Source organism: Hevea brasiliensis, chromosome 11 (assembly GCF_030052815.1).
Source record: "Hevea brasiliensis isolate MT/VB/25A 57/8 chromosome 11, ASM3005281v1, whole genome shotgun sequence".
Classification (NCBI taxonomy): domain Eukaryota; kingdom Viridiplantae; phylum Streptophyta; class Magnoliopsida; order Malpighiales; family Euphorbiaceae; genus Hevea; species Hevea brasiliensis.
In genome coordinates, this window is record NC_079503.1 from 6,542,501 (window position 1) to 6,686,679 (window position 144,179).

General features: G+C 34.8%; 1 non-coding gene and 1 pseudogene across 1 annotated transcript; both read left to right on the forward strand.

The window, feature by feature from the left end:
• The first annotated feature begins 10,144 nt into the window (after positions 1–10,144).
• On the forward strand, positions 10,145–90,646 carry LOC110673054 (uncharacterized; annotated as a pseudogene).
• LOC131170741 (small nucleolar RNA R71) lies at positions 56,991–57,098 on the forward strand. Its single transcript, XR_009141508.1, has one exon. It is a non-coding gene; the product is annotated as a small nucleolar RNA R71 (small nucleolar RNA).
• Positions 90,647–144,179: the final 53,533 nt, after the last annotated feature.

The window sequence follows — 144,179 nt, forward strand, 5'->3', positions numbered from 1 at the left end:
TCGGTCCGGACAGCTAGAATGTCCGGAAAAATATTTAAATTAAAGTCAGGAACCAAAATTAACTCAAATATTAATAAGAAAAATTTAGTAAAAATTTTAGAAATAAAATACAACCAAGTTAAACGAGCTAGGTGCCCTAGCGATGGGTAACTGAGAGGAAGTTGCGGTTCTCGCAACGAGGAGCCCTAGACCCGGGGGAAAAATTATAAAATAATTTTTGGGACTCCAGAGAAGGGTCATTGAGGTTCCTATGGCATTAGAATGCCAAGAAAATACCTAGAAAAATTTTTCAATCGGTACAGCCAATTTTGACCCGTTAAGCCAAACGGAGGGCATTTTGGTCATTTCGCCTTCAGAGGTGATTTTTGGCCGACTTGCCCAGTTGAGTAAATAATTAATATGACATAAAATATGAAGAAATATTACTAGAAATTAAATTGAAAATGAGTAGTGTGGAAAGAAAAGAAATTGAGGAAAAAGGCTATTTATGACATCATGGTGATGTCATTTATAATTACCAACCAATCACAATTTAGCCATCCTTTGACTAACTAAATAAAAGACTAAATGAAGACTAAATTCACCAAAATTTGCAGCAGCCATCCTTCTCTCCTTAGTGCAGCCGAAACCTCTCCCATACACCCTCCATTGATGAACAATCCAAACCTTCAATCTTCTCTTCATTTTACCCTAAAACCCTAGAGACCTTTCACTAAACTTTGCCCTAGCACCTTGCTAAACCTTTTGGCAGCCAACAAGAGGAAAGAAAGTGAAGTTTAGGGCTTTAGAAATTCTGCCCAATAAAGGTTAGTGCTACACTTTTATTCTCACTCTTGTAATCTTAGTTAGAACATCATTTTGAGCTAAGAGATTTTAAGAAATTGAAGTAAATTACATGTGTTAAGGGTACCTTCAATTTTCAGCAGCCCTATGGAAGATTGAGTTTGATTGTTTAATAAACTTAGAGTGGCTGGAAATGAGGGTTAAGGTATTAATATGCATGGATATTGAACTAAGTATGTTAATTAAGGTTTATGAATAAATTGATTTGGACATTAGGGTTTGGAAAGGTGAAAATGTGACTTGGCTTAGGAAATTGTTAGAGAACTTGTTAATGGTCAATTAGTGACTATTTTAGGTATGTTGAGCACAATTTGGACTAAAAAATGGGATTGCAAAGAGAAGGAGTAAGCTGCCCTAGGACAGCAGAAATGGACTGAAATTTTAGTCCAATTACACAGCCATAACTTTGGATGTGTTAGTCCAATTGATGTTTGGCCAATTGGACATGAAACTAGGTTTATAATGGCACATTTTTGCTGAAGAAACCATGCCCAAAAGACCAAAGCAAGAGGACCAAAACTTGGCCCCAATCCGGACACCCTGCACTGATTCTGCAGAATTGACCAAATCAACAGTAACTGTTCATTTGGCCATAACTCACTGTAGATTTGGTCAATTGACCTGAAATTTTTACAGAAACAAGTTAAGACATAGACAAACAACTTTCATGAAGGAACCTACCCCAAATTATGGCTAGAACCTAACCCAAATGGCTATGGCATTCACTGTTTATGCTACTGTAGATATGGTATTTTCTGCAAAATGCAAATCCAGCCAGCTTGGGTTTTTGGACCATATCTGGAGCTAAAAAACTCCAAATGGAGTGATTCAAAAAAAGAAATTCAACTAGACAAAATAAGGAACAACTTTAATGTTTTACATTTCTTCAAATTCCCACAGTAACAGTGTCCAATGGAACAGTGAAGTTGACTCACCAAAACTGAAAATTCTGCTTGTGTGGGTTTACACTTTGAAATGGTATTAACACTTAATGCCAACAAGTTTTAAACATCAAATGTGGTATGTTTGGGGTGTTAAAACTAATACACATATTTTCTATCCAAAAGTCAACATTTTTGTTGACCAATGAGGTGAATAGTGACCCCAAAACTTGAAATGCACAAATTGAAGAATTTAAAAGTTTCAAATGCCCTAGTATACCTAACATGATTGGTTTGGATAGTTTGGCCTGCCAATAGGGTTCGATTAGCGATCGCACATGGCAATATGCCATTCAGTGATTTCATGGCTTTTAGCCATTCGACTTTGTATTGAGACTTGGCCTTGTGCACGATATTATTCTGACTTGTTAGCCGTTACATTTGCCTGCCGGGAGATGCATATGTGACCGATGGTGTGACGGCCGAGGTACTAGGTACCCAGTGCGGTTACCCGTTATCCATCCGATGCGTCTAGTGTATGTTACTTGGGGCAACCAAATGAATAAAAGTGAACAACGTTAATGAAATCACGAATGTACCAATACCAAACAAAGAAAGCATACACATTCCATACACATTTAATTTCTTGCTATTTTCTTCTATTATATTATTGCACCACTAAGCATCATTGCTTAGCGCGTTGCTTTTGCCACGCAGCGTGAGTACCGGAGATCCCGATCGTGAGCCCAGAGACCACGGTAGGTGAGTGCGTCCTGCATTACGCTCGGTGTCCTTGTCACCTCAACCTGCGATTGCATTGGTAGGACACTAGGTGTCATTTTGGCATTCTGTAATTAATTTTGATTTTCTCATATGTATTTGGATCTATGTAATGTATTTTGATGTTTATGTAAATAATGAAAGTTATGGTTATAAATGCAAAACTTGAGCATTTATTTATTGTTTGTATATGAGGAATGAATGATTGAAAAACGTTGAGAATTTGATAAATGGAGTTGAGATGATGGAATATGGATATAGGAAGTGTTTTTCACAGGTTCTGAAGAACTGGTTTCTCCATTTTTAGTCGGTACTCTGCCGGATTTTCTTTAAAAATTTTCGGAACCTCAAATAAATTATAATTTCAATAATGACTTAAATAAAACATATTTCACAAGCTATAATCAAAATTATTGATGAAAATTTATTAAGGTATAATAGAGTGTGCCGGTACACCGTGTGACATAGCTTGCTCGGCTACACTATAGACGGGTAAGGGGTGTCACATTTTATTTTAATAAGTATATATATTCTTAACGGACTGGCTCTGCCGCCTATAGAATATATATTTCTTTAATTTACAAATTTAATTTTTCATTTCTGAAGATTTTCCTTTCTTGTGCATTTTGTTTATTTCTTTAGTTATTTATATATTGTTCAAGATCTAGTTATTGTTCTTCCCTGTTAGCTCATCCCCCTTTCGATCCCGGTGCGTCCTTGGTATCAGAGCCTGGGGGGGAAGAAGCAATAGTATGAATTAAGAGTGGAGTGAGGTATTTATTGAACTTTTTTGTTTTTAAATCGCCGGTTTAGTCCGGTTCGGAACCACCGGTTCACGGTTTCTAAAAAATATGAACCTGAACCAAACCGTAGAAGGATGGTTTTGATCTGGTTCAAAGCCGGTTTCGGTTTTGATCGATTTCTGTCCGATTTTGACCGAATCGGTTCTGGTTCGAAATCGGACCGTGGCCACCTCTACTCTTATCTATTCACAAATGATGTAGGAATTTCATATTTTTTGTGATTTATAGACGGATTACCAATAAAATCGATATTTATTGGTAATTACTGACAAAAATCTTTAATAAGTAAAATTTTTTATTTTTTTTTTATTTTCTTCTTAGTGTTATCGAAGAAACACAGTTCATTGATAATTACTGATGAAAAATTTTCATAAGTAGAATTTTTTAATCTTTTAAATTTTTTTTATATATATTTTCTTTTTAGTATTACTAACTAAATACGGTTCTTTGGTAATTACAGATGAAAAATTTTCGTAGTTAAATTTTTAAAGCTTTTTTAAATTTTTTTCCTATTTTCTTCACAGTATTACCGACTAAACACGGTTTATTGGTAATTACTGATTCATAAATTTCATAGGTAAGCTTTTAAATTTTTTTTTTCTATTTTCTTCTTAATATTACTAACTAAATACGGTTCGCTAGTAATTATCAATGATAAATTTTTGTATGTAATTTATTTTAAAAATTTTATTTTTTATTTTCTTTTTAATATTACTAATAAAAATAAGTTCGTTGGTAATTACCAATGAAAAATTTTAGTAAATAATTTATTTTAATTTTTTTTATTTTTTTAATATTACTGATTAAATATAGTTAGTTGGTAATTATCGATAAAAAAATTTTATAAGTAAAATTTTTTAAACTTTTTAAAATTTTTCTTTTCTCTTTTCCTTTTATATTACTTATTAAATATGATTCATTGGTAATTATTATTATTTATTTTAAAATTTTATTTTTTTATTTTCTTCTTAATATTACTTACAAAAAAAGAGTTCTTTAGTTATTATCGACAAAAAATTTTTGTAGGTAAAATTTTTTAATCTTTTATTTTTCTTTATATTTTCTTCTTAGTATTATTGACTAAATACGATTCATTGGTAATTATCGATGAAAAATTTTAGCAGGTAAAATTTTTTAAACTTCTTAATTTTTTTTTTAATTTTCTTCTTAGTATTACCGGCTAAACGCGGTTCGTCAGTAATTACCAACAAAAAATTTCATAGGTAAGTTTTTAAATTTTTTTTTTATTTTTTTCTTAATATTACAAACTAAATAAGGTTCGTTGGTAATTATCGATGACAAATTTTCATATGTAATTTATTTTAAAGATTTTATTTTTTATTTTCTTCTTAATATTACATACCAAAAATAATTTTTTTGATAATTACCGATGAAAAAATTTTTATAGGTAATTTATTTTAAATTTTTTATTTTTTTTAATATTACCAATTAAATATGATTCGTTGATAATTACTAATAAAAAATTTTTTTAGATAAAAATTTTTAAGCTTTTTAAATTTTTTTTCTAGTTTCTTCTTATATTATTGACTAAATATGATTCATTACTAATTACCGATGAAAAATTTTCATAGGTATTTATTTTAAAATTTAATTTTTTATTTATTTTTCTTAATATTACTTACAAAAAATGAGTTTATTAGTAATTACTGACTAAAAATTTTCGTAAGTAAAATCTTTTAAGTTTTGAATTTTTTGTAATTTTCTTTTTAATATTACCGGTTAAATGCAAGTTAGTCAGTAATTATTAATGAATCTTTTTATCGGTATTTTTTTTATTTGATCGCTAATATTACGTGTTATTTTTATTTATAAAATTGCGTCGTCAGGAAAGGATTCGCCGGTATTCAGTCGGTAATTTCGTGGATATAAATTGTTTTAAATTTAAATTCTCTTTTTCATTAATGAAGCATTAGTATATTGTCAGTAAATTGCCAACAAAATTCAATGGTCAATAATTTTTATAGTTATTTTTAAAATTTCTTATAGTGTTTTTTTATGATGCAATTGTCTTTTTAATAACTGAAAATTCTATAAATATTAAATAAAGGTATAATTAATTTTCTTAGTCTAAATATACTGATAAACATATTTTGAACTAAGTAAATATTATATAGATGGCACTACAAAATTTTGAGATAAAAAAATATTTCTTATAAATTAATTTTAATAACTAATTTTAACTAGTTATGCATAATTGATACTTATATATCAAGTAGTTACATATCAATATTTTGTCTAGGATTTTAAATATCATTAAGAATTCATAACTTTAATTATAAATAATAATAATATAGTATGCTAGAAAATTCATTGAAAATTTTGAAACGAAAAAAGGACCAAAAGATTTTTTTTTTTCCTGTGTAAAATTTATACTTGGTAGACACATCAATTTTCATAATAAAAATTACAATTTCATAATAATATAAAATGAATTACTCGCAAATATAATATCAAAGAAGAAAATTACTTATTCTCTATATTTACTTTAGACATGTCATTAATTTACAATAAAAAAATTTATAATGTTAATAATAAAAATAATTTAAAATAATTAAAAGATACTGCATACATGAATTTGTTGATAATTTTGCTTTTTATGCTATAAAAGCTTACAGATGATGAAGATAATGATGATAATAATAAAATAATAATTTATAAAAAAAATTAATTAAAAATTGCTTTTTATTTGAACTAAAAATTGATGTTAAATTGAAATATAATATATTTCACATAATTTATGGCATTTTTATTTTCACATAATTTATTCCTAACATATTAATATAATTAAATTGTTTTAAGGCAAAAGTCTCTTTTAAACTCCCGAAAAATAGGTCAATAGTCACTTAAGTCTTAGTCAAACCAAATAAGTAATTTAAACTATTGAACTTTTTAAAATAATCATTTAAGCCCCTTCAACTTTAAAAAATAGCTCAAAAAAGTCCAAAAAACCTTAAACACAGTTAAATCTTTGATAAATAATCTAAAAAATTAACATTTAAACCCTTAAGAAATAATCTAATAATCCTTTAAGCCGACTGAATGAATGAGTTTAATTTTAAAATTTTAATAATTAAGTTTATAAATAAATTATGTTAATTTACATTGTTAATATATGAATATAATGATTTTATAAAATCTATAAAATAAATAAAATATTATTAAAAAATTATAATATTTAAATTTAAATTTATTAAAAAGTATTTAAAAAAAATCATTTCTTCAACCAAATACCAAAAAATTTTTGATTTTCCTTTTTTTTTTTTGTCATAACCAAATACTAAATTTAACCTCAAAATTTCCTTCAAAAAATTTTTCAACTTTAAAAATATATGAAAATTATTCTATATGTAAGATAATTAAATGACAAGAGTAATAAAAATATATTGAAAATTTAAATTATAAGAAATAGTTTTAGATTTTCTAAATAAGGCTAATAAAAGTCATAAAAAAATATAAGAATTACAAATAGTAAAAGCCATAAAATTAAAATTTTCTTAATAAAACTAATAAAAGCCATAAAAATGCAATAATAAAAGCATAAAAATAAAATTTTCTTAATAAAGCTAATAAAAAATTATAAGAATTTTTAGATTTTCTCTATTTCTTCATTATAGTATAGTTTGAATCTCATATCCAAATAAGAATATTAAATTTAAATTTTCAATATATTTATATGACTTTTGTTATTCATATTACATATAGAATAATATTCACATATTTATTAATTAATGATATTTTAAAAAGCTTTTAAGGAGATTTTTATATTAAAGTTTAGTGTTTTGTTGATGAAAACAAAAAGAAAAATCTGAATTTTTTAATATTTGGTTGAAGTAAAGGATTTTTATATTTTTAATATATTTAAATTTAAATATTTGTAAATTTTTTAATAATATTGTAATACCCCTAATTTTTAAATTTATTATTTTATGGATAGATATTAATATTTTATTTTGTTTAAATTTTTGAAAATTATTTAAAATTTTTCGGATTTTAGAAATCGGGTTCGATTTTCCGAAAATATAAAACTTTGATGATTTAAAAAAAATTAATTTAAAGTCCACGAGGCAAAACTAAAAATATATTTGGACTCTACGAATTTTTCTGAGTTTTCTAGAATTTTTTTGGAATTTTTGGGCCTCGTTTTCGGTCCTAAGGCGGAGTAAAAATTCAAAATTTTGTATCCTGAATCGGACCGGTCGAATCGAACAGGACCGAATCAGACCAGTCGAATCGCACCGGATCAGACCGATCGAATTGGACCTGCTTTCTTCTTCTTTTTCTTCTCCCCGCGCGTTCCCGTCACTCTTTCTCTCTCTCCCATTTTCTCTCTCCTCCCTCCTCCCTTCTCCCCACGCCGCGCTGCCGTCACCCCAGCCTCCCCACCTCGCCGGCGCGCTGCCTTAGCCCTTCCCCACCGCCGGCCAGCGCTCCAGGTGGTAGGAAATGACGCGTGAAGTCCTCCCCTGTGCGCGTGCGACGCTTCACCTTCCCAGCCAAAATTCGGTCGATTCGGCCACCGATCTAACCGAGTCTTGTGTCAAAACACATCTACACCTCAAGAGCTTTCCACAGACACTAAGAATACCAAAAATCCATCAAACGGTTTGCCCAATTTTTATCCGGAAAGTTTTAGCCCATTTCGACTTTTGAGCTAGATTTCTCACAAACCATAAACCCCACGAGAAAATCGAGAGTACCAGAACACTCCACTCATCGAGAGCTTCGCGGCAATATAAATTTCAAAATTTTCCTATACCGTTTTTTGGTGGGTCCCACAAAACTTCGTAGTGTTTTTCCGAGTACTAAATAAGCTTAGAAAATTTCGTAAAAATTATATACTAACCCCCGTGTTGTGAGCTTCGCGTAGGTACCTTCAATTTACAGAAATTCTACAGTTGCTCCGATCTGCAGTTTTAGGGCTGGGCAGACAGGCTACCGAAAAAGCCTTGGAATTAGATCAAGATTTTGGCTACCCCACCATTGTCAGACGTCCCGAGTGCATTCCCGGGGTCGGAATCGGCATAGGTAAACCCGAACCTTACTTTTTCTTAATTATCTAGTGCTTGAATGTGATTAAAAATCCATAAAATATTCATGGTAGCTTAGAAAATTATAATTCCTTTTGTATTAGTTTAGTAATATTGCTAAGGACCTCGGGGCAAAGTTTTAGAATTTTTAGAGCTTATTTGGGTAATTTTTGCAAAAGTGTCAATTATAAGGATTAAACTGTAATTTTACATATTGTGATTGATGACTATTTGGATGGGCCCAGGAGGGGCTGTGTGATGTGATTGAGTTGTTGGTGTATAGTTTGTAGATATAGAAGTGTGTTTTAAGCCCTTTTGCAGGTTGGGTAGGTCTTAGGTATTGAGAAGACTCTGCCGGATTTTCGGCACGACTTAGGATATCTTTGGTCTTTTCTTAGTTTGTATTGAGTAAAATGTATTAAATAATTGTAATAAAAATTGTCAGGTGAGCCAGGACAGCCTTCCTCCTCCGCCCAGCCACCGCAGTGACTTCGGTTGAGTCTGTGAGTAGAATATTAATTTTAATTATAATTTCAATATTATTATATATTCAGGTGTGCTCATGCATCACTTATATGTATATATCTATGTAGTTAAACACTAGACACATTTTATATTGCATTCTTAATTGATGAATTGCCATGGGTATTGTTTGTGGTAATTTGGAGCAGTGTGCGTGCATTGGCGTGCGTGTGATATTGTGTTGGATATGGATAGGACGGGTAGACAAGGCTTGAGGGATACTTGCTGGGAACAGGTCCTTCGGGGTAGACACAGCTTAAGAGATTCGCTGGGACCTTGTATTTGGTTTATTAAGCGAAAGTCCGACTTAAGATCTTCGCTGGCAGAGGTTGGATTAAGAGGACTGTATAGGGGATTAGCTCCCGTATATGTATTGTTTAACGTTATCGGGTGTGTGAGTGCTCCAAATTGCCTTTTTGCTGTTATGATGTGAAAATATTGACGATGTTGCATTTCACTCTACAGGGTGCATTAGCTTTAGATAGCTATAGAGATTATGGTTAAAATTGATATTTTACTCTCTGAGTCGAACGCTCACTCATGTTCATTATTTTTCCAAGCTACAGGAGGATTATTGTTGTGGTTAACCTGCTTTTCTTCTTCGCAGGTCATCTATTAATGTCTGTAATGTTTATATAATTTGGTTAACTCCTAAAATTTCTGCATGTGTTAGAAATATTTATTTGATTGGGTCTGTAATATGATTGTCATGTTGGACCTGTAAACTTATTAAATGCATGTATGGTTGGATTGGATGAGGGAACCGAGCTCCCATTTATTTTTATGACATTTGATTATGTAAAGGGTGAGCTGAGCTCCCCAGTTTATTATATATTGTGTTTATAGGTCGGCCAAGTCAAAAACTCCCTGTTAAATGGTCTATTTTATGGCTGGACTCTGTCTAGTTGAATTCTTGAAATTGTGCCCAAATGGGCCTTAGAGTTGGATTGAGGAATAGTTAGGCTTACTACGGGCCTCGTGGGCTTTAGGCTGGCCCAGGTCCTAGTGCCAGTCCGGCCCATAGGTTGGGTCATGACAAATGTGGTATTAGAGCTTAGGCTCTAGATTCATAGGGGAAAAATTATCTAAAGTGTTGGAAAGAGTCTAATAGGAGTCACATGCAGAAAATAGGGTCCACATTCGTCTTGCATTGTCATCTTTGCTTCTAGTTTCTACTTTATATAATTATGTGTAAATATGAGTCTATGGAGCTGTGTAACATGCCATTTTGAAATTTTATGGGCCAATGTTGCTGAATTTCAGGAAAATGCGTAGAAGCAGGAGAGCTGCCATTGCACCAGAACTAGATGTGCCTAACGAGGTATCGGCACAGGATGAGGCGCCTGCCCCGAGGAGGTGGGTTAGGAGGCCTAGAGCTGCTCAAGTAAAAGAGTAGCTGCCACCAGTTCAGGATCAATCTTTTATGGCTCAGGGTCCCATGGATCCAATGGCAGCTATTTTAGCTGGTTTGCAAAGAGCCATCGATATGATGGCACAGTATATGGTCCACCCTCCCCAACAGTAGCAGTCTACTGCACCAAGAGGGGAACCTTATAAATAAATAATTAATTTCAAGAAGTTGGTGTCGAGTACTTATGATGTGTCAGATGATGCTTATCGGTTTTTGGATTCCTGTAGACAGGCAGGGACGGAGTTGCAATTGACCGATAGGAGACTTATAGAGTGTGTACAACATGTCATGAGGCCTATGCCTAGACAATGGATGAATGACTACATATTACCTCGGATGGAAGGTTTGTCATGGACCCAGTTTGTGGAGCTGTTTATCAACAGGTTTGTGCCAAAAAGTTTCAAAGATCAAAAGAAGTGGGCTTTTGAGGCCTTAAGGTAGGATGGCAAATCTGTAGATGAATATGCTACAAAATTTCTGAAACTAAGCAGGTATGCCCCTACAGCAGTGGCTACAGAAAGTATGAAGGTAAAAAGGTTCCTAAAGGGGCTGGATAGGAGGTATGCAAACCTGGCCATGATGTCGGATTAGTTTTTTCATATGGTAGTTGATCGAGCCCGACAGATTAAGATTAGCTATACTGGGGATGACAGTGAAAGGGCAAAGAAAAATAAAACAGAGGGTTCTTCAGGTGTTACCATGGATAGTGGCGGTCAAAGTCATTACAGAGGAAGAAATAGGAATAAGAAAAGTGGTTTTAGACACAAATCTCGAGGATTCAGACTAGGGTACGGATCCAGCAGTGGTCACAATTCGAGATACAGCAGTTCTAGGTCTGGTTCAGGATCCTCCTTGACACCTTGCGCACAGTGTGGAAGAGGACATTCAGGATCTTGTATGATTGGTTCAGGAGTATGTTTCCGGTGTGGCCAGTAGGGTCACTTTGCTAGAGAATGTCCAGTGTTCAGCGAGCCACAGATGGGATCACAGGGTTCTATTGTAAATGTTCCTCGTCAGTTGTATCCTGTTGCTTCCAATATGGCAAGCAGTCAGTTCAGTGGCCAACAGGGCCAGGGACAAGGAGGATGTGGATTTGGAGGCAGATCAAGAGGTAGAAGTCAATATCAGGGTTTTGCAACGCAGGGTAGGGGTCAAGCTTGAGTTTTCACCCTGACCCACCAGGATGCTCAGGCTTCCAATGCAGTTGTGGCAGGTATTCTTCTAGTCTGTTCTTATGAGGCTCGTGTTTTGATAGATCCGAGTACTACGCACTCATTTGTCTCCCCAGTGTTTGCCATGAGATTGGGTAGGAACCCTACAAATTTAGAATCCCCTTTATCTGTAGCTACCTTGCTTAGTGACAATATAGATGTAGATATGGTTTTTCCGGGGCAGTCCAGTAGTAGTGGATGGAAGAATCCTCCCAGCAGACTTGGTTCCTCTACCAGTAATGGATTTCGATGTAATTTTGGGAATGGATTGGTTGGCAACTCATTATGGCACTTTAGACTGCAGGAACAAAAAGGTGTATTTCCACATACCTGGTGTAGAAGAGTTTAGCTTTGATGGTGACAGGAGCGTGGCTCCATATAATTTGGTGTCAGCAATTAGTGCTAGAAAAATATTGAGGCATGGATGTCAAGGGTATTTGGCATTGGTGAGAGATACATCTGTAGAAGGTGTCAACATGGAAAATATTCCTGTTATCAGAGAATTCATGGATGTCTTTCCTGAGGAGCTTCCAGGGTTGCCACTAGAAAGGAAAATAGAGTTCTGCATTGATGTTGTGTCGGGTACAAACCCCATATCAATGCCTCCTTATAAGATGGCACCAGCAGAATTGAAAGAGTTAAAGGAGCAACTATAGGAGCTTTTGGACAAAGGTTTCATACGTCTGAGCACTTCACCTTGGGGTGCTCCTGTTCTATTCGTGAGAAAGAAAGATGGGTCCTTGAGGTTGTGCATTGATTATAAATAGCTGAATAAGGTGACTGTGAAGAATAAGTATCCACTTCCTCGGATCAATGATTTATTTGACCAGCTCCAAGGGGCTAGATTTTTTTCCAAGATAGACCTACGGTCAGGCTACCATCAGTTAAGAATCAGGAATGAGAATGTGTCCAAAACAACATTTAGGACAAGATATGGTCATTATGAGTTCTTGGTGATGTCTTTTGGACTCACTAATGCACTATCAGCCTTCATGGACTTGATGAACAGGGTGTTTAGGCCATTCCTAGACCGTTTTGTCATCGTATTCATAGATGACATTTTGGTATACTCTCAGACCAACGAAGAACACGTGTGGCATTTGAGGATGGTGTTGCAGACTTTGAGGGAGCACCAGCTATATGCCAAATTTTCAAAATGTGAATTTTAGCTAGAAAGCATCTCATTTTTGGGACACGTGGTTTCTAGTGAAGGCATTCAAGTGGATCCCAAGAAAATTGTGGCTGTAACTGATTGGCTTAGGCCTACAACAGTCACTGAGGTGCGAAGTTTTCTGGGCTTAGTTGGCTACTATAGGCGTTTTGTATAGGATTTTTCCAGGATAGCAGCTCCCCTAACTAAGTTAACTTGGAAGAATTTGGACAGATGATTCTGAGGAGAGTTTCCAGAAGCTTAAGGAGTGTTTAACCACAACCCCTGTGTTGACATTATCGATGAGTGGTGAAGGATATACCATGTACTGTGATGCCTCCAGAGCTGGCTTAGGGTGTGTTTTGATGCAGAATGGAAAAGTAGTGGCTTATGCTTCAAGGCAGCTAAAGAGGCAAGAGCAAAACTACCCCACTCATGATTTGGAAATGGTGACTGTAGTCTTTGCACTAAAGATCTAGAGACACTACCTATATGGTAAAGTGTGCGAGATATACATCGACCACAAGAGTTTGAAGTACATCTTTCAACAGAGGGATTTAAATTTGAGATAGAGGAGATGGATGGAGCTTCTGAAGGATTATGATTGTACCATCCAATACCACCCTGGGAAGGCCAATGTAGTAGCAGATGCTTTGAGCAGAAAATCTTCTGGCAGCTTAGCGCACATATCAGTGGAGAAGAGACCGTTGATTCAGGAAGTACATGAGTTGATGGATCAAGGTCTAATCTTAGATCTTTCAGATGCGGAGGTATTGTTGGCCCATTTTTCAGTGAGGCCAGACTTGCGAGATAGAGTTAGAGTTTCCCAGCACAGAGACTAACAATTAATGAAGATCATAGAAAGAGTACAGCAGGGTGAAGGTGGTGAGTTTGGATTTACCAATGATGGCGCCCTTATGCAAGGTTCCAGGATATGTGTGCTTGATGTGGACAATCTCAGAAAAGAAATCATGCAAGAGGCACACTATACACTGTACAATGTCCACCCAGGCTCCACCAAGATGTACTATGATGTGAAAGATAGCTATTGGTGGAATGGCATGAAGAGAGATATAGCAGACTTTGTGTCTAAGTGCTTGACTTGTCAGAAGGTAAAGTTTGAACACCAGAGGCCGTCAGGGAAGCTGCAAGAGCTCCCTATCCTATAACAGAAGTGGGAAATGATTACTATAGATTTTGTGACTGGGTTACCTCGTACCACACGGGGATATAATTCGATATGGGTAATTATAGACCGTCTAACTAATTCAGCTCATTTCTTGCCTGTGAAGACCACATATTTTATTGCACAGTACACCCGGCTCTATATTCGAGAAATAGTCAGATTACATAGAGTTTCTGCTTTCACAACATCTGACAAAGGGCCCCAGTTCACTTCTCTATTTTGGAAGAAGTTGCAGGAGGCACTTGGCACACAGTTGAACTTTAGTACCGCTTTTCACCCTTAAACAGATGGGCAGTCCGAAAGGATAATCCAATCACTGGAAGACATGCTTCGCATGTGTGTTTTGGATTTTGAAGGTCCATGGAATGATCAGCTACCCTTGGTGGAGTTTGCCTACAACAACAGTTATCATTCCAGCATAGGGATGGCATCCTATGAGGCACTATATGGCAGAAAGTGTAGGTCTCCTCTGTGTTGGACGAAAGTAGGAGAAGCGAAGGTGCATGATGTAGACCTAGTGTAGTACACTTCAGAGATAGTTCCTCTACTCAGGGAACGATTGAAAATAGCTTTCAGTAGGCAGAAGAGTTATGCAGATCCTAGATGGAGGGATGTAGAGTTTGCAATAGGCGATTACGTATTCTTGAAAGTTTCTCCGATGAAAGGAGTTATGAGATTTAGAAAGAAGGGCAAGTTGGCACCTCGGTATATTGGACCTTTTGAGGTTACTGATAGAGTTGGAGCAGTTGCCTATCGGTTGGAGTTACCACCCAACCTTTCTCATGTTCATCCTGTGTTCCACATCTCTATGCTCAGGAAATACATACCTGATCCTTCTCATGTGCTACAGCCGGATATAGTAGAGATAAAGGAAGACTTGACGTTTGAGGAGTAACTTGTAGCCATAGTGAATTACCAAGTGAGGCAGCTAAGATCAAAATAGATCTCTATGGTTAAGGTTTTGTGGAGGAGTCAGTCAGTGGAAGAGTGTACCTAGGAGTCAGAGCTGGATATGCGTAGCAAGTACCTTATTTATTCAATGTGTAATTCTGTATTTTATTCTATCTTGTGTAAAAATTCGAGGACGAATTTTCTGTAAAGGGAGAAGAATGTAACACCCCTAATTTTTAAATTTATTATTTTATGGTTAGATATTAATATTTTATTTTATTTAAATTTTTAGAAATTATTTGAAATTTTTCAGATTTTAGAAATCGGGTTCAATTTTCTGAAAAATATAAAACTTTGATGATTTTTAAAAAATTAATTTAAAGTCCACGTGGAAAAACTAAAAATATATTTGGACTCTACGAATTTTTCTGAGTTTTCTAGAATTTTTTTGGAATTTTTGGGCCTCGTTTTCAGTCCCAAGGCAGAGTAAAAATTTAAAATTTTGTATCCTGAATTGGACTGGCCGAATCGAACCGGATCGGTCGAATCGGACTGGCATTCCCATCGCTCTTCCTCTCTCTCCCATTTTCTCTCTCCTCCCTCCTCCCTATGCCGTGCCACTGCCAACCCAGCCTCCCCACCTCACCGACGCGCTATCCCGGCCCTTCCTCACAGCCGACGGGCGCTCCAGGCGGCCGGAAATGACTCGCGAAGTTCTCCACTGCGTACGCGCGATGCTTCACCTTCCCGGCCAAAATCCAGCCGATCCGGCCATTGATCGGATCGGGTCTTGTGTCAAAATATATTTACACCTCGAGAGCTTTCCATGAACACTAAGAACACTAAAATCCATCGAGCGGTTTGCCCAATTTTTGTCCGGGAAGTTTTAGCCCATTTCGACTTTTGGGCTAGATTTTTCATAAACCGTGAACCCCACGAGAAAACCGAGAGTACCGGAGCACTCCACTCGTCGAGAGCTTTGCGGCGATATAAACTTCAAAATTTTTCAACATCGTTTTTCGGTGGGTCCTACCAAAATTTGTAGTATTTTTCCGAGCATTAAATGAGCTTAGAAAATTTCGTAAAAATTATATACTAACCCCTATGTTGTGGGCTTCGCGTAGGTACTTACAATTTGTGAAAATTCCACAGTTGCTCGGATCTGCAATTTTGGGGCCAGGCAGACAGGCTACCGAAAAAGCCTTAGAATTGGATTGAGTTTTGGCTACCCCACCGTTGTCAGATGTCCCGAGCGCGTTCCCGGGGTTGGAATTGGCAAAGGTAAACCCGAATCTTACTTTTTCTTAATTATCTAGTGCTTTAATGGGAAAAATCCATAAAATATTCGTGGTAGCTTAGAAAATTATAATTCCTTTTGCATTAGTTTAGTAATATTGTTAAGGACCGCGGGGCAAAGTTTTAGAATTTTTAGAGCTTATTTGGCTAATTTTCGCAAAAGGGTCAATTATAAGGACTAAATTGTAATTTTACTTATTGTGATTGATGACTATTTGGATGGGCCCAGGAGGGGCTGTGTGATGTGATTGAGTTGTGAGTGTATGGTTTGTGGATATAAAAATGCGTTTTAAGCCCTTTTGCAGGTTGAGTAGGTCCTCGGTATTGAGGAGACTCTGCCGGATTTTCGGCACGACTTAGGATATCTTTGGTCTTTTCTCAGTTTGTATTGAGTAAAATGTATTAAATAATTGTAATTAAAATTATCAAGTAAGCCGGGACAGCCTTCCTCCTCCGCCCAGCCGCCACAGTGACTTCGGTTGAGTCTGTGAGTAGAATATTAATTTTAATTATAATTTCAATATTATTATATATTCAGGTATGCTCATGCATCACTTATATGTATATATCTATGTAGTTAAACACTAGGCACGTTTTATATTGCATTCTTAATTGATGAATTACCATGGGTGTTGTTTGTGGTAATTTGGAGCAGTGTGCGTGCGTTGGTATGGTGTTGGATATGGATAGGACGGGTAGACACGGCTTGAGGGATACTTGCTAGGACTCGATCTTCGGGGTAGACACGGCTTGAGAGATTCGCTGAGACCCCGTATTTGGTTTATTAAGCGAAAGTCCGGCTTGAGATCTTCGCTAGCAGAGGTTGGATTAAGAGGGCTGTATAGGGAATTAGCTCTCGTATATGTATTGTTTGACGTTATCGGGTGTGTGAGTGCTCCAAATTGGCTTTTTGCTGTTATGATGTGAAAATATTGATGATGTTGCATTTCACTCTACAGGGTGCATTAACTTTAGATAGCTATAGAGATTATGGTTAAAATTGATATTTTACTCTCTGAGTCGAACGCTTACTCCTGTTTATTATTTTTCCAGGCTACAAGAGGATTATTGTTGTGGTTAACCTGCTTTTCTTCTTCGCAGGTTTTCTATTAATGTCTGTAATATTTGTATAATTTGGTTAACTCCTAGAATTTTTGCATGTGTTAGAAATATTTATTTGATTGGGTCTGTAATATGATTGTCATGTTGACCTGTAAACTTATTAAATGCATGTATAGTTGGATTGGATGAGGGAGCCGAGCTCCCATTTATTTTTATGACATTTGATTATGTAGAGGGTGCATTGAGCTCCCCAGTTTATTATATATTGTGTTTACAGGTCGGTCGAGTAAAAAACTCCCCGTTAAATGGTCCATTTTATGACCGGACTCTGTCCGGTTGAATTCTTGAAATTGAGCCCAAATGGGCCTTAGAGTTGGATTGAGGAATAGTTAGGCTTACTACAGGCCTCGGGGGCTTTAGGCTGGCCTAGGTCCTATTGCCGGTCCGGCCCATAAGTTGGGTCGTGACAAATATTTTATTTATTTTATAAAATTATTTTATTTATTTGTTAACAATATAAATTAACATAATTTGTTTATAAACTTAATACTTAAAATTTTAAAACTAAATTTATTTATTTAATGCGGATGTGACTATTAGGTTATTTCTTAAATTTTTAAATGCCCATTTTTTTTTAGATTATTTAAGGAAGACTTGACGATATTAAGGATTTGAACTTGTTTGAACTATTTTTTAAAGTTTAAAGACTTAAATGACCATTTTAAAAATGTTAAGGCTTAAATGACTCATTTGGTTTGATTAAAATTTAAGTGACTATTGTCCTATTTCTCAAAGATTTAAAAGAATTTTTTTTCCCTTGTTTGTTAATATAGGATTGTATTGTGGGAGAGAAATTATTTGCCCTTTTTTAAAACATATGAATGATTTTTTATTTAATTATATTTTTAACATACTATTATAATTATATTATATTTATGTTATTTGTATTTGTCAAGGATTATATTATTTTAGTAAAAAAAAAAAGACTTCTTTTCCTTTTATTTTAACTTGGGATTATTTTTTGTTTTAATTTCATTTACAAGTTTTTACTACAATTTTTTAATTCTATATGTATAATTAATAATCAACCTTTTTTTTTTATTAAAATTTTGAAGACAATCAATCTCTATCTATGTCGAATTAGAATTATAAAATAACTTTAATATTGTAAAATTATAAAATAATATTTTATGTTTAAAAAATTTTAAAAATTATATTTGAATTAAAATTAGTAATAAAGTAATTAATTTTAATAATTAATTAAAAATGGCCTTAGAACTATATAATTATATTTGAATTATATCAGTAATAAAGTAATTAATTTTAATAATTAATTAAAAATGACCTTAGAAATAAAAGTATAAAAAAATTAAAAATACTTTGAGTTTAAATTGGATACTGATAATTTTTTTAAAACATAAAAGGTACTATTTTTTAGAAAAATATAACTTTCTATTTTTGGTTAATCTTTCAAAAGAATAGATAATTTCTTTTTGAAAATATGAAAATTATATTTCTTTTAGAAAATATAAATTTCTGATTTTATTTAATTTATTTTTTTATAAAATTTTATTTTAAATTATAATAAACAATTAATTAAGTAGAAGTTAAGTACAAATAAGATTAAGAATTTTAAATTTAAATAAACTATTTAATTTAAATATTAAAAAATAATATAATTATAAATAATATAAAAATTAAGGGTATTTTTGTTCCTTTAAAAATTTCCCCTCATTCATATATATATATATATATATATATATATATATATATATATATATATATATATATATATATATATATATATATTATAATTATAGATATAGATGTATATAGCCACACATATTTATGTTATACCTATAGAAGGAAAGAGAAATAAAAAATGAAAATTTTAAAAAAGCACATCTAATTTGGGAATATATAACAAGAAATTATTACATTAACTTATATTTAATTTTCAAATAATAACTATAAATCAAATATTAATTTGTAAATATAAATTTTGAATAATTTAATCTTTAATTAGACATTCATACTCATTTAATGACAACCAAATAATTTTGATATTTCTATTTAAATCATAAATAAATAAATTATAATTAATTATTAGAGGTCAATAGAAAATTTGAGGAATCAATTAATGAAAAATTAAATTTATTACATTTGTATAAGATTTCTTATAAATATTTGGAGGGCCAGTAAAAAATTTAAGAGATCAAATAAATTTTTTAATTGATTGTTTTTAATTAATAACCTTTTTAAAATAAAGCTTTAATTATTTATTGGCCTTTGAAATATACATTAAAAAGGAGATTTTAATATTTTAAAATGTATATTGTGAAGATTTAAAACGTTATCAATTAATTATAAAAGTGGCTAATAAAAATAATTATAATATATTGAACAAATAACATATATGTAAAAAAATGATTTTTAGTTTTTTAAGTTTGGGCCGGAACTCCCATTGCCCCTTACTTCTGCCCTAGTTAAAACTATGTGCTATGCATTCAACCTCCAACAAAACAAAAATTTTCCTTTTCCAGAAAATTTATTCACCTTGCATTTCTGATATGTTTTCTTATTCACCTTTCCAAGAAAATTTATTCACCTTACATTGATGATATGTTTTCTTATTCACCTCTCTAAGAAAATTTATTCACCTTACACTTGCAATATGTTTTCTTTTTCTAATTTCTATTTTATAATCAATTCTCTATAGACAAATTATAAGTGAGAGTTTCACTTGTTTTGAGTGATAGTTGCAAACTATAATAGGACTAAGGCATTCCATATCCAACCCACAATTTCTTTATAATATCTTCTTTTACTAATTACCATTTTACAATTAATCCTCTAGAGACCAAATCATAAGTGGGAGATTTACTTATTTTGTCTGATAGTTGCGAATTAAATTAGGCCTAAGGCATTTCAAGTCCAACCCACAATATTTTTTTTTAATCAGAAATGAATATTTCATTAATGAAATATGGTTACAAGGCTAAAACTAGTAAAAAATTAATACTAAATGAATTCCAACTCAATCCCAAAAGGGACCCAAGCCCAAAAGAACTTGGATTCCTAGACTAATTAGGTTGACCTGTATGCAATCTTTATCAACAATCTCCTATTAAAACCCACAACTCTCACCATAGTCTACTAAAATCTCAAACCAAGGTATAATAAAAAAGTCCTATGGTTACAATAATGCTCGTGTAATTTGTAAAACCCTAATCTCACTTGTTGACAAAAAAAAGATCATAACAATGCTTTGAGCAAAGTGACACCCATTCCATATAGAAACATTTTCGACTACAAGATTGGATAAAGACAGAGACAGGACGGGGCAAGAGGAAGCCCCACCCCCTTCCCCAAAAATTCCAAGAAAAAATAGTTTTTTATGCATATGTTCTTTGTTTAATTTATTTTAATTATTTTTAATGACCATTCAAAATTAAATGTTAACATTTAAACCTTCACAGTATACATTTTAAAATATTAAAATAATCTTATTAATGTATATTTCAAAGGCCGATATATAATTAAATTTTTATTTTAAAAAGTCATTAATTAAAAACAGCCAATAAAAAAAATCTAATTGGTCTCTTAAATTTTTTATTGGCCCTCCAAATATTTATATGAAATCTTATATAGATGTAATAATTTTTTTTTGTTAATTGGCCCCTCGGATTTTCTATTGACCGCAAATAATTTATAATTTATTTATTATAATTTAAATTGTCTCAAATAATTTATAATTTATTTATTATAATTTAAATTGAAGTATCAAAATTACTTAATTGTCATTAAATGAATATAAATGTTTAATTAAAATTAATTATTTAAACTTTACATTTACAAATTAAAATTTGATTTGCAGGTATTATTTGAAATTTTAATATAACTATAAGTTAAAATAATAATTTCTTATCATATAATCTCAAATCAGATGAGATTTTGTTTATTTTTATTTTCTAGTTCCACCCTTAGCTATATCATAAAAATTTAAGGAATATATAATGAAAACTAAATGTTATAACTTATTTATTATTAATCAAATCATTGAATAAAAAAAAATCACTCTTTTTTTTTTTTTGACAAAAATCAAACCTACCACTTGTACACTATAATCACTTTACTCACAAAAATCATAATAGACATTCTCTACATTAAGTTTTTCCACGCCACTCATCAATTTGCTAAAGCAGTTTAGGCTTCAAATTTATCAAATACACTAGCCTTCTCTGGACCATGAAAGGTTGTGTGCCAGCATGTACAAGCTTTCTGTTGGCTTGTTTTGTTGCCTTCTACTTCATGTCCTTTACTTCTCACCAATATATCCCAACTTGCAGTGGCGAAGAGAGAGGGGTAGGCCTCCTAGGTTTATGGAAAAATAAAATAATATAGTTAATTTTTTAAATATAATTCTATATGTTTAAAATTAAATTCCCATAGCTTTAAGAAAACAAAATTATTATAGTTCTATATATTTAAAATTAAACTGGCCCCTAAATATAAAAAATTGCATGTTTTATTTAGCTATTTATCTATTAAAATTTGTGATATCTTATCTAAAATATTAATTTTATTTTAACTAAAAATTAGATTGAGTGGCTAAATAAAAAGTTCTATTTGTAGTATAATCAATAATATTTTTAAAATAATTCATTTAAAAAATATTTTTTATATCTATATAATTATATAAAAGCAAAGGACAAGAGTATTTTTCTTTTTTCTACTTGGGATTTTCTATGATTTTTAAATATATTTTTCAATTTTTACAAAAAAAGGCAATTTTCTCACTACTATTTGAAAATCTTTAATTAAGAGAAAAAATGGATTTTTAATTTAAATTGATTTATTTATTATTTGATAACTCCTATTTTTTAATTAATTTTATTATTTTATTTGGACTTTACACTGTTTTTTTTCTTCAAATTATTTTTGTTTTACACTTTTTTCTTCAAATTATGCTTATGGATTTTTTTTTCTTTGTTAGATTATTTTTCTCTAAGTTTTCTCTAAATTATATTTCAAATTATTATATTATAAATTACTTTAAGTATAATGTAAATCATTAGATAAAAAATATATTTTAAAAATTAGAAATAATACATAATAGAAAATATATATATCATACTAGTAAGTTAAAAAGATAGGCAAGTAAGTAGCAATAACAGCTGAGTTTAATATGAAATAGAAAACGATACTTTATTAATCGGTTTAATCTCAATTTCTTTTTCTTTTTATATTTTACCTTTTTTTGTCCTTTTATTTTTCTGTTTGCTTTTTTATTTTTTTTTCTATTTTTCTATGTTTGATTGGAACGATTAACATATATTTCAGGACTTGGAAGTGGCGAAAATCATAGTAGTCAATTGGCATTGCCATTTTGGATTCTTTCATGAGTAGTTGAGGTGCATGCTGCTTTATTTGTGCAAAGGGTGACTGAATTGCTAAAAAAGTTGTATTTCTTGGTGATAAATGAAGATTATTTCAATTGGCTTAAAAGAGCTATGAGAGTTGCATTTAAATGGGAGAAACCAGAAGAGTGTTTAGATGATTTGCTTTTATATAAACTTGATAGAGATAATTATAGCAGATTTCTAAACAGTTTTCGTGCCAACATGTATGTAAGTTTTATTTGAATTCCTGTATTGTGACATTTTATTTTATTTTATTTTATTTTATATTTTCTAATGCTATTTAGAATTTCTTGGGATGAATGTAATTATAAATATGAAATTGGTATTTGACCAATAATCCGAAACTCCTAGACTCCTAATTTATGAAAATTGAAGTTTGAAATAGTTGTAGTCTAAGCAATGGGTGCTTTAAATGGAGAAAAAAAATTAAATTTGTATAACGGTCTTTTAGTGAATAAAAGTTTGTAGCATAAGATTTTGCTTAATAAATTACAGTACAAAAGTTTTCAATATTCATAATGGAAGACAAAAAGTTTGATTGTTAAAGTGCATAATTCACTACTATTTTCATATATTTAAAATCAATTAAACACTTTAATGGTAAAGAAATTATTGCAATAACTTTTGGCCATCAAAACTGTGGTGAATAATGTTGTATTATCATTAATATAAAGAATTTTTATATTGTTTATTACTTTTATTATTGGAAAAAAGTTGTTTTTTGTTCATATGAAAATATTTTTGAGGTCTCAATTTTTACTGCTCATGAATTTATAAATTTTACACTTATTTTTTTATTTTTAAGTATTTTTTTAGTTTTTTTTATTTTTCTATGTTTTGATGGATCTACTAATATATTTCTTTTAAATTTAAAAATTAATATTTATTTATAATTAATTATGACTTTGAAAATCTAATTATGTTAGTTATATTATTAAATATTAAAAATTTATTGTATATTACCAATTTTCTATTTTGTGACATTTAATAGTTAAAATTTTAAATATATAAAATATACTCAACAAATATATACCTAAACTAATTTATTAAATTATTTTCACAATATCTAAACTTTTTATGATCAAAATAATATTTAAGTATATAAAAATATCTTTGTTAATATAATTTTTTATATATAAAAATAATAAAATTAAATTAAATTATTAATAAAGTAAACCTGCCCAATGCGCTAGCATACCACTAGTTAATTTTTAAAGTAAAAGCTTTTCAAAGAGATAAAATTTCTCTCCCCCTCATATTACATATCAACTATAATTTAAATATTTTTAAATTTCAACTACTAAAATCTTATCTTACACGAAAAATAAAAAAAAAATTATCCAAATTTTTATACCATATCTTTTAAGAATTTTAAAATTTTTAAGTTTACAATTTCATATATTATAAAACTCTACTCTTCGTATTATATATCTTCAAAAATTAATTTTAATTAAATTTTATGTTAAATTAGAAAATGGATGAATTATTTTTTAAAAATTATATTAATATATATTGAACTAATTATTTACTAAAAAATTACTTATAAATTAAATTTAAACATTTACCTTTTAAAAACATGTCTTATATTTAAAATATAAGAATTTTAATAATAATATTTGACATTTTTTTTTTCTATTTTGTTTGTCCTTTCATTAATAAATGTTCAATAATTTTAACAAATAATAAAATATAATCTATTAATTAACTTATTTACTTATTAATATTTGATATAAAATTATAATTAATTGAAAATTTTATCATTAATAACATTTTATAATATGATTATTAAAACATAAAATTAAAAAATAAATATTAAATTATATTATTAAAATAAAATAATAAATAATTTGCGTAATACATGAAAAAATAAAGTATTACTTTGACCCCTAAGAATAAATCTTAGTTCCACCAGTGCGGACTTACTTCATCTGCCTCCAGCTTCTTTTTCTTCCCACAAACAAGGATTACAGGTAAAGAGCTTTGCGTACATTTTTAGCCTGTGATTAGTTATTGTATCCTCCTTGTCTAGTTGTCTTCAAGCTCCATTGCTTTTCTTTTCTTTCCCTATATCATCCTTCTCTAGGGTAGTGGCGGAATCAGAAATTGACATTAGGGGAGGCGAGCGAAAATTTCATAATTTTGTTTTCTCTTATAAAAAAAAAATAGTGATCACTTTCAATTGAAATTGAAAAAATAGCTTATAAATTTTTAGAATTTCTTTTCTTAAAATACAAATCAATAATTTTATTTTTACTCTTGACGATGACTTTTTAATTTACTAACTTCAAATCTTATCAGTTCACCATTCAAACTATAAAGTAACGACTTCATAAAATTACAATTTACGTATAAATATAATTATCAAAACAAAACATAGGTCATTATAATTTAATAAATTTTTTTTCCAAATTTTGCTTTTATCTATACTAAATATGAAAGTTAATAAAAAGCCTCTAAATGAAATTATCAATTTTAATTATGAAATAGAATGAAAAGGGAAAAAAAAATAGATAGTAGTAATAGATAATAGATGAGAAAGAAAGTTGATTCTTTCTTGAATCTTGAGATCTTTAGTTTATAAAGTATATTTATAAGTAATTATGATTTGTTATTTTAATGGCTAAAATGTTTATATAATTAAGAGTTTGAATTATGAAATGTGCTAAATTAAGACAAAAGAAAATTTTTGGATTGAACTAAGAGTGTAGTACTAATCTAGCTAGAAGGGTAGAATAAATATGCACTAGAACAAATCTAAGAAGCTCTTAATTTTTTTTTTTTCACTAGGATCGCAGTGGCCACTGTTGGCGCCCCCCTCTCCCCCAAACCAACCACATTTGTTCCGCCGTTACTCTAGGGTTTAGTTACTGTCTTGTTGTCTTCCAAACATAGGAAGTTATTAGACTTGGAGAAGGATTTTTGGAAGGCTGCAAGATGTTTGTGTGGACAAAAGGGTTTATTTAACTAATCAGAATATATTTGTTATGCATATAATAATTGTACTCAATAAATTCTCCTACTATATAGGGCCGTTAGAGATGATTGGATTAAAAGATTGCATAAGAATGGATCCTGGTAGAACTGAAAGATGATAGACAGCAACTCTTACTCGTTGTCACAACCTCCAAGGAGAGTGGTCTTATCTTTTGTGATGCTACAATACATAATTCTGAATCAAATTTCACTAGAAAAACCGTGATACAGGGAAGAGGGCCTAAGATTTTGAATAAATTAAGGCAGATCCTGCATTAATTCAGGGTTTGCTTATGGTTGCTGAAGATGGAGTAACTGTTCTTGCTTCACACATTAATGGATCCGAAATAAGGTAAAAGTTAGTTTAAGTCCTCTAGTGGTTAGCAACTTGTATTGTAGTGCAGGCAATCAAGAATTTAAATTTCCTCCTCCATAGCCTTCCGTTAAAACTTTAATGATTAAAGACATGTTATTTACCTTTAAGCCATTGACTTAGAAACGTTTGAATTTGAATTTTCACTTCTGAATTAATACTAAAAAAAAATAAAGAATTCCAATTTCCTACATTGGAAAGGATATGAACGAGGGGTAATAGCTGATAAATGATGAGATTGCAACACGGAATAATAATTATGATCTAACTGTAGAGAGAATATGCAATCATTACCTTATCTGTTATAGGGTTATATTCTTCTTTCCGAAAGATGGTTCATTAAATTTAATTTAATTTATAGGTTTATATTTAATATATCTTCTTGGAACTGATGAATACAGATCATGATCATGCATCTTGGTTTCGTATTACTATATGATAAGAATAAATTCTTGTTCTTTTTCGGAAAGGAAAAACATTCTTGTTCTTTTTCTGAATTTGTCGAGATCCTAAAATATGATAATTCTCTTAGGTAGTTGCTATAAAGTCCTCCCGGACATCCTCTGGTTATATGGAGTACATCAACATTAGACATAGTCACAGTTTGATTTGAAATTAAAATTAAATTAATTAATTTAAAATTAAAATTAAATCAAAATTAAATCATTTAAATTTAATCTAATTTCGAGCTAAATTAACTTTTTCCTTTTTAAATAAAAAATTAAAAAATCAACTATCTAATTAAATTAAAATTAAATCAAAACTGAAACTAAGGGGAACTGTAATTAAATGGCAATTCCTCTAATAATAATAATAATAATAATAATAATAATAATAATAATGTGCCGCAGACGTCATTGCGAGAAGAATCATTGTTGTACATTTATGTAAGAAACGTGTAAGATATTTGTATTGCAGTGTGCAAATCAAGATTAGACTTGAATATTTATATTTTTTATATTGTATGAAAAATTTTAGTTTTATATATATTTTTTATTTTATTAGATATATTTTATTTTTATTTTTTAATATATTTAAAATTTTAAAATATTTTTTTTATTTAATTTAGGTATTTAAATATATTTTCTATAGATTAAAATTTTTTAATTAATTATTATCTAGATTAGGATTTAGAATTTTATAAATGCATATTATATTTTTATTATGTAAAAGTTTTTCAGATTTATTTTAATGAAAATTTCTTCTTAGTAAAGTTGGTTTGTTTTATTTTCTCCTTAAATTCTGGATTAAATTTTATTTATTTTAAAATCTTGGATTAGATCTTATTTATTTTCAAGAATTTGATCGTATGTTGATCCTTTTATTCGCTACACACGTAGTATCAGAGCAGAGATTTCACTCTCATTATGATGGCTAGGTGGTGGTTGTCATGACTCAATCTAAGAGTCGGACCAGTATGAGGACTTGGGTCAGCATAAAATCTCCGAAGCCCATAGTAAATCTTATCACTCCCAAACCCATGACCAGACCCAAAAATTCAAGGCCAACGTGTAAAACAAAACAAAACAAAATATTATAAATTAATTTGGGCTAGTTCAACTCGATAATTATCAGAAATCTACTACTAGGGGAGCCTAGCTTAACCCTAATACATAGCATGTATAAATCATTCAATACCATTAATTTTCCTTAATTAGTATAATATATTTATATACTAGTGTCACAACAAAGTTTTAGTAGTTACACAAATAGATAAATAAATAAATAAATACAATAAAAACTACTAACTAAAAAGTACCCCAACTTGTGAAGAAAAATTGCATGTTATATTTGAAAAATAAACTTACTCCTCCTACAACCTGAAAAAAATATTTGAAAAAGAATGAGCGTTTGACAAGAGAGTTTAGATGTTAATTATAGATGCAATTCCTATAACCACCTAAAAATAGTGCAATTCTATCATGTAATGCACATCAAACACATATATAAACAATTCACCCAATATTCACACGAAAAGATAATTTGGAACTACTCATGCACCCAGTGTATCACATTAATACACAAATATGAGAGTTGATCCCTTATACAGCTCTCTCAATCCAAATCCCATTAGCAAGCTCAACTCAAGTCGGACTTTTGCTTAAATCCAAGTACGGTGGCTAGTGATATTACCCACTCAAAAGTCTAAGTCAAATTGTCAAACTCAACCAACATGGCAGTCAAAGTAGTTAAATCCGTCTAGCATGACAGTCAAAAGTCTGATAAAGATTTGAAGACGAAAGAGCAAAAAAAAAGGTGGATCGAGTAATACCTTCCCTCGCCTAGCAAGGCGAATGAAGTGTTTTACCGAACAAACAAACCAAGAATTAGACAGAAGCTTGGATCTCATGGGTCAAGCAGTAATCACACCAGTAATTAGGTAAAAGCGATTTTTAAGAAAAAAATCTCAAAGATTTGGCCAAGATCAAATCCACAAACAAAGTAACGACTATTTTCTAAAAACCTATAAATATCAAACGATGAACCAGAAATTGGTGCACTGACGAACTTTACAACTCTTTTTCATTAGAATATTCTCTGATTTCTCTTAAAAACTAGATCTTTGACGTGAGCGTTAGAGTGGCTTGCCAGAAGGCCATCCACCTCACCTTTCTCTCTTATTGGAGGCTTACATGTCATTAGGACCAAGACCATAAGAGCCATTGGTAACATCAGTGGCGTTGTCTGTGGGAAACCTCAAATTACTAGCTAAAATATTTACATATGAGATCATCTCTTTTTCTCTCTGATATTTTCTTTTTTACTACCAGTAGTCTTTAATTCTTAGACCTAATCATTCCTGCAATATTTGTGTTTTTTCTCTTTAATAGCTGCAGATTTAAGGACTCCAAATAAAGGCATCATTTCTGTCACTCCTATACTGAGAGGAGATCCACTAGCATCATCCTTGGTTTTTCTGATGCACAAATCCCATTACACAACACTGTCCTGGATTAATAAAATCATTTCCAAGGAATGGCACCAGATCAAATTTTCTAGAGCATCTAGGAGATAGAGGCCTAGATTTCATTCCTCAAAGGTCTGATCCTAGGGATAAGTGCCCACTGGGACGCTTGCCCTAGAAACAGGAATGGTCATAGAAGCATATCCATCCAAAGCAAAGGGAAAAATGCAAGAAATCACACGATCAATAAATAATAACTTAGGAAGAAAGAACAGACAAAACGCGACGAAAGAACAAAAGGAGCAGTTCGACGAATCGCCCTGCCCACAAATAAATTGGGAATTGGTAAAAGCAGTGCAAAAATACCTAAAAAAAGGTCAAGAAAGAGAACATCGACATGGGAGATGAATCTCCACTGTACGAGCCAATCCTAGCTAAATAGTTCCCATTAAAATTCAAATTGCCTACTCTCGATAGATACGATGGGACAATAGATCTGAGGAGCCACATGGCAATCTTTCGAACAACCATGATGCTCTAAAATGTGAATGACTACCACCTGTGTCAAGTTTTCCCAAGAACACTAATCGGGTTGGCACAAAAATGGTACTAACACCTCAAGCCTGGATTGATCCAGAATTTTTACCAGCTCTCCATCGAGTTTAAAGAATAAGTTCATTTCTTCCATACCTCTTAAAAAATTGTCTTCTAATCTTTAAAAAATCAAACAGTACGAGGGTGAATCATTGAGAGACTATATTGCTTGTTTGAACACAGAGGCAATAAAAGTAGAAAACTTGAATCATGAAACAGCATGTGAAGCTTTAAAAAATGGGACATTATTAGCTAATGCAAGGGGCTCAGAAGGACATCAGATTGGATAATGAACGACAAGCCCTCATGGAAGAAAGGAAGTCTGGACAAAACAATGACAAAAAACAGAATAAGAAGAACTACAGCTCGGATCGAATTTATCGATCAGACAAAAATGAAAAATGGAATAGAACTAGATTCTATAATTATACGCCATTGAATGAGCCTAGATCCTGAGTACTCATGTGGATCCAGAAAAATGGAGAACAGGTCAAGTGGTCAAAGAAGCTGAACCTTGATAAAGTAGGTAAAAGAGACAACGGAAAATTTTGCAAGTTTCATGAAGATCATGGCCACACAACCAACAAATGCAGGCAGCTCAAAGATGAAATATAATGACTAATCAGAGATGATCGACTCAGGAAATTTACCAAAGATGATTGAGATGAAAGAAGAACATCTGTTCCCAGGAACAAGGATATCATCCCTGACAAAGGCAAAAGTTCAATCAGGGTGATCAATGTGATAGTTGGGGAACCAAATACAGGCAAGATGGGCAATAAGAGGCTAGCCGAACCAAGCGGTAGTCGAGCAATCCTTTCCATTGACAGAAATGAATTGAGCAAGGAAACAATCACCATAGGACCAAAGGACAACGAGGTAAACCAACCACATACTGACCCATTAGTTGTGTCTATGTAGATAAATAAGTATACAGTTCGATGAGTACTGATCGATATAGGTAGCTTGGTCAATCTTTTGACAAAGGATGTAGTGGAGAAGCTTGGGCACAAAGTAGAAAACCTAACCAAAGTAATGTATCCTTTGGTTGGCCTGGGGGAAAAAACAGTTCCAATCATTAGAACTATAAATCTTACTATAGTATTAGGTGATAAAGGGCACAAAAAGGAAATTTACATGGAATTCGCAGTAATTAACATTCCTCTATCCTACAACATCATCCTCGGCTGATCAATCCTAAATGACAATGATATAGCAATTAGCATGAAATGGCTATGCATGAAGCTACTAGCCCCTGGAGGAATAGTAGTAGTACAAGGAAGCCAAAAGTCAGCACGCGAATGCTATAAAAAAATTAATATAGGTAGTAATAAAAGTTACCCTACCAATTGAATTGCTCGAAAAGCCAAAATGTCAAATATCACCCGAACTAGTTGATTTAATAATCGAAGAAGAGCTAGAGGAAGGAAAGAAAATATAGCTCAGAACAGCACTGAATAGTGCAAGCAGGGAAGCTGTCATTCGAAGGCTGAAAAATAGAATAACGATAGATCCAACAATATTAATCCACACATTGAATGTCAATCCAGAAGCCAAACCAATCCAGCAAAAGAAAAAGTGCTTCACACTAGGGCATCAGAAGGTAATTGAAACAAAAATTAAAAAATTATTGGATGCCGGTTTATTTCGGGGAGTAAATACCCAACGTAGATAGCCAATGTCATCTTAGTAAAAAAAGAGAATGGAAAATGGAAAATGTGCATTGACTACACAGATCTCAACAAAGCATGTCCAAAGAACCATTACCCATTTTCAAACATTGATAAATTGGTAGACACAATAGCAGGGCATGCAGTAGTATTGCTAGTCGATGCAATATCAGGATACTACCAAATAAGGATGGATCCAGATGATGAAGGGAAAACCACTTTCCTGATAGATTCAAGAGTGTATTACTGCAAAGCAATGCCCTTTAGATTGAAGAATGTTAGAGCAATTTATCAAAGACTCGTGGACTAAATGTTCAAGGAGCATAAAGGAAGAATAGTGGAGGTTTACATCAATGACATGATCATAAAATCTAAAAAAGTGGAAGATTATGCCAGAGACATAACCAAATCATTTGATATGCTGGAAAAAATTGAGATGAAGCTGAACCTGGACAAATGCACTTTCAGAGTAAAAATAGGGAAATTCCTAGGATTAATGACTTCTGAGAGAGGGATTGAGGCAAATCTAGAAAGATCCGAGCAATCCTTAACATGTAACCTTTGAGCAACATCAAATAAGTACAATGATTGAATGGATGGCTTACTGCACTCGGGAGATTCATAAGTTATCAGCTAAGAAATGCATCCCTTTTTTTCGAGCACTAAGAATGAGGAAGAACTTCAAATGGGTTGACGAATGCCAGATAGCTTTCGAACAAATTAAACAGTTTCTTTCTTCATCCTATTACTTGATTCACCAAAACCGGGTGAGATTCTTTATCTTTATCTTGCAGTTACAAAAGAGACCATCAGTTCGATCCTTGTAAGAGAAGAAGAAGGCGAGTAGCGATCTATATGTTACACCAATCAAGTACTAAAGGGGTCAAAACTCAATTATCCGATCTTGGAAAAGCTCACCTACACAGTCCTGTCAGTGGTGACAAAATTGAAGACATACTTTGAAGCACACACCATGAAAGTCTTAACAAATTAACCATTAAGAAAGATCTTACATAGATCAGAGACATCCGGATGATTGGCAAGATGGTCGGTTAGGTTAGGAGCATACGATATCAGGTACATGTCAAAAACAACACTAAAGGCACAGATACTCACTGACTTTGTAGCTGGGCTAAGCTCAGTACTCGAAAGAAAAGATAATATCAGAGAGCATTTGAACGTATGGATGGACGAAGCGTCAAGCTCCTCCAGCGTAGGAATAAGAATAATAATGGATGGACCGCATAAAGCAAAACTGAAGTGTGTGGCAAAACTAGCTTTGTGAGCAACAAACAATGTGGTAGAATACAAAGCCATCCTTATGGCCCTCCAAATCATCAAAGAGGTAAAAGCCCATGACATTAACCTTTATTGTGATTCACAGTTAGCTGTCAATTAAGTGTAGGGAAATTTCCAAGTACGAGATCAGAACTTAGGAAGATACAAATTTTGTATCCAAGGAATGCTAATACAAATCAGGGTAGAAGGAGGAGAAGTAAACATCCTCCAAATACCAAGTAAGGAGAATTAAGAAGTTGATAGTATGGCTAAAGCAGTGATAGCAGGCGAAAAACATTTCTCATAATCGATCCCATTAGAGGAAATTATCATGCCAACCATTGACAGAGAGGAAGAAGTTCTCCCTATTGAATTCGAGAAACGAGGATGATGCTAATTTTCTGTTACCTCAACCAAGGCACGCTCCCAGAAGATTAACTCAAAGCCAAGAAAATTGTACAAAGATTAGTAAGATACAATATACTTGATGGGTGATTATACAGGAGGTCTTACCTCCAACCATGGCTAAATGCATCAGTAGAGAAGACGGTTTGATAGTTCTGCTTGAGATCCACGAAGGGTTATGCGGTGCCCATGAAGGAGCAAGAATAATCGCTAATAAAGCATTCAGGCAAGGACTCTTCTAGCCTATTGCAGTATAAGACACTAAGGAGTTAGTCCAGAAATATAAAAAATGCCAAGCACATAGCAACATCCCTCGATTGTGAGTAGAGATACTTTTAGCCATCGGCAGTCCTTGGCCCTTCTATCAATGGGGCATTAACATACTCAGTCTATTTCCCAAGGCATCAGGATCCCTTAAATTCATCATCTTTGCCATCGATTACTTCACCAAATGGTCAAAAGCATAAGAGTCACAACATGTAATAATAGATCAAGCAATCACCTTCATCAAAGAAAATATCTTCTGCAGATTCAGAATTCCCAAAGTCATCATAACAGACAATGGCACATAGTTCGCCAGTAAAAAATTCAAAAAGCTATGCATTGAGTAGGGGATCGACTTTTGCTTTACCTCAACTTACCATCCTTAGAAAATGGGATGACTAAATTCATGAACTAAATAATTCTTCATGGACTTAAAAAAGCAGTTAGGAGAAGCAAAAGGAGCATGGCCCAACCATCTATCGAACATCTTATGGGCCTTTCGAAACACACTAAGAATGGCAACAGGAGAAACACTATTTTCATTCGCATATGGATCAGAAGCAATAATATCAGTAGAGGGTAACATTCCATCAACTCAAACAGAACACCTTGAAGTGGCCTCACAAGAAGATGAACTACGAATTAACCTTGACATAACAAAGGAACTCAGAGAAACTGCCTTCATCTGGATAACAAACTATAGACAAAAAATGATTAAAATGCATAATAAAAAAGTTAGAAACCAAGCATTCATGGTCAGGGACTTGGTTCTTAAACGAAATGACATCACAGAAGGATTAGCAAAAGCTGAGAAATGAAGATGCAATTAGATCGGACCTTATGTTATTTCAAAATTTATTTGCCTAGAAACTTACAAGTTAGTAGAGACAAGTGGAAGAATACTACCCTGAACTTGGAATATAGTTAATCTTTAAAAATATTGTCAATAAAGGAATTATTTGCTCAAAAATCTCAAAAAGGGTGTTTAACCCAACCACGATGATAGTCGACCAGGCTAGATAAATTTAATAGTGCTTAGCCCATCTACGGTAATAGTCTACCAGGCTAAATAAATTCAAGGGTGCTTAGCCTATCCATAGCAATAGTCCTCTAGGCTAAATAAATCTAAGGGCACTTAGCCTATCCATGGTGATAGTCTACCAGGCTAAATAAATCTAAGGGGCTAAATCAAATAAAAAATGTTGACGACATTTAGCTTGGCCATCAAATGATGGCGCTTTTCAGAAAACATGATTGCGAGCAAAAACAAACTAAGCAAAATCAAAGTAACTGCATTCTATTTTTCTAATTTAATTTTTAAACTGAACAGTTAAAATGACTATGAAAAAACCAAACAACTTTTGCTTATCAAATTACACATTAATAAAACTAACTCAATCAAAGGGGTCAAAACTATAAAAAACTTGAAACATGAAAGATTGAACAAAAGATAGGTTTATTTTTAAGTTTTATACAAAGTTATCAGGCAGAGGGGCCTACATCATCACCTTCACCCCCCTGCCTGGCCTCCTTTTCTTTCCCTCCTTCCCCCCTCCAAGTTCTTCTACCTAGGAGAAATCATCTCCTAGGTAGCGCTTCTGCAACTCAATGACCATGTCATTTTATGACTTCACATAAATTTCCGTGATCTGATCATCGATATTAGCCACCTCTCCTTCCAATACTTCAATTTTCTTGGTTAGATTAGCTTGCATAAACGAGTGACTATCCCTAGTAGCAGCCAATTTATCCTAAAGAGCAGTAAATTGATCCTTCATCTGTTACAGCTCGCTCTCCAAGTCTTTGGCTTTTTTTTTTTTTTCAGAAGTAGCCATGGCATCAGCAAGAAGATTAAGCTCAATCTCTTATGAACTGACCTGGCCACGCAAAGCTGATTTTTCTCCTACAGAATCTGACTACAAGCTAGTTGTTCCATCAGGAGAGACATCGAATGGAGGGCCAGTTGTCATCATACTCCCCCTCCATCCGAGCTCGATCCATTGGAAGGGTGTACTTCTTAGCAAACCAGTTGGCCAACTTTAAATTATAAACCAATAAATCACTAGCCAATGCTTATTCATTTGACAGTTTGCGAAACGAAGTGGGAGGAGGAGCAGTGTTAGTTTTATTAACCTTTGGACGAGGAGCCTAGACCTTCAGAGTAGGAACTGGAAGAGGAGAAGGCGAGTCAACCCTTACCCTTTTTGGATCCACAGGAGAAGCGTCTTCCACAGGACGAGCAGCTTTCTTTTTTTATGAATTAGCTGCTTAATGTTCTTTGCCCGACTCGAAATCTTTGTATAGAGAAAAAAATCTCAATAAGTGTAAAAATCATAGAGAACAAGTTGAAGTTTTTACCCTTGATTGGTATGCTATTGTAATGATTAGTAGCCACTGGGTCGCCCTTAACATAAATAGAGGATCACCACTAGAACTCAACATCAAGTAAAGTCTTGATCAATATCTTGTCTATCGTAATAATAGTCTGTATCTCTCTGATAATGGCTTTCTCTTTTGGGTCTAACCACACTTTTCCCCTTCTTTTCTTAGCCATAAAGCTCTAGATCATCCAGATCCCTCCCCAATGCTCATCCACTATATCCTCTATAAAGAAAAATATATCTTTCCATTTCTTCAAGGAGGTTGGAAGACTGGTAAAGAGACCCATACTCTTCCAAGCATGGAAGTGCCAGAACTCCTCATTATACCGAGTGTTTAATTAAAAGAAGTTAGAAAAGATGCAAGCTAAAGCATGAAACCTTTTTTTTTTAGCATAATGATTGGAAAGCAAACATCAACTTCTAGGAGTTTGGATGTAGCTGGGTAGCGGACAAATGATAATATTTGAGGATCTCCACATCCAGCAGGTCCAAAGGCAGTCTCAAACTCAACTTTAATTACTCTTCATATAGAGCGACACAAACAAGGTTTAAAAAGTAGCTATTCGCTCGACCACATGGACTGGCAAGCGATAAGTGAAATGGATCAGTGTCGATCCCATAAGACTTGCATAAATCTAAAAGATCCCAACCTGACAAGCAAGGCTCAGACACCCTAGGAATAATGGTTGCCCTAGAAGAACTCAAACTAGCATTAGCAGGTGGTTGGGACCCAGCAACTTTTGGCAGAGCAAAGGAGCCAGTCACCTCCGAAAAATCATTTTAACATTAGGAAGATTCAGGAAAAAGATTTCTGGTATTGCTATTTTGACTATAAATGACCTCCAGTGAAGAAGGAGTAGCACTAAAACCCCAATTCTCACTCATATTTTTAAGAAGGAAAAAAGGGAAAGAGAAAAGAGAAGTAAATTACCTCTAAAGGAAAAAAAGGCTGAAATTGAAAAAAGATCTCATCAGAAACAACACAGGGAGCATAAAAATAACCACGCCAAAGAGAAAATAAGAAATGAAAAAAGGAAAGAGAAAGGATCACTTTTATAGAAAAAAAGAACATTAAGTGTCTTTTCGAAGTTTAAAAACCATCATCACTACTCCGTCACATCGTTTTGTCTTCCCAAGGAAAGATTTATATCTGACATAGCTATCCACAAAGGTAACCATGATAGCTTAATGACACGCTTTTAGTCACACCGTATCTTAGACGAACGAACAAAATAAATATGAACATAAATGTTCGCCAAGACCAACGGGCGGGACTAATGATATTATCTACTCAAAAGTCTAAGTCAGATTTTCAAACTCAACTAGTATGGCAGTCAAAGTAGTCAAATCCATTCGGTATGACAGTCAAAAGTATGATAAAGATTTGAAGATGAAAGAGCTGAACAATAGGTGGATCGAATAATACCTTCGCTCGCCCAGCAGGGTGAATGAAGGGTTTTATTAAACAAACAAACCAAGAATCAAATAGAAGCTTAGATCTCATGGGTCAAGCAGTAATCACGCTAGCAATAAGGTAAAAGCGATTTTTAAGAAGGAAATCCCAAAGATTCAGCCAAGATCAAATCCACAAACAAAGTAATGGCTATTTTCTAAAAACCTATAAATATCAAATGATGAATCAGAAACAGGTACGCTGATGAACTCTACAACTCTTTTTCACTAAAATATTCTCTAATTTCTCTTAAGTACTAGATCTCTTACCTGAGGGTCGGAGTGGCTTGCCAGAAGGCTATCCACCTCACCTTTCTCTCTTATTGCAGGCTTATGTGTCATGAAGACCAAGACCATATGGACCACTGGTAGCATCAACCAATGAAATCAACTCAAAGCTGTGCCTCATTTTAACTTTCCACATTTATAAGGTTCGAGTTCCAGTTAGACTAGCTTAAATCACAATTACCCACCTGAACCATATCTGTCATATATATATATATATATATATATATATATATATATATATATATATATATAACATAACTCTAAATTATCCTCAGGGTGGCAATCACAAACAATTATCAACAAATAAATATGCAATAACAAGAATGCCCTAACATATTTTAACTAATTATATGCATAAGTAAGTAAATATTTATAAAAATGCATGAGCATACTAAATATATAAATAATATTGAAATTACAAAAACAATCAATATCTCACTGAGTCGAACGCTCATTCCTATTCAAATATATTTTCTAAGTCACATGAGGAGCAAGTTTATTTTTCGGGTCTAACCTGCAACTTTTCTTCGCAGGTTGGGGTGCTTCTTAGTTAGTAGTTTTTATTATTTTTATTTATTTATTTACCTATTTATTTAACTACTAGAATTCCGCTGTGACACTAGTTTATAAATATATTATATTAATTAAGGAAAATTAATGGTATTAAACGGTTTATATATGCTGTATATTAAGGTTGAGCTAGACTCCCCTAATATTAGATTTCTAGTAATTATTAGGTTGAGTTGGGCTAAATTAATTTATAATATTTTATTTTATTTTGCATGCTGGCCTTGAATTTATGGGTTTGGTCATGGGTTTGAAAGCAGTAAGGCTTACTACGGGCTTTATGTTGGCTTAAGTCCTAGTGCCAATTTAGCCCTTAGAGTTGGGTCATGACAAATTTGATATCAGAGCTTGGACTATAGATTCATGAGAAATAGTGTCATGGGTTGTCACATGCGAAGTATAGGATCTTGTTTCGTCATCTTTTGTAATTCCTTGTTTTTAAATTTTGCATTTTTCTTTAGGTAGTGTAAGAGCGTTTCAGTTTAGTATCATAATTTTTGTGGAGTACATAGTGATGTGAATTTGAGCTAATAGACTTATTGACATCTACCATAGGGATACATACTCTAAGAAATGATGTGTTTTTTCAAAATGGAGTTAAGTGGCTTGCTTATGTACTACAAGGCAAGAGTACATAAAGGTGAGTTATCACAGTTTAGTTGCCTTACTTGGGGGTAAACGTACCACTATTAGCAGTTATCAGTAGACAGCCAAGTCAGAGCATGTTTATGGTACCGGTGGCTAAAGAGAGATAAGAGGTTGGAAAACATGGTCTGTTGAGATGTATCGTAGTAACTGTCGCAATGGGATTTTTGCGGTCGCCTGGACGATCACTCACCGAAGTGGGAAAAAGTGAGGAGTCGCCACCTTAGTTTTGAGGGAAACTAAAGAAAACCATTTGAGAAGTTAAATTAAAAATGAAACCACTTCAAAACAGAGATTCTAAGTTCGGGGTCCGTAAACGGGTGGGGAAGGTGTTAGGCACCCCACCTCGTCCCTTAATAAGGGTAAGTAGATTTAATTCTGTGTCTTTTATAAATTAGCTAGGAGGGCTTAGGCGGCAATGTTTATCCTTTTGGTAGAAGGAATATTTGATTTTTCACTAAATTTGGATTACCCAGATACATAAGTAAATGAGACAACCTCAGTGAACGGGTGTGAGAATCGGATAAGAACTCTCCTCCGATCTCTTTTAAGTTATTTATTAAAATTTTGAGGGGAGACCGGATAAGAACCCTCCTTCGATCTCTTTTAGAGTTATTTATTAATGTTTTGAGTTGAGACCGGATAAGAACTCTCCTCCGATCCCTATTTAATGTTTATTAAAAATTTGAAGGGAGACCGGATAAGAATCCTCCTCCGATCTCTTTTAGAGTTATTTATTAATGTTTTGAGTTGAGACCGGATAAGAACTCTCCTCCGATCCCTACTTAATGTTTATCAAAATTTTGAAGGGAGACCGGATAAGAATCCTCCTCCGATCTCCTTTAAGAGTTGATTTAAAACTTTTAGGCAAGGATAGGATAAGGACTCTTCCGACCTCTTCTATTTTGACGGGACCCGGACAAAGACTTTTCCGACCTTTAAAAATTTAACCACAGCTACGGGTCCTAAGAACCTAAAACTAAGAATTCGGGCATTCAAAAATGCTGGGGATAAGGTTTCTGGATACCCTGTGGCTGAACGGGGAACACTAGACTTGATTCACTGACCTTTTCATGTAGTCATTTTACCAATGTCTATTAACATCCGATCTATTCTGTTATGTTTACTTTGGTTCTATTTCGCTTTATGACATCTTGCCGAATTGTCGCTTACGCTTTAATAGTTTGGCTATCTTCCTGACGTGTTATTCATGTTCTCTCTTTAAAAAAAAGACCCCTAAGTTGCAGTTACCTACGTTTACCCAACCACTTACATACTACTAGGAGTTAGAAAACTTACTTTCAAAAAGGATGAAGATTAATAAAAATGAACTAATCACTAAATAGATGATTTGAGAGTGTCATTCTTTGGGGATCGTTTGTGCAAACGTAGAAAGTCACAGATGTGAGAAGAACAAAGAAAATGCAGAAAGTAAATGTAGACACTCGATAAAACAGTGATATGAGCTCTTACAGTAACATTCTTTGGGGATCGTTTGTGCAAAAGTAGAAAGTCACAGATGTGAGAAGAACAAAGAAAATGCAGAAAGTAAATGTAGACACTCGATAAAACAGTGATATGAGCTCTTACAGTAACATTCTTTGGGGATCGTTTGTGCAAAAGTAGAAAGTCACAGATGTGAGAAGAACAAAGAAAATACAGAAAGTAAATGTAAGCATTTAATAAAACAGTAGTATGAGCTCTTACCTGTGAGGAGCCAAAGCTACTAAAATAACTATGGGGCGCCAAATAGTGATAAGGCAAGGATTGATTGGCCTGAGGGGTGGTGTTCCTCGTGAACTGGAGGGTGATTAGCTAAAATGCGATCAGATCAAGATGAAAAGAACCGAATAGAATGAAGTTGAGCTTGGACAGAAATGATAAAAGGCAGAAAGTGAGAGTGTGACCAGATAATGAACAAACTGGAAATGTAGAGTTCCAGTATTCAGAATCTTTTCAAGAAAAACACTTCAGAAAACTTGTTTCAAAAGTCTTTTTGATTGACACTCCTAAGTAGCAGAGTAGTAAACTAAATGAAATTTCAGAGTTCCTCTGCTATAATAACAGCCTCTTGTCTATTTTTCTTGCCCGTCCGTCCCTTGAACAGTTTTTATGCAGGTATTTATAGGAATCGGGTGCTCTTCGTGAAGGGTCAGGATTTATTTTGAGGGAGATGGAGGGTCAAGATTTCGAAGGACATGATCGGAGGTTCAGGAATTAAAGAGAATCAAAATGAATGGTTGAGATCACTCTTCATAATATTTGTCATTTTCTTCTTTCCATCTGACGGTCCAAATTTCCTTGTCCGGAACGATCCGAGGGCTAAGAGCGAAAGACGCTGGTATTGTCATCTTCTCTATTGTTCTTAGGGTTCAGGGTTTGTCCTTACAAGTGGGATCAACGGTGGATATTGGGATGTACAGGATCACATGACATACCTCGCACTCACAAGATTGCGGGCGATTCTTAGGCGTATGTGGAGATCTCGTCTGCAACGCCTTAACTACCTCGGCTCTGATTCTGACGACGGTTATTGGAATTTGTCTTATTCCTTTTGCCTACCGATCCCTCCTCTTTCTGATCTCCTTCACATGTTCTTTCCGACCTTTCATGCTGGTCTCCCACCTTCCGATCTATTATTCCGATCTTTTCCCTTCTTCAGTCCTGGTCAAAGTATTAATTGTCCTCGATTCCTGCCGTTAACGCTTCGCTTCAAAGAATAAATGCTCATTTTCCCTATATATACTCCTTGACAGAGACATTTCTTTCATCCGATTTTCCTCTCTTCCTTTCTTACTTTCCCCGTTTCTAGCCGCCTCGGTGGAAGTTCGCTATAATCGTGGCTTTGATCTTTTCCGATGAACTTCTTTACTCACCGATCAAAATTCACGATCCTGATCGAATGACCTTTACTGACGATGGTGAGAGGACTGGATTTGACCGATCTGTATTGCGGACATTGGTTGTACCGATCTTGAGTCGCTCAACTGAGTTCATTCAGTTTCTCATCACATTGAGTGTTCCGACAGCGGTTTTCCTCCACATTGGGTGTTCCGACAGCGGGTCGGTTTCGGGTGGTAACATCGGTGACGATGTCTCTCATCTTCATGGGAGTCATAGTCACCCCATCTGAGCTGCACATCTATCCGATGCCAACAGCCGGTCTCCTGGTCAAACACATCTTTTGATTCAGCCACAAGACTAGGCTTTGACATAGGCCTTTTAGATAGGATGTTCCACCGGTCTCTAGAGATCGCCCAAATGATGTAATCCTGAAATGTAATCAGATCTCTAGAGATCGCCCAAATGATGTAGTTAGACCTTTATTGTAGTCCGATCCCTAGAGATCGCCCAAATGATGTATTTTATTTTCAATGCAATCCGATCTCTAGAGATCACAGAAATGATGTGATCCAATGTTAGTGTAATCCGATCCCTAGAGATCGCCCAAATGATGTAATCCGATCTTTTGAAAATAAAGACTTTATTTTATCGGTTATCATCTTATTATTTTTGCATTGATTATTTTTCCGATCTCTAATGTGGTTATCCGATCTGGTTCTTTACCTGAATGACACTTAACTGATCCTTTATTCAAAATATTTAACTCATTATGCCGATCTCTAATTAACCGATCTCTGAACATTCAGATATTTGAGAGAAGTGTCAGAACAGCTGTCGAGTTCCACCAATCGATGCGCTTAGGACCTCATGAGCATTAAATGCTCTGACTAGTATAAATAGGGGTGGGAGGGTTAGCCGCTTGTTCTCTCATTCCATTTTCAATCCCCTGCTCACAACTTCGAAGTTCTCTCGTTTTCTCAAGTTCTTCCGACGCCAATCAGACTCCGGTAAGGGCTTTGATCCTCTTTTTAATTTAAATTCTTTGTTTCTTTTGAAAATGAACGGTGCCGAAGGTCAGAGAGCGGCGAGCCCTCCTTCGATTCAGTTCTCGTGGTCATCGTCTGAAGAAGAGGCAGTCGGGCCAAGCGTTCAACAAGAACCTCCCAGGGCCTCCGCTCCAACTCGGGGGCGGGTCATACCATCGAGGCTCGCACCTTCTTCAAGGAGAGAGACCCTTCCTATAGACGAGCTTCCGTCGGTTCTTCGAGAATCCGATCTGCCATCGTTTGTTCAAGAATACAATATTTGTTCTGATTCATATGAGCTGATCAAGTGCCATGGCGATCTTCGTGTCGATCACTCTTTTGAAGAGAATGACATGGTCATGGTGTACGAGGAACAGTTAAAGGCCGGTCTGAGGTTCCCTCTAGACGATTTCTATAAGGAGGTCCTAAAACTTCACCGAGCATCCATTGTTCAAATTCACCCCAACTCGTGGCGGATCTTGGTAGCTTTCCGAGGTCTATGCCGAGCTAAGGGAATCAGACTTACGGCTAAGGTGTTCGCCGAGCTGCACAGACTAACTCGCCGAAAGGATGACGAACACTGGTTCTTTTAGGCGAAGCCTCATTGCGGGCTCTTTTCCGATTTGCCCTCATCCCTTAAGAATTGGAAGAACCGTTTCTTCATTCTGAGGAGCAAAGATCCGAGCTGCTTTGAGGACTTCCCTCGTAGCTGGTGGTACCAGGGGCCCTTGCTTCCGAGGCACATTACCCTGAGTCAGGAGGAAAGTTTAATAGTGATGGAGCTGAAGAGTCAGGCCGCCACTCTAAAATATTCCTGTCCAAATGCGGATCGCCGAATCGCACCATTGGACCATGCAATCGATCACGGCCAAGATCGCGAACTTTCGCTCTCGACTCGCATTGGTATTTTTATATCTCGCCTCGGGACCTTAGCGATCTCACTAACCTCTTTTCTCGTGTGTATGGCGGGTGGTGAAGGTTCTAGGAAACGAAAGAAAGAAAGAGAGATCTCCTAAGATAAAGGAGATGAAGCGTTGAACGACTTCAAACACCCGGCCACGAACACGGGAGATACAAAGAGACCCGCCTCAACCTTTGGATCTCGCCGATCAAGCCGTCCGATCACCTCCTAGATCGGAAGAGCAGCCTCCACCTCTCCCAATTGTTCCAAGTATGCATGTGGGTCCTTCTCAATCTTCCGGGAGGACCTCTTCTCGTGGCGCTGACATCGATCGATTCCTTGAAGGATAACCGATCATAGGGAGAACCCCGATTTTGCCAAAGTCCCGGGTCTACCATCTTCTTTCAGAGGATCGGGACAGTTATCCGAATGGTCTCGATGATATCTTGACTCGATCCATGAGCTTGAATGTGGAGTGTCCGTGAACTGCACCATGGTTCGGGAAAAGATTCAACGTGGTAAGGAGGTCGGGAAGAAAAATCAGAATTGGCTTCCTCCGATCCCAACTCTCATCCGCCGGATTATATATCTCAAGTCGAGGACGGGCGAAGTACCATGAAGACCACCGCCGAAAAGTCTCGTGACTGGCCGAAAGAGAACGGCTCTCGGAGAAGTCCAGCACTTCAGCCAACGAAGCTGCCAGTCGCTCAACTTGTAGAGGAGCTTAACACGAAGGATAAGGAGCTTTCAGAGAAAGACAAAGAGCTTAAGGAAAAAGATGAAGAGATGGTGTCGGGAATAGCCGGAGCCTACGTGAATGCTCATAAGGATCTCTTGGCCGAACTCCAAAAGCGCTACCCTGAAGAAGACTTCTCCTGGATGGACGACCTGGCTCCCGGGGGCGATGGTGAAGATAGTGAGGAGGAAGCCGAAGGTGAGGGAGAGAGGGAGAGTGATCCAAATGTAGATCAGGCTGGGGGTGATCCCCCAGCCGAATAACTTGTACAGATTATGACATGAAATGGAATGCCTCTTTGTTCAATGAAGGATTGTGATCGGAAAATTTTAAACCATTGTTTGTCTGAGTATTTGATTGTATGAGCACAGCAAAACAAAAACTAAACGTGATTATTAATCTAAGTATGAGAGATCGGAAAGCACTTTAAGCATGAGATCGGTAGGGAAGAAATGCTGAACGGAACTTGATTGAAAATTTAACTCGAACACTTAAGATCGGAATCCTCATTAAATCGAACCAAAACTTTAGCTCTTAAACTTTCGGAAAGGAGGTCGGCCATAAAACTGGTAGGAAAAGATCTAGTGCCAGTTCATTTTATTTATCAACAGAGATCAGGAATATACTTGACAGGTCCGGAAATTCGACAACGGGTTTGAGAGGTCGGTAAATGATTTGAGAGATCGGCGAGGCTTTAATGAATGTGAGGACTTAGCATTGATTCAATCCTTTGTGAGGAGAGATCGGAAATGTGACCGCCTATCAAAGAGGGATCGGAAACGTGATTAGCTGTTCAAAGAAGAATTTTTATTGATTCTAGGGGTCGGCCAAAATATGGTGTCGACAGTAACATATGCAATGCTTTCATTGTTTGTGCTGTAAGCTACACATTACAGTACCGATATGGGATTATTGTGTAGAGTTACGTGCATCCCCAATGTGTTTCTTGAGGGTGTTTATAAAAAGCCTCTGTCTTGGTATAGTTATGCTAGAACATAGTTTTATTTCTATAGAGGGGTATGGACTCCTAATTAGGGGTTTAAACCCTTGAGCTAGAATATCAAAGGTCACAATTGAGTGGTAACTAAAGTCAAAGACTCAGTTACCCTTAAATGAGCTAGAGTTATTGCATAAGTTATCATGGATTAGGGGTTTAATATAGTAGCAATGTAAGGATGGCACCTGCTAAGTGAGATCTTTTGGTCTCAGGTATGGGATCTTGGATAGTTTTGGCATTACGGTGTACATTTTCCCTAAAGTCTGATAAATATAGTACTCCCTGTATGATAGTGAAGTGTAAAGTGTGGCTCTACTTCCTAAAGGAGATCGAAGGTTATGAATAATGTTTATAGCCTATGAAATGACATTTTAGGAAAGTATGTAGTATGATAAGAGAGCAGATAGCCTTATATATTTGTGGCAATATAGTAGATATAGTACCTCTCTTCAAGTCAGTTATTCTGTAAAGTATGGTGATGTCCTTTCAGGAGAGACAAGAGTATACTTAAAATGGAATAATATTAAGGGTAATAAATCAACGGAGACAAATCATAGAATATCAATAGATAAAGGAAATGCAAAAATGAGAATTAGGATAGGTGGTTACAGATGCAGCATAACCTAAATGCTAGTGGAAATGCTAGCTGGAGTGGTTAGAGGATAAAGTTCGAATAACATAGAGGTGAACGACGTGGCAGAGAAACTGACATATAAAGTTAAATAGTGTATTTGTCAGGTCAGGAAGAAGAGTGGAGCTAGGAATAAAATAGTTAGAGTTCTGTTCTAGGTAAGATAAAAGAAATAAATTAAAGGACAATTTGAAGGGCCCAAACTAGGAAGAACGAAGTTAAGATATAAAGTAGGCTAGGCATTATTTTGGCCAGGGTAAACAATAAGGATGGAGAACCCAAAATGGGACCACATTATTGATAGTAGTGATTAAGGTATAGAACCCAATAGTATGATACTCAGAGCATGATGTAGTTAGGGTAGTGTTAGGGGCCGGAATATGGAGCTTAGAGTAGCAGGATTGGATCAGACTCTATTTATTCCTTATTCCTAAGGTGAAGCGGGTAGTAATGGGACAAGATTCCTTTAACCCATTGACAAGTATAAGAAGAGTTAGGCAGGAATGCATCCTAAGCAATTTGTGACTAGATAGTGTACAATGGTATTCTGAATTGTCTTGTCAGGCTAAGGAATAAAACTAGTAAATAGTAAGTTGGTTAGAGGTCAATGTAATGGTATTAAATGGTTTGTACATGCTGTGTATTAGGATTGAGCTAGGCTCCCCTAGTAGTGGATTTTTGGTAATTATCGAGTTGAGTTAGCCCAAATTAATTTATAATATTTTATTTTGTTTTGTTTTACATGTTGGCCATGAATTTTTGGGTTTAGTCATGGGTTTGAGAGTGCTAAGGCTTACTACAGGCTTTGGGGGTTTTATGCTAGCCCAAGTCCTAATGCCGGTTTGACCCTTAGAGTTGGGTCATGACAGTAGTGGTAATAATCAACCTTGTGATGATGATCAGTGGCCGCCAATTGTTTAGAGAGCAATTGAAGAACATTAGAACAATATGGAACAATTTAGAACAAATTTGGAATGCCAATTTCTGGAGCTTCAAGAGTAATGGCATACCATATTGAATATTGGTGAAAATAGGAATCAAGTACCTATTCAAGCTGGTGGAGCTAACCCCAGTAGAGCTGAACTTGATCCTATTCTCTTTAACCCTAGAAGAAGAGCTATGATAGAGGATGATACAAGTAATGATAAGGAGATGAACATCGGGTATATTGCATGCCAAGGACAAGGAAGAGATAGTCGAAATTTCCAATAAAACTGTAGGAGGGATGATGAGCTCAAATTGAAGATAGATATCCATACCTTTAATGGAGATCTTAATATTGAAGGTTTTCTTAATTGGTTAACCGACGTAGATCATTTCTTCGAATAAGCTAAAATTTTAGAGGAATGAAAGGTCAAACTTATGACCTATCTATTGAAGGGTGGAGCTTCCATATGGTGAAATCAATTAAAGGAAACTAAAAGGCGAAAAGGGTTCAATCCAATCACTTTATGGAGGAGAATCAACAATTGTTGATGAGTAGGTTGCTACCTCCTAATTATGAGCAATACCTCTTTGAATCTTACCAAAATTGCTCACGAGGAACATGTAGTGTCAATGAGTATACTACAAAATTTTTCAGATTGGTAGCAAGAAATCACTTATTCGAAAGTGATAATCAATAATTAGCGTGATATTTAAGGGGATAAAAACATTCAATTCATGGCAAGATTGGGATCCAAATGGTTATGAGAGTGCAAGAGGCAAGAAACTTAGTGTTAAAAGCTGAGACGGTGATAAAAGAAAGAATTTACCATGACCCTATCAAAAGTATCAGTATAGTGGAGATGACAACCATGGTGAATTTGAAAAAGTAAAGGAAGTTGCACAAGGCAAATCAAGCTCAAGTATTGTTAGCATGGAGAAGGTGAGCAATAAAAATCTAATGGGTGGAAGCAATAAAGGTACAACTTTGAATCCTCCCAAAACCAATAATCTATATGCAAAACCTGCTCTTATCAAATGCTATAAGTGTAATGAGGAAGGGCATACGTCTAATGAATGTCCAAAGAGAAAAGCCATCAACATCATTGAAAAACATGGTGATGATGATGGTGGTGAAATCTATTGTGGACCTAATAGAAAGGATGAAGAGGAAGATTGTGAACAAGATGAATCAACGTTCTTGATGATGACGTCAATGTTTATGCAAAAGATTAAAGGCAAGTCATTAAAAGATTTTGTAGAACAAAGAGATCATCTTAAATTTGAATTTGACACTCTTGCAACACCTTTTGCTATGATGGATGATGAAGAGTTTAAAGAGAGTATTAAAGGAAAAGAAAAGCATCAAGCCATGGATCTTCCAATGAAGATTGAAATTTTCTCTAACAATTTTCCTAGTGTTTTTGTTGATTTTATTTATCCAAATGAGTTTAAGCATGCCAAAGAAGATGTGATGTAACACCCCTAATTTTTAAATTAATTATTTTATGGGTAAATGTTGGGCGTATTCGCAAGTATACGGGCTGTCTCAAGTAATAGAGTGATGAGTCAAGTATCGTTACCACGAGAATTTGCCGTTTGAGTACCAAACTATGAATGAAGCGATTATTTGGGCTAATGATTGATGAATAAATGGTAAATGTAAATGAGCAAAGTAAATTGATTAATCTAATTGGAATGGGTAAAGAGCAAATAAATAAATTCTAAATCTAGTTTGCAATTAAACTAAATTAATAACGGGTAATTTAAATCAAAGTCTAATTATGTTAAAAGTGATTCCAGAGTTGTGGGTTTTTGCATAAATTAATTGGGATTTGTTTTGGGTATTCCAATTTTTAGGGCAAAATAGAGTTTGAAGGTGATTGATTCTAAATTCCTTTGATATCTTTTTCAAGCAAACCAAAGTGTGTTCTAAAATAACTAAACCTACTTTCGTATATTATTTGATTACTTAAAAACCCATTAAGTTTTGTAACCAATCATTAATTCCTCTTAAAATCCTAGTTTATTTCTAAATCTAGGTAATTTTAAGTTCCAATCCTTGATTATCTATCAATGACTTTCACCTTTCGATCCTTCAATCAAAGATTAACACAATACTCAATGGGTACCAACATTAGGCAAGTAAATCAAGCACACAAGGAAGGAATCAAAACTCATATTTATATAAAATATGAAAATAATTAGTCCAAATCCATAAATTAATCTAAAACATATTTCCCCAACTCTGAAATCCAAAGAATTTACTTACTCATGTTGGTATTTACAAGAAAGATTGATGGAAAAGTAAAGAAAAACATGATAAGAGGACTAAAAATAGAAAAATTCAAGTAGAAGAACCCAAAACTCTGATTTCTGGAGCCCCCAAAGATGGTTGCAGCAGCTCCTCCCTCAGAAAAATGGCGTCCTCCTCCTCTCTCTATTTATAATTTTTTTTTCTTTTCTTTGTTTCTTTCCCTTTCCTCTTGTGGCAAAAACTAGAAAATGATGAATTTATATGGTCCCAAAAAGTTATCTTAAAAGTGAATAAGAGCCAAGGAGTGGGTAGGAAATGAGGTGTAGAAATGTCCAAGTCAGCAGAGTTATTCATGTTTTGGGCAGTCTGCTTAGGGTACTGCTTACCCTAAGCAACTTCTTCAGCAAATTTCAGCCTGTGGTTGCACTGTCTGCTTAGGGTTAAGCAGAACCTCAGCAAATCTCAGCAGACTTAGAGTAAAATGGACATTTTGTGCTCATGCTTGACTTGTGCTGCACCTTAAGCACTGCTGCTTACCCTAAGCAGGATCTTAAGTAATTCTTGGCAGGTTTTGGAGTAAAAGCTTGAATATGTAGGATTTAAGCCGTGCTTGACTTTTAGCTTGAACAGGCTTAAGGTTAAGCTTATATGATATACCCTAAGCAACATCATAAGTAAAGTCTCAAGCAAATTTCGGCTAACTTGCTCTTTCAAGGCTTGATTTCTTCAACTTTCCTCCATGCTTAAAGAACTCCAAATTTCTTCGAATCACTTCCTAATGCACTCATTGATCTTCGATTTGCACAAAAACCCATCAAAAACAACAAAATTACAAAAATCAAATATAAAGTATCTAAAGTTAACAAATAAGTTAAAATAAAGCTAAAAACATAAAATATACTAAAATATAAGAGCAAAATGGATGCAAAACTATCCTAAAATGCCTATATGAAATGAGTGTAACAAATTCCCCCAAACTCAAACCTTTGCTTGTCCTCAAGCAAATTAAAAACAATTAATGCAATTTGAGGTACCTTACCTTAAATTTATGAAAATTACTTATCCAAACTCTCAAGCTTACTTTTTGCCATCAACAAACCATATACCCACTTTCAAGGTGAATTCAATCCTTACCAAAGTTATCACTGCTTAGCCTTGGGTCAATTATCCATATCATCAAGCCCAAACTAATCAATCACAAAAAATAATCATGCCTAAATAGACTATAGAGTAATCCATAAACTAAAGTATCTCAAATAATGATAGAAGTAAATGAATGGATTAATGATATCTCAATCCTATAGGCAATTCTCCTATTCCAATCTCCACTAACGTAGCAAAACACCATCAAAAGATCAAAAGGACTTTCAAGGGTTGTAATGGGGCTAAGGGGATGATAATGTGGCTAACAAGGAAAGGATAAAGGTAACAAAATATGAGAATAATCAAATTATTAAAAGATCAAGACACACAAATTTTTTTTTCTCTTTTTTTTTTAATAATCAAATGGGAGAAGGAACTTTACAACTATTTACCAATGCTAGCATATAATTTTGAAGCTTTTGGAGGGACTACATAAATAACATTGACTTTGAATTACAATTGTCCCTTTCAATTCACCCCCAAACTCATTTCTTTGTGTATTTGGGTGGTGAATTACTTTACATACCATAATTGAATTTGCTAGCATTTTTGCTTTAGTCACTTCTCCCAACTAATTATTATATATTTTTTTCTTTTTCTTTTTTTATTTATTTTTATTATTTTTTATTTATTTTTATTATTTTTTTTAAGTATATCTATCACTCAAAGAATTATTCTTATAGAGGGTAGGTAAGTGTTTGAGTTTATGGCTAGGCATTAATGTGGGTTCCAAAGGAATAAGAGGGATAAATGTAGGCTCAAATTGGTTCCAAAGGGAAATTTTAAAGTGCGGTTGGCTAAGGCTAAAATATGGGTTTAAAATTCAAAGAATGCCTAGATCATTTCTTTCTCAAGTGCATGCTATGATTTCGTCTTGACAGGTTTAGAAAGATTGTTCTAGGATTGGTGAGATATCAATTAGCTACTTCTCACCCTAGAGTTTTCTCTAGGCACTCAAAGTCAACGCAATTGATTGGGTGGCCCTTGGCTAAGAAGATATAAACTAAGGCAAGAATCTAATAACTTTGCACCTATTTAGAACTTTCAATCCATCAAACCCTTCTAAAAGTAAGCTTAATTGCTCTTCAAAGTAATTCTCAATCCTCTAAGGATAAGGTAAAAATTTATTTTTATGATATGCATGATCCTAAAATGAATGCTTAAATCAAATTAAAACTAAGTGTAATCTATATGAAAACTATATTCAAATGTATGTGTATGAGTATAGACATGTGTGTGGTATATGTATAAGTGTATGGATTATCTATATATGAATGAATGAAAAGCAATAAATGAGTGAAAGAAAATTTTAAAGAAAATTTTTTAATTTTGCAAGAATTTTGCCCTCACCCCCAAACTCAAATGAAACATTGTCCTCAATATCTAAAATGAATGCAAAAATGGGCAAAATTGTATGAACTAATAAATTAATGAAATATATACAATTGGGGATTAAATCAATATAAGCTCAAGAATTTCAAAATTAGCTCAAAAAGATATTAATAATGAAGCTTTAGAAAGAAGAATGTGAAAAAGTATCCCAAATGTATGAATTTATAATGCTTAAAAAGTTGCGTAAGATGTTGCATAAGGCTAAGCGAGGTTTGCATAAGGTTTAGCAAGATCTTAAGCACTGGGAACATGTTAAAAATAGAAAGAACTGCAAGTGATCCAGTACCTCATGATGAAATTAAATAGATTTGGCTAAAGGTAAACTGTGCCACTCATTAATATCCATAAAATTAGAACTAAATAAAGGAGAAGGTGCAAAGATAATTTGTACCAAGGTGTAAAATAGGAGCATTTAGAAAATAACTAGATTCACAACTGCAAAAACACATACGATAGTAAAGCAAGAGAGAGTAAGCTAAAGAAAATGTGTGAGTGTGAGCATAACCATAAAATAAGATAAATCACAACTGTTACCAAAGTTTGAAGTTTAACAAACAAATGAAAAAATGAAACCAAAGTCTGGAACAAACACAGAAACAAATACAGAAATAAAAACTAAATCTTGGACAAAGCCTAAAGTATTGTTAAACTAAAGAAACTGCTGCTACTGCTATTACTGTCAAGGCTTTGTTGCTGCATTAGGGTCTGCTTCAGGTTCTGCAGTAGTTTCATTGTGATTTGAAGCTTCAGAGGCAGTCTCCAAGTTTTCTGTGAGGTCCTTCATTTGTTGGAGCATGTCTTGGTCCCAATGATATAAATTGTTGAAAGATTGAGCCAATTTGTTATAAAGCTCCAACATTTGAAATTGCTACTGCTTTTGCTTCTTTTTAAGAGATGAAAATCGCTTTTTAAGCTTCTTTTCTAGCGTCTTCTGCTGTGTGACCTGCTACTGACCCAGAACATCAATTTTAACTTCTAAGCTTTTCAAGGTTGCAAGAATATCTGTGCTGTCAGGTGAGGGAGCAGATGGTTGGGCAGTGAAGCTGGCTATTTTAGATTCTAAGGATCTTAGGACGGATAGAATATCTGCTTTGGCTATTTGGCGATGGTCGCTTGAGGTCTTTGCCATAGGTTACATTGGTGCAAAAGCACTTGGTGCTGTAGACCCACTAGCATCAGCATGCTACTGTAACAACACATAAGTATGCCTTTTCTTCTCACAAAGATCCATGTGAAACAACATTGTGCTGTCTAAAAAGGACTCACCAGACACTAGCAGTAGCTTATGCAAACTAGCATCAAAGCCAAATGAATTGGCTATGACAGTTATATAACCTCCAAAAACTATGCTACCTGTGGTGTGTCTTGTGACAGTTTGGTGCCAATGAGTAGCTAAGAAATGGGCTGTGCTAACTGGTTTTCTCTCCTTGATACACCACAAGAAAAATAAATCTCCAGTACCCACAATGCTATTACTATGTCCCCTGCCTAAGATAGTGTAAGAGATAAATCTATGAAGGTATTTTAACACAGGATCCACTATCCTAGTGGCCTTTGCTGTCCTATGCCTATAATAACCTCCATAAGGTGCAATTTCTTTTTAGAATTTAACAGGATCATGGATGGTTTGTTGCCACTCAATGCTCTTATAGCCAGTATCATGAAAACTAAAAATTGCACTCATAGAACCCATATCTAACTCCCTATCAATGCTGGCACATCTAAAGCAGATTACATCTCTATGCCCAGGGATAGTAGGTTTGAAATTCAACCTTAGAGAACTCAAAAACTCCAAAGTCAAATCTTTATACACTGGTTCCCTAATCCTAGCAAACTCAGTCCAATTGACAGCATCTAATTAAGCAAACACAGAGTCTGCTCATCCATATATTCGTTTGCTGAAATGGGCTTAGAGGCTAAACTCTCATAAGCATTTTTCATATCTATGTCTTTAAAAGCCCAAGGTAATGGAGAAAGTACCTCTTCTATGTCATCGATAAATGCTAAAGGTGCTGCTGGAGCACTGGCAGGCTAGGGAGAGGCTAAGGGTGACTGAAATATAGGAAGTGGAGCCACTGGTGATGAAATTGACGATGATGACCTGGTTCCTTTACTAACTGGTTTAGAGGAAACCCTAGGTGAAGAGTCGAAGTCCAAAGAAACAGAGGGTTCCCTTTTTTTTTCGCAACAGAGGCTTTCTTGGTTCTACCCGCAGTCATTTTGGTTTTGGTTTTAGGTTTGGCTTGAGTTGGCGTAGGTTCAGGCATCGGTTCTTGAATTTGGGTTTCAATAATGGGTATTTCAATTGGGCTTTCTATGGCAGGGGCTAGGATGGGTGTCTCAATAGTGGCTTCATTTTATGGAGTGAGGGCTGTCGACGGAATGAGGGAGGGTGTTTGCTTTTGGGGTAGTGGTGGTGAAGATGGTGGAGGCGATTGTGGTGGTGGTGGGGTGCTCGGTGGTGACTGTGGTGGTGGCAGCGGACTGGTACTAGGGTTAGGGTTAGCAGAAGGTGAAGATGGAGTAGCCATTTTCGATTTAACAGAATGTTTGGATTTTTTGGGTTTGTGGGTAGACCAAATCTTGGTTCTCACCATTTAATAAAGAAGAATAATCTCTTTAACTTCCCAAGAATAGCCAAAAGAGATGGTGGAGGGAGTATGAGAGTGCTCTGGTTTACTAGGAGTGAGAATGGAATAAAAGTGGCGAAAATTTGGGACTTTTAAAATTTAGGACAGACAATTGGTAACTTGGGGTAATGCTTGGGGTTAAGCATGAATTGCAAAGGGTACAGCTTAGGGTAAGCACATAGCAATTGCTGAACTAAAGATTCTGGTGTTGCTTAGGGTTAAACAAAAATTTGCTTAGGGTTAAGCAGGAGTTGCATAGGGTACAGCTTAGGGTAAGCAGCATCATCAGCAAATTTCAGCAGGTTTTGGGAAAAATTGTGATTTTACTTACCAAAAATAGTCCAAATGCTATGGAATGCTATCATGACCCTCAGCAATTACCAAATACACATTAACACCACAAAATTGAAGAATTTAAGCTCATCATCTCTCATAAACTTATCAAGCATAATACAAGCATGTGGTAATTAGCTCAAATTAGGCACAAATTGTGATTACCCTTTGCAAACTTAATGAAATGGTCTTATTTCTAAGCTTATACCCAAAGCACATTTTCAGTAGCATTTGAGACAAGTTCCAAGCATTCAAAAATTGCAAAAAAGACATAGAAATTGACTTCTCAAGCAGCATGAACAGTAGCGTGAACAGTAACATAAACAGTAACTCAAATAAAAACATGCAAATTCTAACAAACTACAAAAGCTATATATACACTAAAAGGTAAAACTTAACAAACACTATTTTTGCACTTTAATAATCTCACATCAGTCTTAAATATCAAAATTGATCCTCATTCAAGTTGCATTTCACAAAATTTACACAAGACACAAAATCAAACATGTGCTATCAAGTAGATTTCAATATCAGCAATTTAGCACAAGTTTAAAAGTATTACTGTTCATAGGGACTGGATAAATGCATGAATTTGCTTTATACTTACTCCCTCTCAATTCTTCCTTTCTTTGCTACAAGTCTCAATTTGCCCAATCTTCATGAATGACCTACAAAAGATAAATAAATATCACTTTTGAGTTTAATGAGTGTAAAAACTAAAATGAGATGAAATAGAAAATTAATAAACTATAAAAGGATACGCTTGGGTTGTCTCCCAAGAAACGCTTGTTTAAGGTCTTAAGATTGACTTTCTTTTCAAAGCTCATGGTGGTTGGAATTGGAAAATATTATCTCCCTTCACAACAGGTGCTGAAATGAATTTATACTTCAAAATTTTCCCATTATATGTGAAAATACATATTGCTTTGTTCAGAATTCCAACTATATCTTGAAGAATATTCTTACAAACTTTAGATGAATCTCCTCTTTTGAGTGATTTTGATGGAGGCTTGAGCTTAACTTTCGAAGCTTCATTGTTAATCAAATGAGGTGGTGAAGCTGATTTTTTCTTTCGCACTTTATGCTGATTGCATTGTATTGGAATAGCTTGATTTTCCTCTAGTTTAGTGACTTTAGTTTTAGCATCATGCTCTATAATATCTACCCTATAACAAGAATTCATCACAGCTGGTTCCTTGGAATATTGGAATAAATTAAACTCTATTTCCTCCTCCCTCACTGTCAACTTCAATTTCCTGTTCTTTACATCTATATTAGCTCCTGCAGTGGCTAAAAATGGCCTTCCAAGTATGATGGGCATTCTCACATCCTCCTCCATCTCTAGTACAATAAAATCCACTGGAATGAAAAACTTCCCAACTTTTAATGGCACATTCTCTAAAATCCCAACTTGATACTTTATAGATCTGTCAGCTAACTGCAAAGAAATAGTTGTGGGCTTTAGATCTCCAACCTTTAACTTCTCACAGATGGAAAGCGATATTAAGCTAACACTGGCCCCCAAGTCACATAAAGCTCTCTCAATACTTGTTTCTCCAATGTGACATGGTATAGAAAAACTTCCAGGATCTTTCAGTTTACGTGGGAGCTTATTCTGCAATATAGCACTGCACTCCTCAGTAAGTGCAACAGTTTCACAATCTTCCAATCTTCTTTTATTTGATAAAATCTCCCTAAAAAACTTAGCATAAGAAGGCATTTGAGAAATGACATCGGTGAATGGAATGTTGATATACAACTTCTTCAAAACTTCAAGGAATTTCCCAAACTGCTTATCTAATTGTGCTTTTTGAAACCTCTGAGGAAAGGGCAATGGTGGCTTGTACGATGCAGGAGGCACATATTTCTCTTCAATTTTCTTTTTATCTTCTTTCTCTTCATTTGCTTCTTTACTAGCTTTAGTTGAAGTGGATTCACTCTCACACTCATCTTTCTTTTCTTTCAACTTTACTTCAATTTCGTGTTCTTCCCCCATTACCTTTCCACTTCTTAAAGTAACAGCATTGCACTGCTCCCTTGGATTCTCAGGTTGGTTAGGAAGCTTCCCAAAAGCTTTACTATTTGAAGAGCTAGCCTGTTGAGCTATTTGATTATCTAACATCTTATTGTGTGTTGCCATTTGATCCACTTTAGATGCTAATTGAGAAATCATTTCTTGTTGACTTTAATGGCTCACTAATAGAGTCTCAATCATGGCTTCCAATCTAGCTGTCTTGTCTGATTGTGCTTATTGTGGTGGAGGTTGTTGTGGTTATGGTGGAGCAGGTGCATTTTGAGGTTTAGGAATTCCAGGAGGAGGATCTCTATTCTTCTGAAAATTCTGATGTTGTTGATACCCAGAAGGTTGCTGAAAATTTTGGTGTTGTCCTTGTCTACCTCCCTAAGAGAAATTTGGGTGGTTTCTCCATGCTGGATCATAACTTACAGAAAATGGGTTACCGCCTGGTCTTTGATTGTAGTTCCCCATCTAATCCACTTGCTCACTTAAAAAATCTTGACTAAGTGCAGAAAAATCAGCTGCACAATTGACATTTGCAGCTCCAACTTCTACTGAATTACTAGAACCTCTAACTGAAAAATCTACTTTCATGCTTAGCTTGTTTATTTTCCTTGTCAAAGCATCAAACTTAGCATTAATCATATTCATGGCATCAAGCTCAAACAAACCAGCTAGTTTCTTGATCTCATTCCTCTCACAACTCCACTGGTAATTGTTATAAACAATTTTATCAAAAGCAGAAAAAACTTCATCTTCAGATTTCTCCATAAGATCACCTCCAGAAGATGCATCAATTGTAGTCTAATAGCTAGAGAAAATCCATTGTAAAAGTGTTAAACAAGCATCCACTTAGGAATCCCATGATGTGGACATCTCCTTTGCAAATCCTTGTACCTCTCCCATGCTTCATATAAGCTCTCATCATCTCTAGGTTTGAAAGAAATCAGCTCATTTCTTATAGCTGTCTTGCTTGGTGGAAAATATTGAGCTAAAAATGCTTGAGAAAGTTCATCCCATTTTGTGATAGAACCCGATGGCAAAGAATGTAACCACTCTCTAGCTCGGTCCTTCAAAGAAAAAGGAAATAAATTGAGTCAAATTGCATCATCAGAAACTCCATTTATCTTCAACATATCAATGATCTCAAGAAAGTGTGCTAGATGCACATGTGGACTTTCACTTAGACTTCCCTCAAATTGTGATTGTTGTACCATCTGACAGAGTGCAGGCTTCAATTCAAAATTATTAGCTTCTACTCTTGGTCTTGTGATATTTGGCATGAAATCCCCAATGTTAGGATAAGCGTGATCCTTCACAGAATGGTTGTTATTGTTGTTGGCTATTTCTTTTTGTAATTGCTCTTGCTCTTGTGCTCTTTCTTATTGTTGTTGAGCTTTAAATTCAGCTTTTCTCCTCTTAGATTCTGCTCTTAAAGCTCTTGCTGTCTTTTCTATTTTTGGATCAAAGAATAAATTGATTTCTTCACTTTTTGTCCTTCTTATAAAATAAAGTACCTGAAAAACAATATAAATAAATTCTCAAAGTAAAATGGTAAAAGAAAATAAAATAAAATACCCAAATTAACCAAACAAACAATCGTTCAATATTAAAAAAAAAATCAAATCCCCAGCAATGGCGCCAAAAACTTGTTGGGCATATCTGCAGGTATACGAGTCATCTCAAGCAATAGAGTGATGAGTCAAGTATCTTTCCCACGAGGATTTGCCGTTTGAGTACTAAACTATGAATGAAGCGATTATTTGGGCTAATGATTGATGAATAAATGGTAAATATAAATGAGCAAAGTAAATTGATTAATCTAATTGGAATGGGTAAAGAATAAATAAATAAATTTTAAATCTAGTTTGCAATTAAACTAAATTAATAATGGGTAATTTAAATCAAAGTCTAATTATGTTAAAAGTGATTCCAGAGTTGGGGGTTTATGCATAAGTTAATTGGGATTTGTTTTGGGTATTCCAATTTTTAGGGAAAAATAGAGTTTGAAGGTGATTGATTCTAAATTCCTTTGATATCTTTTTTAAGCAAACCAAAGTGTATTCTAAAATAACTAAACCTACTTTCGTATGTTATTTGATTACTTTAAAACCCATTAAGTTTTGTAACCAATAATTAATTCCTCTTAAAATCCTAGTTTATTTCTAAATCTAGGTAATTTTAAGTTCCAATCCTTGATTATCTATCAATGACTTTCACCTTTCGGTCATTCAATCAAAGATTAACACAATATCCAATGGGTACCAACATTAGGCAAGTAAATCAAGCACACAAGGAATGAATTAAAACTCATACTTATATAAAATATGAAAATAATCAGTCCAAATCCACAAATTAATCTCAAACATATTTCCTTAACTCTGAAATCCAAAGAGTTTGCTCACTCATGTTGGTATTTACAAGAAAGATTGATATAAAAGTAAAGAAAAACATGATAAGAGGACTAAAAATAAAAAAACCCAGATAGAAGAACCCAAAACTCTGATTTTTGGAGCTCCCAAAGATGGTTGCAGCAGCTCCTCCCTCAGAAAAATGGCGTCCTCCTCCTCTCTCTATTTATAATTTTATTTCTTTTCTTTGTTTCTTTCCCTTTCCTCTTGTGGCAAAAACTAGAAAATTATGAATTTATATGGTCCCAAAAAGTTGTCCTAAAAGTGAATAAGAGCCTAAAATGGACTTTTTTGCTTTGGGCAGTCTGCTTTGGGTAGGAAATGAGGTGTAGAAATGTCCAAGTCAGCAGAGTTATTCATGTTTTGGGCAGTCTGCTTAGGGTATTGCTTACCCTAAGCAGCTTTTTCAGCAAATTTTAGCTTGTGGTTGCACTGTCTGCTTAGGGTTAAGCAGAACCTCAGCAAATCTCGGCAGACTTGGAGTAAAATGGACTTTTTTGCTCATGCTTAACTTGTGCTGCACCTTAAGCACTGCTGCTTACCCTAAGCAGGATCTTAAGTAATTCTCGGCAGGTTTTGGAGTAAAAGCTTGAATATGTAGGATTTAAGCCGTGCTTGACTTTTAGCTTGAACAAGCTTAAGGTTAAGCTTATATGACATACCCTAAGCAATATCATAAGCAAAGTCTCAAGCAAACTTCGGTTAACTTGCTCTTTCAAGGCTTGATTTCTTCAACTTTCCTCCATGCTTAAAGAACTGCCAATTTCTTCAAATCACTTCTTAATGCACTCATTGATCTTCGATTTGCCAAAAAAACCTATCAAAAATAATAAAACTACAAAAATCAAATATAAAGTATCTAAAGTTAACAAATAAGCTAAAAATATAAAATATACTAAAATATAAGGGCAAAATAGATGGAAAACTACCCTAAAATGCCTATATGAAATGAGTGTAACAGTAAATATTAATATTTTATTTTATTTAAATTTTAGAAAATTTTTTGAAATTTTTCGGATTTTAAAAATCGGGTTCAATTTTCTGAAAATCTGAAAATTTGATGATTTTTAAAAATTAATTTAAAAACCACATGATAAAACTAAAAATATATTTAGACTCTATGAATTTTTTTGAGTTTTCTACAATTTTTTCGAAATTTTTGGGCCTCATTTTTAGTCCCAAGGCAGAGTAAAAATTCAATTTCGGGTATCCTGAATCGAACAGGCCGAATCTCCCTTCCTTCTTTTCTTCTTCTTCCTTCTCTCTCCCCGACACCCTCACTTCTCCCTCCCATTTCTCTCTCCTCCCTATCCCTCCGCATCGGCCACCGCCTCCCCACCCCTCCCAGTGTTGTCGGCAACCTTCCCCGCCTCTCCCTCGCTGTCGGTTGGCCTCCAGGCAGCAGAAAAATTGTGCCAAAAGCTCCCTTTCACGCGCACGCCTCTTCAACTTCCCAGGCTAATTTCAGCAGATCCGGCTACCGATACCCATCTATACCTCGAGAGCTTTCCATAGACACCAAGAACACCAAAATCCATCGAGTGGTTTGTCCAATTCTTGTCAAGGAAGTTTTAGCCTATTTTAATTTTTGGGCTAGATTTCTCATAAATCATGAACCTTTTGACATCATATTTTGGTTGACCTTTAAATGCGAGGTTCTTTTAAAATTGAAACTTCATTATGTTATCCATTCTCGACCAATGACCTGATCACAGGTAGCTTTTCTAAACTCACCAATGGCTTGTCTCTGGAACAAATCGATCTTACATTCAAGTTAGATTGTTTTTCGATCCCTTGGTCTTTATCCTATGAGTTCGAATCAATGTTGGATCTCCGGACTATCCAATCTTGCCTGCTGTTGTTCTCTGATCTCTCTATGTACAAATACTGCAAAATTCCATCTGAATAGTGTTATGATCAGGTTTCTCGCTTGAGTTGCCTAGATATTCCTCAAATGAAGTTAAGGTTTTATTCGGTCCCTAAATAATGATTCCAACCTTAAAAAGTTCAAGTCATTTTCAAATCTTTATAATTCTAATGTTTTAAAGTTTCATTCGATATTTGGTCATGGCTCCGTCTGATCTCATGTTCACGTGTAATGTTTTTCCGATATCTTGGAGTAGTTTGATATTTTATGATTAATAACCGCTCTCGGGTTTAATGTTCAACTGCATTTAATTGATTAAGTACTCAGGCAATTGGGTTTGGATTCTTTCTGATCTTATCAAGAAATTGAACATAAAAAGACTTTGATTCATTTCAAAATAAAAATGTATAAGTCATTCGAGAGGAGGGTCTCCCCTAACCTGCTTTTCGAGTATATTATCAGTTCTATCATCCTCTCTCTCTCTCTCTTAGGCTCCTCCTTGCTCTCCTCTTCACCTCTAGGGACAAGATCCATCATCCAGAAAAAGTCTTCCTCAGGATAGTGTCTCACGAGCTCGGCCAGAAGATTGCCATAAGCATTCACATAAGCACCAGCTTTTCTCGCCATGACCTCTTTTTCTTTCACTTTGATCTCCTCGATAAGGCAAGTGACATCGACAATTTGGTAGGCCTGAGCATCTTCAAGTTCCCACTCCAGTTCAGCTATCCTATCCTCATAAGATTTCGTTCGACCTTCTATCTCGGTGATGTAGTCCTAAGCAGACGAAAGTTGGGTTTTGGCGGAAGCTGTATCCTGGACCGCCTTCAGAATTTCTTATCTCAAGAGATGGGCCTTTTCTCTAATTATATGTTGATTCACAAGGCTTTCTACACTCAAGCTCATCATCTGAGTCAGGAGGTCGTCAATACTATATGGAGTCAGTTTATTCCGGTCTTCCGAAAAGCAAATGGTGGCACCCAAGACCTTGGCCAAGTCAGGATTTCCCCGAACCGAGTGATTCTTCTCCAGGGAGTGGATGAGGACCTGGGCACCACTAGAGAGGGTCCTCATAGTAGGTTTGGAAGACCCTCCTTCCGCACTTGAAGAAACCGACAGAGGCGGTGGTTCATCTTGTCGAGGAGGGTAAGGAGCGATCTCTATCTCTGGGGTTGGCTGTTCTGAAGGTCGGAACAAAGAGCCCGACACTTCTATAGAGTCTCACCTCGATGTCTGGGATGCAACAGTAGCAGTTTTCATTTCTCATACTTTCCAGGTGACCTCCCTTTTTCGCTTACGGCTCTCCTTCGTGCTTTCATCTCCCGCCATACCTGCACAAAAAACAAGTTAGTGAGATCACCAAAGTTAGGAGACTAAAGATTTAGGTTGTACTGATCCTGAGACCAAGGTTAGAGAGCTGCAACTCATAATCCTCATGGGTGATCGTTTGCATTAGCCACCACTTTAGTTTGTCCATAACCGCATCCAAACATGAATACTTGTGAGTAGCCACCTGATCCTTCAATTCCTTTACCATAGCGTCCTCGTCTCTATTTAGGGCGATCTTCTTTGGAACTGAAGGAACCAGGTACTGCCAACTGTGCGGGATACCCTCAAAGCCATTCGGGACCTTACTCCACAATATGAAGAATTGATTTTTCCAAATTTTCAACGAAGAAGGGAGGTCGGTGAAAAGCCCACAGTGCGGCTTGGCTTGGAAAAACCAATACTCGTCATCCTTCCGCCTAGTAAGCCTATGCAACTCAGCGAAAACCTTTGTTGTAGGCTCAAGCTTTTTAGCTCGGCATAAGCCTCTGAAAGCCACTAGAGTCCGCTAAGAGTTCGGGTGCCCTTGGGCTACACAGACATGATGGAACTTCAGAACAGCTCTAAAGAATTCATTCAGAGGGAACCGAAGCCCGTCCTTCAATTGCTCTTCATATACCATGATCATGTCGTTTTCTTCAAAGAAATGATCAACTCGGAGATCGCCATGACATCTGATAAGCTCGAAGGAGTCAGTCCGAAGGTTGTATTCTTGACTAATAGACTGCAGATTGGTCTCCTTGAGGACCGACGACAACTCGTCTACTGGTAAGTTTTCTTTCCTTGAAGAAGATGCTTGTTTTGATTTAGTCGCCCGACCGTGGGCTAGGACAGAGGTTGTAGAAGGTTCGAGTCGCCCGCTCAGTCTGAGCACCTCACCTTCGTCCGATGTCTATGAGATATGAACGGAAGAAGGATTAGCAGCTCTCTGACCATCGAAACCGCTCATTTTCAGAGAACAAAAGTGAAACCAATCAAGAAAAGATCAAAACCCTTATCGGAGTATGAATCGACGCCTGAAAACTCTAGAAAATGAGAGGGAGTGTCAAAGTCGCTAGGGGAAGGTCTGAAAATGACATAAGGGAACAAATGGCTAACCTCCCACCTATTTATACTAGCTTAAGCATTAAATGCTCATGAAGTCCTAAGTGATGCATCGGGTAGAGGAATCGGGCCGCCTCAATGACACGTCAAAAGAAGATTCCAGAAACATAGTAAAAAGGTCGGATAAATGAGATCGATCAACGAAGGTCATTAGATTGAACAAGGTTCCGAACTGACGGATCAGCAAATGGCGATACGTCTAGGGATCAGATTGGGCACATTTATTAGAGATCAAAAAAATAACCAATGCAATAATAATGTAACACCCCTCACCCGACTACAGTGTAGCTGAGCAAGGCATGCTACAATTGGTGCCGAAGCACCCTAACTTATCTTAGTTTATTTTTATTATTTTTTTTAAATAATTTTGAATTCATTTAATTTAATATCAATTATTTTTCGACGGAGAAACCAGCGAAGTTTCCCCTATTTTATTATGTTTGGCGTATTTCAATATTCACCTATTTGAAATTCAACAATATTTCCAAAATAAAATCTTATCCATGCTAATCATAATTATCTCATCAATCATTCTCATAATTTTCTCATATTTCAAATCTCATCCATGCATTTCCATTCATACTCAATTCATATGTAAACATTCTCAAATTACAGAAGCAAAATTTTCAAATTTCCTTAATTTACATAATTTATAAAATAATTACAAAATTTCATAATTTACATGATATATAAATTAATTACATATGAAAAAAAAACTAATTAATTAATTTACATCGCATTCCTATTAATTACGTGTTCATAATATACATTACAATACAATATCTAAGCATTTTATACAAAATATAAAATATAATCTATATGGGCCCTATCTACATGCATTGCTGAGGAGGTGACAACCTTCAATACTTCAGACACTTCTGCAGATCAAAACTCCCAAAATTCCCAGTCAAACGTCCATTGGGTTCTAGCTTCAGTACCTGCGCGAAGGAAATAATTCCATCGCGCTAAGCATTGCTGCTTAGTGGTGCAATAATATAACAAAGAAATAATATACAAATAAAGATAGAAATAAAACATAATTCAAATAATTAAGATTTATTTATACTTCACATGCGATTTCTAAAATTTAATATTTTTTATCCTAATTTAGTCTTCTTTGAAAGTTTTTATTTCGCCAATGTACAGTAATAATGTACAAAGAAAAATGATCTGAAAATAATAAATTTATGCTTATATTATTATATAAGTCACATTTGTAATATTTATTTATGTTATAATTTTCTTTGCTAATCTTTTAGCATTTTCTCTATACTTGCTAGGTTGTCTCAGATTATCTCATAATAAGTAAATTTTAATATCGGTTCAGTTCATTTCGATTCTTTCTAGTAAATAACTATTCTAATTTATTTTAGGTCATCTTACTCATTTATTTTATTTAATTTTTAATATTTTTAATTGCTAGTATTCTTAACTTATTTCCATAAATTTCACTGCCCAAGTAACCTATGACAGGCTGACTAAACTGGATAACGGGTTGTTGTACTTTGGACACCGCATGATTGCCTCGGGCCGTCATACCATGGGGCCTTGAGCGTCAACCACGTATGCAGTCAGTATGGCTAAAAAGCCATGATAACACATAATGGGGCATAAAAGCCATGAATGTTGGCATAAAGCCATGAATACGGGCATAAAGCCATGAATACAGGCATAAAGCCTTTCGCAGTACTGCTAAAACAATACCCTATTGGCATGCCAAACTATCCAATCTGACACAAATGTCTAGGCAATACAAGGGCACATAATATCATTAAATATTAATATATTATGTTTTATGATTTCATTATTTCCTGGTAAATTTCATAATTTATACATTCATCATAATATTCATACATTCCTTACATCATTCATATTGATTACAATTCATAACAATGGTGTTCATATACGATTGTACTCAAAACGTTCTTCCTTTCTCTTATAAAGAAAACTAATGTTCCACTCATATTTTTATGTAATTCATTTATTCATTACAATATTTATATGGATTCATAACTCGTACAAGGTGTTATTATTTTATTTATAATGGAAACATAAATCCTAATGTAAACCTCATCCCATTTATACTCAACAATCCATCTAGGTTAATGTCATTTCATATTCAAGTGGTGTCACTCATGTTTTATTAGACCTACTAGTAATGGGAATAAATCTTATCTATATACTCACATAACTTAAATGTTCATTAAGTCATTTAGGTGAATTACTATTTCTATTTCAAGTAATCCATGAATGTTTTATGGATTCCAAATTTCATACCTTAATTTTCTCCACCAATTTAGTTATTATACTTTGTGTCTTTGTACTACTATTCACATTACTATTCACTCAAATTATTGAATTTTTAATACATAATAAATTTATTGAACCTAAGTTCTCCAAGATACCACATTTTGCATTCAAAATTTATTGGTATTGGTTGCCAATACAATTTCCAAGCTTAATGTTAATTGGGCGAATTTTCAGTTTTCATGCTTTGTTTTTACTGTTCCATTTGTCACTTTTGCAGTGGGAATTTGGAAAAATGTTCAACATGAAAGTTGTTTCTTATTTTGCCTAGTTGAATTTCTTTTTTTGAATCACTCCATTTGGAGTTTTGTAGCTCAAGTTATGGCCTAAAAACCATGACTGGCCGGATTGGGCAGAACCCAAAATTCTGGGTAAACTTGTTTCTGCCAGATTTGGTAACTCAAGTTTGGTTGGCAATTTGACTAGGTTATGGTCATAATTTGGGTCAGGTTTCTTCATGAAAGTTGTTGTTCTATATCTCAACTTGTTGCTGGTAAAATTTCAGGTCAATTGGACCTTGCTACATTGAGTTATGGCTAAATGACCAAATACTGTTTATTTGGTTATTTTGCCCAGGCAGATTGCAGGTCACCCGAATTAGGGCAAAATTTTGGTCAAGTTGGTTTGGTTTTCTGGGCATGGTTTCTTCACCAAAGTTGTGCCATTATGTGACCTCAGTTATAGGTCAAACAATACCCTGGACTCATAGGTCCAAATTTCCTGCATAAGAGATGCACTCCCAATTTTCAATTTCACCCAACTTCCAAACTTCAATTCACATTTATAACACTTCTAATAGTCAATAATCAACCTCAACATCATCAAATTTATGTCACAACACAAAATTCCATATTTGAGCAAACCCTAAATCAACTTGCAAAAATTTTAAATTCCAAGAGAATTTCTAGCACTAACCTTATTCCTTAGCTTCACTCAACTTCAATTCAACCTTCTAATCAATCAAAAACTTGAAGCTCCTTCTTGGTCCATCTTGGCTGAAATTCCTCTTGCCCCAAACTCAATTTTTTTTTTTTTGGTTTTCTTGAGTGCTTTCTACTAATTAGGTTTTAGTTTAGGGTGGGCTATAATTTTTCCAAGAAAAAATTTGGTTGAGACTTAGGGTTTTAAGGTTTGGATTTTGGGTTTTAATGGAGAATTTTAGAGAAGAAGGGAAGAAGTGGACGGGAAGAAGAAGGGAAAAAATGCAGATTTTTGTTCAATAATTAACCTATATAATAATTAAATATTTAATGGCAATATGGTAAATAAATAGAATGGCAAATTTGAAATTATTTTGAAGTTTATAATCATTATAATTTGACTTTTCAATAATTATTTTTAATTTTCATAATTTCAATTAATTAAATTAATTTAGCTTCATTAAATTAATAATCATCATTTTTTGTCAATATTGGACCCTCAAATTTAATTGACCAAATTTTGCTCTTACCGAGTTGTCGGTTTATCTTTCTTGCTTCTTTCTTTTACTCATTTTTAATTTAATTTTTAGCAATATTTATTCATATTTTGTGTCATAATAAATATTTACTTAACTGGACAAGTCGGCCAAAAATCACCTCTGAAGGCGAAATGACCAAAATGCCCTCCATTTGGCTTAACAGACTAAAATTGTTTGTATCGATTGAAAAATTTTTCTAAACCTTTTCTTGGCATTCTAATGCCATAAAACCCTCAATGACTCTTCTCTGGAGTCCCAAAAATTATTTTATGAATTTTCTCCCGGGTCTAGGGCTCCTAGTTGCGAGAACCGCAACTTCCCACTGGGTTACCCATCGCTAGGGCACCAGCTCATTTAACTTGGTTGTATTTTATTTCTAAAATTTTTCCTAAATTTTTCTTATTAATATTTGAGTTATTTATGACTCCTCACTCTAGTTTAATTATTTTTCCAGATGTTCTAGCTGTCCGGACCGACACCAATCACCAGAACAGTAGAATGTACGTAATTGCTACAGTGAGGGTATTACAAATAAAATAAAAACATTCAAGTAAAATTTAATTTCATTTCCAAAAGATCAGATTACATTATTTGGGCGATCTCAAAAGATCAGATTACATCAATTGGGCGATCTCAAAAGATCAGATTACATCAATTGGGCGATCTCAAAAGATCAGATTACATCATTTGGCCGATCTCTCAAAATCAGCACTACATTCTGCCTAACTTAAGACTACTCCAAAGCACAGAATGCTGGCCTATGTCAAAGCCTAGTCTTATAGCTGAATCAAAAGACGTATTTGATCAGAAAGCCAGCAATAAATACTGGGCAGATATACAGCTCAGATGGGATAACTATGACTCTTATGATATTGAGCGACGTCATTGTCGATGTCATCGACCAGAATCGAGCTGCAATCGGGACCCTCGAGATGGTAAGGAGCCAAGTGAACTTCAAGAGGTAGTCACCGATATTAAGATTGAAATTAGAGGTCCTTTTATCAGAGATTGGTCTACAAGCCATGCCAATGGGCCGACTCGAGATCGGCGCAGTAGTTAGTGTCGACCTTGATCGGTTGATTAGTTCAATTCCCTCACCATCATCAGATGATACCCTCACGAACCTCTGATCATTGGAGTTGCTCATTTTCAGGAGATGAACAAAGAAAGCATTCGAAAAAAGATTAAAGTAGTTTTCATGAGCAAAATTCTTGTCGAAAAAGCCAAGAATTGAGGAATGAAACATTGAAGATTCACTGGAGAAAGTTGTGAGTATGCAAAGGAAAATCCCTCAGCATAATATAGGGCCCTGGCATTTACTGTGTACAGAACTCGAAGCGAACGCATTAGTAATTAAAGAATTTATTGCTTTAACCAATATAGGTCAGATGGAGAGGAAAGATCAGGAATAAGAGAGATTGGAAAGTAAGAAGGGACCTGATGCAAGAGATAGAGATCAGAATAATAACCCTAGAATGGGTCAATCACAATGAGAAGATCGGAAAAGCGAGGGACGACCCATAAGATCAGAGAACTCAGGGAGTTGAATAACTTCTGATCATGACCTTTAATTGGCTCCCTTCACCATTAGATTCGAGTTAGTTAAAGCATTGCATGCATGATTTGATCCTTGCCACACATCTCATTCATAAGGACACACTCCTAGCTGCCAGATTCCAAACGGTGAAAGTAGCCCAGTACATCTCATTCTACACCGTTGATTATAATTGTAAGGATGTATTTGGAGCCTTCGGATCAAAAGTACACAGCAGATTCGATGCTTTTTGTTCCCAACCTTTGGATCCATTTTGTAAGGCAAGCCCCTTGAACGTTGGATCAAGGGGCGAAAGGATAGAAATTCTGAATGAAATCCCAACTCTCAATTTTGATTCTCTTTAATCCCCAGATATCAGATTATGTCCTTTTGAATTTGGGCCTTCTGTCTCCTCTTGATGTAATCCTGACCCTCCACTTTGGGCACCCATTCCCTATAAATACCTGCATGCAATACTGTAGAAAAGAGGGTGGTGATTATCCTGAAGAAACTCTGAACTTTGACATAGCCTTATTGCTTGTCATTCGAAGCTCTCAACGTTTTGAGAAACTTCTGAAACCAGTTTTCTAGAGTATCTTGTTCAAAAGAGCTTTAAACCCTGTGACTCTCATTTTTAGTATCTGTGTATCACCCAGCGAGCTCAACTTCACTCCACTTCGTCCCCATCACCTTGGGTCAGCTTAAGTTTTTCAGCCGTCTCAGTCTTCAGCTCCCTAAGCTTTGCTGACACTGGTGTCGGCTTCCCGTCATCCTAACTTTCTACAGGTAAGCGTCTAACCTGTCGTGCGTTGAATATTCTTAGTTCGTTTTCTTGAGTTTTTTAAGTATCTAGTTACATTGAGTCTTAGAATAGGTTGTCTCGGCTCGTAATCATTATCTTTATCTTTTTTTATCATTTGTAAAGTTCATTTTAATCGTCACCTCATTTTTCTTCCCCTCGAAAATGAATGTTCGAGCCATCGGTGACTCGTAAATACTCTGAAGAGTACAGGTAGAAGTACTGAGACAATAGTTTTTAGTCCAAATAAATGAAAACAATAGGAAAACAAGTGTAACTCGAGTAGTTATAGAAAGGATCAGAATAGGCTGAAGGGGTCGAAATGAGAAATTAAGTTATAAGATAGGGTCTTTGAGCGAGCCCAGGCGATAAAACAATGGATCGAAAATCAAGATAAAGTTCAAACCCCTAGCAAGGGATGGAGTCTGAAACCAAAGAGTTCGGATAAAGCAATCGTGCGAAAGATTGGCAAGGAGTTCGGCTCAACGCCCGCCATCCATTTATAAAATCCCATAGATCAAGAAAAGCCTTTCACAAGGGTTTCCGGTGTCTTCGGTAATTCTTTCCAATATGAAAGGGATCGGGAGAGAGCCCTTACCCTAATCCCTAGCTTAGAATTCTAATAAAACACTGTTCTTATAAATACGGGAGATCGAGAGAGAGTTCTTACCTGAATCTCAGCTTAAATTTTTAACGAAATATATTAAGAGTTCAGGATAGAGTTCTTACCCGAGTTCTCAGTCTGAATTTTAATAAAGTATATTAAGAGATCGGGGGAGAGTTCTTATCCAAGTTATCAGCTTAATACTCAACTCAACTCAACTCAACTAAGCCTTTATCCCAAAAATTTGGGGTCGGCTATATGGATTCGCTTTTTCCACTCTGAACGATTTTGGGTTAAATCCTCAGAAATGTGTAATGCTTCTAAGTCATGCTGTACTACTCTCCTCCAAGTCAATTTAGGTCTACCCCTTTTTTTCTTTCTATCCTCTAGCCTAATGTGCTCTACTTGTCTAACTGGAGCCTCCGTATGTCTACGCTTCACATGACCAAACCACCTCAATCTCCCTTCTCTCAACTTATCTTCAATTGGCACCACTCCTACCTTTTCTCTAATACTTTCATTACGGACTTTATCTAGTCTAGTATGGCCACTCATCCACCTTAACATTCTCATCTCTGCAACTCTTATCTTAGATGCATACGACTCTTTCAGTGCCCAACACTCACTACCATATAGCATAGCTTGGTCGTATGGTCATGCGGTAAAATTTTCCTTTTAATTTATTGGGAATCTTACGATCACATAAAACTCCCGTGGCACGTCTCCACTTCAACCATCCGGCTTTAATCCTATGACTAACATCCTCCTCACATCCCCCATCTACTTGAAGGACTGAGCCTAGATATTTAAAGTGATTACTTTGGGACAGTGCCACTCCATTCAAACTAACTCCTTCCCTATCACCAGTTTGGCCTTCACTGAACTTGCAATGCATGTATTCTGTCTTCGTTCTACTTAACTTAAAACCCTTTGACTCTAGAGTACTTCTCCAAAGTTCTAGCTTCCTATTGACTCCTTCTAGTGTCTCATCTATCAGAACAATATCATTCGCAAACATCATGCACCAAGGAATACTCTCTTGTATATGTTTCGTCAGTTCATCTAAAACTAATGTAAAAAGGTAAGGGCTTATGGCTGATCCTTGGTGTAATCCAATTGAGATCGGAAAATCTCTTGTGTCCCCTCTACTGCGCACAATAGTAGTTGCTCCTTCATACATATCTTTCAATACTTGTATATACCTAATAGATACCCTCTTTTGTTCTAACGCATTCCATAAGACCTCTCTTGGAACACTATCATAAGCCTTCTCCAAATCAATAAAAACCATGTGTAGATCTTTCTTCCCATCTCTATATTTCTCCATCAAGCTTCTAATGAGAAAGATCGCTTCCATAGTTGTGCGACCGGGCATGAAACCAAATTGAGTGAGAGAGCGAGAAGTATCTTGAGGTAGTCGATGCTCCAACTCTCTCCCACAACTTCATAGTATGGCTCATGAGTTTAATTCCCCTATAGTTTGAGCAACTCTGTATGTCTCCCTTATTTTTAAAAATAGGTACTAAAATACTCTTCCTCCATTCATCAGGCATTTTCTTTGAGTTTAGAATCTTATTAAATAATTTAGTTAACCATGCCACTCCCATATCTCCCAAATACTTCCACACTTCAATTGGTATTTCATCGGGTCCACAGGCTTTACCTACTTTCATTCTCTTAAGTGCTTCCTTTACTTCTAAAGATCTAATCCTTCTAGTATAATTTACATTCTTTTCTATTGTTCTATAATCTATATTCACGCTATTTCCATTTTGACTATTATTAAAGAGATCATTAAAATAATTTCTCCATCTTTCTTTAATGTCCTCATCTTTCACCAACACTTTTCCTTCTTTATCCTTAATGCACCTAACTTGATTGAGATCTTGACATTTCCTTTCTCTACTCCTTGCTAATCTATAAATATCTTTCTCCCCTTCTTTAGTTCCAAGTTTCTCATATAACTTTTCAAAGGCATGTGCTCTTGCTTGGCTAATCGCCTTTTGCCTCTTTCTTTGCTATCTTGTCTTTGTTCATATGCCTCATTATTATCACATTTAGGTAATTTCTTATACCATTCCCTTTTTCTCTTCTTGCCTTTTGTACTTCCTCAGTCCACCACCATCTCTCTTTTGAGGGTGGTCCATGTCCTTTAGACTCCCCAAGTACTTTTCTAGCTACTTCTCTAATCTTTGATGCCATCTGTATCCACATATCATTGGCCTCCATATCTAGCTTCCATACTTCGGACTCAAGAAGCTCATTTTTGAACTTCACTTGCTTTACTCCTTTGAACTCCCACCACTTTGTTCGAGCTACACTATTTCTTCTGACCTTACTTGAATTGTTCCTAAACTTGACATCCAAGACCACCAACCTATGTTGACTTGTTAAAGCCTCCTGGAATGAGATTGCAATCCTTGCATAGAGCTCTATTTGTCTTCCTGGTTAAGAGGAAGTCGATTTGGCTTCTATGTTGCCCACTTTTGAAAGTCACTAAATGTGACTCTCTTTTTATAAAGTAGGTATTTGCTAGTATTAGGTCGTATGCCATAGCAAAATCCAGGATGCTTTTCCCTCCTCATTTCGACTGCCAAAACCAAAACCTCCATGAACATTCTCATAACCTTGCCTATCACTTCCTACATGTCCATTCAAATCTCCACCAATGAAAACATTCTCTTCATTCGGTATGCTTTGCATTAAATCATCCATATCTTCCCAAAACCTTTGTTTACTCTCCTTTGTCTAGTCCTATTTGTGGGGCATAAGCACTAACTATATTTATTGTTTCTCGTCTAGTACTAGCTTTACTAGTATAATTCTATCTCCTACTCTTTTCCACAGCTACTCTGCGTCTTTCAATGTATCTGTCTATGATTATACCCACTCCGTTCTTGTTTCTCTCCTTTCCGGTAAACCACAATTTGTACCCTGAATTACCCACTTCCTTACTTTTCTCTCCTACCCATTTAGTCTCCTGAATGCAAGCAATATTCACCCTTCTCCTTTCCAAGGTATCCACAAGCTCCATTAATTTTCCTGTAAGTGATCCAACATTCCAAGTACCAACCCTGATCCTCCTCCTATCCTGCTCCTTCCTAATTGGTCTCCTTCTATAATATCTTCTATTATTTTCTATGTCTATCTTGTGTTCTGTTCCACTATTTGTTCTATTATCTGTCTTATGGACTAACTTCTTTACCCACACCCGTCCATGATGTGGGAACCCTTGCTCACTTAACACCACACCCGGGCGCCGGCATGGCGCGTCGCTTTCGGTGAACGCCCTACACCCTTGCATATTTATCACTACACCCGGGCTCCGATGTAGCGCGTCGTTAGTAGAGGACGCCCCAACGTTTAATCAGCTTAATCTTTAATAAAATATATTAAGAGATCGAGAGAGAGTTCTTACTCGAGTTCTCAGCTTAAATCTTTAATAAAATATATTAAGAGATCGGGGGAGAGTTCTTACCCCAGTTCTGAGTCTAAACTTTAATAAAATATATTAAGAGATCGGGAGAGAGTTCTTACCCGAGCTCTCACCTTAAATCTTTAATAAAATATATTAAGAGATCAATAGAGAGTTCTTTCCTGGATTCTCAACTAAAATTCTAATAAAATATTTCAGATGAGGAGAGAATCCTTTCCCCTTCTAATCCTATACATTTGTTACAAAACTCTCTATACGTTCTAAATAACGGGTCCGCGGGAGAGTTCTTCCAAAGTATCCTGAATATTATGTTGAGGCCCAATGGAGAGTCCTCCTCAAGGCACTCATATTTATAGGGCAAAAATTCCCCCTGAAAATATCACAACTTCAGTATTCATATTAATCCTCAAAATACCTATTACACAATACCTATTCACTAAAGGGTTATCTCATGTACTCGTGCTCTTGGGTAACCCGTAATAGTGAAATATCAAACATTCCTTTTATTCATACAAAGGATTAACATCATCATTCTAACTCCTAAATTATCAATTTCAATTTAAAAAGAGCACAACATTAAATCTGCTTACCTTTGTTAAGGGACGAGGTGGGAAGCCTAACACCTTCCCCACCTGTATATGGACCCCGAACCTTGAATCTCTGTTTTCAAAGTGGTCTTTAATTTGTTCTTACAAACAGTTTTCTTTAATTTCCCTCAAAATTAAAGTGGCGACTCCTCACTTTTCTACTTCGGTGAGAATCATCCGGTGACTGCAAAGTCCTTGCGACAGCTTGGCAACTCCACTGGGTTCAAGATCCAAGTTGATTTTTAATTTTTAGCATTTAATTTCTTGCTATCAACCTCTGAGTTCAAGATCCAAGTTAATTTTAATTTTCAACATTTAATTCCTTGTTATCAACCTCTGGGTTCAAGATCCAAGTTGATTTTAATGTTCGGCATTTAATTCCTTATTATCAATCTCTAGGTTGAAGATCCAAGTTGATTTTAATGTTTAGCATTTAATTCCTTGTTATCAACCTCTGGGTTCAAGATCTAAGTTGATTTTAATTTTCAGTATTTAATTCCTTGTTATCAACTTTCTGGGTTTAAGATCCAAGTTGAACCTCTAGGTTCAAGATCCAAGTTGATTTTAATTTTCAGCATTTAATTCCTTGTTATCAACCTCTGAGTTCAAGATTCAAGTTGATTTTAATTTTCAGCGTTTAATTTCCCATCATTAACCTCTGGGTTCAAGATCCAAGTTGATTTTAATTTTCAGCATTTAATTTCCTATCATCAACCTCTGGGTTCAAAATCCAAGTTGATTTTAATTTTTAGCATTTAATTCCTTGTTATCAACCTCTGGGTTTAAGATCCAAGTTGATTTTAATTTTCAGTGTTTAATTTCCCGTCATTAACCTCTGGGTTTAAGATCCAAGTCAATTTTAATTTTCAGCATTTAATTTCCTGTCATCAACCTCTGGATTCGAGATCCAAGTTGATTTTAATTTTTAGCATTTAATTTCCCATCATCAACCTCTGGGTTCAAGATCCAAGTTGATTTTAATTTTCAGCATTTAATTTCCCATCATCAACCTCTGGGTTAAAGATCCAAGTTGATTTTAATTTTCAGCATTTAATTTCCTATTATCAACCTCTGGGTTTAAGATCTAAGTTGATTTTAATTTTCAGCATTTAATTTTCTGCAATCGACCTCTGGATTCTAATATCCCAGCCACCCAAAATATGGTTCTGAATCTTTTCATGATTCCTATACAATAGAATTTCATTCTTTTTAATAGAAATTATGTAAAGAGGGACAGTTGTAGACACCATATTTTGGTCGACATTCAAATGCAAGGTTCTTTTAAAATTGAAAGTTCATTATGTTATCTGTTATTGACCGATGACCTGATCACAGGTAGCTTTTCCAAACTCACTAATGGCTTATCTCTAGAACAAATTGATCTCACGTTCAAGTTAGATTGCTTTCCAATCCGTTGGTATTTATCCGATGAGTTCGAATCAATGTTGGATCTCTGGACCACCCAATCTTGCCTGCTGTTATTCTCCGATCTCTCTATGTACAAATACCGTAAAATTCCATCTGAATAGTGTTATGATCGGGTATCTCGCTTGAGTTGCCCAGATATTCCTCAAATGAAGTTAAGGTTTTATCCGTTCCCTAAATAATGATTCTGACCTTAAAAAGTTCAAGTCATTTTCAAATCTTTACAATTCTAATGTTTTAAAGTTTCATTCGATATTTGGTCATGGCTCCATCTGATCTCATGTTCACGTGTAATATTTTTTTGATCTCTAGGAGTAGCTTGATATTTTATAATTAATAACCACTCTCGGGTTTAATATTCAACTGCATTCAATCGATTAAGTACTCAGGCAATTGGGTTTGGATGCTTTCTGATCTTATTAAGAAATTAAACATAAAAAGACTTCGATTCATTTCAAAATAAAAACATACAAGTCATTCGGGAGGAGGGTCGCCCCTAACCTTCTCTCTGAGTACATTATCAATTCTATCATCCTCTCTCTCTCTCTCTCTCTCAAGCTCCTCCTCGCTCTCCTGTTCACCTCCAGGGATAAGATCCACCATCTAGGAGAAGTCTTTCTCAGGATAGTGCCTCACAAGCTCAGCCAGAAGATCGCCATGAGCATTCACATAAGCACCAACTTCTCTCGCCACGGCCTCTTCTTCTTACACTTTGATGTACTCGGTAAGGTGAGTGACATCGACAGTTTGGCAGGCTCGAGCATCTTTGAGTTTTCGCTCCAGTTCAGCTATCCTATCCTCATAAGATTTTGTCTGACCTTCTATCTCGGTGATGTAGTCCTGGGCAGATGAAAGTTGAGTTTTGGCAGAAGCTACATCTTGGACCGCCTTCAAAATTTCTTGTCTCAAGAGATGGGCCTTTTCTCTAATTATATGTTGATTCACAAGGCTCTCTACACTCAAGCTCATCGTCTGAGTCAGGAGGTCATCAATACTATCTGGAGTTAGTCTATTCCGATCTTTCGGAAAGCAGATGGTGGCACCCATGACCTTGGCCAAGTCAGGATTCCCCCGAACCGAGCGATTCTTCTCCAGGGACTGGATGAGGACCTGGGTGCCACGAGAGAGGGTCCTCATAGTAGGTTGGGAAGACCCTCCTTCTACACTTGAAGAAACCGATGGAGGCGATGGTTCATCTTATTGAGGAGGGGAGAAGCGATCTCCATCTCTGGGGTTGGCTGTTCTGGAGGTCAGAACGAAGAGCCCGACACTTTTACTGAGTCTCGCCTTGACGTCTGGGATGCAGCAGTAATTTTCATTTGTCACACTCTCTAAATCGACCTCCCTTTTTCACTTAGGGCTCTCCTTTGCGCTCTTGCCTCCCGCCATACCTGCATAGAAAACAAGTTAGTGAGATCACCAAAGTCAGGAGACTGAAGATTTAGGTTGTACCGATCCTAGGACCAAGGTCAGAGAGCTGCAGCTCATAATCCTCATGGGTGATCGCTTGCATTAGCCACCACTTCAGTTCGGCCATAACCGCATCCAAACATGAATACTTGTGAGTAGCCGCCTGATCCTTCAATTCCTTTATCATGGCGTCCTCATCTTTATTTAGGGCGATCTTCTTTGGAACTGAAGGAACCAGGTACTGCCAACTGCGCGGGATACCTTCAAAGCCATTCGGGACCTTACTCCTCAATATGAAGAATAAATTTTTCCACTTTTTCAACGAAGAAGGGAGGTCGGTGAAAAGCCCACAGTGCGGCTTAGCTTGGAAAAACCAATACTCGTCGTCCTTTTGCCGAGCAAGCTTATGCAACTCAGCAAAAACCTTTGTTATAGGCTCGAGCTTTTTAGCATGGCATAAGCCTCTGAAAGCCACCAGAGTCCGCCAAGAGTTCAGGTGCACTTGAGCTATACAGACATGATGGAACTTCAGAATGGCTCTAAAGAATTCGTTTAGGGGGAACCGAAGCCCGGCCTTCAATTGCTCTTCATATACCATGATCATGTCATTTTCTTCAAAGAAATGATCAGCTCGAAGATTGTCATGACATTTGATAAGCTCGAAGGAGTCAGTCTGAAGGTTGTATTCTTGACTAATGGACTGCAGATTGGTCTCCTTGAGGACTGACGATAACTCATCTACGGGTAAGTTTTCTTTCCTTAAAGAAGACGCTTGTTTTGATTTAGTCACCCGACCGTGGGCTGGGGCAGAGGTTGTAGAAGGTTCGGGTTGCCCACTCCGTCTGACCACCTCACCTTCGTCTAATGTCCATGAGATATAAATGAAAGACGGACTAGCAGCTCTCTGACTGTTGGTACCACTCATTTTCAGAGGACGAAAGTGAAACCAATCAAGAAAAGATCAGATTCCTTATTGGAGTATGAATCGGCACCTGAAAACTCTAGAAAATGAGAGGGAGTGTCGAAGTCGCTGGGGGAAGGTCTGAAAAAGACATAAGGGAACAAATGGCTAACCTTTCCCCTATTTATACCCGCCTGAGCATTAAATGCTCATAAAGTATTAAGTGACGCATCGATTAGCGGAATCGGGCCACCTCAATGACACGTCAAAAGAAGATTCCAGAAACATAGTAAAAAGGTCAGATAAATGAGATCGGTCAACGAAGGTCATCAGATTGAACAAGGTTCCGAACCGACGGATTGGCAAATGGCGATTCATCTAGGGATCAGATCGAGCACATTTATTAGAGATCGAAAAAATAACCAATGCAATAATAAAACAAAAATATTCAAGTAAAATTTCATTTCATTTCCAAAAGATCAGATTACATCATTTGGGTGATCTCAAAAGATCAGGTTACATGAATTGGGCGATTTCAAAAGATCAGATTACATCAATTGGGCGATCTCAAAAGATTAGATTATATCATTTGGGCGATCTTTCAAAATCAGCACTACATTCTGCCAAACTTAAGACTACTCTAAAGTCCAGAATGCTGGCCTATGTCAAAGCCTAGTCTTATGGCTGAATCAAAAGACGTGTTTGATCAGAAAGCTAGCAATAAATACTGGGCAGATGTACAGCTCAGATGGGGTGACTATGAGTTTCATGATATTGAGCAGCGTCATTGTCGATGTCATCGACCAAAACCGAGCTACAATCGGGACCTTTAAGATGGTAAGGAGCTAAATGAACTTCAAGAGGCGATCACCGATATTAAGATTGAAATTTGCGGTCCTCTTGTCCGAGATAGGTCTACGAGCCATGCCGATGGGCCGACCAGAGATCGGTGTGGTGGTTAGTGTCGACCTTGATTGGTTGATTAGTCTAGTTCCCTCACCATCATCGGATGACACCCTCATGAACCTCTGATCACCAGACTTGCTCATTTTCAGGAGATGAACAAAGAAAGCATTCAGAAAAAGATTAAAGTGATTGTCATGAGAAGAATTCTTGCCGAAAAAGCCAAGAACTGAGGAATGAAACATTGAAGTTCGCTGGAGAAAGTTGTGAGTATGCAAAGGAAAATCCTTCGGCATATATATAGGGCCCCAGAACTTATTGCGTACAGAACTCAAAGCAGACGCATTGGTAATTGAAGAATTTATTGCTTTGACCAATACAGGTCAGATGGAAAGGAAAGATCAGGAATAAGAGAGATCAGGAAGTAAAAAGGGACCCAATGCAAGAGATAGAGATCGGAATAATAACCCTAAAATGGGTCAGTTATAATGAGAAGATCGGAAAAGCGAGGGACGACCCATAAGATCAGAGAACTCAGGGAGTTGAATAACTTCTAATCATGACCTTTAATTAGCTCCCTTCACCGTCATATCCGAGTTAGTTAAAGCATTGTAGGCATGATTTGATCCTCGCCACACATCTCATTTGTAAGGACACACTCCTAGTCGCCAGATTCCAAATAGTTAAAGCAGCCCAGTACATCTCGATCTACACCATTGATTATAATTGTAAGGATGGATTTAGAGTCTTCGGATCAAAAGCAGACGGTAGATTCGGCGCTTTTTGTTCCCAACCTTTGGATCCATTTTGCAAGGCAAACCCCTTGAACGTTGGATCAAGGGGCGAAAGGATAGAAATTCTGAATGAAATCCCAACCCGCAATTTTGATTCTCTTTAATTCCCAGACATCATATTATGTCCTTTTGAATCTGGGCCTTCCGTCTCCTCTTGATGTAATCCTGACCCTCCACTTTAGGCACCCATTCCCTATAAATACCTGCATGCAATATTGTAGAAGGGAGGGTGGTGATTATCGTGAAGAAACTCTAAACTTTAACATAGCCTTATTGCTTGTCATTTGAAGCTCTTAACGTTTTGAGAAACTTTTGAAACTAGTTTTTTGGAGCATCTCATTCAAAAGAGCTTTAAACCCTGTGACTCTCATTTTCGCTATCTGTGTATCACCCAGTGAGCTCAACTTCACTTCGCTTCGTCCCCATCACCTCGGGTCAGCTCATGTTTTTCGACCATCTCAGTCTTCAGCTCTTTAAGCTTTGCTGACACTGGTGTTGGCTCCCCGTCATCCCAACTTTTTACAGGTAAGCATCTAACCTGTCGTGTGTTGAATATCCTCGGTTCATTTTCTTGAGTTTTTTAAGTATCTAGTTACATTGAGTCTTAGAATAGGTTGTCTCGGCTCGTAATCATTATCTTAATCTTCTTTTATCATTCGTAAAGTTCATTTTAATTGTCACCTCATTTTTATTCCCCTCAAAAATGAATGTTCGAGCCATCGGCGACTCATAAATACTCTGAAAAGTACAGGTAGAAGTACTGACACAGTAGTTTTTAGTCCAAATAAATGAAAACAATAGGAAAACAAGTGTAACTCGAGTAATTTTAGAAAGGATCAGAATAGGCCGAAGGGGTCAAAATGAGAAAATAAGCTACGAGATAGGGTCTTAGAGCGAGCCTAGGCGATAAAACAATTGATCAAAAATCAAGATAAAGTTCAGACCCTGGGCAAGGTACGCAGTCTGAAACCAAAGAGTTCAGATAAAGCAATCGTGCGAAAGATCGGCAAGGAGTTCGGCTCAATGCCCGTAATCCAATTATAAAATCCCATAGATCAAGAAAAGCCTTTCACAAGGGTTTCCGGTGTCTTCGGTAATTCTTTCTAATATGAAAGGGATCGGTAGAGAGCCCTTACTCGAATCCCTAGCTTAGAATTCTAATAAAACACCGTTCTTATAAATACGGGAGATCGGGAGAGAGTTTTTACTCGAATTTCCAGCTTATATTTTTAATGAAATATATTAAGAGTTCGGAAGAGAGTTCTTACCTGAGTTCTCAGTCTGAATTTTAATAAAATATATTAAGAGATCAGGGGAGAGTTCTTACCCGAGTTCTCAGCTTAAATCTTTAATAAAATATATTAAGAGATCGGGGGAGAGTTCTTATTCGAGTTCTCAGTCTAAACTTTAATAAAATATATTAAGAGATCGGGAGTGAGTTCTTACTCGAGTTCTCAGCTTAAATCTTTAATGAAATATATTAAGAGATCGGGAGAGAGTTCTTCCCTGCATTCTCAACTAAAATTCTAATAAAATGTTTCAGATGAGGAGAGAATCCTTTCCCCTTCTAATCCTAATACTTTTGTTACAAAACTCTCTATACGTTCTAAATAACGGGTCTGCGGGAGAGTTCTTCCAAATTATATGGAATATTATGTTGAGGCTCGATGGAGAGTCCTCCTTAAGGCACTCACATTTATAGGGAAAAAATTCCCCCTGAAAATATCGCAATTTCAGCATTCATATTAATCCTCAAAATACCTATTATACAACACCTATTCACTGAAGGGTCATCTTATGTACTCGTGTTCTTGGGCAGCCCGTAATAGTGAAATATTAAACATTCCTTTTATCCATACAAAGGATTAACATCATCATTCTAACCCCCAAATTATCAATTTCAATTTATAAAGAGCACAACATCATTCTAACCTCGTTGAGGGACGAGGTGGGGTGCCTAACACCTTCCCCATAAGTATATGGACCCCGAACCTTGAATCTCTATTTTTAAAGTGGTCTTTAATTTGTTCTTACAAACAGTTTTCTTTAATTTCCCTCAAAATTAAAGTGGCGACTCATTACTTTTCTACTTCGGTGAGAATAGTCTGGCTACCGCAAAGTCCTTGCGACAAACCCCACGAAAAATTCGAGAGTATCGACTCGCTCCCCTTGGCGAGAGCTTCATGGCAATACCCATTTCGAATTTTTTCAATACCATTTTTGGTGGGTCCCATAGAACTTCGTATATTTTTTTGAGTACTAAATGAGCTTAATAAATTCTGTAAAAATTATGTACTAACTCCCGTGTTGTGAGCTTCATGTAAGTACCTTTAATTTGCAAAAATTCAACAGTTGCTCGGGTCTGCAATTTCAGACCAGGCAGGCAGGCTACTGAAAAGTTTCAGAATTCGGTAAAAATTATAGGCTACTCTCACCATTTTCAGACGTTTTAGACGCGTTCCCATGGCCGGAATTGATATAGGTAAACTCGAACCTTACTTTTTCTTAATTATCTTGTGCTTGATTATGATTAAAAATATATAAAATATTCGTAGTAAGTTAAAAAAATTATAATTCCTTTTGCATTTGCTTAAAATATTGCTAAGGATTGCGGGGCAAAATTTTAGAATTTTTAGAGCTCATTTGGGTAGTTTTTACAAAAGGATTAATTGTAGGGAATAAATTGTAATTTTTTAAATTATGGCTGTTGACTATTTGGATGGGCCCAGGAGAGGCTATGTGATGTGATTGAGTTGTGGATGTGTGACTTGTGGATATAGAAGTGTATTTTGAACCCTTTTGTAGGTTGTGTAGGTCCTAGGTATAGGAGAAACTCTGCTAGATTTTTGATACAATTTAGGACGTTTTTTGGCCCCTTCTAAACTTGTATTGAGTCAAATATATTAAATAATTGTAATGAAATTGTCAGGTGAGCTAGGACAGCCTTCCTCCTCCTCCCAGCCGCCACAGTGACCTCGGTTCAAGTCTGTGAGTAAAATATTAATTTTAATTATAATTTCAATATTATTATATGTTCAGGCATGCCCATGCATCACTTATAAATATGTATCTATGTAGTTAAATACTAGGCACATTTTATATTGCATTCTTAATTGATGAAGTGCCATGGATATTGTTTATGGTAATTTGGGGCAGTGTGCGTGCGTTGGCGTGTGTGTAGTGTGTGGTATTGGATATGGATAGGACGGATAGACGCAGCTTGAGAGACACTCGCTGGGACTTGATTCTTTATGTATAAGTCATGGTAGGCATAGCTCGAGATAATCTCGATAAAAGGCTAGATACAAAGTATGCAAACCTGGCTCTGATGTCTAATAAATCTTTCGATGTGGTAGTTGATCGAGCCTAACAGATTGAAATCAGTTATACAAGAGATGACAGTGGAAGGGCAAAGAAGAATAGAGCAGAGGGTTCTTCAGGTGTTCCCTACATGGGTACCACGGATAGTGGAGCCAAAGTCATTATAGAGGAAGAAGTAGAAACATCAAGAAGGGTGGTTTTAAACACAGATCTCGAGGATTCAGACCAGGGTATAGATCCAGCAGTGGTCATAGTTTGGGTTATAGCATTTCTGGGTTTGGTTCAGGATCCTCCTTGGCACCCTGCACGCAGTGTGGAAGAGGACATTTAGAACCTTGTATGATGGGTTCAGGAGTATGTTTTCGGTGTGGCCAGCAGGGTCACTTTGCTAGAGAATGTCCTGTGTTCAGCAAGCCATAGATGGGGTCACAGGGTTTTGTTGCAAATGTTCCTCGTCAATTGTATCCTGGTGCTTCCAGCATGGTAGGTAGTCAGTACAGTGGCCAACAGGGCTGAGGACAAGGAGGACGTGGATTTGGAGGCAGGTCAGGAGGTAGAAGTCAACTTCAGGGTTCTACAATGCAAGGTAGGGGTTAGGTTCATGTTTTGATAGATCCGGGTGCTACGCACTCATTTGTCTCCCTCGTTTTGGCCATGAGATTGTGTAGGAACCCTATAACTTTAGAATGCCCCTTGTCTGTAGCTACCCCTTTTAGTGACAACATAGATATAGATATGATTTTTTAAGGTAACCCAGTGGTAGTGGAGGAAAGGATACTCCCAATAGACTTGGTTCCTTTACCAGTAATAGATTTTGATGTAATTTTGGAAATAGATTAACTGGCAACTCATTATGCCACTTTAGATTACAGGAATAAAAAGGTATATTTTCATATACCTGGGGTAGAAGAGTTTAGCTTTGATAGTGATAGGAGCATGGCTCCATATAACTTGGTGTCGGTAATTAGTGCTAGATAGATGTTGAGGCGTAGGTGTCAGGGGTATTTGGCATTAGTGAGAGATACATCTATAGAAGGTGTTAACATGGAGAATGTTCCTGTTGTTAGGGAATTTATGGATGTCTTCCCTGAGGAGCTTCCAGGGTTATCACAAGGAAGGGAAATAGAGTTCTGCATTGACATTGTGCCAGGTACAAACCCCATATCAATGCCGCCTTACAGGATAGCCCAGCAGAATTGAAGGAACCGAAGGAGCAACTACAAGAGCTTTTGGATAAGGGTTTTATCCATCCAAGTACCTCCCCCGGGGTGCTCCTGTTCTATTTGTGAGGAAGAAAGATGGGTTCTTAAGGTTATGTATTGATTATAGATAGCTGAACAAGGTGACTATGAAGAATAAGTGCCTATTTCCTCAGATCGATGATCTGTTTGATCAGCTCCAAGGGGCTACATTCTTTTTTAAAATAGATCTATGGTCAGGCTACCATCAGTTAAGAATCAGGAATGAGGATGTACCCAAGACAACGTTCAGGATAAGATATGGTCATTATGAGTTCTTGGTGATGTCTTTTGGACTTACTAATGCACCAGTGACCTTCATGGATTTGATGAACGGGGTGCTCAGGCCATTCCTAGACCATTTTGTCATCGTATTCATAGATGACATTTTGGTATACTCTCGGACCGAGGAAGAACATGTGTGGCATCTGAGGATAGTGTTGCAGACTTTGAGGGAGCACCAGCTATATGCCAAATTTTCAAAATGTGAATTTTGGCTAGAAAGCATCTCATTCTTGGGACATGTGGCTTCTAGTGAAAGCATTCAAGTGGATCCCAAGAAAATTGAAGCAGTAACTAATTGGCTTAGGCCTACAACAGTCACTGAGGTGCAAAGTTTTCTAGGCCTAACTGGCTACTATAGGCGTTTGTACATAATTTCTCCAGGATAGCAGCTCCCCTAACTAAGTTAACTCGGAAGAATTTTTCATTCATTTGGACAGATGATTGTGAGGAGAGCTTCCAGAAGCTTAAAGAATGTTTAACTACAGCCCCTATGTTGACATTACCGATGAGTGGTGAAGGATATATTGTGTACTGTGATGCCTCCAGAGTTAGCTTAGGGAGTGTTTTGATGCAGCATGGGAAAGTAGTGGCATAAGCAGCTAAACAGGCATGAGTAGAACTACTCCACCCATGATTTGGAAATGGCGGTTATAGTCTTTGCACTAAAGATTTGGAGACACTACCTGTATGGTGAAGTGTGTGAGATATACACCGACCACAAGAGTTTAAAGTACATCTTCCAATAGAGGGATTTAAACTTGAGGCAGAGGAGATGGATGGAACTTCTGAAGGACTATGATTGTACCATCCAGTATCATCCTTGGAAGGCCAATGTAGTAGCAGATGCCCTGAGCAGAAATTCTTCTGGCAGCTTGGCGCATATATCAGTGGTGAGGAGACCGTTAATTCAGGAAGTACACAAGTTGATGGATCAAGATCTGATCTTGGATATTTCAGATGAGGGGGTATTATTGGCCCATTTTTCAGTAAGACCAGACCTGTGAGATAAAATCAGAGTTTCTCAGCACAGGGATCCGCAATTAATTAAGATTATAGAAAGAGTACAGTAGGGTAAAGGTTGTGAATTTGGATTTGCTAGTGATGGCGCTCTTATGCAAGGTTCCAGGATATGTGTTCCTGACGTGGACAACCTCAGGAATGAGATCATGCAAGAGGCACACTATATACCCTACAGTGTCTACCCAGGTTCTACCAAGATGTACCATGATGTGAAAGATAGCTACTGGTGGAATAGTATGAAAAGAGACATAGCAGACTTTGTGTCTAAGTGCTTGACTTGTCAGAATGTGAAGTTTGAATACCAGAGGCCATCAAGAAAGCTGCAAGAGCTCCCTATCCCAGAATGGAAGTGAGAAATGATCACAATGGATTTTGTAACTGGGTTGCCTTGAACCACACGGGGATATGATTTGATATGGGTAATTATAGATCTCTGACTAAAAAAGCTCATTTCTTGCCTGTGCGAACCACCTATTCTATTGCACAATATGCCAAGCTCTATGTTCGAGAAATAGTCAAATTACATGGAGTTCCTGCTTCCATAATATCTGACAGAGGGCCCCAGTTCACTTCTCAGTTTTGGAGAAAGCTACAGGAGGCACTTGGCACACAGTTAAACTTTAGTACTGCCTTCCACCCTCAGATAGAAGGGCAGTCTGAAAGGACAATTCAAACACTAGAGGATATGCTTTGCATATGTCTCCTAGATTTTGGAGGTAAATAGGATGATCAGCTACCCTTGATAGAGTTTGCCTACAATAACAGTTATCATTCCAGTACCAGGATGGCACCTTATGAGGCATTGTATGGCAGAAAGTGTAGGTCTCCTCTGTGTTGGATGGAAATGGGAGAAGCAAAGGTGCATGATGTAGACCTAGTGCAATACACTTCTGAGATGGCTCCTTTATAGGGAACGATTGAAAATGGCTTTCAGTAAGCAGAAGAGTAATGTAGATCCCAGATGGAGGGATGTAGAGTTTGCAGTAGGCAATTACGTATTCCTGAAGGTTTTTCCGATGAAGGGAGTTATGAGATTTGAAAAGAAGGGCAAGTTGGCACTTCGATATATTGGACCTTTTGAGATTACTGATAGAGTTAGAACAGTTGCCCATCGGTTGGAGTTACCACTCAGCCTTTCTCTTATTCACCCTGTGTTTCACATCTATATGCTCAGGAAATACATACCTGATCCTTCTTATGTGCTACATCTGGATACAGTAGAGCAAAAAGAAGACTTGACGTTTGAGGAGCAGCCAGTAGCCATAGTGGACTACCAAGTGAGGCAACTAAGATAAAAAAAAAATCCCTATGGTTAAGGTTTTGTGGAGAAGCTAGTCAGTGGAAGAATGCACCTGGGAGTCAGAGTGGGACATGCGTAGCAAGTACCCTTATTTGTTCAATGTGTAATTCTGTTCTTTTATTTTACCTTGTGTAAAAATTCGAGGACGAATTTTTTGTAAGGGGGAAGAATGTAACACCCCTAATTTTTAAATCAATTAATTTATGGGTAAATATTAATATTTTATTTTATTTAAATTTTGGAAAATTTTTTGAAATTTTTTAGATTTTAGAAATCGGGTTCGATTTTTCAAAAATGTGAAACTTTGATATTTTTAAAAATTAATTTAAAGACCATGTAGCAAAACTAAAAATATATTTAGACTCTATGAATTTTTTTGAGTTTTTTAAAATTTTTGTGAAATTTTTGGGCCTCGTTTTTTATCACAGGGCAGAGTAAAAATTCAATTTCAGGTATCCTGAATCGAACTAGCTGAATCGAACTAAACCGAATCGGACCGATTGAATCGAACTGGTCCCTTCTTTTTCTTCTTCTTCCTTCTCTCTCCTCGACGCCCTCACTTCTCCCTCCCGTTTCTCTCTCCTCCCTTTCCCTCCGTGCCAGCCACCGCTTACCCACCTCTCCCCTGCCGTCGGCTGGCCGCTAGGCCGCCAGAAAATCGCGCCAAAACCTCCCCTTTGTGCGTGAGCCTCTTCAGCTTCCCAAGCTGATTCTGGCAGATATGGCCATCGATTGGACCAGGTATTGTCCCAAAACCCATCTACACTTTGAGAGCTTTCCATAGACATCAAGAACACCAAAATCCATTGAGCGGTTTATTTAATTTGTCTAGAAAATTTTAGCCCATTTCAACTTTTAGGCTAGATTTCTCATAAATCGTGAACCCCATAAAAAATTTGAGAGTATTGGAGTGCTCCCCTTGGCGAGAGCTTTGTGGCACGAAACTTCGCAGTGTTTTTTCGAGCATTAAATGAGCTTAATAAATTTTGTAAAACCTATGTATTAACCCCTGTGTTGTGGGCTTTGCGTAGGTTCCTTTAATTTATGAAAATTCAATAGTTGCTCAGGTCTGTAATTTCGAGCCGAGCAGACAGGCTACTAAAAAGTTTCAAAATTGGGTCGAAATTATAAGCTACCCCAACATTTTTAGATGTTCCGGACGCGTCCCCAAGGTCGAAATTAGCATAGGTAAACCCAAGCCTTATTTTTTTTCTTAATTATCCAGTGCTTTATTACAATTAAAAATCTATAAAATATTCGTGATAGATTAAAAAAATTATAATTCCTTTTGTATTAGCTTAATAATATTGCTAAAGACCATGGGATAAAATTTTAGAATTTTTAGAGCTCATTTGGATAGTTTTTGCAAAGGATTAATTATAGGGACTAAATTGTAATTTTTTAAATTATGGCTGTCGACTGTTTGAATGGGCCCAGGAGGGGCTATGTGATGTGATTGAGTTATGGATGTATGACTTGTGGATATAGAAGTGTATTTTGAACCCTTTTGCAGGTTGGGTAGGTCCTAGGTATAAGAGAGACTCTGCCGGATTTTCGACACGACTTTGGGTGTCTTTGGTTCTTTCTAAACTTGTATTGAGTCAAATATATTAAATAACTGTAATAAAATTATCAGGTGAGCAGGGACGGCCTTCCTCCTCCGCCCAACCGCCGCAGTGACCTCGGTTTAAGTCTGTGAGTAAAATATTAATTTTAATTATAATTTTAATATTATTATATATTCAGGCATGCCCATGCATCACTTATAAATATGTATCTATGTAGTTAAATACTAAGCATATTTTATATTACATTCTTAATTAGTGAAGTGTCATGGATGTTGTTTATGGTAATTTGGAGCAATGTACGTGCGTTGGCGTGCATGTAGTGTGTGATATTGGATATGCATAGGACTGGTAGATGCGGCTTGAGAGACACTCGCTGAGACTCGGTCCTTTTTAGATAAGTCAGGGTAGGTAGGGCTCGAGATGATCTCGCTGGCCCCCGCCTTTGGTTTATCAAGCGAAATTCTGGCTTGAGAGACACTCGCTGACAGAGGTTAGATTAAGAGAGTTGTATAGGGGATCAGCTCCCATATATGTACTGTTTGAATATTATTGGGTGTGTGAGTGCTCCAAATTATCTTTTTACTGTTATGATGTGATGTGTATGAAAATTTTGATGGTATTGCATTCCACTCCTTAGGATGCATTAGCTCTAGGTAGCTAAAGAAATTATAGTTAAAATTGATATTTTACTCTCTGAGTTGAATGCTCACTCCTGTTCACCTTATTTTTCCAGGCTACAAGAGGATTACTTGTTGTGACTAACCTGCACCTCTTCTTCGTAGGTCAATTAGTAATATCTAATGTATTTTGTATAATTTAGCCAAAATTTTAGACTTCACATGTGTTAGGAGCATTTTAATCAATTTGGGACTGTAATTTAATATTATGTTGAATCTGTAAGAACATTAAATGTACGTATGTGTGAGTGTGATTGGATTGGATGAGGGAGCTGAGCTCCCATAATATTTATGACATAATGAGTATGTGGAGGGTGAGCTGAGCTCCCCAAATTGTTATATATTGTGTTTATAGGTCGAGCGAGTCAAAAACTCCCCGTTGTATGGTCTATATTATTGTCGAACTCTGTTCGGTTGAATTCTTGAAATTGAGCTTAAAATGGACCTTAGAATTGGGTTAAAGAATAGTTAGGCTACTACGAGCCTCGGGGGCTTTAGGCTGGCCTAGATCCTAGTGCTGGTCTGGCTCATAGGTTGGGTCGTAACATGCAAAATTGCTCAACTCAATTTTGTTCAAGACAATCTTATTAGTATTATTCAAGAAGAAGATATGGAGTGATCTTCTAATGGAGATTTTGATTCATCAACACTTTAAAATTCGAGGGCGAATTTATCTCAAGTAGAGGAGAATAGTGTGGGAGATAGTCGTTCCATTATTGTTTGGTCCAAAAATTAATTCAAGGTCAAATTTTCTTGAAAGTGTGGGTGAATTACGTGATGCGCAAATCAGGACCAGACTCGAATACATGCATTTTCCATGTTTCACAAGGACTTTTAGTTTTAAATGGATTCTTTATTTTACTAAATATGTTTTATTTATATTTTTTAGTATATTTAGGACTCTAAAATATTTTTTCAATTTAATTTAGGTCTTTAAATAAATTTTCTATTTATATTAGAAATTTTTAATTAATTACTACCTAGATTAAAATTTAGAATTCTATAAATGCTCATTATATTTTCATTGTGTATAAGTTTTTTAGATTTATTTTAATGAAGTTTTCTTCTTAAAAAAGTTGGTTTGCTTTATTTTCTTCTTAGATTCCGAATTGAATCTCCTTAGATTCCGGATTGAATCTTATTTATCTTAAGATCTTGAATTAGATCTTGTTTGTTTTCAAGGGTTTGATCATGTCTCAATCCTTTTCCACACTACATGTTTCATCAATTTGTTGTTACATGAGTACTTGATTGGATTGCAGATGAGGTGATTGAAGGTTGAGATGGGAGCCTCTATTTTAGTGTTCTAAGCACCAAATTTAGACTCCATGATGGGTCTCTAGATGTTCTCGAAGTCTTATGGGCAGTTGCTTAAGTATAATTTTCGAATGAATGACACTTCGATTTTGCTTCATGGTTTGTGCTTCCCCGGTGGTGTTGCTCTCTCAAGGGAAGAAGATTATCTGGTCTTATGTGAAATTTGGAAGTAAGTAATTTCATTTTGCACTTTCTTGTAGCACATGGAAAGACAATTGTTTCAGCACATCACACGCTCTTCTTTCTTTTTAATCAGATTTAGGTGCTAAGAATATTGGCTCAAGGGCAAGAAGAAAGAGAAAACATAAATTTTTATTGAGAACCTTCCTTGTGGATCTGATAACATCAATCTGGCTTCGAACGACTCTTTGTGGATTGGTTTGCTATAGGTATTTATTTTCTATTAACTCTGTAATTACCCAACAAATTTCATGCTCAAGGAATGCAGCTTGATGCGCCAATGTATAGGGTTAATAGACTATTATGAAACTAAACCAGAATAATATTTGTGCTACAGTTGGTGTCAGATGGGCCCGAATTTGTGCACACCTCAATCCCATCTAAACATTTGGTAGCATCTTTTCCAAAATTTATTAAACTAGTCAGTGGCACTTATAAAAAAGCAACGGTAGTAAATATGGCAACTGATGGCAAGATTACTAGGGAGTTTGATGATCTTGATGGAAAAGTGATGTCTTTCGTGACTTCAGCTTTTGAGTTTAATCAGATCATCTTTACTTGGGAAGTCTAAACTCCAACTTCGTTGGGAAAATTTCATTGGAAGTGGCATATGATTATTTGAATGATATAGAAGTTAGAAGGAAAGCTTTATTATATGGCTATGGATTGGAGCATTTGTTTAACATCAGTGGCATGATTAATGGGTTCATAATGAAAATGGAGCAATTTACCATTCTGATTTAAGCACCATATATCACTTTATTATTATATACCATGGAAGCATGTAAACTACTAAGGAAATAAAGCAAACATATAAAACACCAATATTTACATGGTTCACCCCTCTCCACATAATGTTACATCCACGGCCATGCTATCTTCCACTATAATCAAATAATAAATTATTATTATAAGTTCAAAACTATACTACTAATACATTATAATCAAAATGGGTTTTTAGATGAAGAAGGCATATACTACCTCTACAATGGGATGTATATACGACTTTGAAGACCAAAGCATAAAGAGTACTTATCTAATTTGAGAGAGAGAGAGAGAGAGAGAGAGAGAGAGAGAGAGAGAGAGAGCTCCTTGAACTCATATACAATGGCCTTGAACTCTTAATGCTACAAAGATACATAAGGGTTCAGTCTAGTTCATTTAAGCCTAAACACTTAAACTATATCATAACCAAGTTGTCTTAGGATAATTTAGTCTCAACACTCAGATTGAATGGGACACCTGCTCCATCACGCCCTACTGGAACAAGTTGGATTGCCTAATAAAACATTGAAAAAGTCACTAATATGGTTATTAAAAGGCAATAGAAAACCCTAGGGACAGGTAGCAAAAAAATTGCCCAACCGAACAAATAAAAAAATAACAATTAGATTAGACTAGGAAAATAGTAATTACAGCTTAAAGAAATATAAGCATAAAGGCTAGGTAAGAATCCAAGTCCTTCGCGCTCGCATCGACTAATTTATGTCAGAATGTTTCTGTGAGAAGGGGTCAGAAAGTCCCTCACCCTAAAAGGAAAACTAGTTGTATGAACCACTCATAAGTCCTAACCGACTAACTAATCCTTCTTATCATAGATGAAGATTTTCAGAGTGATCATGATTCCTAAAACAACTTGATTCGACCCTAACATAGTCATCAGTGATTGAGACAGCCCACTTTTGCACACTTTAGAAATGTCAAGTCAACATTGGATACCCAATTCTATAAATAAAGGAACCTCCACCCTAGAGGGTATTAGTAGTATGCCCTAGAGCATATCATTTGGTATGTATCTTGTACATATTTTTATTAATAAAAGGCATTTCCACTTTTTCGTTTACATAATATATTTATGTGTAATAGAAAAGGTCCATTGATATTTTGTTAGAAATTCTATTCTTAAGTTGTTAAGAAAATGAGTGACAGTATTTCTAGTACAAAGTATCATAAATAGGTTCACAATCGAAGATACTTCATAATAAAGACATGACTTATCCAGAAAGATTGTATTCATGTTTGTTCCTAAGTTATTTATATGAGCTATAAATAAGATGGAATGGTGAGTCTCATGCTATATGACAAACATGATAGGCACTTATACATGATAAGTAGGCCGAACCAGTGACACTTATGACGAGCACATGGAGTTTACTCTTGTCAATGCATTGTCATAAATCATATCAGTGCATATAATCTTTATACCTGAGATAGCACAGTTATCTTGTATATAGGTGGTTTGAGTTTGATGCTGCTTTCATACTTGTACTGTGTATGGGTATATGGGCATGTGTTGGCTACTAGTTATATATGGAGGTAGGTGTTGATCAAGATGGAATATGTTCCTCTAAGTAAATAGAGATAAAATCATATGTTCATTTAATTATTCTTGATGTTTCAAGTTCCTGGCCAGGACAGATAGATTTAATCAGAAAAGAGTTTCTGATGAGAAAATCTTTTTAATCAAGAACTGGAATTAAAAGAGAATATAATATTCATAGCAAATGGAGTTTGACATAAACCATGACTCCAACTTGAGTTGGGATTTTGTAACAGAGAGATTCTAGTGCATGGTAACATATGATTATAGGTTCATTTAAGGTAAACCTTATTACTAATTGGGTAGCCATGACATGCTATGCTAGGTGTTAATCATGGTCTATGAGGTGCATAAAATGATTTAGAGAAATCATTTATGGTAAGAAAGAGTTCTGATGATATTAAGAGTTGATATCATGTCTCATTGCCAATTAGTGATGAGCCTAGTAAGTCACACACATACACAATTTATCACCAAATTAAATATGATTTAATTAATTAATTAAAGAGTTTAATTGATTAATTAAATAGGTTTGATTTGCAATTAAATTACAAAGTCCCTAGCATGACTTGAAACTAAATCTAGATTATTGGATGTATGGTATAAGTTAAATTTATATTTAAAGTGTTTAAATATAAATTTAATTAATGAGAAATTAATTAATAGAGATTAATTAATTAATTTATATTTGATATAAATTGATTAGAAGAAGAGAAATAATTATTTTGGGTTGAGAACTCAAAATTAAGACACAGGGGCATTTTGGTCATTTCATAGTGTGACACGTGGCACCATGAGATGGTGACACATAGCATTACAAATAAGCTTGCCAAATGTTTTTTAATAATGTAAGATGATTAAAATTAAGATTAAATATAGGTTTGTCACTTGGCACAATGTGATTGGGTCACTTAAACCTAGAGTTAATCAAAGGGTGACATGTGGTAAGGGTTTAATGTGTTAACCTAGCTATATAAGTGTTTTTATGAAGAGAAAATAAAATAGCCAGCAACTATTCTTCTTTGTGCCACCACATTGAAGCCTCCCATTCTCTCTTCATCTTCTTCTCTCATCAATCCAAGAGATTAGCAAACAATCTCTTGAATTAAGAACACCAGAAATTGTTTCTAGTGTCCTGTTTACATCTCTAATCTCTTAAAAGGCAGAACTTAAATTTCTAATTAATAGAAAAAGCTTTAGAAGCTGTTTAAGGGCTGCCATAGGTGTTCTTGGTGTGAACAAGCTAGAGGGACAACATTTAGTGTCCTGAAGACGAATCTCAAAGGCGTAAATACACTGCAGTATCAAGAGGTTAGTATGTTTGTTCTTGATTTAATCTAGGGTTCTAAAATTAATCTGATTAATTTTAAAATCTTAAATGACAAATACATATCCAAAAACATATTAAAAGAGTTTTAATATGTTGTTTATCATTGAAATCAAATAGATAAAAATAAATCTTGCATGATGCATGTGACCCTAGGTGAAAATTTTTGAATTCAATGGTATAAACTTCTATTTTTCACGCTTTCGCTCCTTCAATTGGTATCAGAGCTACTATATTTGCCATTTAGATTGTTGATCATATGATTTAATTGTGTGTTTTGATCATGAGATGATTTATCCATTGCTGGTTTCAATGGAGGTTTGGCGGCATGCTTGAAAAACACTATCAATGGTGTGCATGGTTTGGCTTCCATGGGTGGTTCAAGGTTTAGCTTTTAATTCTGCAATTGTTGTATGATCTAAGCCCTATTCTTTGACTAATTAAAATGTTTAATTAGTAGTTTCAATCACACAATTAAATTTTAATTCAAATTAGAATTTTAAAAATTGTTTGAATATGATTCAAATCTGAATTTTAAAAGTTGTTTGAATGTGATTCAAATCTGAATTTTTAAAGTTGTTTGAATCATATTTAAATCTGATTTTGTAAAGTTGTTTGAATAATATTCAGATCTGATTTTTAAAAAAATGTTTGAATGTTATTCAAATCTGATTTTTTAAGAAATTTTTGAATATGATTCAAATTTGAATTTTTAAGGTTGATTGAATGTGATTCAAATCTGAATTTTTAAATTTGTTTGAATGAGATTCAAATCTGAATTTTTAAATTTATTTGAATCATATTCAAATTTGGTTTTTTAAGTTGAATATGAGATATTCAATTTAATTTAAGTATGTATGTTTTATTTAATTGTTAAATAGTGATATGCATGATGGATGATCATGGACTATAAAAGACCAATGTGATTGGATTTATTTCTTTTATGTTTCTTTGGGATTGTAAATTAATTAATTTATTTTAATGTATTTTGGGCATGTATTGTTAAGTTTGTAATAATTTTTGGGTTTTAATTTCATTTATTTAAGTTCTTATAAATTCGCCTTGGTATGCCAAGGAATACTATGTAATTGGATTGCAAGAAGTTCAAGGAGGTCAAGAGCATTGGTGGGACCAGTGGGAGGAATTCAAGATCAAGTGTTGATTATGTACTCCTTCAGCAACTCTTGTAAAATGAATGAATGAAATGCACCTAAGAATGCCCTGATTCAATTCTTGGTGGCTCAGAATTGAATCCCTTAGAAAGTCCATGATCATACCATATTTACTGCCTATCCATGAATGCATGAGATGTATGGGAATGTATGCAATTATATGATATATGCATGCTAAATGGATAATGTGCAAAGTGAGACCTAAATAGTAATTAGGATGACCATAAAATCTTCCAAATAAATGATTAAGTTGAAAATGCTATAGTTAAAGTAATTATAACATGGGTCTTCCATTGGGGCAATTATTTTAAGAAATTTTAAATAGTTGCATAAGATGCAATTAATTTAAGAGATTTTCTTAAGAATAATTGTTAAGTATGAGATGTTGTAAATATGTAAATAGTTTGGTGGCCAATATTGGATGTACCTGAGGACATTAAAATTATTTGCATAATTACTGGCTTAATGGGATCAACTTAACTAATGCAAGATAAGTCAATAATGGATGTACCTGAGATTTTGAGCATTAGGGGCTAGGTAAAAGATTGAACCTCACATGAGATGTGATGAGCAAGGAGTTGCTCACTTATAGTTTATTGTAACTCCAATAACGGATGTACCTTAGGATGATCAATAGAACTATAAGAATTCAATCACCCACTAGAAATCCATCCAACTAGGATTTCCGTTTTCTACTTTGGAAGTGTAGGATTCGCTAAGTTAGTGGGAGGACCAATTTGATTAAAAGACCATAATCATTTTGGTTAATTACATGATACATTTACTAATTAATCTAGTTATTTTTTGCAGTTAATTTTCTGATAAAAATGAGCACAGAACAACCACCACCATCCAATATCCTTGCAAGCATACTTGATCGCAATAGTTTGACAGGACCTAATCTCTCTGATTGGCTAAGAAATTTGAAACTTGTCCTGAACCTTGAACATATAGGATATGTTCTAGATTCAAATGTTCCTGGCTCCTTACGTTCAGAGGCCACTCAAGAGGAACATGAAACTTTGGACAAGTGGAAGGAGCATGATATGAGAGCTAAGTGTTACATGCTTGCTTCCATGAGTAATGAGTTACAGAAGCAGCATGAGAACATGCAAAGTGCGAGTGAGATCCTCCTTCACCTACAAGAGTTGTATGGTGAGCACAGTAGGAATGCTAGGTATGAGATATCTAGGCAGCTGTTCCACATGAGGATGTCTGAGGGATAGAATGTTGAGGATCATGTCCACAAGATGATTCGGCTGATTGAGCAGTTGGAACATCTTGACTTCAACATGGATTTCCAACTACAGATGGATTTGATCCTTCAGTCCCTTCCTGAGTCTTTTGGGAATTTTGTGACAAATTTCCATATGACTAAACAGGAATGCACCTTAGTTGGTTTACTCAACATGCTGGTTATTGCCCAAAAGAAAATCTCGGGCAATAAAAGAAAATAGGTAGCTTTGATTGCATCTTCTTCTACTGGAAAGTCCAACAAGAAAAAGGGCAATAAGAAAAAGAAACCTCAGATTCCTGGTCCTTCTAAGAAAATAGCTAAAAAGAAAGGGAAGACTAAAGCTTATGGAGGCAAAGGAAAGTGTTTCCACTGCCAGAAGGATGGACATTGGAAAAGGAACTACCCAGAGTATCTTGCTTCTCTGAAGGACAAGAAGGATAAACCTTCAGAAGGTATGTCCATATCTTGTTATTTAGATTCTGATGATACTCATAGTTCATCTACAGCTTGGGTTTTAGATACTGGTGCCAGTTCTCACATTTCTAATGATATGCAGGAACTAGCAAATAGTAGCAGCTTGCGTTCTCAAGATGTTAGAGTCCGGATTGGCAATGGCTCAACTGTTGAAGCTTTAGCCATAGGATCTAAATCTTTTTACATGTTTGGACATGTTTTGTGTTTGGATAATATTTTATATGTACTTAATGCTTTTAAGAACATCATTTCTATATCTAGTTTGACTAGAAATGGCTATGAATTTTAGTTCACGGATAATATTTGCAATATTTATTTTGGAAATAAATATGTTGGTTTGGGTTATATGAATGATGGTCTTTATTATTTGGATAATAATAATGACAAACACAAAATGAATACAAGTGATCTAAATGAATGCAATGCCATGGTGAAAACCAACTCAAGTTCAAAATATATTTGGCACTTAAGGTTATGTCATGTTGCAGAAGATAGGATTGCAAAATTGGAGAAAATGGGGATTTTATCCTCATTGGGCTCTGAGCCTACTTCAACTTGTGAATCTTGTCTTCAGGGCAAAATGACTAGATCACCCTTTGTTGTACAAGGGCTAAGAGCTGAAAAATATTTTGGAGCTAATACATAGTGATGTATGTGGTCCATTTAAAGAAATGGCTAGAAGGGGCTTTCATTATTTTATTACCTTTACTGATGATAAATCAAGGTTTGGGTATTTTGTATTTGATGAAATACAAACATGAATCCTTTGAAAAGTTCAAAGAATTTAAATCTGAAGTAGAAAATCAAACAAGAAAGAGTATTAAAGCTCTTCGATTAGATCGTGGAGGTGAATATTTGAGTACTAAATTTGATGAATACTTGCGAGAGCACGGCATTGTTTCCTAGCTGACTCCTCCAGGAACACCACAGCTAAATGGTGTCTCTGAAAGGAGAAATCATACCCTATTGGATATGGTACGTAGTATGATGAGCTATACTGATATGCCAATCTCCTTTTGGGGATTTGCATTAGAATCAGCTTTGTATATTCTGAATAGGATTCCATCAAAATCAGTTTCTTCCACACCTTATGAGATATGGCATGGAAGAAAATCAAGTCTTAAGCATGTTAAGATTTGGGGTTGTCCAGCTTATATCAAAAAGCTAAACACTGATAAATTAGAGACCAGATCAGAAAAGGGTCGATTTGTTGGATATCCAAAAGATAGTTTTGGATATTATTTTTATTTGCCTACTTCACAAAAGGTTGTGATAAGTAGAGATGCCACATTTCTTGAACAACAGTTTGTTCAAGAAGGAGGCAAAGGAAGGCAAATAGAGTTGGAATTGGAGAATTCTGACCAACCAACATATCAGATAGATATAGATCTATCTAGTCAACCTACACCCGTTGATGAAACATCTACAGCTGTTCCTCGTAGAATAACTAGGGTATCTCACCCACCAGTGAGATATGGTTTCCTTCATGAAGAAGAACAAGAGTTGTCTACTCATGAAGAATTAGATCATGGAGATGATACACTTACCTATGAAGAAGCTATATCATATATAGACTCTTCAAAATGGATTGATGCTATGAAATCCGAGATTGATTCCATGTATAAGAATCAAGTTTGGGATCTTGTTGACCCACCTGAAGGTATTGTACCTATAGGGAACAAATGGGTTTTCAAGAAGAAAATTAGTTCTGATGGAAAGTTAGAGACTTATAAGGCAAGGCTAGTAGCGAAAGGGTTTTGCCAAAGGCAAGGAATCTATTATGAGGAGACTTTCTTGCCTGTTGCCATGTTTAAATCAATTAGGATTCTATTAGCAATAGCTGCATACTATGATTATGAGATTTGCAGATGGATGTCAAAATAGCTTTTCTCAATGGATACATTGAAGAAAACATTTTCATGGAACAACCTAGGGGCTTTGAATCCCAAGATGGTTCCGAGGTATGAAAGCTAAAGCGATCCATTTATGAGTTGAAACAAGCTTCGAGAAGTTGGAACATCTGTTTCGATGAAGCCATTAAATACTTTGGTTTTATCAAAAATGAGGATGAGCCATGTGTATATAAGAAGGTTAGTGACAGTGCTATCACTTTCTTTGTCTTATATGTGGATGACATACTATTGATGGGTAATGACACAGGTATGTTGACAATTATAAAGGTATGGTTGTCAAATACATTCTCCATGAAAGACTTAGGGGAGGCAACCTATATTCTTGGGATTTGCATATATAGAGATAGAGCGAAAAGAATAATTGGTTTATCCCAAAGTCTATACTTGAAAAAGGTGTTAAAGAGGTTTAACATGCTTGATTCCAAGAGAGGATTGTTACCAGTGAGACATGGTATCCACCTTTCTAAAGGGATGTCTCCAAAGACACTTGAAGAAAGAGATAAGATGGCCAGGATTCCATATGCTTCGGCTATTGGAAGTTTAATGTATGCAATGTTGTGTACTAGGCCGAATATCGCATATGCTGTTAGTTTGACTAGCAGGTATCAATCCAATCTAGGTTTGGAACACTGGATAGCTGTCAAGAATATCCTTAAGTACTTGAGAAGAATTAAGGATTTATTCTTGATCTATGGAGGTGGAGACTTGCAATTGGATGGTTATACTGATTCTGATTTCCAATCAGATATAGAAAGTCTACCTCTGGATATGTGTTCATTTGTAATGGAGGTTCAGTCATTTGGAAGAGTTCCAAACAGAGCACGACTACAGATTTCACTACAGAGGCTGAGTATATTGCTGCATCAGATGCTGCAAAGGAAGCTGTTTGAATAAAGAAGTTCGTGACATAACTTGCAGTAGTTCCTTCCATTGAGTCATCAGTTCAACTACACTGTGACAACAATGGAGCAGTCATACAGGCTAAGCAACCAAGGTCTCACCAAAAATCCAAACACATAGAAAGGCGCTACCACATTATCAGAGAAATAGTTGGGCGAGGCGATGTAGCCATGCAGAAAATAGCATCAGCTGAAAATCCAGTTGATCCATTTACTAAGCCTATGTCACAAATGCAGCTAGACCGACATCTTGAGAAGATGGGTCTAAGATATTGTAATGAATGGCTCTAGTGCTAGTGGGAGATTGTTAGTAGTATACCCTAGAGCATATCATTTAATATGTATCTTGTACATATTTTTATTAATAAAAGGCATTTCTACTTTTTTGTTTACATAATATATTTATGTGTAATAGAAAAGGTCCATTGATATTTTGTTAGAAATTCTATTCTTAAGTTGTTATGAATATGAGTGACAGTATTTCTAATACAAAGTATCATAAATAGGTTCACAATCGAGGATACTTCATAATAAGGACATGACTTATCCAGAAAGATTGTATTCATGTTTGTTCCCAAGTTATTTATATGAGATATAAATAAGATGGAATAGTGAGTCTTATGCTATATGACAAACATGATAGGCACTTATAAATGATAAGTAGGCCGAACTAGTGAAACTTATGACGAGCACATAGAGTTTACTCTTGTCAATGCATTGTCATAAATCATATCAGTGCATATAATCTTTAGACCTGAGATAGCACAGTTATCTTGTATATAGGTGGTTTGAGTTTGATACTGCTTTCATACTTGTACTGTGTATGGGTATATGGGCATATGTTGGCTCCTACTAGTTATATATGGAGGTAGGTGTTGATCAAGATGGAATCTGTTCCTCTAAGTAAATAGAGATAAAATCCTATGTTCATTTAATTGTTCTTAATGTTTCAAGTTCCTGGCCAGGACAGATAGATTTAATCAGAAAAGAGTTTCTGATGAGAAAATCTTTTTAATCAAGAACTGGAATTACAAGAGAACATAATATTCATAGCAAATGGAGTTTGACATAAACCATGACTCCAGCTTAAGTTGGGATTTTGTAACAGAGAGATTCTAGTGCATGGTAACATATGATTATAGGTTCATTTAAGGTAAACCTTATTACTAATTGAGTGGCCATGGCATGCTATGCTAGGTGTTAATCATGGTCTATGAGGTGCATAAAATGATTTAGAGAAATCATTTATGGTAAGAAAGAGTTCTGATGATATTAAGAGTTGATATCATGTCTCATTGCCAATTAGTGATGAGCCTAGTAAGTCACACACATACACAAGTTATCACCTAATTAAATATGATTTAATTAATTAACTAAAGAGTTTAATTGATTAATTAAAGAGGTTTGGTTTGCAATTAGATTGCAAAGTCCCTAGCATGACTTGAAACCAAATCTAGATTATTGGATGTATAGTATAAGTTAAATTTATATAAATTAATTAATTAATCTCTATTAATTAATTTCTCATTAATTAAATTTTTATTTAAAGTGTTTAAATATAAATTTAATTAATGAGAAATTAATTAATAGAGATTAATTAATTAATTTATATTTGATATAAATTGATTAGAAGAAGAGAAATTATTTTGGGTTGAGAACTCAAAATTAAGACACAGGGGCATTTTGGTCATTTCACAGTGTGACACGTGGTACCATGAGATGGTGACACATAGCATTACACATAAGCTTGCCAAATGTTTTTTAATCATGTAAAATGATTAAAATTAAGATTAAATATAGGTTTGACACTTGGCACAATGTGATTGGGTCACTTAAACCTAGAGCTAATCAAAGGGTGACATGTGGCAAGGGTTTAATGTATTAACCTAGCTATATAAGTGTTGTTATGAAGAGAAAATAAAATAGCCAGCAACTATTCTTCTTTGTGCCGCCACATTGAAGCCTCCCATTCTCTCTTCATCTTCTTCTCTCATCAATCCAAGAGATTAGTAAACAATCTCTTGAATTAAGAACACTAGAAATTATTTCTAGTGTCCTGTTTACATCTCTAATCTCTTAAAAGGTAGAACTTGAATTTCTAATTAATAGAAAAAGCTTTAGAAGCTATTCAAGGGCTGTCACAGGTGTTCTTGGTGTGGACAAGCTAGAGGGACAACATTTGGTGTCCTGAAGACGAATCTCAAAGGCGCAAATACACTGCAGTATATCAAGACGTTAGTGTATTTGTTCTTGATTTAATCTAGGGTTCTAAAATTAATCTGATTAATTTTAAAATCTTAAATGGCAAATACAGATCCAAAAACATATTAAAAGAGTTTTAATATGTTGTTTATCATTGAAATCAAATAGATAAAAATAAATCTTGCGTGATGCATGTGACCCTAGGTGAAAATTTTTGAATTCAATGGTATAAACTTTTGTTTTTCACGCTTCTGCTCCTTCAGAGGGATCTTAGAAGGATGGTGATGATAGTCTCACTTTCGGAGAGACTTACTCTCCAAGATCAAAGCCCTCTACACAAAATAGTCATATCTCCCTAGTATTCATAGGTTCAACCAACCTAGCTTCCTCGTACACATGTCGCAATCCCATTAAACTGTCCATTTCCGCATTATCAACTACCGATTAACTCAATTACATCTATGAGAACCCCTTACTTCAAACTACTCATAGTAAATATATTAGTTGGTCCTTTTAGTCTCCTCTAGACATAACTCAATATATTTACTACTTTAACTACTACACCACAAAAGTATTTTCAACTACAATGGATAATAGCACTTTCACTAATGGGCAAAACTAAATCCTCAATAATTAGTAAAGCCCTTCTTTGCAATGGGTAACAGCCTCACTCCATGAGTTGAAAACTCCTATTTATAGTGTTAGTCACCCTAATCCTAATTTAATTAGAAACTCCACTCAATTTAGGAATAACACTAAAATAGGAGTTTTACTATGTATGGAAAATATATCTCCATCCTATTGAGAAATATTTCTCCCACTCAAGTTATTAGGGAAAAGGTATTCCAAGTCAACTAGGATTTTGGGTCATAAATTTAATAATCTCCACCTTGACACAAAATGTATTAACCATTGCATACCTCAAATTCTTAGGTGTCTTCAATAACCAAATCTTCATATTTGAGCTTGAACCCTTCAAATCATAAATTTTTCAATCTTCATCTTGGGTGTAACTTGCTTCTCTTTTCAAAAAATTTTTGTGTCCTCAACCATTTTGATTTCGCATAAAGAGCTTCACTTTAATTTCAACTCTCCAACATCACAATTGTTGCATGTGTAACTTTCTACATGTCACAATAGCTCCACCTTTAACTAAACTCACCAAGATCATCCCCAAACTCTGATACCAATTGTTGAGCACTGCGAAAGCATTAAAACTATAAAGAAATAAAACAAACACATAAAATATCAATAATTATATGGTTCACCTCTCTACATAGGTTTAGATACACGTGCATACCATTATCCACTATAATCAAATAATAAATCATCATTACAAGTTCAAAACTATAAAACCTATTAACCCAATTATACCCAAGAGAACCTTTACATCAAATTACTCATAGTAAATATATTAGTTAGTCCTCTCAATCTTCTCTGAACATAACCTAATATATTTACTACTTTAATTACTACGCCACAAAGGGTGTCTTCAACTACAATGGGAAAGAGCCCTCTCACTAATCGGTAAAGCCAAATCCTCAATCATTGGCAAAACCTTTCTCTACAATAGACAAGTGCCTCACTCTATAAGCTGAAAGTCAAATAATTTTTCCACCATATTTTCCTATTTATAGTATTAGTCACCCCAATCCTAATTTAATTAGGAATCTTATTCAATATAGAAATAATACTAAAAGAAGAGTTTTACTTTGTATAGAAAATATATTTCCATCATTTTGAGGAATATTTCTTCCTCTCAAATTATTAGGCAAAGTTCCTTCAAATCAACTAGAATTTTGAGCCGTAAATCTAATGATCACCCTAAACTTCCATTATAGCTATACCAGACTTGCGAATGTCGTGTTAATTCTTGGAAATGAAGGTTCTTCCTAGATTGGAACCATTTGGCTCATTATGATTTCTTAACCAAAGCACCATTAAATAATTTAACAAATCTTAAGTTGAAAAGGGGAATGAAATTTAAACTAATAATGGTGCAATTCTCTCAACCTTTCTTATCCCTTGGGCAAACTCCATGATCATCTAAGCAATATATCCTGATGACTCCAAATGCTAGCTAGCTAGGTTTTTGTTCTCGCAATGTCAGACACCTTAATAAGCTTGAAAGGTCATGTTTTGAAAGACGAGGTTCTAGGGAGCAAGCTAGCAAGGTGTGCTCACATTGAGGTTTGTGAGAATTCCATTACTAGCGTCACCCTTCTTGAAGCCTCTAGGGCATGTGGTACTGCTGAAGTGACTCGAAACGCATGTCATTTTTATCAAAATGGAGCGTCATTTTGAGGCAACTGGGGCGTGCCCATTGGGGCTGAGTCTTCGGGCTCCCACATCGGTTGTGAATGTGCATGTGCATGGGTTCATAAGCGTTGCCAAGACTCCTCCCAGTCAGCAATTGCCTGGGTGTGAGTGTTGGTATAATAAGTCTTGTGTTCCCGTGTGTGCGTGTATTCTCAAAAGAAAAAAGTACAAACTCCTCATTTTTTATATGTTATATTTAAATTTTTTTGTTTAAAATTATCTATTGCATTTATAAACTTAATGAGTATTATTTTTTTTTTTTTACTAATTTTACCTTTTATTTCTACTAGTTATAATAAATATTTATATAAAAAATAATTAAGTGAGATAAATGGAAGTTTAGTCAATTACTAGTATATTTATATAAAAATAAAGTTATCCACTCATTTTTTTCATCACCATACCAAACTCAAATGCGACAGATAAAAATATATGAAAATAGTATTTATTAATGCATTAAAAATGAGTGAAATTACAATTACTTCCTCCATTCCATTTTAAGTGATGTTTTAGAAAATTATTTTTTTTTTCTCTCTATTTGTCATTTTAGAAAATTAAGAAAGTATTAATTTTTTTTTCTAATTTTACTATTGTCTATTATTATTCTCAATACATTTATCGCTTCTTATAACCTTTTTATATTCCAAGGGCACTATAAAAGTACTTTAATCAATTATTAGTTTTTTTTATACATATAAAATAGACTACCTAATTATTTTCTTAATCCTTAAAAAAAATTAAAAAGCACTAAAAATGAACAAAGTAGTACAACCTTAAGAAATTAAAACTAATTTTAATTGGGATACAATCAATACTCAGTCTAACCTTCTTTAAATTTAATTTCTCAACCTCTATTGCACAGAGTTTCCAAATTTCTGCATAATAACAAATGGCATAAGAGAATATAAAATTTGGGATGCGTCTAATATAAGTTTGAGTTTGATAATTGTTAAATTAACTATTTATATCGGGATATGCACAAAATTAATTGAAGCATATTTATAAAGTACATGAATCTATATGCAAGTATTTAATTTAACGGTTAATAAACTCATTCTCATATGAGATCGAGCTCTTTGTAGCCGCATCCTAAAGTTTGATGTCATGCTCAAATTAATCGGTGCATACATTAATCAATTTATATAGTACTAAAATTATATGATTTGATAAAATTTGATTGTTTTGCCAAATTCTTATGACAGTTCAAGCTTCTCGTGATGGTAATACAGTCTTTTTGCTAGTATTAATTTTAAGCAAGAGTCTCACATAATTTAGTTATAAAGCATCATATTGGTAACTGACGCAACATGTAACACCCCCATACTAAGTAGTCTATACATTATACTATTCTGGTGACTAGTGTCTATTCGGATAGTCAAGATGTTTAGAACTATATTTATGCCATCTAGAAAAGTCATAAATAAAAATTAATAGAAATTATATGAAGGTGAAATGGAAATAAGAAAAATAAACCATAATCAGTTAAATGAGTCGAGGTCCGAGCGACGGGAGACTGAACTGGGAAGTGACTGCGAGCTCAGTTGCTACGTTAATTTCGTGTGGGAATCTATGACACCTCAGGCCTAAGGATAATTGTGAAGCTAATGGTAATATGAAAACCACAGAAAAAAATAGAGAACAAGTTCAAAAAATTGAAACAGAATTCAGGAAGTAACCTAGTACTATTAGAAAAATTAATCATATCGATAAGGGGCAATATGGTCAATTCACCCTTAGAGGTGACTTTTGACCTAGATGTCCATTAAAATGTGTGAAATTAAAATATTAAAAAAGATTTTTAAATTGAAGATGTATGGGAAAAGAGAAGAGAAAGAAATGAAAAAGTCACATATAAATGAGATTTATGACATCATGGTGACCTCATGATGATCTAATTAAAATTTTAATTTTTAATTATTAAATTGTTGAGATAATTACTAAGTTAAAAGACCAAAATTTCATATAAAAAATTTGTTTTCTTTCTTCTGCCTCAAAGTGAGCCGTCCCACTCTCTCTCATTTTCTCTCTAAAAAATTCCACCATAGCCAAGCCCATTCAAGCTTTCAAAGCTTGATTTCTTTCCATAAACCCTAACAATAAACCATAGAAAACTCTTAATTGGTCTTAGAAGAGAAGAATTGAATTAAGAAATTTGGGAGAAAAGTGAAAAAAGAGAAGATTTAGAAGAACATCATTGAGGTGAGTTGTCTCTCTACCTAACTAAGTGTATATCCATGAATTTAAGTTAAGATTGATAAATTTATGTGAAGAAACATGAAAATCATGCATGATTGAGAAGCCATGAATTTCGACCAGCCATGGGTTACTAGGGTTTTAAGGTGTTTTAGTTTAATTGGATGTGAATTGGAATTTAAACAAAGTGGTATATGTGTTTAGTGAAGTGAAATTTCATGAAATTGCATGGATTAGTAATATGGCAAATTAGGCTTTATGAAAATTTAGGAAAATTGGAGATTTTTAGAATTATTGACCAATTGATGTTTTGATGCTTAATTTTGGTCAATTAGTGTGTGTATAATTGTGATTTGATTAATGGAATTGAAATAATTGGTAATGGTTGAAGTGTTGAATTCTGGACTAATGAGTCCATCTAGGTTAAAATGCCATAAGTTGAATTGTGTTACTCCAATTGGTGTAATGCCAATTGGAGATGAAATTAGGGTCATAATGCTACATTTTTTATGAAGAAACCTTACCCAAAAATTGACTATAAGTTAGTCTAAAATTTAGTTGAATCCAGAATTGGTTTGCCCTAATTCTGGGCAGAATTGACTAAATGAACAGTATATATTCAAATAGTCATAACTTTGTGTAGAAATGTCCAAATAACCTGATTTTTAAACCATTGGAAAGCTTAGACATAGTAGAACAACTTTCATGGAGAATAGAAATCCAAATTCTGACCATAACCTAGTCAAATGCTAATCAAAATTAAGTCACTAAATCTACTAGAACCAAAATTTGCCCAGAAAATCTGAAAATGACCAATCCGGCCAGTTATGGTAAAAATGTCATAACTTGAGCTACAAAACTCCAAATGGAGTGATTCAAAAAGAGAATTAAACTAGACATATTAAGGAACAACTTTGGTAGAGAAAGTTTAGCCAAATTTTCACTGTAGATTGGTCCATTGGAATAGTAAACCTAAGTGACCAAATCTGAAATTTTGGAATTTCATCTAGTAGGCCTTGAATTGTAATTGGCAACCAATACCAACAAAATTGTAATCCAAAATATGGTATGACCATGTGTTTAGAAATGGTATACTTATTAATTATGAAAAAGTTAATATTTTGCATGAATAGTAATGTGAATAGTAACCACAATATTATAAAATACAAAGAACTCAACCCTTAGGAGAACTTATAAGTAAAATTAAGTATGCAAAATTTAATGGTTAGATTAATTAGTAGAAATGAATTGGATGGGTATTTGAAGCAATTTAAATTATGTGTTTTAGTTGGAAAGGAGTCCTCTAAGGAAGGAGGAAGAGTTGACTAAGTCAAAGCAACATAAGAGGTTTGTGCACAACAAACTTAAAATTCTTTGTTTCTACTTGACAATTTTTAAAATAAATATTGTGAATAATTTTGATTGTTATGGCTTTGAAAATCTTATTTGAAAAATAGTGTGTTGCCTACTTTGTAAATGAAAAATTTGAAATGAAATATGATTTGTGAATTATATAAAATATTTGAATGATTTAGTTTTGAATTGGACTTTGAAATTACACTTGGCATGGCAATATTATTGTGTTCCTCCTCCATCTATGGAGTTGAGATTAATTATATTCTTCCCTCTCTGGCTTGCCAGTTTGAGGTTGAGATCGGATGAGTACTCATATAGCTAGCTAGTCACCTCTCTTATTGATTTCGATTAGTGAGGTTATAGATTGCTTTGTCGTGGTGTACAACATGGCATCGATCGTGAAATTTTGTGTCATGACCTAAGTTGTGTATTAATTGGCAACACCATTGTTTATAATTTATTTTGATAAATTAAAATCTTGACATCAACTTTGTGAACTGTGATTGTGAAAATTTTTAAATTCCTATTATCAATGAATGATTATATTTTTTATGATTTTAGAAATTATTATTGTGCACCACTGAGTAAATTACTCAGCAATGGCTTTTTCTTACTGGCATAGATAAGGAGAAGGATAAAGCAGCAGAGTGAGCTACTATAGTTGCAGTTGTAACACCATTTTGGGATCTTTTATGGGTATAATATTTTATACCATTATAAATTTCTTTTGATGTAAAATACTATTCATATGTATCTATAGAACTAGTTGAGCAGTTGTACAATCAAAATTGTAATATTAATATATTGTTCTCTCTTCTTGAATTAAAATTTTATACTTGAATTGAATTGAATGAATGATATTGATTTGCTTGAAACGGTGTTGGTTGAGCTTGGTTTATGTTGAGATTAATTGGAGTCATGGAATTATTAAATATTGAGAGTGTTTTAATAGGTTTTTGAAGAAATATTTTTTCAAATTATAGACAGAACTCTGTCAAAATTTTTATAAAATTTTTGAAATCCGGAATTAATAAAAAAAATTTGGTTCGTGACATAAACCTTAATTAAAGGCTTCTAATAAGTATTCAACATTACCTTACAATTTAAAATGAATAGAAATTGGTTTAAAATCCCTTATAGTATATTTAATGGGTTATCGGTACGTGAAGTTCGGTAATTCATTAGGTATATTATGGGATCATGTTATGTCTTACAGAGGAGTAAGGTGTGGCACAACATGGCAATGAAAAGAGTCAAATTAAACAAGGAGAACATTTAAGAAATGAAGCATTAGGCATTTGTCACTAGGGATGGCAACGGGTCGTATTTTTACGAGTACTCGATCTGACTGAATCCTAATAGGATAAGTTTGGGTATTATATAATTGGGTTTAAAATGGGTTCAGGTTTAAAAAATAATAGTCGTGACAGGTTCAGATTTTACATATTGAGTATCCGTTATCCAAACTTATTTATATAATACTTAATTAAATATAAAATATATATTTTTTATAATAATATTTATAAATTTTTATATATTTTATTTTATATAAAATAGAATTTAAATATTTTATGAAATTATTAAATTTTTAAAATATAAATTATTAATCAAAATAATATTTAATGTAAAATATTAATTAAAATATATAAAATTAAATGAATTTAATTTTTTTTAATAATAATAATCAAGTTTAAAAAGAGTTTAAATTTTAATAATATTAATTAAATTCAAATTTGGATGGAATGACTTTTTTCAAGGTATCCTACCGATGTATCCCTATTTGTCACCATCTGAATGGAACTGACCGTACTGTTAACTATGCAAGTAATGTTAAATTTCCTAATAAAAATTCATAATTGATGTACTAATATATATATATATACATTAATTAATTAATAATATAAAATAAAATAATAATTAATATAATAATATATGATTTATTCAACCATTTTAATCCGTTTATATTTCTTTTTAATTTAAAATAATTGCTCAGAAAGCAATGCAATTTTTTTAAACTGTTATTCTCTTTTTTAATTTGAAGACAGTAAATTGCCCGTAAAAAAAGGCACAGTTATTTTGCATTATTTTTTTTTGGATTTAAAATTTATTAGATATGGAGCAATTAAATAATTATATGATTAAATTTAAATACTATTTAATCTCTAATTGAATTAAAAAAGCGATTGATGAAAAATTTAATATACATTATATATATTGCTATGCGATAATTATATAGAGTTAAAATATGCATAGTATATTTGATTATAATATGTTTCATAATTAATTTAAGTATTAATTAAATTATAAAGAGTAGATCAATAAAACAAAATATTACATATATTATAGTATTATGCACTAATTATATAAGACATAAATAATAAATTTAATTATAATATATTTCATAATATTGTGAATTATCTAGTACATATTATAGTGTTACGTTGGTACACATAAAATGCCTTTTGCTACAATGCTACCGGTTTTTTCTATTAAACAATACCAAAAACCATATGAAAACGAAGATTATAAATAAACTGAGTAGTCAGAAATTAAAAAAAGTTTTGTATAAGAAACATAATCTACATTTACATTTTTATTCTTAAATTACATTTTTATTCTTAAATTATATTTATGTAGAGAATATTAATAGATGAAGAGTGTTGCAAGATATTAATTCAAGACTAATATATAGCTATTGAATTTAATAAAATTATTATTATTATTATTTTATAAGCTAGAGGAATTTATTGAGGATAAGAAAAGGAACAAGAAAGTTCAGGCCCAAATCAATAAAAATTAAACAAAAGGGTAAAAAAAGATGAGCAAAACAGACGAAAGATTCAAGTAATTTAATAAAATTATTGCATTAGAAATAATTATGATGACTAAATTTTACTCTCTAATTAAGATAAACTTTGACTTTCAAACGTTACCTCCACACTAAAGGATATTCATGTAATTACATATTAGTATATACTTAATTAATTTTTAAATAATATTATCTTCATCTATTTTTATTTATCACATTTGATTTTTTTTTTTATAAAATTGCCTATCATATTAGAAAATCAAAGGGCATTAATTATTTTTTTTTTAATTTCATGAATACTTGAAAGAGCATAGCATTATTTCCCAATTGACTCCTCCAGGAACGTCACAGTTGAATGGTGTATCTGAAAGGAGAAATCATACCCTATTAGATATGGTACGTAGTATGATGAGCTATACTGACATGTGAATTTCCTTTTGAGGATTTGCATTAGAATCAGCTTTGCATATTCTGAATAGGATTCCATCAAAATAAGTTTCTTCCACACCTTATGAGATATGGCATGGAAGAAAATCGAGTGTTAAGCATATTAAGATTTGGGGTTGTCCAGCTTATATCAAAAAGTTGAACACTGATAAATTGGAAACTAGATCAGAAAAAGATCGATTTGTTGGATATCCAAAAGAGAGTTTTAGATATTATTTTTATTTGCCTACATCACAAAAGGTTGTGGTAAGTAGAGATGTCATATTTCTTGAATAACAGTTTATTCAAGAAGGAGGCAAAGGAAAGCAAATAGAGTTAGAATTGGAAAATTCTGACCAACCAACAGATCAAATGGATATAGATCCATCTAGTCAACCTACACCTATTAATGAAACATCTACAGTAATTCTTCGTAGATCAACCAGGATATGTCATCCACCAGTGAGATATGGTTTTCTTCATGAAGATGAACAAAAGTTATTTACTCATGAAGAAGTAGATCATGGAGATGAGCCTCTTACCTATGAAGAAGCTATATCATATATAGACTCTTCAAAATGGATTGAAGCTATGAAATTCGAAATTAATTCCATGCCTAAGAATCAAGTTTGGGACCTTATTGACCCACCTGAAGGTATTGTACCTATAAGGAATAAATAGGTTTTCAAGAAGAAAATTGGTTCTGATGGAAAGGTAGAGATCTATAAAGCAAGGCTAGTAGCGAAAGGGTTTCGCCAAAGGTAAGGAATCGACTATGAGGAGACTTTCTCACCTGTTACCATGCTTAAATCAATTAGGATTTTATTAGCAATAGCTGCATACTATGATTATGAGATTTGGCAGATAGATGTCAAAATAGCTTTTCTCAATGGATACATTAAAGAAAACTTTTTCATAGAACAACCTAGGGGTTTTGAATCCCAAGATAATTCCAAGGTGTGCAAGCTAAAGTGATCCATTTATGGGTTAAAACAAGCTTCGAGGAGTTAGAACATCCATTTTGATGAAGCCATTAAGCCATTTGGTTTTATAAAAAATGTGGATGAGCCATGTGTATATAAGAAGGTTAGTGATAGTGCTATCACTTTTCTTGTCTTATATGTGGATGATATTCTGTTGATAAGTAATGACATAGGTATGTTGACAACTGTCAAGGTATGATTTTCAAATACATTCTCCATAAAAGACTTAGGGGAGACAACCTATATTCTTGGAATTCGCATCTATAGAGATAGAGCGAAAAGAATAATTGGTTTATCCCAAAGTCTACACTTGGAGAAGGTGTTAAAGAGGTTTAACATGCTTGATTCCAAGAGGGATTGCTACCAGTAAGACATAGTATCCACCTTTCTAAAGAGATGTCTCCAAAGACACTTGAAGAAAGAGATAAAATAGCCAGGATTCCATATGTTTTGGCTGTTGGAAGATTGATGTATGCAATGATATGTACTAGGTCGGATATCGCACATGCTGTTAGTTTGACTAGCAGGTTTTAATCCAATCCAGGTTTGGAATACTAGATAGCTGTCAAAAATATCCTTAAGTACTTGAGAAGAACAAAAGATTTATTCTTGATTAATGGAGGTGGTGACTTGCAATTAGATAGTTATACTGATTTTAATTTCCAATTAGATATTGATGATAGAAAGTCTACCTTTAGGTTTGTGTTCCTTTGTAATGGAAGTGCAGTCAGTTGGAAGAGTTCCAAACAAAGTACGACTACTGATTCCACTATAGAGGCTGAGTATATTGCTGCATCAGATGTTACAAAAGAGGCTGTTTGGATAAAGAAGTTCATATCAGATCTTGCAGTAGTTCCTTCCATTGAGTCAGTAGTTCCTCTCTACTGTGACAATAATGGAGTGGTCATACAAGCTAAGGAACCCCGGTCTCACCAGAAATCCAAACACATAGAAAGGCGCTGGCACATTATCAGAGAGATAGTTGGACAAGGCGATGTAGCCATGCAGAAAATAGCATCAGTTGAGAATCCAGCTAATCCATTCATGAAACCTATGTCACAAGCTCAGTTAGACCGACATCTTGAGAAGATGGGTCTAAGATATTGTAATGAATGACTCTAGTGCTAGTGGGAGATTATTAGTAGTATGCCCTAGAGCATATCATTTAGTATGCCCTAGAGCATATCATTTAGTATGTATCTTATGCATATTTTATTAATAAAAGGCAATTTTACTTTTTCGTTTATATAATGTATTTATGTGTAATAGAAAAGGTCCATTAATATTTTGTTAGAAATTCTATTCTTAACTTATTAAGAATATGAGTGACAGTATTTTTAGCACAAAGTATCATAAATTGGTTCACAATCGAGGATACTTCACACAGGACATAACTTATCCAGAAAGATTATAATCATGTTTGTTCCCAAGGTATTTATATGAGATACAAATAAGATGGAGTGGTGAGTCTCATGCCATATAACAAATATGATAGGCACTTATACATGATAAGTAGGTCGAACCAGTGACGCATATGACAAGCACATGGAGTTTACTCTTGTCAATGCATTGTCATATATCATATCAGTGTGTATAATCTTTAGACCTGAGATAACACAATTATCTTGTATATAGGTGATTTGAGTTTGATACTGCTTTCATACTTGTACTGTGTATGGGTATATGGGCATGTGTTGGCTCCTACTAGTTGTATATGGAGATAGGTGTTGATCAAGATGGAATCTGTTATCCTAAGTAAATAGGAATAAAATCCTATGTTCATTTAATTGTTCTTGATGTTTCAAGTTCCTGGCCAGGATAGACAGATTTAGTCAGAAAAGAGTTTATGATAAGAAAATCTAATTAATCAAGAACTGGAATTAAAAGAGAACATAATGTTCATAGCAAATGGAGTTTGACATAAACCATGACTCCAGCTCAAATTAGAATTTTGTAACAGAGAGATTCTAGTGTATGGTAATATATGATTAAAGGTTCATTTAAGGTATTCCTTATTACTGATTGGGTGGCCATGGCACACTCTGCTAGGTGTCAACCATGGTCTATGAGATGTCTAAAATGATTTAGAGAAATAATTTATGGTAAGAAAGAGTTCTGATGATATTAAGAGTTAATATCATATCTTATTGTCAATCAGTGATGAGCCTAGTGAGTCACACACATATACAAGTTAATCATCAAGTAAAATGTGATTTAATTGCTTAATTAAAGAGTTTAATTGATTAATTAAATAGGTTTGGTTTGCAATAAGATTGCAAAGTCCCTAGCATGGCTTAAGACCAAATCTAGGTTATTAGATATATAGTATAAATTAAATTTATATTTAAAGTGTTTAAATATGAATTTAATTGTGAGAAATTAATTAATAGAGATTAATTAATTTATATTTGATCTAAATTGATTAGAAGAGGAGAAATAATGATTTTGGGTTGAGAACTCAAAATTACAACATATAGGTAATTTGGTCATTTCACATGGTGATATGTGGCACTATGAGATGGTAACACATGGCATCACATAAGTTTGCCATTTGTCTTCCTATCATGCAAGGTGATCAAAGTCAAGATTAAGTCTAGCATTTGACACTTGGCTTAATGTGATTATGTTAATTAAAAATAAGATGCAATGTGGTGGTGACATATGGCAAAGGGTTTAAGTGATTACTTAACCTAATTATAAAAGGGAAAAGAAAAGAAGAAACAAATAACAATCTCTTATCTCTTCTCTCCCTCTCCTCTTCTTGCTTTCTCATCAATTCAAAGAGAATAACCCAAATTCCTTTGAATTAAAATTGCTAGAAATTATTTTTAGTGTCCTATACACACATGCAATCTCTCTAGAAGTAAAAATCCAAATTATAATTAGTTGGCAAGGCTTGAGAAGCTGATTTGGGGGCTGCCCATTGGTGATCTTAGTGTGTACAAGCTAGAGGGACAATGCTTGGGGTCCTAGGTGCTTCCTAAAGGTGCCAATTGCATCCATAGTGCATCAAAGAGGTTAGTGTTCAAACTTCTTTTAAACTAGGGTTTAAATGAATTAATTTGTTAATTCACAATCTTGAATGGCAAACATAGATCCTAATTCATATTAAAAGTGTTTTAATATGCAATTGAGCATTGAAATTAATTAAGCACATAAGAGATGTGGCATGATGCATGAAACCCTAGAAGAAAATTTTTTGAAATTCAATGCTCTAATGAACCAATCACCATGCTTCTGCTCCTTCAAATAGAAATTTAAATTAAATCCAAATACATTAGAAAAATAAAGATAAAGTAGGAAATTAACTAGTCTTGCCTAAGTAGGAAACATGATTAAGTCCTAAATAGAATAGGAAAAACCTCAAAATTAATTCTGAAACAATTACTCTTGTTAAATAAGGAGTCCAAGTTACTAGGCATGGCAACGAGTCGGATTTTTAGGAGTACTCGATCTGACTGAATCCTAATAGGATAAGTTTGGGTATTATATAATTAGGTTTAGAATGGGTTAAGGTTTAAAAAATAATACCCGTGACAAATTCAGATTTTACATATTGAGTATCCGTTACCCAAACTTATTTTTATAATGCTTAATTAAATATAAAATATATATTTTTTATAATAATATTTATAAATTTTTATGTATTTTATTTTATATAAAATAGAATTTAAATATTTTATAAAATTATTAAATTTTTAAAATATAAATTATTAATCAAAATAATATTTAATGTAAAATATTAATTAAAATATATAAAATTAAACGGATTCAATTTTTTTTTAATAATAATAATCGAATTTAAAAAGAGTTCAGATTTTAATAATATTAATCAAATTCAAATTCAAATTCAGATAGAATAATTTTTTTCAGGTTTTCTATTTGTCACCATATGAACGGAACTGACCGTACTGTCAATCTATGCAAGCAATGTTAAAATTTCCTAATAAAAATTCATAATTGACGTACTAATATATATATATATATATATATATATATATTAATAATATAAAATAAAATAATAATTAATATAATAATATATGATTTATTCAACCATTTTAATCCGTTTATATTTCTTTTTAATTTAAAATAATTGCTCAGAAAGAAATGCAATTTTTTTAAACTGTTATTCTCTTTTTTAATTTGAAGACAGTAAATTGCCCGTAAAAAAAGGCACAGTTATTTTGCATTGTTTTTTTTTTATTTAAAATTTATTAGATATGGAGCAATTAAATAATTATATGATTAAATTTAAATCTCTAATTGAATTAAAAAAGCGATTGATGAAAAATTTAATATACATTATATATATTGCTATGCAATAATTATATAGAGTTAAAATATACGTAGTATATTTAATTATAATATGTTTCATAATTAATTTAAGTATTAATTAAATTATAAAGAGTAGATCAATAAAACAAAATATTACATATATTATAGTGTTATATACTAATTATATAAAACATAAATAATAAATTTAATTACAATATATTTCATAATATTGTGAATTATCTAGTACATATTATAGTGTTACGTAGGTACACATAAAATGCCTTTTGCTACAATGCTACCGGTTTTTTCTATTAAACAATACCAAAAACCATATGAAAACGAAGATTATAAATAAACTGAGTAGTCAGAAATTAAAAAAAGTTTTGTATAAGAAACATAATCTACATTTACATTTTTATTCTTAAATTATATTTATGTAGAGAATATTAATAGATGAAGAGTGTTGCAAGATATTAATTCAAGACTAATATATAGCGATTGAATTTAATAAAATTATTATTATTATTATTTTATAAGCTAGAGGATTTTATTGAGGATAAGAAAAGGAACAAGAAAGTTCAGGCCCAAATCAATAAAAATTAAACAAAAGGGTAAAAAAAGATGAGCAAAACAGACGAAAGATTCAAGTAATTTAATAAAATTATTGCATTAGAAATAATTATGATGACTAAATTTTACTCTCTAATTAAGATAAACTTTGACTTTCAAACGTTACCTCCACACTAAAGGATATTCATGTAATTACATATTAGTATATACTTAATTAATTTTTAAATAATATTATCTTCATCTATTTTTATTTATCACATTTGATTTTTTTTTTTATAAAATTGCCTATCATATTAGAAAATCAAAGGGCATTAATTATTTTTTTTTTAATTTGATGAATACTTGAAAGAGCATGGCATTATTTCCCAATTGACTCCTCCAGGAACGTCACAATTGAATGGTGTATCTGAAAGGAGAAATCATACCCTATTAGATATGGTACGTAGTATGATGAGCTATACTGACATGTGAATTTCCTTTTGAGGATTTGCATTAGAATCAGCTTTGCATATTCTGAATAGGATTCCATCAAAATAAGTTTCTTCCACACCTTATGAGATATGGCATGGAAGAAAATCGAGTGTTAAGCATATTAAGATTTGGGGTTGTCCAGCTTATATCAAAAAGTTGAACACTGATAAATTGGAAACTAGATCAGAAAAAGATCGATTTGTTGGATATCCAAAAGAGAGTTTTAGATATTATTTTTATTTGCCTACATCACAAAAGGTTGTGGTAAGTAGAGATGTCATATTTCTTGAATAACAGTTTATTCAAGAAGGAGGCAAAGGAAAACAAATAGAGTTAGAATTGGAAAATTCTGACCAACCAACAGATCAAATGGATATAGATCCATCTAGTCAACCTACTCCTATTAATGAAACATCTACAGTAATTCTTCGTAGATCAACCAGGATATGTCATCCACCAGTGAGATATGGTTTTCTTCATGAAGATGAACAGGAGTTGTTTACTCATGAAGAAGTAGATCATGGAGATGAACCTCTTACCTATGAATAAGCTATATCATATATAGACTATTCAAAATGGATTGAAGCTATGAAATTCGAAATTAATTCCATGCCTAAGAATCAATTTTGGGACCTTATTGACCCACCTGAAGGTATTGTACCTATAAGGAATAAATAGGTTTTCAAGAAGAAAATTGGTTCTGATGGAAAGGTAGAGATCTATAAAGCAAGGCTAGTAGCGAAAGGGTTTTGCCAAAGGCAAGGAATCGACTATGAGGAGACTTTCTCGCCTGTTACCATGCTTAAATCAATTAGGATTTTATTAGCAATAGCTGCATACTATGATTATGAGATTTGGTAGATGGATGTCAAAATAGCTTTTCTCAATGGATACATTAAAAAAAACATTTTCATAGAACAACCTAGGGGTTTTGAATCCCAAGATAATTCCAAGGTGTGCAAGCTAAAGTGATCCATTTATGGGTTAAAACAAGCTTCGAGGAGTTAGAACATCCATTTTAATGAAGCCATTAAGTCATTTGGTTTTATCAAAAATGTGGATGAGCCATGTGTATATAAGAAGGTTAGTAATAGTGCTATCACTTTTCTTGTCTTATATGTGGATGATATTCTGTTGATAAGTAATGACATAGGTATGTTGACAACTGTCAAGGTATGATTTTCAAATACATTCTCCATAAAAGACTTAGGGGAGACAACCTATATTCTTGGAATTCGCATCTATAGAGATAGAGCGAAAAGAATAATTGGTTTATCCCAAAGTCTATACTTGGAGAAGGTGTTAAAGAGGTTTAACATGCTTGATTCCAAGAGAGGATTGCTACCAGTAAGACATACACTTGAAGAAAGAGATAAAATGGCCAGGATTCCATATGCTTTGGCTGTTGGAAGATTGATGTATGCAATGATATGTATTAGGCCGGATATCGCACATGCTGTTAGTTTGACTAGCAGGTTTTAATCCAATCCAGGTTTGGAATACTAGATAGCTGTCAAAAATATCCTTAAGTACTTGAGAAGAACTAAAGATTTATTCTTGATTAATGGAGGTGGTAACTTGCAATTAGATAGTTATACTGATTTTAATTTCCAATTAGATATTGATGATAGAAAGTCTACCTCTAGGTTTGTGTTCATTTGTAATGGAAGTGCAATCAGTTGGAAGAGTTCCAAACAAAGTACGACTGCTGATTCCACTATAGAGGCTGAGTATATTGCTGCATCAGATGTTACAAAAGAGGCTGTTTGGATAAAGAAGTTCGTATCAGAACTTGCAGTAGTTCCTTCCATTGAGTCAGTAGTTCCTCTCTATTGTGACAATAATGGAGCGGTCATACAAGCTAAGGAACCCCGGTCTCACCAGAAATTCAAACACATAGAAAGGCGCTGGCACATTATTAGAGAGATAGTTGGGCAAGGCGATGTAGCCATGCAGAAAATATCATCAGCTGAGAATCCAACTAATCCATTCATGAAACCTATGTCACAAGCTCAGTTAGACCGACATCTTGAGAAGATGGGTCTAAGATATTGTAATGAATGGCTCTAGTGCTAGTGGGAGATTATTAATAGTATGCCCTAGAGCATATCATTTAGTATGTATCTTGTGCATATTTTATTAATAAAAGGCAATTTTACTTTTTCGTTTATATAATGTATTTATGTGTAATAGAAAAGGTCCATTAATATTTTGTTAGAAATTCTATTCTTAACTTGTTAAGAATATGAGTGACAGTATTTCTAGCACAAAGTATCATAAATTGGTTCACAATCGAGGATACTTCACACAGGACATAACTTATCCAGAAAGATTATAATCATGTTTGTTCCCAAGGTATTTATATGAGATACAAATAAGATAGAGTGGTGAGTCTCATGCCACATAACAAATATGATAGGCACTTATACATGATAAGTAGGTCGAACCAGTGACGCATATGACAAGCATATGGAGTTTACTCTTGTCAATGCATTGTCATATATCATATCGGTGTGTATAATCTTTAGACCTAAGATAACACAGTTATCTTGTATATAGGTGATTTGAGTTTGATACTGCTTTCATACTTGTACTGTGTATAGGTATATGGGCATGTGTTGGCTTCTACTAGTTGTATATGGAGATAGGTGTTGATCAAGATGGAATCTGTTACCCTAAGTAAATAGGAATAAAATCTTATGTTCATTTAATTGTTCTTAATGTTTCAAGTTCCTAGCCGTGATGCATGATTTAGTCAGAAAAGAGTTTATGATAAGAAAATCTAATTAATCAAGAACTGAAATTAAAAGAGAACATAATGTTCATAGCAAATGTAGTTTGACATAAACCATGACTCCAACTCAAATTGGAATTTTGTAACAGAGAGATTCTAGTGCATAGTAATATATGATTAAAGGTTCATTTAAGGTATTCCTTATTACTGATTGGGTGGCCATGGCACACTCTGTTAGGTGTCAACCATGGTCTATGAGATGTCTAAAATGATTTAGAGAAATAATTTATGGTAAGAAAGAGTTCTGATGATATTAAGAGTTAATATCATATCTCATTGTCAATCAGTGATGAGCCTAGTGAGTCACATACATACACAAGTTAATCATCAAGTAAAATGTGATTTAATTGCTTAATTAAAGAGTTTAATTGATTAATTAAATAGGTTTGATTTGCAATAAGATTGCAAAGTCCCTAGCATGGCTTAAGACCAAATCTAGGTTATTAGATATATAGTATAAATTAAATTTATATTTAAAGTGTTTAAATATGAATTTAATTGTGAGAAATTAATTAATAGAGATTAATTAATTTATATTTGATATAAATGATGCACATATTTTGCATAGTCATTTAGGTCTAATTTCACAATCATTTTATTTGGTTATTAGTCATTTTTAGCTAATTTCATTAGTTATTTAGTTAGTTTTTCATAATTGTCAACTTTGGATTAATTTGTAATTTTTGCTTTGTTTTGTAGGAAAAATGGTGTTTTTGAAGGACTAAAGAGAATTTTGCCATTGAGGAGTGTCTTCTACAGCAAAAAGATGCCAAAAGCAAGTTTTCAAGCTAAAATATGCATAAACCAAACTGTGCATAACTTGCCGCATAAGCTATGCAGTTCTGCATAAGGAGGAAGAACACTGCTCTGCAATCCAAATTTAAATGTGCATAAGGAGATCAGATAGCTTATGCACATTCTCACCTCCTTATGCAGATTCACGAAATTGTGCATAACCTATGCACTAAGTCATGCAACTGCATAAGTGACCTGTAATCAGCTGAAATCGCATAAGGGATCAGATAACTTATGCACCCACTTATGCATCCCATAAAGAGTTCATTAATGAGTCAGAAGATTCCCTTAATGTATTCCTCCTAGAACATACTATTTTAGGGCTCCATGTCGAAAAATGCTATATATAGTCCCATTTTCTCATTTTAGAGAAGAGAGGCAAGGAGCAAAGAAAGAAAGGAGGAGGCTAAGCAATTTGAAGAGTCATTTCCACCTTCCACACCATTTTCAACTAAGATTTGCAGATTTCTTTCTTTATTTACACTTTTCCACATTTCTAGTATTTAATTCCTTACTTCTTAGCTTAGATTACAGCTTTATTTCCATTTAAACTCATCATATCTTGTAAGCATTATGGATAGTGAGTAGTTTACTTTTGATTCGAGTAAGGGTTGTAATATTTGAGATATTTTGTGGATTTTGATTGGGTAATCCATATTTTGTGGTCTTAATGAGTTTTATTTATTTCTTGTATGCTTAATGACATGCTTAATGTAGGATCCCATTGAGTAATGTTCTTAATCCATGGTTGAAGCACCGAAAGGAGAAGGCCTTGTGATAGATAATCGTGAAATTGACTTAATTAACTTAGACCTAGAAATAGGATAAGTAATAAGAGGATTCACAGATTAATTAAGTAACTAAAATGGTCTTAATTAATTCTAACTCCACTAAACTAGGATTAGTTTGATTAAGGCACTCTTTGTCTCACCCAAAGGGAATTCAAAGGATTTAAGAATTAATCTCCTTAAAACTCATAAGTTTCATAAGATTGGACAACCAATTTAAAATCCCAAAATAGCTCGAATATGAAATCCCGAACTCCGGAATCAGCTTTTTACCATTGTTAATTTCTAATCGAATTTAATCATTTGCCAATTTAAATATTGCCATATTTGAACTTGCTTATTTCTATTTGATGCAATTTTAGTTTAATTAATACATTGTTGAATAGAATATTAATTTTGCACATTTAGATTTCATACTCCATTACCCATTAATTCATCATTTTAATTTCATAAATACTTCAATTTAGTCAACTTTTATATCGAAAATTCAATCATTAACACAACTCCTCGTGGATCGATATTTTTATACTACTTGTACGACCTGCACTTGCGTTGGGACGCATCAAGTTTTTGGCGCCGTTGCCGGGGAGTTGTTTGTTTAAGATTGAATTCTTGATTATTTTAGTTGTTTTTAGTTTTATCTTTGTTATCTTTTCATTTTGTGTTTGTTTGTTCTTTTTCAGGTACCTTTAATCTTTTATGAGAAGAGCTAGAAGCTCAAGTGACACAACCTTACTGTTTAATCCTGAAATTGAGAAATTTTGTAAGGCCAACAAGAAAGAAACCAGAAGAAGGAAGGAAGTTTCGAGAGAGACTGAATTAGAAGCAAACATGGCTGATGAAAGAGTTAGAATTGGTGTTGGTAATGCTGGAAATGGTCAAAATAATGAAAATGCAGCCCATGGTGAAGAAGTTGTTAATGCTAACGTGCCTAGGGGAAGTATGATGGATCATGCTTTTCCACGTTTTGATGACTTGAGAGAGAGCATAGCAAGACCAAGAATTGATGCAAATAGTTACAAGATGGATTTTGGAGTTCTTCAAATGATCCAAAACTCTCAATTTGGAGGACATCCTTCTGAAAATCCACACACACACCTGAAGAAGTTTGCTATGATTTGCGACATGCAAAAACAACCTGGAGTATCTGATGATGCAGCAAGATTGAAGCTATTTCCATTCTCTTTGAAAGATAGAGCATTGGATTGGCTTGATTCTTTACCTCACAACTCCATTACAAATTGGGAGCAACTAATCGATGCATTTCTTGCACAATATTTTCCACCTGGAAAATCTCAAGAGCTGAGGAATAAAATGACAGCTTTCAGACCAAGAGAATATGAAACTCAAAGTGAATCATGGTTGAGATGGAATGAATTAGAGAGATTATGCCCACATCATGCAATTCCAAAATGGATGATAAATCGAATTTCTACACAAATGTCACTCCCGCAATCAGAGGAATTATTGATGCTCAAACAGAGGAGAATTTATTATAAAGCATGTAGATGAAGATTATGAGTTATTATTGAAAATTGCAAAGAATACTCATCTTTGGAGTAGTCCAAGAGGACCAGCTCCAAATCAGAAAAGGCAAGCTGCTGGAATGTTTGATCTTGATCCATTCAACATGATTAATGCAAAGTTTGATGCACTTACAAATGTCCTTGCTAAGAAAATGGAAGATTTGAGTATGTTGGTTAGTTCAACATCATCACCGAAGTTCACAACAAGTGGCTTATGCAGAGGAAACAACCAATGTGGAGTAGATTATGGAGAACAAAGATATGTTGGTAATTATGGAAACAAGCAAATGGGGAATCCTTATTCTCAAACTTACAATCCAAATTGGAGGAATCATCCCAACTTTTCATGGGGCAATCAGAAGGTCAAGTTCAAAATCGAATTTTCAACCACAACAAAGAGAGTCAAGTTCCATATCAGAAAATAGGCAACCATTGCCCAATTTTCAGCAGAAAAATATGAACCCTCCACCAAAACAAAGAAGAACGAAATTCCACCATCAAGCTTTATTGCAATGCATTCTTGCCAACCAAAATAAGCATGATGAGGAGATGAGAGAGGTGAAAGCAAGGCTGGAACAAATGCAAACACACAAATGTATCGCCGAAAACCAGATTGCACAACAAGCATCTTCCTCAAGTGTCAAATCTTTTGGAAAGCTTCCAAGTCAACCAGAAAATCCAAGAGAGCATTGTCAAGCTATTACTTTAAGAAGTGGTAAAGTTATAAATGATGAGAAGAGTGAAAACAGTGAGAAGAGAGAAAATGAAAAAGGAACTGATGAGAGTGAAAAACAAGAGAGTGCAGAAAAATGTAAAGAGAAATTTGAAGAAAAAGAAGAGAAATATATACCTCCTGAGCCCTACAAGCCACAACTTCCCTTTCCACAAAGATTTCACAAAGCCAAGCTTGATAGGCAATTTGGGAAGTTCTTAGAGGTTTTGAAGAAACTTTACATAAATGTGCCTTTTGTTGATGCTCTTTCACAAATGCCCTCTTATGCAAAATTCTTGAAAGAAATTCTCTCAAACAAGAGAAAACTTGAAGATGATGAAACTGTAGCTTTGACAGAAGAATGTAGTGCTATCCTCCAAAGGAAACTTCCTCCAAAGCTTAAGGACCCAGGGAGTTTTTCAATTCCATGCCACATTGGGGAATCATGTTCTGTAAAAGCTTTATGTGATTTAGGGGCTAGTGTTAGCCTTATGCCCCTCTCCATTTATGAGAAGCTCAATATGGGAGATCTTAAGCCAACCCACATTTCTCTTCGCTAGTCGGATCAATTAAGTATCTCAAGGGATTTTGGAGAATGTGCCTCTGAAGGTTGGGAAATTCTATATACCTGTTGACTTTGTCATCTTGGACATGGAAGAGGATTCTAATATCCCAATCATTTTGGGGAGGCCTTTCCTAGCTATAGCTGGTGCTTTGATTGACGTGAAAGGTGAAAAGCTTACTCTTAGAATCGGAGAGGATCAGTTAGTCTTCAATATTGGCAATGATAAGAAGAAGCAACATGAAGATGTAGACTCTTGTTTGAGAATTGATATAGTTGATGAGTTAGTAAAAGAGCACTTTAGAAAGAGCTATCCGAAGGCTTCTCTTGAAAGTTGTCTTATCCATGAAGGGAGTATCAATGATGAAAATCCAAAAGAGGCTGCATTTGCACAAGATTTGAATAGTAATCCACCTTGTCCTATGGCACCAATCTTTCAAGTTGAGCAAGTGGAGAAAAGTGAAGTAAAGCAACCATCTCTCAAAGAAAAAGATGCACCAAAGGTTGTCAAGAAAGAAATGGTCGGATTTTTAGACAAAGCAACAAGGATCTTCTCATGTGATGGAAAGAAAATGAAGTATAGATTCATTGAAGCACCTATTGGAAACAGAGGCAACAAATTCCAATTTTAGCCACCATGAAACATGAAAAGAGTCTAGCTAAGGACTATAAATTAGCGCTCTTGGGAGGCATCCCAAGTCCTTTTATTTTGCTTTTGTTGATTTACTTTCATTTTCATTAATTTTGTTTTTATCTTAAATTTCCTCAAATTCAATTTTTGACATTATTAAATCTTGTCCCTTGTAGATGTATATCAATGAAGAAAGGTCAGAACTATTGGGAGTCGTAACTGTTATTGCAGAGGAAAAAATGCAACTGCAGAAAAGGAAAAGTCTCAAGAGATAGATTCTCCCTTGAGCCGCAACTGGTTCATGCAGAGAGGAAGAAGAAATTCTGCAAAGAAAGAGGGTGTTTGCAGCAGATGGCTTGTGTTTTTGGTGAGGTTGGGTGTGAGACTTTTAAGTATGTGTGATTTTAATCTTAATATGGTGGTAAGTGAGTCATTTTTGCAGTTTTGAGCTTCTTTGGGTTATAGGATACAAGATAGAAATGCTGCATTTTCTTGGCAAATCTTGGAGAGTTCATTTCGCTTGTGGTTAGATGCAACTTTATGCATTTTTATGGAGTTTTATGTGCTAAATGTTGATTTGCAGAATTTGAGTCAAAATGGCATAGCTCTCAAAGGTCTTTTATGTAGGATCCATTTTTACATGCTTGTGTGATGCACTTTTTATGAACTTTGAATATATTGATGTGTTTTTGATGAAAATTTCTCATGGTTTGTGCTTCATAGAATTATATTTCATCATTCCAGGGTATCTTTCACACTTGCAATCCATGTTCTATTGCATTCTTGATCTTGTTGAATTTGTGCATAAGCAACTGCATAGCTTATGCAATCCTGCATGACCAAAATTCTTGCCATTTTTCACCTTTATTGCAAGTGCATAAGCAGAGTGCATAGCTTATGCAACTCTGCATAACCTCATTTTGTCAAATTTCATATCTCACAAAACTTGCATAAGGTGAGTGCATGACTTATGCACATTTGCATAACTTCAAATCCTTCATTTTCTCTCTCTGCCGAAGTTTGCATAAGGAAGGTGCATAAGCTATGCACTTCTGCATAACCAAAAATCCAAAGCTCCAATTCTGCCGAAGGTTGCATAAGCAGAGTGCATAACCTATGCACTTCTGCATGACCAGAAACCCAGAAAAAAATCAACCTTGCCGAGGGATGCATAAGGAAGGTGCATAAGTTATGCACTTCTGCATAACCAAGATCTCCAAAAATCAATTCAAATTAAGAGTGCATAATCAGAGTGCATAACCTATGCACTCCTGCATAACCAGAAAACACAAAATCCCAAAAGTTGCCGAGACCTGCATAAGCAATGTGCATAGCCTATGCACTTCTGCATAACCAAAATTCTGAATTTCAAAACCTACCGCAGAGTGCATAAGCAGAGTGCATAGCTTATGCACTTCTGCATGACCACCAACCAAAATTCAAAAAAATTGCCGCAGAGTGCATAAGCAGAGTGCATAGCTTATGCACATCTGCATGACCCAAGTTTCAAAACCATTCTTGCCGAGAGATGCATAAGGAGTGCATAACTTATGCACTCCCGCATGACTTCGCTCCTCACCATTTCAGTGGTCACCAAACATGCATAAGGACAGCATAACCTATGCACTTGTGCATAAGCACTTTTCTCAAATATAAATCCTTTTGAAACACGCATGTTATGCATAAATCATTTTCCCTTATGCGCCTCCTACAACCCGATTCAAATTCATTTTCAAAGAAAGACCATTCCCACCACCTCCACTTCCCGACTCTTGAACCCCACGACCGCCTCTTCAACCTTCATTCTTTCCCATTCTCGCCGCTCTCTCCCATCTTCTCCATCGCGCTCTCATCACGAAACCCTAAATCCCCTACATTTCCATTTCCCCCTATCTCTTCTCCAATCGACCATGGATTCCCCTCCACATTCCCGCCCCGCCTCTCCTCTTGAAGTCTCTCCATTGTCTTCGATACATCCCCCTTCCAATCCTCCACCACAAACGACACCACCACCACCTCCATCAACAACATACAAACGCAAAATCCGATCCAAATCCGTGCGACCCATGTCCTCTGCTCCTCCTCTGTCCAAACGCAAAGACCCACCCACCCCATTTTCGGAGCCACCTCCTAAAAAGCCAAAAGCTCCAGCCTCTACACCTTCTTCCAGCAAAAAGACAATTTCAGCAACCCCATTTGTATCAAAGCTACCCTGGCCTCTCCCTGATACAATTCAAAAGCCGCTTTCAAAAGACTCAAAGATAGAAGGGTACAACCTACTAGGTATATATCTGTTGATGCTCTACAATCTATGGGTTTATTTGATAATGTAGTTGCATTTCTTGACGGTATGGGTTGGACAGAATTTGTGCATAAGCAAGAGGTAGTTTATCCAATTCTAGTTTTGGAGTTTATTTCTTCATTCTCTGCTACCCTCAACTTGCATGATGTAGACCATAAGCCAATTATGACATTTAGATGCTTGGGGCAAAATAGAGAGCTGTCATTGGATCAATTTCATAGCATTTTTGGTTTTGCAATTGATGGGTTCTTTAGAGTGCCACATACTGGAGTAGAGGTAGCCAATAAGGGCATCTGGAATCCTGCCCAATTTTGGAGAATCATAACAAACCAACCCCAAACCTTCTCTGCTGGTAGGTCCAAAACATCCCAAATCCTTGACCGCACTTAGGTTTATTCATAGGTTGATGGCTAGCACCATATTGGGCGTAGGGACTAGTTCGTGTCAGGCAAATCAACTATTTATGTTATGGTGTGCATTTCACAAAGTTAAGGTGTCTGTGTTACTTCTTTTGCGAACATGTGTTTATATTGCCACCAAATCCATTGGTGACATTGTTTTGGGTGGGCTCATTATCATAGCCAAGCATTTTGGCTTTAATCTCGCAGAGCACTCAATCCCAAAGACTTGAGGACACTTCCTATTTTGATATCAGACACTTAACCAAAACAGGTTTCATTTATCATATTTTGATGATATCAAGCCACCTCAGCAGTAAAATCGAGCCTATTGCACAACCGTAAACCCAACCTTTCACACCACCCCACAAAGACCCTACTACCCCTACCTCACCCTCACCTACTCAGACACTCCTACCTCTGCCACCCCATTCCTCCTACAAATGAACCTACCTCATCCACAAAGACTCTCCTCCATTCAACACTAAAGCCTTATTCACCTACCTCGACAGCTTAGTGATGATATCTACTTTGTGGATAGGAAGCTTGATGCTGGTCTTGATACACTAAAGGATCGTCATGATCAACTATTTGACCTTGTCATGGAAACTAGGGACAAACAGAAAGAACTGAAGGAGATGGTGAAGCAACTCATGATGTTTCTGGGCATGCCACCCCCACCTCCATCACCTCCTCCTGCACCATCATTTTGACAAATGTACAGCAGCCTACCACCCTTAGCAACATCCTTGGACAAAGGAAAAACAATAGACATAGATTAGTGTTTAGTTTACTTTTGTTCAATCTTGTAGGACCTTTTCTTTGTAAATATGTTCAAACATTTATACTTTGTTTTAGATTTTGTTGCTTTGTTCTGAATTAGTTTCTTTTAAATTCTGTTTCTTTTGAAGTTTTATTGAATAGCTATTACATTAGTCCTCTTTGATTTTTATTGCACTTATTGCCTTTTTGTACATATTTGCCCATACTGCCTATATTTCCATACTTTTATCACTGGTTGTACATTTCCCCTTGCCAATTCCCATGCAGTAGTTTTTGTATACACTGCACAGCTATGAATTTCCTCATGCATAACCTTTGCATAGCCTGTGCAACCCTTTCTGCTACCTCTGCAGAACTGCACAGGTTGTATTTCCCTTATGCAACTGTCCTGCATAGCCTATGCAACATTTATTGCCTCTTATGCAGCACCGCATGGCTTATGCACCTTACCTATGCACATGTTCTGATAAAGACTTAACTCGCATAACCTGCAGCCTCTTATGCATCCCTTTAACTTGAATTCTCATACTGTAACTCTTTCTTTTGTTCTTATTTTTACAATTCCTGGTCAATATTATTTGCTTTGAGTTTTGATATCTATCGCTTGAGACATTGAGGACAATGTCTAATTTTGAGTTTGGGTGTGCACATTTTGATTTTTATCTTTATTTTTCACTTTTTGATTATAAGAACATCTCATCCCATTTCATTTTCATATATTGTAAATATTTTACATATACATCCATACATACATATTCATTACACATTTACACACACATTATACATCACTTAGAAATTGTACAAATTGCATACAAATAGACTTCCTCCATTTAGTTCATGCATTACTCATTTTAGGAATCATACACAATGCATTAAAATCTTTTGCCAAATCCATTGAGTATTTAAAATGTTCCTATGAAAGTGATTTGACTCACCTTTAGTTGGGTTTGTGGATTGAAAGTTTCCTAAAAGGTGCAAGGTTTTGAAGTGTCTATCCCTTGCCTATATCTTCTTAGCCAAAAGCCACCCAACTAGTCATTTGGAGATGGAAGTGTTTAGAGGGAATTATTGGATATAAGGTAGTCAAATGATGTCTCACCAATCCTAGAACAAATTTTCTAAACCTTTCAAGGCGAAATACCACTTGTACTTGAAAAGAGAGATGATTAGGCATTCTTTGATTTAAACCTTCTCATTTTAAACCTTTGGCCCTTTTTCCCAACTAAAATTTATCCTTGCAAACCCCTTTGAGCCTTTTTGTCCCTAATTTTTCTTGAAACCCTTATTACTACCTAGCCAATGAACCAAACACTCCAACCCTTTTCATGAGAATAATTATTCATAATATTAGGTACATAAAAAAATACAATAAAAGGGAGAAGAAATACTTGTCACCTTGTAAAAGTGCTAGTATATGTGCTTTTCACTATTGCCATTCAAAATGAAAGAAATCCACCCAAAGTATCAAAAGAAATGAGTTTGGGGGTGGCAATTTTAGGGACAATCATCAAAAGAAAATACAAAATACAAGTTAAAGTATCAAAATGTCCCTCCATTTTTATGTGTTTTGTAAACTATGCTAGCACTTGACAATTCTCATTGTGTATTTTTCTCTCCCATATATATAAAAATACATATATATATATAATAAAGTGTACCTTATGTATAAAAATTGAAAATATTCTCATGCTTTGAATACTTTTTACCCATCTTTCTTCTTAGCCTCATTTTAAACCCCCTGGCCTCATTACATCCCTAAAAAGACCTTTGATCTCTTGATAGTACTTGCTACATTAGTGGAGATAGGAGTAGGGAATTTGCCTATGGGATTGGAAAACTATTCATCTATTCATTCAATTCTATCATTCCATGTTGAGATACTTTGGTTATCAATTGTCCTAGAATTCCTTTTGAGCATGACTCTCTTTTGATTAGTTGGTTTGGGGATTTGAATGATAATTGACTTGATGGCTAAGCGTGAAAGCTTGATAAGCATTAAATTCTTTGCATTTTGAAGGATGGGTATATGGATTGTTGGTATGGCTAAAGGTGTGTTAAGTTACTTTAATTGGTAATTTTCATAACTCTTTGGATAAGGCACCCTAAAAAACTTTGCATCACATTTTAAAGTTTTTGAGGACAAGCAAAAGCTTGAGTTTGGGGGTGTTTGATGCACATATTTTGCATAGTCATTTAGGTCTAATTTCACAATCATTTTATTTGGTTATTAGTCATTTTTAGCTAATTTCATTAGTTATTTAGTTAGTTTTCCATAATTGTCAACTTTGGATTAATTTGTAATTTTGCTTTGTTTTGTAGGAAAAATGGTGTTTTGAAGGACTAAAGAGAATTTTGCCATTGAGGAGTGTCTTCTACAGAAAAAGATGCCAAAAGCAAGTTTTCAAGCTAAAATATGCATAGACTAAACTGCATAACTTGTCGCATAAGCTATGCGCTTGCATAAGGAGGAAGAACACTGCTCTGAACCAAATTAAATGTGCATAAGGAGATCAGATAGCTTATGCACATTCTCACCTCCCTTATGCAGATTCACGAAATTGTGCATAACCTATGCACTAAGTCATGCAAACTCGCATAAGTGACCTGTATCAATGGAAATCCAGCATAAGGGATCAGATAACTTATGCAAACCCACTTATGCAATCCCATAAAGAGTTCATTAATGAGTCGCGTAAGATTCCCTTAATGTATTCCTCCTAGAACATACTATTTTAGGGCTCCATGTCAGAAAAATGCTATATATAGTCCCATTTTCTCATTTTAGAGAAGAGAGGCAAGGAGCAAAGAAAGAAAGGAGGAGGCTAAGCAGAATTTGAAGAGTCATTTCCACCTTCCACACCATTTTCAACTAAGATTTGCAGATTTCTTTCTTTCTTTACACTTTTCCACATTTCTAGTGTTTAATTCCTTACTTCTTAGCTTAGATTAAAGCTTTATTTCCATTTAAACTCATCATATCTTGTAAGCATTATGGATAGTGAGTAGTTTACTTTTGATTCGAGTAAGGGTTGTAATATTTGAGATATTTTGTGGATTTTGATTGGGTAATCCATATTTTGTGGTCTTAATGAGTTTTATTCATTTCTTGTATGCTTAATGACATGCTTAATGTAGGATCCCATTGAGTAATGTTCTTAATCCATGGTTGAAGCACCGAAAGGAGAAGGCCTTGTGATAGATAATCAGGAAATTGGACTTAATTAACTTAGACCTAGAAATAGGCTAAGGATTAAGAGGATTCACAGATTAATTAAGGAACTTAATGGGTCTTAATTAATTCTAACTCCACGAAAGTAGGATTAGTTTGATTAAGGCACTCTTTGTCTCACCCGAAAGGGAATTCAAAGGATTTAAGAATTAATCTCCTTAAAACTCATAAGTTTCATAAGATTGGACAACCAATTTAAAATCCCAAAATAGCTCGAATATGAAATCCCGAACTCCGGAATCAGCTTTTTACCATTGTTAATTTCTAATCGAATTTAATCATTTGCCAATTTAAATATTGCCATATTTGAACTTGCTTATTTCTATTTGATGCAATTTTAGTTTAATTAATACATTGTTGAATAGAATATTAATTTTGCACATTTAGATTTCATACTCCATTACCCATTAATTCATCATTTTAATTTCATAAATACTTCAATTTAGTCAACTTTTATATCGAAAATTCAATCATTAACACAACTCCTCGTGGATCGATATTTTTTATACTACTTGTAATGCACTGCACTTGCGGTTGGGACGCATCAATAAATTGATTAGAAGAGGAGAAATAATGATTTTGGGTTGAGAACTCAAAATTACAACATATAGGTAATTTGGTCATTTCACATGGTGATATGTGGCACTATGAGATGGTGACATGTGGCACTATGAGATGGTGACACATGACATCACATAAGTTTGCCATTTGTCTTCCTATCATGCAAGGTGATCAAAGTCAAGATTAAGTCTAGCATTTGACACTTGGCTTAATGTGATTATGTTAATTAAAAATAAGATGCAATGTGGTGGTGACATGTGGCAAAGGGTTTAAGTGATTACTTGACCTAATTATAAAAGGGAAAAGAAAAGAAGAAACAAATAACACTCTCTCTTGTCTCTTCTCTCCCTCTCCTCTTCTTGCTTTCTCATCAATTCAAAGAGAATAACCCAAATTCCTTTGAATTAAAATTGCTAGAAATTATTTTTAGTGCCCTATACACACATACAACCTCTCTAAAAGTAAAAATCCAAATTATAATTGGTTGGCAAGGCTTGAGAAGCTGATTTCGGGGTTGCCCATTGGTGATCTTAGTGTGTACAAGCTAGAAGGACAACACTTGGAGTCCTAGGTGCTTCCTAAAAGTGCCAATTGCATCCATAGTGCATCAAAGAGGTTAGTGCTCAAACTTCTTTTTAAACTAGGGTTTAAATGAATTAATTTGTTAATTTACAATCTTGAATGGCAAACATAGATCCTAATTCATATTAAAAGTGTTTTAATATGCAATTGAGCATTGAAATTAATTAAGCACATAAGAGATGTGGCATGATGCATGAAACCCTAGAAGAAAATTTTTTGAAATTCAATGCTCTAATGAACCAATCACCATGCTTCTGCTCCTTCAAATAGAAATTTAAATTAAATCCAAATACATTAGAAAAATAAAGATAAAGTAGGAAATTAACTAGTCTTGCCTGAGTAGGAAACATGATTGAGTCCTAAATAGAATAGGAAAAACCTCAAAATTAATTCTGAAACTATTACTCTTGTTAAATAAGGAGTCCAAGTTGGTCGGTCTAGGACTGCTGGAGATAAAAAAATAATAATAATTAGAGGACATAGCTCCTCTTATTTCCCACTAAAACTTGCCTCAAACTTTTTATTTTTCTCCCATTTTCACCTGCACGCTTCCTTTGTTTTTTCCTTTGAACCTTCTCCCATTTTTCAATAACATTATCACTAATACATTCCACATCGCCTCTCCACTTGGAAAACTCAACCTCTATTTTGAGTCATTTTGAGGATACAAAGGCTCATCCATAGAGTGGTATGGATACAAATTAGCTATATTGAAAGTACACGAAATTCCCATGCTATCCGATAAATCAACAACATATGCATTGTCATTAATTCGTTTGCCAATTTCATAAGGTCTATATTTCCTTGGTGCAACTTGCTATAAGAACCCACGGGATACCTTTCATTGCTTAGGAACACCATCACTTTGTCACCCACCTCAAACACTTGCTTTTGCTTGTGTTTATTAGCTGCTTATTTGTACTTCTTGTTAGCCTCTTCCAGCTTCAACTTTACCTCTTTTTGCATCTTAACAACTTATTTTGCCATGTGCTTAGCTGCTACACTCTTTCCATCTTCTTTAGGCAATTTGACCAAGTCAAATCATGCATCAAATACCCATCAAACGCATAAAAATTTTCATAAGGATGGCCTTGAGAACACTTACCCTATATTTCTCCAGAGTCCTCATCATTGGCATAGAGTTCCTTTAGTTTCTCAAACCCCATAATCTCATGGCTCAAAGTCACCAATAATGCTCTATGCCTACTCAAAGCATCTGCTACCTGATTTTGAACTCCAGATTAGTGCTTGAGCCTAAAAGGAAAACGTTGCAAGAATTGGCACCACCTTGCATACATATCCTTGCTAATCCTCTTTTGGCTAGTTAGGTACTTCAACGCCTCATGGTCTGAATACAAGATGAACTCTTTGCCTATCAAATCACACTCCTAAGTTTTAAGAGCACGCATGGTGCTCCAATTCCTCCTAGCATCACTTAGCTTTTCACTAAAATATGCCACGAGCCTTTTCTCTTAGGAAAAAATTGCTCCAATCCTAATTCCACTTGCATCATAATCCACCTTAAATAACTTTTCAAAGTTTGGTAAAGCTAGTACCGGTGTGGTGTAAAGCTTTTCCTTGAGAATTACAAAGCAATTTGAGGCTTCCTCACCCCATTAGAACTTTCTTTTCTTTAGGTACTGATCATGGATACTACTATGGTGTTGAAATCTTGATAAATCACAATAAAATGTGGCTAACCCATGGAAACTCAACCTTCAAATAGTAGTTGGAGTTGGCCACTCTTTGATTACTTTGACATTTGCCTCATCTACTTGTATGCCTTCGCAATCACAACATATCCCAAGAATAGTAGTTTATTAGTCATGAAACTACACTTCTTAAGGTCGATGTATAGCTTGTTCTCCTGCAAGGCTCATATTAACTTCCTTAAGTGTATTAAGTGTTCCTCTTTTGACTTACTATATATTAAAATGTCATCAAAATAAACAACCACAAAGTGCCCAATAAAAGGTTTTAATACCTGATTCATCAATCTCATGAAGTTACTAGGTGTATTTAACAATCCAAATGGCAAGACAAGCCACTCATAGAGCCCCTCCTTTGTCTTGAATGTTGTTTTCTATTCATCACTAGGTTTTATGTGTATTTGATGGCATCCATTCTTCAAATCTAGCTTGGTGAACCATTTAGCACCATGTAATTGATCCAACATATCATCTAATCTAGGAATTAGGAATTTATAGCCCATCGTAATTTTGTTGATGGCATGGCTATCTACACACATTTTTCAACTTCCATCCTTCTTAACTCATGCTTTCCTTGATAAGCCCCTTTTGCAAGAGCTCCTCCACTTTCTCCTTGAGTATCTCACTCTCCTTAGGACTCATGCGATATTATGGCAAATTTGGCAAGCTAGCACTTGGAATAAGATTAATGTGATGTTGGATATCACGCATGGGAGGCAATCCATCCAGTATGTCATCCAAAGATCAACTCCTCGAACTCCTTTAACAATGGTTTTACTAGCTCGAGAGGCTCCTCCACTTAGGATTTGACTCCCATAAGGATTTACTTCACAACCAAAGCATGGACTTGCTTTGTTTCCTTAGTCTCTACCTTAAACTTTTTAGTGACCGCTAAGAAGGTTCACACCTCCTTCTTTGTTGATTTGTTCCTTAATGGCAAAAGAGAATACTTTACCCCTTCCTTGTCAATGCTATAAGTATTGGTCCTTCTGAAGTGTTGTGCATTGACATCATATTGCCATGACCTCCCAAATAACAAATGGCACACATCCATATCTACAACATCACAATATACCTCATCTTTATATTGGCCAAAGGAGAAGGGAACCTTGCACATTTCATTCATCTTAATAGTGTTGGCTATTATCTTGATCCACCGCAAAGTGCATGGGTTAGGATGCTTTTCAGTTGGTTAACCCAAATACTTCATAATCTCTTTCCCTATAATGTTTTCACAACCAAAGACTATCAATAATAACACCAAATATTCTATTATTAATAGTGCACCTTGTTTGAAATAGTTGGTGGCGTTGTGTTTGATGATGCACACATTTTGCATAGTCATTTAGGTCTAATTTCACAATCATTTTATTTGATTATTAGTCATTTTTAGCTAATTTCATTAGTTAATTAGTTAGTTTTTCATAGTTGTCAATTTTGCACTAATTTGTAATTTTACTTTGTTTTGTAGGAAAATGGTGTTTTTGAAGGACTAAAGAGAATTTTGCCATTGAGGAGTGTCTTCTACAAAGAAAGATGCCAAAACAAGTTTTCAAGCTGAAATATGCATTGACCAAATTGTGCATAACTTGTCGCATAAGCTATGCAGATCAGCATAAGGAGGAAGATCATCTTTCAGAACCATCCAAAATGTGCATAAGGAGATCGCATAGCTTATGCACATTCTCACCTCCCTTATGCACATTCACGAATTTGTGCATAACCTATGCACCAAGTCATGCAACTGCATAAGTGACCTGTAATCAGTAAAATCAGATAAGGGATCGCATAACTTATGCACCCACTTATGCAAATTCCCATAAAGAGTTCATTAATGAGTCAGAAGATTCCTTAATGTATTCCTCCTAGAACATACCATTTTAGGGCTCCATGTCAGAAAAATGCTATAAATAGTCCCATTTTCTCATTTTAGAGAGGAGACAAGGAGCAAAGAAGAAGGAGGAGGCTAAGCAGAATTTGAGGAGTCATTTTCACCTTCCACACCATTTTCAACTAAGATTTGCAGATTTCTTCCTTCCTTTACATTTTTCTACATTTCTAGTGTTTAATTTCTTACTTCTTAGCTTAGATTAAAGCTTTATTTCCATTTAAACTCATCATATCTTGTAAGCATTATGGATAGTGAGTAGTTTACTTTTGATTCTGGAGTAAGGGTTGTAATATTTGAGATATTTTGTGGATTTTGATTGGGTAATCCATATTTTGTGGTCTTAATGAGTTTTATTCATTTCTTGTATGCTTAATGACATGCTTAATGTAGGATCCCATTGAGTAATGTTCTTAATCCATGGTTGAAGCACAGAAAGGATAAGACCTTGTGATAGATAATCAGGAAATTGGAATTAATTAACTTAGACATAGAAATAGGCTAAGGATTAAGAGGATTCATGATTAATTAAAGAACTTAATGGGTCTTAATTAATTCTAAGTCCACGAAAGTAGGATTAGTTTGATTAAGGCACTCTTTGTCTCACTCGAAAGGGAATTCAAAGGATTTAAGAATTAATCTCCTTAAAACTCATAAGTTTCATAAGATTGGACAACCAATTTAAAATCCCAAAATAGCTCGAATATGAAATCCCTAACTCCTAATCACCTTTTACCATTGTTAATTTCTAATCAAATTTAATCATTTGCCATTTTAAATATTGCCATATTTGAACTTGCTTATTTCTATTTGATGCAATTTTAGTTTAATTAATACATTGTTGAATGGAATATTAAATATGCACATTTAGATTTCATACTCCATTACCCATTAATTCATTACTTAATTTCATAAATACTTCAATTTAGTCAACTTTTATATCGAAAATTCAATCATTAACACAACTCCTCGTGGATCGATATTTTTCTATACTACTTGTACGACCTGCACTTGCGTTGGGACGCATCAAGTTTTTGGCGCCGCTGTCGGAGTTGTTTGTTTAAGATTGAATTCTTGATCATTTTAGTTGTTTTTAGTTTTATCTTTGTTATCTTTTCATTTTGTGTTTGTTTGTTCTTTTCGTACTCTTAATCTTTTATGAGAAGAGCTAGAAGCACAAGTGATACATCCTTATTGTTCAATCTCAAATAGAGAAATTTTGTAAGGCCAACAAGAAAGAAACCAGAAAAGAAAAGAAGCCTTGATAGAAACTGAATTAGAAGCGCATATGGCTGATGAAAGAATTAGAATTGGTGTTGGTAATGCCGAAATGGTCAAAATAATGAAAATGCAGCATGGTGAAGAGGTAGTTAATGCAAACGTGCCTAGGGAAGTATGATGGATCATGCTTTTCCACGCTTTGATGATTTGAGAGAGAGCATAGCAAGACCAAGAATTGATGCAAATAGTTACAAGATGGATTTTGGAGTTCTTCAAATGATCCAAAACTCTCAATTTGGAGGACATCCTTCCAAAATCCACACACACATTTGAAGAAATTTGCTATGATTTGCGACATGCAAAAACAACTCGAGTGTCCGATGATGCAGAAGATTGAAGCTATTCCCATTCTCTTTGAAAGATAGAGCATTGGATTGGCTTGATTCTTTACCTCACAACTCCATTACAAATTGGGAGCAACTCATCGATGCATTTCTTGCACAATATTTTCCACTGAAAACTCAAGAGTTGAGGAATCAAATGACAGCTGCACTAAGAGAAGATGAAACTCTTTATGAGTCATGGATGAGATGGAAGGAATTGGAAAGATTATGCCCACATCATGCCATTCCAAAATGGATGATAAATCGAATTTCTACACAAATGTCACTCGCAATCAGAGGAATCATTGATGCTCAAACAGAGGAGAATTTATTATAAAGCATGAAGATGAAGCTTATGAGCTATTGGAGAAAATTGCAAAGAATACTCATCTTTGGAGTAGTCCAAGAGGACCACCCAACTCGTAAAAGGCAAGTCACTGGAATGTATGATCTTGATCCATTCAACATGATTAATGCAAAGTTTGATGCACTTACAAATGTCCTTGCTAAGAAGATGGAAGATTTGAGTATGTTGGTTAGTTCATCATCAGCTGGAAGTTCACAACAAGTGGCTTATGGAGAGGAAACAACCAGCTGTGGAGTAGATTATGGAGAACAAGCAGCATATGTTGGTAATTATGGAAACAAGCAAATGGGAAATCCTTATTCTCAAACTTACAATCCAAATTGGAGGAATCATCCCAACTTTTCATGGGGAAATCAAGAAGGTCAAGTTCAAAATCGAATTTTCAACCACAACAAAGCAGAGTCAAGTTCCATATCGCAAAATAGGCAACCATTGCCTAATTTTCAGCCCAAAAATATGAACCCTCCACCAAAACAAAGAAGAACGAAATTCCACCATCAAGCTTTATTGCAAATGATTCTTGCCAACCAAAATAAGCATGATGAGGAGATGAGAGAGGTGAAAGCAAGGTCGAACAGATGCAAACACACAAATGTTTGGAAAACCAGATTGCACAACAAGCATCTTCCTCAAGTGCCAAATCTTTTGGAAAGCTTCCAAGTCAACCAGAAAATCCAAGAGAGCAGTGTCAAGCTATTACTTTAAGAAGTGGAAAAGTTATAAATGATGAGAAGAGTGAAAACAGTGAGAAGAGAGAAAACAGTGAGAAGAGAGAAAATGAAAAAGGAACTGATGGGAGTGAAAAACAAGAGAGTGCAGAAAAATGTAAGGAGAAGTTTGAAGAAAAAGAAGAGAAGTATATACCTCCTGAGCCCTACAAGCCACAACTTCCCTTTCCACAAAGATTTCACAAAGCCAAGCTTGATAGGCAATTTGGGAAGTTCTTAGAGGTTTTGAAGAAACTTTACATAAATGTGCCTTTTGTTGATGCTCTTTCACAAATGCCCTCTTATGCAAAATTCTTGAAAGAAATTCTCTCAAACAAGAGGAAACTTGAAGATGATGAAACTGTAGCTTTGACAGAAGAATGTAGTGCTATCCTCCAAAGGAAACTTCCTCCAAAGCTAAAGGATCCAGGGAGTTTTTCAATTCCATGCCACATTGGAGAATCTTGTTCTACAAAAGCTCTATGTGATTTAGGGGCTAGTGTTAGCCTTATGCCCCTTTCTATCTATGAGAAGCTCAACATGGGAGATCTAAAGCCAACCCACATTTCTCTTCAAGATTGAACAATCAAGTATCCTCAAGGGATTTTGGAGAATGTGCCTCAAGGTTGGAAAGTTCTATATACCTGTTGACTTTGTCATCTTGGACATGGAGGAAGATTCTAATATTCCAATTATATTGGGGAGACCCTTTCTAGCTACAGCAGGAGCATTGATTGATGTGAAAGGAGAAAAGCTGACTCTTAGGGTTGGTGAAGAGCAATTAATTTTCAATATTAATAACACTATGAGAAAGCATCATTCTGAAGCTGATACTTGCTTGAGAGTTGATATCATTGATGAGCTGGTTGAAGAACACTTCAGGAAGAAATATCCAGAAGATCCACTTGAAAATTGTTTGATTCATGGAGGAGGCATAGACTATGACAACCCTCATGTAGCTGCATATACTCAACACTTAGAGGGAAGTCCACCATTCATTTCTGCTCCAGTTTTTCAACTCACACAAAAGGAAAAAGTCAAATTTAAGCAACCATCATTCAAGGAAGAAGATGCACCTAAGGTATAACTTAAGCAACTTCCTTCTCACTGTATGAATTTCTTGGCACTAATAACACTTATCCAAAGAATTGTAAATGCAAATTTGAGTACTTTAGAGGCTGATAAGTTGTTAAGAGTATTGAGACAATTTAGGAAAGTTTTGGGATACACCATAGATGACATTAAGGGAATAAGCCCACACTTTTGCATGCATAGAATCATTTTGGAAGAAAATTGTAAACCATCTATTGAACATCAAAGGAGGTTGAACCCAAATATGAAAGAAGTTGTTAAAAAGGAAATTTTGAAGTTGCTTGATGCAGGGATCATATATCCCATCTCGCATAAGATTTGGGTGAGCCCAAGACATGTTGTTCCAAAAAGGGTGGAATGACAATGTCAAAAATGAAAATAATGAATTAATTCCCACCGTAATGCTGACTAGTTGGCGAATGTGCATAGATTACAGAAAATTAAATGTTGCCACTAGAAAAGATCACTTTCCACTTCCCTTCATTGATCAAATGTTGGAAAGACTAGCTAGGCATTCTTACTTTTGCTATTTAGATGGATATTCAGGTTTTTTTCAAATCCCTATCCATCCAAATGATCAAGAGAAAACCACTTTTACTTGTCCATATGGAACCTTTGCTTATAGAAGGATGCCATTTGGGTTGTGTAATGCACCAGCCACTTTTCAAAGGTGCATGATGGCAATCTTCTCAGATTTCATTGAAGACATAATGGAGGTTTTTATGGACGATTTTTCCGTTTATGGATCTTCATTTGATATATGCTTGGCTAACCTTTCTAAAATTTTGCAGCGATGTGCAGATACTGACCTTGTGTTAAACTGGGAAAAGTGTCATTTTATGGTTCAGGAGGGAAAGTGCTTGTACATTTGGTGTCTAATATATGAATAGAGGTTGATAAAGCCAAAGTTGAAGTGATAGAGAAGATGGCTCCTCCTACCAATGTCAAGGGAATTCGAAGTTTCCTAGGACATGCCGGGTTCTACAGACGCTTTATCAAGGATTTTTCTAAAATAGCTAAACCTTTGTCTAATTTGTTAAGTAATGACACACCATTTGTATTTGACCAAGAGTGTTTGGATGCCTTTTGCAGGTTGAAGCAAGCTCTCATCACTGCACCAATCATGCAACCACCTGATTGGAGCCTACCTTTGAAATTATGTGTGATGCTAGCAACTATGCAATTGGGGCTGTTCTTGGTCAAAGAAAGGACAAAAAGGCTTATGCTATTTATTATGCTAGTAGAACACCGATGAGGCTCAAACAAATTATGCAACAACTGAAAAGGAATTTTTGGCAATTGTCTTTGCATTGGAAAAGTTCAGACCTTACATTATTGACTCAAAGGTGGTTATATTTTCAGATCATGCAGCCATCAGGTATTTGCTCCGTAAAAAGGAGGCTAAACCTAGGCTCATTAGGTGGATTCTGATGCTACAAGAATTTGATTTGGAGATTAGAGATAAGAAAGGAGCTGAAAATGTAGTTGCTGATAATCTTAGTAGGTTGAAATTGGATGGTGAAGAATTGGATGAAATCCCTATTGATGAGTTCTTTTTGGATGACCAACTTTTCTCTCTTGTTGCTAAACTACCTTGGTATGCAGACTTTGTGAATTATCTATCTTGTGGAATATTACCTCTAGGTATGACATGGCAACAAAAGAAAAAGTTCTTGCATGAAGTGAAGTTTTATAGATGGGATGATCCTTTACTCTTTAGGAGATGTTGTGATGGTTTAATTAGAAGATGTATTCCTGAAGAGGAGGTACAAAGTATTTTGCATCATTGCCATGCTTCTGATTATGGAGGTCATTTTGGCATCTCTAAGACAGCTAGTAAAATTTTGCAAGTGGTTTCTTTTGGCCAAATCTTTTTAAGGATGTGAGGAAATTTGTGTTGAATTGCGATAAATGTCAAAGGAGTGGAAATTTGTCAAAAGGAGATCAAATGCCCCTAAATAATATTCTTGAAGTGGAATTATTTGATGTTTGGGGAATAGATTTTATGGGGCCATTCCCTCCTTCATATGGTAATAGATACATCTTAGTTGGGGTTGACTATGTGTCAAAGTGGGTGGAAGCTATTGCAACTCCAACTAATGATGCTAGAGTGGTAGTGAAATTCTTGAAGAAATTTGTCTTGAGCATTTGGAGCTCCTAGGGCTATAATTAGTGATGGGGTTCCCATTTTTGTAATAAGCAATTTGAGAGCTTAATGAGGAAGTATGGTGTAGTGCACAAGATAGCTACCCCATACCATCCTCAAACTTCAGTGACAAGTTGAAATTTCTAACAGAGAACTCAAGCATATTTTGGAGAAAGTGAATAATTCTGAAAGATTGGTCTATCAAACTAGATGATGCTTTATGGGCATATAGGATCGCCTACAAAACCCCTATAGGAACTACTCCCTTTAGGTTGGTGTATGGTAAGTCTTGTCATTTACCCGTGGAGCTAGAACATAGAGCATATTGGGCCATTCAGACCTTGAATTTTGATCTTAAGCAAGGGTGAGAAAAGGTTGTTACAACTTAATGAGCTTGAGGAATTGAGGATGGATGCTTATGAAAGTGCCCGTATTTACAAAGAAAGAACTAAAGTTTGGCATGATAAGCATCCGAGGAAAAAGGAATTCAAAGAAGGTGATTCAGCTTTGTTGTTCAACTCAAGATTGAAATTGTTCCTGAAAACTCAAGTCAAGGTGGACTGGTCCGTATAGAGTTTCTAAGGTTTTCCCTTATGGAGCAATAGAAATTTGGAGTGAAAAATCTGGGAATTTTAAGGTCAATGGGCATAGATTGAAGCATTACATAACTGTAGCCCCAATACTAGGAGCAAGCGTTACAAGCTCTCCAATCCTCACCTCTTTTCAAGAAAATTCATGAAGAGTCCAGCTAAGGACTATAAATTAGCCCTCTTGGGAGGCATCCCAAGTCCTTTTATTTTGCTTTTGTTGATTTACTTTCATTTTCATTAATTTTGTTTTTATCTTAAATCTCCCCAAATTCAATTTTTGACATTGTTAAATTTTGTCTCTTGTAGATGTAATTCAATGAAGAAAGGGCTGGTGAACTGTTGAGAAAGTAATTCTTAACTTGAAAAATTTTGTCCTTCAAAAGAACTGATAAGTTTTTGCTGCATAACCTGTGCAGGAGCTGCAATCTGGTTTATGCAGAGGAAATGTACATTCTGCAGCAAAAAGGGTGTCTGCAGCAAAATGGCTCATGTTTTTGATGAGGTTGGATGTATATCAATGGAGAAAGGTTGGTGAACTACTGAAATTGCTATCTGGTTTATGCAGAGCAGAAAAATAGAATCTGCAGCAGATCACTTGTGTTTTTGGTGAGGTTGGGTGGGTAATTTCTAATATTTGTGCTTATAATGATATTATGGTGGTCAGTTGGTCATTTTTGCAGTTTCGAGCTCCTTTGGGGTTGTAGGATTCAAGGTAGAAATGTTGCATTTTCTTGGCAAATCTTGGAGAGTTCATTTCTCAATTGTGGTTAGATGCAACTTCATGTAGATTTTTATGGAGTTTTATTTGCTAAATGTTGATTTGCAGAATTTGTCTTAAAATGGCATAGTTCTCAAAGGTTTTTTTATGTAGGATCCATTTTTACATGCTTGTGTGATGCACTTTTGATGAACTTTGAATATATTGATGTGTTTTTGGTGAAAATTTCTCATGGTTTGTGCTTCATAGAATTATATTTCATCATTCCAGGGTATTTTTCACACTTGCAATTCATGTTCTATTGCATTCTTAATTTTGTTGAATGGTGCATAAGAATCGTGATAGCTTATGCAATCCTCGCATAACCAAAATTCTTGCCATTTTTCACCTTTATTGCAAGTGCATAAAGAGAGTGCATAGCTTATGCAACTCTGCATAACCTCATTTTGTCAAATTTCATATCTGTCAAAACTTGCATAAGGTGAGTGCATGACTTATGCACACTTGCATAGCTTCAAATCCTTCATTTTCTCTCTCTGCCGAGTCTTGCATAAGGAGAGTGCATGACTTATGCACTCCTGCATAACCAAAAATCCAAAACTCCAATTCTGCCGAAGGTTGCATAAGCAGAGTGCATAACCTATGCACTTCTGCATGACCAACAACCCAGAAAAATCAACCTTGCCGAGGGGTGCATAAGGAAGGTGCATAAGTTATGCACCTCTGCATAACCAAGAACTCCAAAAATACAACTTTGCCGAACAGTGCATAAGCAGAGTGCATAACCTATGCACTTCTGCATAACCAGAAATCAGAAAATCCCAAAAGTTGCCGAGACCTGCATAAG